This window comes from Daphnia carinata, chromosome 7, assembly GCF_022539665.2.
Source record: "Daphnia carinata strain CSIRO-1 chromosome 7, CSIRO_AGI_Dcar_HiC_V3, whole genome shotgun sequence".
NCBI classification, from domain to species: Eukaryota; Metazoa; Arthropoda; class Branchiopoda; order Diplostraca; family Daphniidae; genus Daphnia; species Daphnia carinata.
The window spans coordinates 6,355,982-6,474,667 of NC_081337.1; the positions used below are offsets into that span (position 1 = coordinate 6,355,982).

The 118,686-nt window shown below is 41.2% G+C and overlaps 13 protein-coding genes and 1 long non-coding RNA gene across 32 annotated transcripts; 5 read left to right on the top strand and 9 right to left on the bottom strand.

Annotated features, from left to right (window-relative positions):
• Positions 1–457: 457 nt before the first annotated feature.
• Positions 458–25,501, bottom strand: LOC130699248 (digestive cysteine proteinase 2-like). The gene is made up of 14 exons (XM_057521556.2): positions 25,311–25,501; positions 25,074–25,222; positions 24,884–24,986; positions 24,636–24,808; positions 24,465–24,569; positions 24,254–24,407; positions 24,001–24,196; positions 23,722–23,936; positions 23,505–23,605; positions 23,399–23,444; positions 23,094–23,309; positions 22,971–23,030; positions 22,668–22,864; positions 458–470 (listed from the first exon to the last, which is right to left on the bottom strand). Exons 1-13 carry the CDS (start codon positions 25,360–25,362, stop codon positions 22,680–22,682), a joined length of 1,755 nt encoding a protein of 584 aa, XP_057377539.1. The 5' UTR covers positions 25,363–25,501; the 3' UTR covers positions 458–470; positions 22,668–22,679.
• On the bottom strand, positions 3,024–16,153 carry LOC130699251 (tropomyosin). 17 transcript variants are annotated; one of them, XM_057521570.2, is made up of 11 exons: positions 15,999–16,147; positions 14,854–15,010; positions 14,590–14,715; positions 8,972–9,105; positions 7,827–7,944; positions 7,482–7,552; positions 6,728–6,803; positions 6,178–6,240; positions 5,700–5,769; positions 4,192–4,322; positions 3,051–3,204 (listed from the first exon to the last, which is right to left on the bottom strand). In XM_057521570.2, the coding sequence occupies exons 2-10, from the start codon at positions 14,965–14,967 to the stop codon at positions 4,240–4,242; spliced, it is 855 nt and encodes a 284-aa protein (XP_057377553.1). In that variant the 5' UTR covers positions 14,968–15,010; positions 15,999–16,147; the 3' UTR covers positions 3,051–3,204; positions 4,192–4,239. The 17 variants fall into 17 exon arrangements, with proteins under 17 accessions (XP_057377560.1, XP_057377557.1, XP_057377555.1 ...); XM_057521568.2 differs by lacking the exon at positions 6,178–6,240 and adding an exon at positions 6,482–6,544 and having other exon boundaries at positions 15,999–16,144; XM_057521576.2 differs by lacking the exons at positions 4,192–4,322; positions 7,482–7,552; positions 7,827–7,944 and adding exons at positions 5,175–5,305; positions 7,046–7,116; positions 8,184–8,301 and having other exon boundaries at positions 3,092–3,204; positions 15,999–16,153.
• Positions 9,964–22,473, bottom strand: LOC130699409 (mortality factor 4-like protein 1). Of its 2 annotated transcripts, XM_059496316.1 has the most exons (12): positions 22,347–22,473; positions 22,176–22,290; positions 22,015–22,110; positions 21,797–21,948; positions 21,437–21,555; positions 21,269–21,370; positions 21,092–21,183; positions 20,896–20,998; positions 20,764–20,833; positions 20,609–20,693; positions 20,423–20,540; positions 9,964–9,974 (listed from the first exon to the last, which is right to left on the bottom strand). In XM_059496316.1, the coding sequence occupies exons 1-11, from the start codon at positions 22,396–22,398 to the stop codon at positions 20,456–20,458; spliced, it is 1,071 nt and encodes a 356-aa protein (XP_059352299.1). In that variant the 5' UTR covers positions 22,399–22,473; the 3' UTR covers positions 9,964–9,974; positions 20,423–20,455. The 2 variants fall into 2 exon arrangements, with proteins under 2 accessions (XP_059352299.1, XP_057377738.1); XM_057521755.2 differs by lacking the exon at positions 9,964–9,974 and having other exon boundaries at positions 20,235–20,540.
• Positions 16,303–18,588, top strand: LOC130699263 (uncharacterized). 2 transcript variants are annotated; one of them, XR_009003398.2, is made up of 2 exons: positions 16,303–18,141; positions 18,230–18,588. It is a non-coding gene; the product is annotated as an uncharacterized LOC130699263 (long non-coding RNA). The 2 variants fall into 2 exon arrangements; XR_009003399.2 differs by having other exon boundaries at positions 18,234–18,588.
• A 115-nt stretch (positions 25,502–25,616) lies between the features above and the next one.
• LOC130699257 (small ribosomal subunit protein mS26-like) lies at positions 25,617–26,560 on the top strand. The gene is made up of 3 exons (XM_057521584.1): positions 25,617–25,953; positions 26,016–26,277; positions 26,343–26,560. The coding sequence occupies exons 1-3, from the start codon at positions 25,739–25,741 to the stop codon at positions 26,511–26,513; spliced, it is 648 nt and encodes a 215-aa protein (XP_057377567.1). The 5' UTR covers positions 25,617–25,738; the 3' UTR covers positions 26,514–26,560.
• On the bottom strand, positions 26,499–28,243 carry LOC130699254 (histone-lysine N-trimethyltransferase SMYD5-like). The gene is made up of 7 exons (XM_057521580.2): positions 28,063–28,243; positions 27,872–27,999; positions 27,692–27,812; positions 27,511–27,632; positions 27,214–27,451; positions 27,028–27,107; positions 26,499–26,965 (listed from the first exon to the last, which is right to left on the bottom strand). Exons 1-7 carry the CDS (start codon positions 28,126–28,128, stop codon positions 26,557–26,559), a joined length of 1,164 nt encoding a protein of 387 aa, XP_057377563.1. The 5' UTR covers positions 28,129–28,243; the 3' UTR covers positions 26,499–26,556.
• A 344-nt stretch (positions 28,244–28,587) lies between these two features.
• LOC130699261 (cytochrome c oxidase assembly protein COX15 homolog) lies at positions 28,588–32,554 on the top strand. The gene is given in 12 exon segments (XM_057521589.1): positions 28,588–28,748; positions 28,807–28,953; positions 29,015–29,242; positions 29,300–29,439; positions 30,683–30,914; positions 30,974–31,008; positions 31,070–31,167; positions 31,227–31,413; positions 31,492–31,744; positions 31,833–31,987; positions 32,046–32,159; positions 32,263–32,554. Coding segments are annotated over 12 exon segments (1,809 nt in total). The 5' UTR covers positions 28,588–28,669; the 3' UTR covers positions 32,404–32,554.
• Positions 29,634–30,247, bottom strand: LOC130699259 (small ribosomal subunit protein bS6m-like). The gene has a single exon (XM_057521587.2). It carries the CDS (start codon positions 30,149–30,151, stop codon positions 29,705–29,707), a length of 447 nt encoding a protein of 148 aa, XP_057377570.1. The 5' UTR covers positions 30,152–30,247; the 3' UTR covers positions 29,634–29,704.
• LOC130699258 (von Hippel-Lindau disease tumor suppressor-like) lies at positions 31,213–33,681 on the bottom strand. Its single transcript, XM_057521586.2, has 4 exons — positions 33,262–33,681; positions 32,970–33,193; positions 31,398–31,462; positions 31,213–31,340 (listed from the first exon to the last, which is right to left on the bottom strand). The coding sequence occupies exons 1-3, from the start codon at positions 33,547–33,549 to the stop codon at positions 31,447–31,449; spliced, it is 528 nt and encodes a 175-aa protein (XP_057377569.1). The 5' UTR covers positions 33,550–33,681; the 3' UTR covers positions 31,213–31,340; positions 31,398–31,446.
• Positions 33,682–33,724: 43 nt separating this feature from the next.
• Positions 33,725–37,591, top strand: LOC130699242 (GRIP and coiled-coil domain-containing protein 2-like). The gene is made up of 9 exons (XM_057521548.2): positions 33,725–33,943; positions 34,037–34,410; positions 34,514–34,834; positions 34,903–35,487; positions 35,565–36,028; positions 36,097–36,301; positions 36,366–36,513; positions 36,571–36,971; positions 37,054–37,591. The coding sequence occupies exons 1-9, from the start codon at positions 33,811–33,813 to the stop codon at positions 37,234–37,236; spliced, it is 2,814 nt and encodes a 937-aa protein (XP_057377531.1). The 5' UTR covers positions 33,725–33,810; the 3' UTR covers positions 37,237–37,591.
• Positions 37,592–41,985: 4,394 nt separating this feature from the next.
• On the bottom strand, positions 41,986–53,754 carry LOC130699247 (acetylcholinesterase-like). The gene is made up of 5 exons (XM_057521555.2): positions 52,770–53,754; positions 45,707–47,123; positions 45,028–45,632; positions 44,782–44,957; positions 41,986–42,551 (listed from the first exon to the last, which is right to left on the bottom strand). The coding sequence occupies exons 2-5, from the start codon at positions 47,030–47,032 to the stop codon at positions 42,415–42,417; spliced, it is 2,244 nt and encodes a 747-aa protein (XP_057377538.1). The 5' UTR covers positions 47,033–47,123; positions 52,770–53,754; the 3' UTR covers positions 41,986–42,414.
• Positions 53,755–68,295: 14,541 nt separating this feature from the next.
• Positions 68,296–71,062, bottom strand: LOC130699249 (RCC1 and BTB domain-containing protein 1-like). Its single transcript, XM_057521558.2, has 12 exons — positions 70,907–71,062; positions 70,763–70,841; positions 70,549–70,698; positions 70,313–70,476; positions 70,050–70,256; positions 69,856–69,963; positions 69,640–69,782; positions 69,325–69,571; positions 69,126–69,250; positions 68,948–69,045; positions 68,750–68,880; positions 68,296–68,685 (listed from the first exon to the last, which is right to left on the bottom strand). Exons 2-12 carry the CDS (start codon positions 70,839–70,841, stop codon positions 68,545–68,547), a joined length of 1,593 nt encoding a protein of 530 aa, XP_057377541.1. The 5' UTR covers positions 70,907–71,062; the 3' UTR covers positions 68,296–68,544.
• Positions 71,063–83,415: 12,353 nt separating this feature from the next.
• LOC130699260 (guanine nucleotide exchange factor DBS-like) lies at positions 83,416–102,333 on the top strand. Its single transcript, XM_057521588.2, is given in 21 exon segments — positions 83,416–85,332; positions 95,913–95,996; positions 96,403–96,517; positions 96,759–96,849; positions 97,144–97,257; positions 97,434–97,508; positions 97,510–97,554; positions 97,628–97,911; positions 98,018–98,138; positions 98,296–98,409; positions 98,503–98,703; positions 98,792–98,992; positions 99,070–99,363; positions 99,456–99,653; positions 99,804–100,145; positions 100,268–100,468; positions 100,725–100,803; positions 100,885–101,152; positions 101,239–101,497; positions 101,569–101,716; positions 101,798–102,333. Coding segments are annotated over 21 exon segments (5,058 nt in total). The 5' UTR covers positions 83,416–83,654; the 3' UTR covers positions 101,944–102,333.
• A 1,860-nt stretch (positions 102,334–104,193) lies between these two features.
• On the bottom strand, positions 104,194–116,264 carry LOC130699246 (glutamic acid-rich protein-like). The gene is made up of 5 exons (XM_059496312.1): positions 116,042–116,264; positions 107,775–109,772; positions 107,435–107,559; positions 104,705–104,940; positions 104,194–104,673 (listed from the first exon to the last, which is right to left on the bottom strand). Exons 2-4 carry the CDS (start codon positions 109,750–109,752, stop codon positions 104,716–104,718), a joined length of 2,328 nt encoding a protein of 775 aa, XP_059352295.1. The 5' UTR covers positions 109,753–109,772; positions 116,042–116,264; the 3' UTR covers positions 104,194–104,673; positions 104,705–104,715.
• Positions 116,265–118,686: the final 2,422 nt, after the last annotated feature.

A 118,686-nucleotide genomic window follows, 5' to 3' on the forward strand; every position in this document is an offset into this window, starting at 1 on the left:
CAAAAGTGAGAAGGCTATAGCCTTCCCACTTTTTCATTTTTGGCCAAATTTCAGCTTTGCCTAAAAACACATGAATTCGATGCAGAATTGAATGCCAATCACGAGTAACTAGTTTATTTTTCAATTGGCATTATAGTTTTTGAAATAAACATAAAAAACAAGGAAAATTGTGTCGGCCGAGCGGCAAAAATAAGCCCGACATCGCACATTTTTTTAGTTTATTTTGAAAATGGCTAGTTCAGCGAGAAAACCACTAACATAATTGAACTCAGCATTCAATTTTGACTATGCTGTGTGGTTTTTATCGAATTCCAAGAGATGTGCATTTTGGTCGATTTTGACAAAAGTGAGAAGGCTATAGCCTTCCCACTTTTTCATTTTTGGCCAAATTTCAGATTTGCCTAAAAACACATGAATTCGATGCAGAATTGAATGCCAATCACTAATATCTAGTTTATTTTTCAATTGGCCTTGTAGTTTATGAATTAAAAATAAAAAACAAAAAAGTCGGCTTATTTTTTGTCGGCCGAGCGATAAAATAAGCCCGACTTTTCCCATGTTTTCAGTTGATTTTGAAAACGGCTGACATAGTCGAACTCAGCGTTTAATTTTGATTATGCCATGTGGCTTTTATCAAATTCCAAGAGATGTCCATTTTGGCCGATTTTGACAAAAGTGGGAAGGCTATAGCCTTCCCACTTTTTCATTTTTGGCTAAATTTCAAATTTGGCTTAAAATATATGATTTCGATTGAAGTTTGAATGGTAATCACGGGAATTACGTTTATTTTTCAATGGGACTAATAGTTTTTAATCAAGCGTAAAAAACGAAAAAATAAGAAAAGTCGGGCTTATTTTGTCGGGCTTAAAATTTTTTCCCCAAAAATTGACATCCATATAAAAGTCCCATTGAAAAATAAAATTGATTCTCGTGATTACCATTCAAAAAACCTGAATCGAAATAATGTACATTCATTGCTATATTAAATATTTTTGAAACATAAAATTGATGGAAAAGTCGGGCTTATTTTCAGTTATGGCTAAATTTTAAATTTGGCTTAAAATACATCATTTATGTCGGGAATCGAATGAAAAACGCGAAAATTAAGTTATTTATTTTTCCAATTGACTTATATTTATTTTAAAAAAACATAAAAAACCGTAACACAAAGATGGTGCGCCTACAGCACATTCTTTCCGTTCGTTTCAATAACGGCTCGTTTGACGAGAAAATAAATCACTTAACCCGTGCCAGCGTGTAATTTTAACTAAAGGTAAAAAAATAAAACAAGAAGAATAGGTCGCTAACAGTTCAAATTTAAAACACCTTTGGGTTGTCGGAAACTTCGCGATCACCACGAGTTGTTTGATGACTCCAACCCTCCCGAACGGTTTGTGAAATCGGGAATACCATCTAACGTTTAAACTAACACCATTGACCATGGTAATATTGTCTGTTCTCGTCTAGTCAAAATACTGACGCAAAATTTTTCCTTTGAATGTATGTTTTAACCCTGAAAAATATTTTTAGTTAAACTTTTTAAAGTATGATGCTATGTTTAAAATGACACATAGGAAATGATGGGAATTAAAAATGAAAGAAGGCTAACCCATCGACTGTGCTGTGCGAGGCGCTAAATTCGAATCTGTATTCAGCCACTGACAATATGGGCAAGGGGCGAGGGGGAGGTTGATGCAAAATGTACATTTAAAACCAAGGCGACGGTATTGCAACGTACCATTGCCAAAGATAAGAAACGGGAGGAGGAGGATCTTGTTAGTGTTTATTCCACGGCAAATATCAACCTGGAAACCCTCAAAGTGGCTAAATCTGTTTCTTTTGTTCACGTACTCGAAATATATGTGAGAAAGTAAAACAACCAAAACATACAGAATAATTCAAGAAAGCATCGAGAATAGCGTGCTTCGAAAGAAGTAGTTACCACCTCTGACGACTGATTGCGTGCATGGCAATTATGGCAGAAGTACAGCTTATTTTTCTCCACTATTATCTGAAACATATTTTGAAAACTTTCGAATTGCCCTTCTACAGACGAAAGAACGTTTCGATCTGCTTGTGCACATTGCATATCGTTACCTCAGCACCGACAACACGTCAAGTCTCGTGTAGTGAAGAATGAAAGCCTACCACTCTTTGGAGAAAAACCATAAGGGTAAAATACACAAAAGAAGACAATCAAGTTATTGCTGTCAGCTCTGTTTCACGAATTTGAGAGAAGACATATATAAAGAAAAATCATGAGACTCGGCTGCTTTGCTTGGAAGCCAATACAGAAACAAAGAAAGCTTATGGGTAAACGGAAGAATGTGGGAAATAAGATGGCTGGCGCTGGCTGCAGATGCCAATGAATAAAGAATAATAAAGAAATGGGAAGTGGCAGATTTAGGCAAACACAAGCTGTGTTCCACAGTTGGAAACAAAACTGTTTTGCTCAACTTTCCCCAAGCGCGTCAAACGAAATTTGTTGAAAATAAATTAAGACAAAAAGATGGGAGAAAATAGAATCTCTCATCATACAGATCCTCTCTGATGCGCGCACTGGATGTCGTCGTCGGTCGGAGTTTCTTCTCCTTTCTTTTTTCCTCACCGAGATATATTTAAAATGTATGTAAAGAAGTGAAAAACTGCCGCAACCAAAAAAAAAGAAAGAAGAGTCAACAATCCAATTAGTGTTGGTATTTCCAGTTCGACAACAAAGAAAAAAAAGAAGGCCAAAGAGAACGGAGACAGAGTAGGGATATCAACTCTAATAGAGCCAACATAAAAAAGCCAAAGATAAGAGATGAAGAAAGAAAATGGCGTGTTTGTTTTTTACGCAAAAAGATTAAAACCAATAGAGGTTATAAACAAGAAGAAGAAAAGAAGGTGTGGCGGGCGTAGAAGGAGAGAAACGGAAAAAATACATTGGGCCAATCGATTAGAACAACGTGTTTCTCGTGTCTTGATGTGTGTGTGTTGTGTAATGTGTGTGGCTGCTCAATGTTGTTGTTCTTGTGTCTTGCTGTGTAAGAGAAGAGGACATCAGAGGGAAGGTGTGCGGGTATATAATTTATAAAGAATCTCTGGTGTGTTTCTTTTTCTTTTGCATGGGTGGTGTTCTTTAATAGCCAGCCAATTCTGCGAAAGTGGTATCCATTTCGTCGGCAATCGATTTGTATTTCTCCTTCTCGTGGACCAGTTCGTCTGTATAGGAAAAAACAAACAAAAAAAAAAGCAAAAAAAAACAGAAAAAAGGAGTCCATTAGCATCGCGGTACTCACATACGAAATAAGACCATGCAAAATTGTTGCAGGTCTTTTTTGCTATTTTTTCTAAATTGGGAAGAAGGTTTCCAGGCTCTAACCAACCACTTGAAAGTAGTTGCTAAATGAAAAAGTTGTTTGAGTAGCATGCAATACTCCTTATATGCAGAGAGCGGGTAGTAGATGACTTGGGGTAATCAATACGTTGTCAGAGCAAGGTAAAAAAAAAATAAATAAATAATAATAATAACAAAGAAAAAAAGGAGAGATTCCATTCGAAAGGCAAGCCGTGGATGGGATACACGTCGAAGAGGACGCAAAAAAACTTTGTTGCTGGTTCCGTTGCTTTCAAAATCAACTATAAGGTATATAAGAGGGTTTGTCTAATACTGGAGTCCTACAATCAATGGAGGGCATCGTGCTCAGAAAAAGGGTAGCAAAAATAAATAAAAAAGTTGTTCCTATACATGAAATATTATAGACGGTAGATGGCGGGGTAAAAGATCACTACAAAATAAAATAATAATAAAAAAAAAAACCACTATTCGAGAAATAGTAGGCCACTAAAAAAAGGGGGATATGCAGACAAACTACGTCCCACCAGTTTCCATCCGACTTTTCCTTCTCGAAGATAAAACAAAAACTATGTCACGCATGCGACAAGTTTTCCATTTCTTTTCTGTTGATCAAAGTAAAATCGCAATGAAAACTGCTGGAAAAATTATACAAAGAATGAAAGGCATTCCGATAAAAAACGTTCATCTAATGAGTAGGTGGTTTCGTTCCTCTAAGAAGAAAAAACTGACGTGAAAAAAAAAGGAACAAGGGCGGACACTAATATTTTCGATCCAGGTCAATCCAGTCCAAAGGAACAAAGAAATCAACGCAAAGAGGCAAGAAAGCAATATGTTCCCGAGAGAAATCCAACCTAAAGTGAATAGTAGTGGTAGAGGGAGCAGTAGCGTTGTTGATATCTCTAGTACGCCGAGAGTTCTGAGAAAGTCTGGTCCAAATCGTCTGTGATTGACTTGTACTTCTCCTTCTCGTGCACCAACTCGTCTGTTGTTTATACAGACATGTTGATGGTTCAAGGAGGATTTTTTGTTTTGTTTGTGTTTTGTTTTTTTTTTTTTTTTTTGTGTTGTCCATGACGATGGAGGCGATGGAATTTCGTTTGGTTTTCGATTGAATTTCGGTCGCCCCAAATGAACCATCGATTTACAGAGAGGGAAAGAGTGATGGTGAGAGAGAGCAAACAATAAGGGAATGGTTCGTGGATGGAGGAAATGAAAACAAAAAACCGTAATTAGTTCTATGCCAATAGTAAAAGTCCAGGTGAATCTTATTCGATACTGGAGAGAAAGCCAGATAGTTGTAAGCTTAAATCTAAAACACAAGTTCGCTTCAATTAAAAGGCATTTTTTTTTTTAAGTAAACAAAAAAGAATTTTGAATCAAACTTAACCGCATCGAGTCACAAAACCATTTAATATTTCTTAACGCTTGAAAAGGTGCAGTCGATTTCGCGATAGAGTGTGTTGTACTCATCCTTCGATGTGATCAACGCGTCTGATCCATTGCGAATCCGTTCGCCAAAAAGCAGCGTGTTAGTAAGTGGCACAAAGAGAGACAGAGAAAGAGATAATTTGAGGTTAGTCTCTAAGAAAGGATTCGAATAAACTAAAGGACGCGAGTCTGAATCTCGTCTGTGCGTCCACATAGCAACAATAAAAAAAGGGAAAAAAAATGATGCAGTGGTAAACAAAAAATGAATACATTTATATTTTGGGAATGCTTCATGTCGCTTAGTGATCGATCCAAATGGAATGATTCCCCGAAGTGGGAAAAACACACAAAAACAACAATACTTTGTTTTTGAATAAAAAAAAACAAACAAAAAAAAAGTTATAACCTGTTGGCTAGATGTGAAACATTGACAGGCGCGCATGCAGGAAAGGCATTACATATTCTGGATGTCCTGGAGTGTGGACTCCATTTCTTCTTGAAGAAGTTTGTTCTTCTCCTTTTGGGCGAGCAAGTCGTCTGCTCGGAGCAACCCATGCCACACGGGATCGTTCGGTTTATTGGGGAATGAGGAGGGACACAACAAAAACACACTCATTAGTTTTAAAATAACGTGCAAATCATGCGCCAGTTATGGCAGATTATATCACTTAGGTAAAGGTAACAAAAACAAACTAAAAAAGTTGAACTGAAAACGCAATTCATGCTGGAGTAGACGCGAAACATGCTTTAAGAATTGACATTTTTGTTTTACTGTTTTTGGTTTTGTTCTTTTAAAAGAAAATAAAATGTCGTTCGACGGCACGAAATTAAAGCTTTAAAAATTGGTGAATTAAGAATTAAAATAAAAAGAAAAAAAAAAACAACAAAAAAAAAAACTTAAGCTTAAAAGAAAAACGGAAAATGATTATACCCTCCAGTCGGTCGACTTCCTTCTGCAATTTCTGGACCGAACGTTCGGCAAATTCGGCGCGGGCTTCAGCCTGTGACGAAAATAATCAAGTGTGAGTCGTTTTTTTAAAGCTACCCAGATGGATGTGTGTGTGTCAGTGTAGGTGCGTGTTCGTGTGACGGACTATGCCAGGGCATGCAGATGACAGGCCTCTTTTATCGATGCAACACAACAAAATAGAAAACAACTAGCAAGCTGGAAAGGACAGCTGCAAACCTTTTTGGCTGTGACCCTTTTACATCCGGGGCGTTCACGATAAATTTTCGAATTGACTTTATGCACGAAAAGATATTGATCATATCATTCCGTGAATAACTGAAGAACTCGTTTTCCAAACGAATATCTTTCACATCAATTGGAAACGAATGCCCCCTCTCCATCTTTTTCTTTTCTGTCTTTCTTTTTTACTTAATGAAAGGTGATGGTTGTGTGTGCATACCTCTTTAAGCCGTGAGGAGAGTGTCTTGATCTGGACTTCGTACGATTCTTCCCGGGCAGTGGCCTAAATCAAGTCATGGGCGAACACGCAAGCAGGTGAAAAATTAAGAAAACGTGCAATCAACTACGCGGCAAATAACAGGACGATGACTTATTGTCTAGTACAACACGGGTGTTACGGTGTAAGGGATGAAGGGAAAAAAAATCTACTAAATGTCGTCAAACGCGAACTCATGCCCCTGGCCACACACATAACAAAATGTGCCGTGTGAGATGATATCTTTTTCATCACTACGCTCTTCTACCTGCTTCATCCTGGTCGTGAGCGTCTTGATCTGCTCCTTGTAAGCTTCCTCACGTTGGTTGGCCTATTCAGGGCAATGAGCCAATCGCGTCACGACAGAGCATTTTGACATAAAATACGTACTGTTTCTTTTTTTTTACGGGAGCTTAATATACTAATTAATTTAATACTTAATCAAACGAAGCGTTTCGATTAAATTAGAAAAATCAATAATTTTTTTTTTGAAAAATCAAAACTGGGCTTATACCTTTTCTTCAGACACTTCCAGGGACTTGAGGTTGTTACCGACGACGCGCAACTCTTCTTCAAGCTCCACGATTTTCCTGTAAAATGAAACCGGATATCGTCAGTACCAAGTCTAGAGAAGCGAATACACAGTGAAAAGGAAGACGATACGGTAAAAGGGACGACTGGGTAGGGTGTGGAATCACGTGCAAAATAACAATAAAAAAACAAAAAAACGGTCACCTTCCGGTGATTGTTTAAATGTGAAGCTGAACGCACAAATAGGAAGGCAAAAAAAAAGAGAGAGAGGACAGAGAGTGAAACGTGCGCATGCACTTACGATTCGCCTTGCTCCGCGCGCTCTTCGGCACGTTCCAAATCTGCTTCCAACATGACCAGTTTGCGAGCAACCTATCATCGTGCAGCAACAACACCAGGCACAAAAAAGGAGATAAAAGACATATTTGGTAAGTTTCATTCTAGTGGGTTAATATAAACAACAGACACAGATGCATGAATGGTCAGCATAGCACGGGCTTGGGTACTCAAACACTCCTGTAAAAAGACATCCAAATGTTCGAATTAGTCAGACAATGACCGTTGAGAAGTTTAAAAAAAAAATAACGAACAAATCTGGGTTAATAACTCGATCGCATGCCATCTGGTGTAACAGTAGGTGGATGGAGAAGGGTAGGGTACCATGCTCTAGATGTCGGGCAATGTAGACGACGAGGTAAAAAAAAAAACGTCTGGGCTAAAGGAGATACAAATCTTACGTTTCACCGGTTTCGGCGCGCTCTTCAGCACGCTCCAAATCCGCCTCAACCATGGCCAGCTTACGGGCCACCTGTGGTTCACACAAGCAACATCAATCCAATGTTTCTTAATTTGGTTCTTTTTTTTTTGCCTACACACTCATCTTAGTCCTTGTCCATTTAAAGTCTACGTGATCCAACAACAACAACCAGTGGCCGTCATCGTTATTCACTTCGTGTCACCCAAAATGGGACACGAATAACAAAATTGGTTTCTTTTACGAAAAAGGAACGTGGCTCTCTCTTCCACGAATGAATATCATCTTTCAAATCTTTAAGAGTGAGGGGAGGGGGGATTCAACTTGCCTCGTCGTACTTCCTATCAGCCTCTTCAGCCAGGAAGCGGGCTTCTTTCAACTGATTCTCCAACGCATCCATGCGCTCTTCATCGGAGAGGGAGCGGTTCTCCAACACCTTGCGCATACTGCGTGAGTACCAGACATTGAAACAGTGAATTAAAAACACTTAGCTCGGACCTAGAAAGAAATCTGCCCAGCCTTAAAAACTTAATGAATAAACTATGAGTGATGATGATGGCATTTCTTTCCTTCCTTTTCATCTAAAAATTGCAAAGGTCATTAATCACTTGAGTAAATAGGTAAACCTTGCGTGACATCCATGTTGCTGTTGTTTTCTTTCTGAATATAATTTTTACAATCATACCTCTTCGTATTTCTTGTCAGCCTCTTCGGCAATCAGTTTGGCTTGTGCTACTTGAGCTTCCAGAATGGCCACACGGTCGTCCTCCATGTTAGTACGGTTCTCCAATGCTTTGCGGATGCTTCACAGTAGGATGAATCAGAAAAAAAGAAACAAACGTCAAACAAAAGGGTATCATCATGCAGACTCGCGTGCGTCTTTTGTTTTTTTCTTTTTCCGTGTTTTTATCAGAGCCATCAAAAAGGGAAGTCAACTAGGGAGTAGCTCTCTGGCATTCGTTACGGAGGACGATGGCGATCCATCAGCTAAAACACTATCGGAGGAGGGGTTATATCGCCCGTCATTATCGTACGGTGTTACGTACACAAAAGGGAAAAAAACGGGAGCATGCAAAGGACACATTCTGTACAAACGCAGGCATAACGAACACAAAAAAAAAGAAACTCACGAACGTGCTGGTAAAAGACTTACAGCCCGCGTCGGAGTGAAACTCAATCGACCCTACATCCCGCTTAATGAACCTGAACTTTGGAAACTGTGTCATTAATGCCCCACTGCCCCCCCCCCTTTTTTTCGGGATGTTCTTGTTGTCGCCAACAACAATCCACAACATCCGGCATGAATGCTATGAACTTATCCTAAGCACAGCCATATAAACCCCCCCCCCCATAAATAGTCTTGTCTCTTTAATCACGAAAAACAAAAATAAGAATATCAAAAACCAAATAAGACGAGCTAACAAAAATTCCCCACAATGAATCTCATATAAGGATTGACAAGGTAAAGATTACCGTTCTGATTCATCAGCCGAGTGGGAGGCTTCGGCCAACTTGGTGGTAGCGGTGTTCAAACGCTCCTCACTGCGCTCGAGATCTTCCTCGAGCAACTGGACGCGACGGTTAAGACCGGCGACTTCACCTTCGGCCTGTATTCGTAATAAGCATTGCGAAAGAAAAAGATAAAATTTCATGAGTCGGGTTGAAAGATTAAACCGGATGAATAGTGTACATATCGCCATGAGAGCCGTTGAAACGATAAGCTCGGAAAATATCACTTCGGTAATCAATTCGCTCGTTATCCCCATCAACAAAATAATCAAGAAACGAAAAGAAGAGAAACGGACGGAAAATTTCGTTGGGGATGAAGAAAAGTTCCCAAAAAAAGACAACAGCGCATTTTTCAAGATCCTATCTCCAATGAAAAATGAATCTCAAGTTGGGAAAAAGGTGGGTAGGAAAGAGAGAAGAGTGCGGAAGAATAAGAATGACGATATTCAGGGGAAAAGAGAAATGAAAACGAATATATAAAATAGAGTTGCCCATGTTTAGAAGCTGTTGAGCCAAGGCCACTGACTAGGGACCTCTCGACCCACAGACTCACAAGCCAAGTTATATGTCCATATAAGGCATGGCCGCAGACTACGAGTGTGTAGAGAGTCAGAGAAAGCCCGTATATTCTCTCTCTCTTTCGGTTTCCAATACAACAGCTCACGCACTCACCGGTGCTGCTGCTGGTGGTTACTTTTGTGTCTCGGAGAAAAGTCGAGCTATACACTCACTTCGAATAGAATTATTTTTTTAGAGGGGGGCGAAAAAGGAAATGGCAGCAGCATCGAAAAATGACAGCCAGATAGTGTTTTCTGCAACAGTGATTCCGAGTCGGGCAAACACCCATCCTGTTCATTACCACGCCTTAATAGTACACACGTACACATCAGAAACGTACAAAAAAAAGCACCTAACAAAAAGCAGCTCAAATCATCCTAACGTGGAAGAGACAGTTGAAAAAAAAGGAACTAAAGAGGGATAAAATTCGAACGTTGATCAGAGATTAAACTGCAAAATAAGGCAGATAAAAAAAGTAATGGAGAATAGAAACGGTTAAAAGAAAATGGCACCAATAACTCACTTCTTCCCTTCGTCTGATTTCAATCTGTAATTTTTTCCTGTACTCTTCGGCCTCTTCTTGATATTTTTCGGCCTCTTCTTTCGTTTGACGCATCTTCTTCTTCAACACATCGAGCAGTGTGCCTTGTTGGGACGACATTTTGCTACGTTGGAGGGATTTGTTGTAACGAATTAGGAAAATAAAGAGTTCAAATTTGTGAATGCCAATCTGGAATGGTACTAGTGGTGGGTGGGGACGAGAACTCCTTTGGAATGTTGTCGAGATGTTTGGTAGCCGACACACAACACTAATGGCCGCCACTCGTGTGGCTTAGAGGAAAAAGGAATAGGAAAAATAGGAATTGAATTCGAGTGGCTCGATCAAACTAAACAGGCCCAGCACACTTAAGGAATTTGGTAAAACCAAGGAATGATGTGGTGGCAGTGGTATGGAATGGTTTCGACGATGGCGGCCAACGGAATGAAAAAGACAAAAACTCTTGTGGGGCACCACCTGCTCTCGAGAGACGAACGCGAAACTAAGCAACCGATCGTCTGGCCGTGTCGGTTATCAAGAGTTAGACACACACACACACGCGAACACACACACTCACTAGGAGAGTCACAGAGAGAGAGAAGGGCCCTACCATAAAAGCCACTCCCTCCCAACGCCCAAATTTGGTTTTGGTTTTTATTCTCAATCAGGACAACTACGGGCTCTTCTTAACTCGAACCTTTTTCTCACCACTGATTTTTCTCTTTACACACCTAGAAGCAGACGATTGTCAACATTTTCCAAAGACCGTCTGCTAGATAGAAACTGACGTCATCCTAAGAAGGTATCACAAAATTCTCTTTAGGACATGGAATAAGCGAACGCCGCACCAATTATGGTATGCGACACGGAGAAGTCGTTTCTTCCGATTGAGAAAGAAAATCGTCGTGGTGAAAAAAACAACAAAAGACTAGACGATTCTGATTCACTGTTACGTACATTGTACAAAAATGGGTTTTTTCTCTTTCCCGTCTAATTTTTTTTTCTTTTTCCCTTCTGGAAGGGGGGAGGTGTTTGGACTTTGGAGGGTTTTTCGTAGAAAAACAAAAAAGAGAATTTAAGATTGTCTTGTGTGTGTTTGTGTGTGTATGGCTGTATAGTAGAGACCATGCTGGGTGTTTTGGAAGATCGTGTCTGCCCCGTTTGGTATGAGTCACCGGCGTTGATGACTGACACCATGAAAGCGAACCTAACACACAAGCACGGGGCCAAAAGTCAAGAAAAGGAGAAAAAAAAAATAAGATGTACAGATAAATAAACGAGCGAATCAACAAGGTCATCACGCGCTACTAGCACCACTGGTCAAAAGAATAGGGCAAAGAAGGGAAGCTTGTTTAACTGAACTGTTGGTATCTCTCTTACTAAATTTTCCTCTTTTTTTTTCTTTTTTAAAGTTAAAAACTAAAATTGTTTTGTTTTTCCATATGGAGGACAAAGAGAGGAGGGCTGCTGGCTGGGGCACGATGACCTTCTTTTCGCAGTCATCCACTTTCCCCTCTCATGCCCATGAATGGTGAGAAAAGCAAAACAAAAATATAAAATAATAAAATAAATATTCAGTCTTTTTAATATATTTTTAAAAGAATTCTCCCAGGAGGGAAGAAAAGAGAAAAAGAGAGAGAGGTGCGCGCCTCCGGGAGTCAAAAATCGGGACTTCCAGACTTGGATCTCTTCGAACTGGGTCTTTTTTTTTTGTTGTTGTTCGTTCGGTGCAAAAGCTGCGTCTATGTAAGGTATTCTCTAATGTGCAGAGAGAACTATTGCTATCAGCGTACAGCATTCGAGATCACCGTTTTCTATGATTTCTCAACGAAAGGAGAACAAGCCAACAAAAAAAAAAGTCGTGATTGGGCGGAAATCCGTGGCTTGTTGAACCATAAAAAATGATAAGATTACATTATAGAGTAGCGAAAGAGAGAGAGGGATTTGAACCTCATTTCGTGATCAAGAATGGATTAACTATTTACACAGCTTTGCTGTAGAGCCGACTAACCCGTTTAAGCTGATTGTTCATGATATTGTGCAACTCGTTTTTGATTATGTTGAATTTCATCATGGTATCAGAACTGAAGACAGAGGAAGCAAAAGCGAAACCGGGGTAGTCGGCGCATCGGTTCTTACGCCGGAATTTCTCTGCCAACACTTCCGTCCGGACGCTTTGGCATCGCAATTTGGAGAGCTCTTCCGCTTCGGCATCGGCTCCGGCTTGCTGGAGTTGTTGGTTGCTGCTGTTGCCGTTCAAGTCAACCTCTCCCGTCGCCGGATGATGACAGCCGGCTTCGTGGCTGTTGCTGTGCCCGTCGCTGCTGCCGCCGATCGGATCGGGTCTGAACCGCGGCTCAGAATCCGAATCGAAATCGGATTCTGACTCAACCGACAACCCGGTGCCTGCGGCGACATCAGCGGGCCCAACTGATTGTAGCGACAAACAGTTGTTGTTATTGTTGTTGACTTGAACGAACGCTCCGACCGTCACGTTCCCGTTAGAAAGGCGGCTGACGTTACCCAGGCCGTGTCGCTCCAGAAGTTGTTGAACGGCCCGCGAGACGGCCACTGACGGACGAGTCGACAGGGCGTCGCTCCTTGACAAGTCGGTCATATTCTCTTCGTCTTCCATGAGGACTGCTGTCGTTGCACTCTGGATGTCCACCAGCATATTCTCAACGTAAGATTAAGTGGCGGTTTGTTTTCGGAATGCTCAGCTGTTCAATAGTCACACACTTTCTCGTTGTTGTTGGTGGTACTGGATGATGCTGCTCTTGTGTTATTGTTGTTGTTCAGAATTAGAAGGAAAAAAAAACAGACGCCCGCGCGACAGCACCGCCAACGCAACAGCACTACCGACTAGTAGGAAAAAGTTGTTGAACTGTTGCCCAATTTTTTCTTCTTCCTTTTTCTAGTTTTCTTTTTTTCGTTTGCTTCTCCGTCTTCTTTTTTACGTTTTTATCACTCGTACACACTCTCTCTTGGCAAGGAGGGGAGGGCTAAAACACGAGGCCAGCCTTCCATGTGTGTGTAGACCGTGCTGTTGGTAGTTGGACCACCCTACCAACGGACAGTTTTCCCTTCTCTATTTTCGACTTTCGGGGACGAGACGTCTGGAGTCGCCGGCAAAGATTGCCGTTTTCTCTCCGATAGCGATAACCCTCCCACCAAATTTACACTCACATAGTAGCCACGTATGCACACACAAGCAGACAAGTTGTTGGGGAAAAAAAATGCGGGCTCCTACATGAGCACCATCTATCGAAGCCAAGTTGAACTTGGATGAAACTTTTTTTTTTTGGATATAGGCCAGTGTTATGGCGCCAAAAATGAAAAAGGTCAAACACAATTTTCAAAAGAAAATCAAAATATTTGAGAACAAGCGGAGGGGAAAACCAGCAACGGCTTGCGAATGTTACTTGCCGTAACTTCCACGATGAAGCTAGACAAGAAACTATTTCTATTCCTATTTTTTTCCTTTCATCATCATCGAACCGATCGGACGATGAAAAACACTGGGAAACTTTTTCGACTATGCCCCCCTCCGAGTCTCCAATGCTCCAACATGATTTCTAAGAATAGCTCACTTTCGGTCGAACGGGGAGAGAAAAAAAAAGAGTCAATATGTCGAGAGTGCCATCTAACGCCGTCCAGTTTCCGCTGACGTCAAGCCATGCAGTCTTTCACGGTTCTAGTTCGTGTATGCGGTCCATATAAGGCCCGAGAACAAGATCATCCAACAGAGGCGTCAAAGAGACGAAGAAAAACAGAGGCCAGGCAGCCCAGTTCTACTTTTAGCATTGGTCGATCCTCTTTTAGCGCGTTTAGCGCACAGCAAAAATGCGCTGGAATAGTTTTTTCTCTTTTCGTTTCATTTTGTTGGTGCTTTATTTTGCTCTTCTTCTACCCCTTTTAAGCCTCTCAATTTCTATACAAAATTCCATCCGTTGGTCCAGGATACGAAAAGAACAACAATAAAGAATATTTATTTTTATTTTAAATACGCAAGGAATTTTTTTTGTTTTCTTTTCATGTCCTCATTTCCCATTCCCTATGTCTGCCGTCGAACGACGGCAGTCACAACCGTCCCCGCAAAGAAAAAAAAAATACTAAAATCTCATCGATTGAGATCTCTTACAACAGGGAGGACTTTTGAACTGCACAGCAGTAGAGAAACATATCTGTTTTCGGGCCAAGGTGAGTCAGCATGAGTAACGTAGAGGAGTTGTTAAGAGGGACGCGCTAGATGAATCAAAAGTGAAAGTTTTTACGTAATGTCCTACCCAAAACCCCTTGTCCCCTTAAAAATCCTGCCAGACGGCGGCACCGTGTCCCGCCACACATTAAAAAAAATAAATAAAGGGAACAAAATGAAAAATTCCAGTAGCTTATTCGTTCAAAATGGCTTTTCCTCTGGCGAGATGTTTTCGATGCGATACGAGGTGGAATAGTATCGTAGTATATTAAAGAAAACGAGACTCACGTTTTGGAGAGCTTTGTCCTTCTCTTCCAGCTTGGCGTTGGCGGCCAACAGCTGCTCCTGGGCCTGATCCAGGTCGTTCTCCAATTGCTGCATCTTTTTCTGGAGAGCGCGCACTTCTTCCTCCGACTGTACGATGATTCATTTCGTTGTTAATTGAGGTCAATTGGCGCATAACATAAGCAGAGAAATCATTGTAATATTATCTGATTCATTAGAAAAAAGAACATGGATTTTGTTTGTCCATTTCTTGTTTTCGATTCGAACCTTTTCGGCGCGGAGGTTGGCATCGCGGGCTTGCTGTTCGCAAGTATCGGCGCGATCCATGGCGTTATCCTTCTCCAGCTTCATCGCCTGCATTTTCTTCTTGATGGCGTCCATTTCTGCTTGGTTTTGTTTGTCGACTTACGTGAAAATTCAAAAACTAATTGAATTTTTCCAATCCCGAGAGAAACATGTAAACAAAACAAAACAAAATTAGTTTAGCAATTTTACGGCATCACATTTTTAATGGTGTAAAAAATGCGGGAGTCTTTTCTAATGGGGGTAGCAGGGGACGAGACATCACATACACGGATCTTAACAAATGTAGAGCATCAACGCAACGATATTTCCGACCTCCAGCTGAGCATTGCTCAGCTGCATATGTATGTGTGTGTGTGTGCGTTGGCTATTCTTAACCCGCCCCTATCTAGCTCGGAATTCTTTCACTCTGCCGCAATGTCGAAACGCCTCCCAAACCCCCTTCACATTCATTATAAACGTGAATACAAACATCAAAAGGTTAAATGAATATCGTTCAATAAAAAACGTCAGTTACAAATGAAACAAAAATGGGCATAATAAATACAAATGCAAGTCCCCAACATAAATTCGTTTCGTTGTATGCGGTTAACTAACTAAATCAACCTGATTCCAGGAGACGGACAGGGACAGACGAAAGCGAGTTGCAATGGCCCGCGGGACAGACTGTCCCTTTCTACAGCGCCAAATATGGCAAACGAAACAGCGCTGCGTTTGGGATCGTTTTTGTTTTGTTTTTCTCGAACGTGAATAGATTTTAGACTACTGTCTTCTGACAAGGTCAAGTCCAACTTCATTATGAAATCTCTTCACTAACGTCACAACCAGACCTTAGTATTACCTTAACAGGAAAAGTTTTCACTAAGCAATCCGAATGTGTGTGTGTGTTTGTGTTACAGTCGGACGACACTGGTTTCAAGAAATCACTTTTTTTTTGTTTGTTTTTGCTTTGTAGCTGAAGGTGTCCCAATAGTTAAGACGAGGATGGGTACAGTATTGAGAAAATGTGTTTGGCAATTACAGAAGTTGAGAAAGGCAATGTTACAAAGTTGAGAGATAAGAACAGAGAAGATCGGGATAAAAACAATCAGCGTAAAATGCGAACTCACCTCGTGAATTGAGTGAGGAGCGAGCAACCCGTCAGGCGGCTACGGCGACTGAAGAGCAACTGTTCTAGCTTCGACGTTCCAGCCGACTACCCAATAACTCGGCGGAGCCAACTGTGGAGTGTAGACTCGGGGTAGCTTCTATAGCCAGTTTTTTATTTTGCTCTCCCTTACTCCCCTCCCGAGAAAATACCCACCTCCTTCTCTCCCGTCCTTGCAATGAAGAACCCGGTTTTTTCGGATCCCGCCCGTAGAAACTTTTTGCCCGCCTACACGTTTTCACTCTCACTCTTTTTCCTACCCATTCCTTTTTTCGCTCTCAACCTCTCCGTCCATTAAAAGAAACACTTTTTTATTTCCACACTCGACATATTGATCTAATATCTTCAGATGAATCCGCGCGAACGCGCTTGGAGGTTGCGCTCCGTGATTGTGTGGTTTGTTCTTTGAAAGAAAGTGACTGTTCTGTTCGGTTTATAAATCTCGTGTTCCCTTTTTTTTTTTTGTTTCTACTTCCAAGTATGTAATTACATTTTTTTCCCCTCCTCAGAGTACCAATTGAACTGTTTATTTTATTGAAATGCATCATTTAGTTTTAAACGCAACAGCCGCAGTTGGAATGATTGAACACTTTGAGTAAAAAGTGTCCTCAATAAGACGGTATGTGTAAATGAAAAGGAAAGTGAAAATGATTGCAAGTACATTACGGGCGAACAGAAAGAGCGACATGGAATTCCATACCCCAAATGGGTGAGAACTTATTCCTGCCGCAAGCTGCTCCCGACTGTTAATGGTTATGACGTAACTGGTGGAAGATTACATCGTCGTTTACAGTCGAGATAACCTTTTTTTGATGACACTTGACTTTCTTTTTTCTTGTTCGGTATTTCAGCGTTAGAGCTGTATGATGCAAACCTAATCTACTATCAAATTTAAAGGCATCTAGTTAGCTTAGAACTGGCGGAGCAAACGCGGAGTGCGCTACGAATGTCGAAACCGTTCGCTCTGATTCCAAGATTAAATTCGTGATAGTGTCAGGTATTTAGCAAAGTAATCTGAGGCATATTCAGATTTTGCATCACCTTTGTTTGCAGTCGTCATCAATGAAACAATAGATTCATTAACCTTGTACCCAGAATGCGCAGCACACGAGCTCGTGCTGAATTCCAAAAGGTGACGGGAGTCACGAATTTTCTGACTGTTTTTTTTCCCTCTCCCTCACGAGGTCGCCGACAATCCGACGACTTGGACGATCAACGGGAACGTACAACGGAGAACAGAATAAGAGGCAGAGAATGGACGCTATAGTCGAATTCTTGAAAAGGGAAAATCGATACGACCTTGCCGATCCTTGCCACTGGGCTTTTCAACATTTCCTTCCATCGAAGATCTACACGTCGTCGTGTGCAAGACATTTAGCGCATATCTATACCTATCTATCCCCAATTGCTCACGACCTTTTACGTCTTTTCGAAACTTTTTAATATCTCAGCGTTCACCAGTTCGTCAAGCATGTTTTGCTTTTTTTTTTCCACGTTTCACTGCCGTCTTTTTTGGTGTTGCGTTATAACCGACGCCAAAACATATCTATATAAACATACTTTGCATTATGCATAACTGACACTTTCAATGCCACCAGTTGATTGTCAGTATTTATATGAAGAAAACCAGAGCGTAAGAAGAACATACAAATTGGGGTCAGCCATGACCGACGAGACAAGCGAATGAAAAAAAAAGTGAAAACAAAGTATCACTGGCGACGAATTAGATTTCTTTTTTCATTTTTTTTTTGGTTGTTCTCTGAGCCCGGATACATAATACCTCAATAGCGGATTTGTGCTGATCTCGGCAAACTACAAGCGCTGCTACCGCTGTTACGGGACATGCATGTATGCGCGGGTGCGCTCACGCACCAAAAATGGACCGGGATGTCGAGTCCATCCCTTCGCCATCAGTTCGGGACTCTCGAGAAACAAGAGACCTGACAAAAAAAAAAAATAGTGACGACGTCGATTGGCGTCGGTTGCAGACCGATCTGATGGAATGTCTCATTCGCATTTATCCGCATAAACAAGAAACATTCTTTCATTCGTGCCTTGTGTCTGTAGGCCACGGTCGCACTGTGAAAACCCGCAGTAGTCGTACAGTTAGGCACCCATTTGTTTGTTTTGCTTTATATATATATATATATATATATAAATACAATTTTTCTTTCTTAAACTTATTCTCGGCAGACAGAAACGAAAACGGAAAAGCGGATTGGGATATTTCTCTCTCTGGCCGTCCCAGAAATAGGTCGGGCTCAATGCGCGGGCGCCAACCGGCCATGCCACCAAACCGTATTGGTTTACCCTAAACAAGATGAAATCCCCATATAAATGAGGAGGAGGTGTGCATGGGGTTCTCTCTTTCATTCGACGTCGATAACCATGTAGGGAACATAAGAGAAATGGAAATCACACAGAGATGCAAAGAAATCCCAGTCAAGGCAATGGCCATGGATTTTGCCCGGTTTGTCTTTTTATCTTGTAATTCTTTCTTCTCCGGCTTGAGAAACGAATTGTTGAAAGAAATAAAATGTTTAAACGGTGAAGTATTCGTCTTTTCCTCTTGGTCAGATCACAATGGGTTAGCATCAAAGCGGAGAAGCGAGAAATGACAATAAAAAGATCACAACTTTCTAATTCTCCGAGTCATACGATGGCAAAACGCCGAGTGAAAGGTCCTCTGCATATGTTACTGATTTATCTGTTTAGACGAACGGTAGGTGCTTGTTCGTTGTAAGTGTAACTGTTTCAGTATCACACACGCACGGAACATTACACACCAGACAGGTAATAGAAAGCTAATGAGAACGCTCGATTTCCATCGTTAAAGTCGCATTGCGTGGCCTAACCCATTCAATGCTTGGCACATCAAGAAAAGCTTGAAAATTAAATAACAAGGAGAGAGGCTCTTTGTGTGAGCTGTATGGCATGAAAACGCAATAAAAATATCCACGTTATGCACGGGTATCAGATGGTTTTTCGGTTTCGACCTTTATAAAATCCCGTCGGAGCAACACCAGCCGTAAAGCAAGGTGCTTACTCACGATCTGTGCAGCCTTCACCTACATCTAATGACGCCGACGGACGCCCAAATATGGTCAGGAAACGCTCTTAACCCATATACCTGCGCGTGTGTATACTTTTAATAGAAAAGAGTTAAGGGAGCCTAAAGATGAAGTTAGAAATAGTAAAATATATTTTTAAAAATGAAAAATAAAGGACTTTAGGGAGATTTTTGTTTTTTTGCGCTCTTCTAATTTGCTTCCGGAATCGAGTCCAGCTGCTGGCGCCGCTGGTCCAGCCCGGACGCTGATAGCTCAACGTCTATATTTCTCAACAGGGACGGCAAAAGTTCTCCTGTACGTTTCACTGGAAGAAAGTTAGAACAACACAAAATAAGGCCAGCGCCTGCGACGCCGCCGTTAGTTTATTTCTGTACCAAAGACGCCAGGGCTCCTCGACCCCGGAAAAAAATAAAGGAGATTTTTAAAAGCTAAAAAAGTAAATGAAAAAAAAAATTTTTTTTAAAGAATTAAGAATACTTAACTTCAAATCGTGTATTTAGGACGAAATACGCAACCTTTCTCTTTTTCTGAAGGATTCGTTCGACGTATTGCTGCTTTCTGTGAATCATCAACAATCGCATGGGAGATGAGGGTTAGAGGTCGGGTGGATGAGGGTATTATAACCCTCTTTTTGCATCCGCCCAGCAGAGGGAAGATACAGAAAAGCTAAAAGAAGAGAAGAGAAAAAAAAGAATACAAATCGACACGACAAACTCATCACATAAGCTTTTTGTTTTCTACTCTTGGTCACGAAACGATTCGACTATCATTTTTGTTGTTTGTGTTTAAATGACCAGATAGCAGAAGCAAAGGGGATGGGTACACATAGTTGGACCGTGACGATGTGTTCCCAAGATGATCTCTGAAACAAACTTTCACCCACGTTTCTTCCAACCGTTTTACAAAAAAAATCTCTACTGAGATTTCCGTAGATTTCTCGAACTGACTCTTGTCCACTAGCGGTTGTTTAGTTTAAAGAGGGAAGCAACGCAGGGCTCGTCGTTTTCCCAACTTGCCATCTCACAAGAAAGTTAATTTATAGTCTAAAAACAGACCGCGATACGCCATCTCCAGCTGGGCTCGAGATTAGCATCCGAAAGCCATTCGCAGAATCAGGCAGCGTAAAAACCGCTTAACAATTGAATGTATTACGATCAGAAGATGGCGAGTCATTGTGTTCCACATCGGAACCTACTCGAAACCTTTGATTCCTTTTTAAAGTTTTCCAGATTGCAAATCAGGGCGTTTATATGTGTGAGACATTTGATGGAAAAAAAAAATTTCGACGAAAATGAAAAAAAAAATAAAAATTTTTAATGAAATATGAAGAAGTACACTGACGTAGAATTCAGCAAGCGCGGCGGTGATATTCCGCCGATGCGTTGCCATAATCCTGAGCACTGAACAGCGTTGAAGCGTTGCGTCCCATGTATCTATCATGATTAGAGATGCTGATGTAACTCACTATCCATAATTTTTCTAACTTTAAATAAAAGCTTACTTTAAAAAATCTTGGAGGTGAACGTGGAGCAACTGGATCGACTTTTCATCAAGTGGAGTGTACGCTAACATACTTCCGAGACGGGCTGTAAAAACGATATTCAACGATTTCAATATGTAAAATAACTGTAGAATTTGAACTGGAGAGATACTTACTGAACATTCGTAAAAGATGAGGGGCTCCATAAATATGGCTCATCGATTTGTCAGGGTGATTCTTCAAAATCTATAAACATTTCAGGAATCAGCGTATTGAAAGTATTTCACTGTGAATTTCACTTGACTTACATCAGCATATTGTAGTCTTTCAAATTTATACAGCAACGATGAACCGAGCGTCACATTGAAATATTCTTTCAGGCCGGCCATGACCTCCTGAATGGCACTCTCTCTAAAAAGGAGAGGCAAAGAACAGGGTGAAAGAGAAAAGTTTCCCTATCTGATTAAGCGAATACACAAATATAATAGCGAAATTGTGACATACTTGCTTGGGGTGGTTGCTCGGTTACTGCTTTTGTGCTTGATGTAATCTTCCAAAATGGTGTCAACCGGGACTTTGGATGGTAAATTTGCCAACTAGTTAGGTAATCAGGAGGAATTCACATTTGGCTACAGTTAAATTGTGACAAAAAATTTATGTTTCAGGTTGTGAGTCGCTTACCTTTTTTTGTCGATTAATGTAGTCCCAGTCATCAACAAGCCAGGGTTTCAGTTCATCTGGAATTTTTATTTTCACTTCAACCTTGGATAAAAACTGCTCTTCCTATGGATAACAAATTATTAATGCTACAATAAATAAAACTTTTCGAAAGTGCATTTGAAATCATACCGATTCTACAGTAGAATCAGGTCTAGTCTTTTTTCTTGAGCTTTCAGAAGAAGATGCACCGGAATTGTTGGTAGAAGGTGCAGCTGTAGAAGAAATGGCTGGTCTTTTAGCTGGTTTTTCTGCAGATTAAAATAGATAGTAAAATTTTCCATAGTTACATGAGGTAGGATTATGTGTGTGACACGAATTCTATTGTGGAGTGTATCATCCAACTTGATATTACTGGCCTATCTATATGCTATGTTATCCTCAAACAGTATGGCTGACGGTAACATTTTTTGTGATTGTGGTAGGGCTTAAGTCTAAATATATGAATGTGTAACAACTATAACGTATACCTCTTGTTGGTACAGCACTTACCTTGAAGTGATGGCGTAGATGAGCGACTATCTGTTTCCTTGCCTGATGTATTGGCATCTGACAGGTTGCCTCCACCTTTGGATGGTTCTGATCTGCGCCCTGAAGGTTTACCGACAGGAGTAGAAACACCTTTGATCTGTTTCTTTCCTTTCCTTTAAATGAATGGTTAAACAATGCTAATGAGAAGATTGAAGGCTATAAAGAAATTGTTTTATTACGATGTAGCTTCATGGGCTTTGAGCAATTCCTTTTGTTTTTGCAGGGCTTGATCATTGTACTTCAGCACACGGTTTTCTGGCACCCATTCATCCCAACTGTAATCCAACCATTGTTAATTTTATATTAGGCATTCAGTTATTAAGACATTTTATAAATCTACTTTTTATTCCATCCAGCATAATGTATCAGATATTTGTTCTGTTGATCCTTAACTTCGGCTTTCAAGCTTTTGGCCTCGTAAAGCAGAGGCCCGTGAAAACATAGAACCCTTTCACCTGATATATTAATCTTGTAAATAAATTTTTATGTGATTCATTTTTTAAAATCAAACCTTCTTTAAATTTGAATTCTGTTGCTGGCTTCTGTTGAGCTTTGGGACCCATTTTTGTTCAAAGCAGACGCTCAACAATTGCACGTCACGTGACCTATGGGTGCGCTGGTGCACTGTTTCAGCAAAGAGACCAGCTTTGAGCGCCCATTCACCAAGTCGACCAATTGAAAGCGCTGACAAATTTCAATAAGGTATGTGAACTTTGATTACAACCCCTTTCTTTGTTTATTCAAACTCCAAACAGATCAAAATTCGCAAAGAAGTTTTCCGGCAATTTTAAAAAAAAATCTATACCCATGCCGGTGTTTCAACTCCCGATACTTCAAAGTAATCTCACATGATTACATAAGTTGGCGATGTCGCGACACCACAATTATTGTCTTTTTGCGACATCAAAACATACCCAGCATTTCCCCAATAAGTCGACCACGAATTTTTAATCAACCAATACGGTTCGCCTTTCAGGATTCCATAACCAACAGCCAGAACAGCGTGATCCAGACTATCTTCTCCGCTGCCTGTAATCTCAAAAAAGAACCGAAAGGCATTAATAGTTTCGCTCGTCCCTTCACGGAACGGATGGCAGTACGGAGACACAAAAATGGCAAGAAAGCAGATAATTACCGCATTCAGGGTTGTAATAAACTCCGTTGGCATAAAACGAAAACGCACGATGCGCAGCATCTTTTGGATTTGAATAAAGATGTGATAAACAGAACAATAGTTAAAATTTTTTCTATACCATACCGATAGCAACAGATATGGGACCGTGTTTGAAAATGGCAACGCGTAACGCATCGATGTCCCCCGATGTTACGTTAACATAGCCTTTAATGGAAGCGACAAGACTAGAATTGTCTATGTGACAGTAGCCATCAGCTCCAAGGTATGGACCATAGCTCTCATCTGATGGAATGCCTCCATGCTTCATCATCCACTGGTACACACGGAAATCCTCTCCTCCTAAACGAGTCAGTAAGAATTCAATCAATAATGCCAATGAAGAACGAAAAAAGATATAATGAATAAAATGAAAGAACTGCATCAGTTACCATCACAGCCATTATTGCCGAATCCCCAACTGCAATCCACAAGAGCCTAAAGCAAATACGAATGCAAATGTTTAACCCGTTTGCATCAAGAATATATTTTATGTACCTGTTGAGACAGTGGGGTAAGTTTGCCTGTTTTAAGGAAGAGAGCCCCTTCGATAGTTCCCACAGTACCAAAACTCCAGCAAGAACCACACACGCTCTGGTCTAGAAAATATAAAATGTAAAAACCAAATCGTTATTATTATTAATATTATTTTTAGAGGAACAGTACATTCATTATAAGTACTACAAACATGTAATTGCCAATAGAATAAAACTACCTTTTACAGGGGTAACAGCGCCATAAAGCCTCCAATCCATTTGATCGGGCAAATTTTCAACGTCGGCTTTAGTGTAATGAAAAGCCGATCCTCCGTTGTACCCTGTGGAACGTAACTTCCCACGCATGTATTTAATCTCATCCGAAGATCGGTCGGCCATATGGTTTGGAGCCAGTTTGTATGATAAACCAGCCCGATTCTTTGAGTGGATGAATCTGCGAGAAAACGGTAATCAACGGTATCGCTTAACAGTATTTTCACTGGTCGTCGACAACCTACCTCATATTCTGCCTAAAAATATCTTTGCGATGTTCATGTTCGGTTACGTTTTTGTAACCCTTTTTATGATGACGAACGAACGAATCGAAAGTATCATCCACATGCTTGGTGTGGTCATGCGCGAATTCCCGCATCGGATTAAATGTATAAACGTGATCAACGCCAGGGCCCGGGAATCCATGACATTCGCCGACATCTGAAAAGGGATTATATCTATTGATTTGCAACATAGTCTTCCACAATGGCATCTTACCAGAATCAATCATGAAGGCGCCTTCATTTGGTTTCTCTGCTGTAAAACTGGTATAGTCTAAGTAATAATGATCGTAATGAGAACCCAAAAGGGAATTATATCCCTTCATTTCGTATCTGACGGGAACGGTAATTTGCTGACGGGTTCCAGCAAACTAAAATGAATATATTGGTTAGCAATGATTTTATTTCTAATAGCAGAAGGTTATCACTTGATGCTGGAGCCACATAGTATAGCGATTTGTTTTATCACCGACGGTGCTAATGTACTCCCACTTTTCGCAACTCTGACCATTCATGACTTCGATGCCAATTAACTAAACAACGCAATATAATTTAATTTAATCACTTCTCAAATATAGGCTGGTTACTGAAAATGGCACCTTAAAGTTTGAGATATCAGGTAGGACTCCTTGAGCTTCCACTGGCTCTTCAGCACTTCCAGAAGTCTGAAAACAATTCAACTGATTTTTTACTGTTTCAGTGGTCATTGGGGCTATTTTCTTTGCCGTACCATATGGTCCTTCACTGGATAGTTGATATGTCTTCATCATGCCTGGCACCCATAAGACAGTAAAGTAAGTATTAATGAAAGTAATAAATGAATAAAATGAAAAGATATTGCTTTTACCTCCATAAAAATCAATTCTGCTTTTCCCACTATCTAAATCAACCCAAGCATAGAAATCTTCATCAATTTCAGCATATGGAAGGTGGAGAATCCCCTCAGTTATCTAATAATATGTATGTAAGATATACATATTTATTCATTAGTTAAGAGGTATCTTAGCAAATACTAATAACAAATAAATAACTCTTACATAAGCTTTACTCCAGGAAGGAGGAGATGGAGAGTCTTTGGGAGCAGAAGGATGGTGAAAATGTTGAGGAAGTCTCCATTTTTTAAACCATGTATTTCTTTCATGTTGGGAGGCTACCTCATTGTCTTCAGTGCCTCCAATCGCCTGCGCTATAAACGAATATACTTCATTAAAGAGTTCAATACAATTATACATATTACTGTGTTACTTCGTTATACAAAATATTCAAAAAATTACCAATTAGAGCGAAAAGGAAGGGAAGACACCACGATCTCCCAAAGTGCAACATTTTCTGCTGAGTGGGCGAATATCCAACTAGCTACTGAAACTACTAAAATTTGTACAAACAAGTAAACTCGGAATTACGCCTCTTCGAATCGCTAACAAGGCACTAATGACATCCACTTGCTGCAAAGCCGTAGAACATTTGGAAATAATAATAAATGTTCAGCGTTGCCAGATTTTAGAACAATTATACCACCGGAAAATATACACATATATAAATTTTTTTAAAGCGGTGGACTGGGCATGGGCAGATGGCAGACGACGTGATTGAAAAGCAAAAAAGAGCTGGCAGGCAATAATACATTGTTTGCAGTGTCATAGTTAATACCGATTTAATAAAGCCAATAATCTCGTTTACTCTTTTCACCTAGCATTTCATCATGTTTGGAAGCAGTGGCAGTCGAGTCCTGAATGTCATAAACATTTCGTATTTACAGAGTAGAAGCAAGCGAGTATGGGTGCGGAAACCACTCGGATCACCTATGGCCAAGTCTAAAATCTTCCGGATTACACCAAAACCAGTTTTGCCTGAAGATGAAAAGGCTGAAATCAAACGCCTATTCGATAATTACAAAAACAGTATGAAATCTATTAGGTAACACCTAAACTTAGTATTTAAATTTTGCCACAGTTGCTTTACATATATGTCTGTCTTAGACAGTATTTTTTTGAACAATCTCTCAAACAAGCAGAGAGTGGTGAAGTAGCTCAAATGAAGCATAGATTAGACGACCAAGAGCATGAACGACTAATGGAAGAAAATCGCCTAGAGAATGAAAAAACAGCCATGCTGAGACAAGAAAGGTTGAAAATCCAGGCAGAAAAAGCACAGCAAAATGTTTTAGCCTCTTTGATCAAAAAGGAGAGAGAGTCCAAACTACATGAAATCCAGATCGAAGACTTCCTTATGAAACAAATGGTAAAAATCTTTGAAAAATTTGTTTTTAAAAATGTTTTTATTATATAATAATATGGTTTTTCTAGTCCACACCATTCATCCAACCTGAAAATATTGAGAAGGCCATAGAAGACGCACTTGCCAATCCTGTCAACTTTAACTTTGCTTTAGACCTAGATGGATACATTTATCGAGGTAAAGATACTTCCATCGACACGATCCCAGAAGAGAAGCGAGAGAGACTGAATAGCAATTGAGTGTATTGAAAAGTGATTTGCATACAACAACTAGCATTGTATCCTAATCATCTTCCATACTTTCTTCATCGTCGCTAGTCATATCGGGTTCGTCAGCTTCAAGTTGGCATCGACTACAATTACAGTGAAACAAATAGTTCTCTTCTAGGATTTTTCTTCTCGAATGTCTACTCCTGGAAAGGACACATTCATCGAGATAGCTGATAAATATTTCTTCATCTTCTTGTAAGTCTTTTGATGCAACTAGGGCTACCGTATGGTTAGAGAATGGAAAAGAAGAAATACTGTTGGGCTCGCAACTATGATTACAAGCGCTCTGTACGGCAAACAGTGCCGACCCTTCATTGTTAAGAAAATCTCCCGATTCCTTTTCCATTTCTTGATAAATGGTGTCTATCAAGGAATCTGTAGTGGGATCGATGTCATTTTCGGAAACTTTACGAACCCACACACTAATAATTCCAAAAAGAAAAAAAATTCAGTATGCGGAAATAAACACTCACTGTTTGCTAACCTAAACGCACTGGTGCCTATGCCTTGACCATTTCGTCCGATCAGTGCGATCAAAGAGCGGAAGCCTTGAGGAGTTAGAAACTATAACAAAATGAAAAACCACCCGTTTAACCATCACCCAATTCAACAAAAAAAAAAAAAAAAGGGGGATAATGTTTAAACGAAAGAAATAAAACAAAATACATACCTCATCTGTTTCTGGTCTTCCAAGGGCTTTAATGGACAAATCACGCAAAAGTTCTAATTGGCTTTCAAACTCTGAACCCAATAGCTTGTGGGCAATTGTGTCTTCCTCATTAGCAGTATGATGGCAGAGGGACATCAGCTGACATTTGAGCTCTTCCCTATCTATCCTCTGAATGAAGGTAGCAAGGATTCTTGCCAATAACATGATTGTGGAAGTTTCTGGTGGATAATGCATTTTCCTGTTCAAGTGTTTGAAAGATAATGTACAGAAGTAAAAAAAAATTATTTAAGAACAAACTTCCATGCTTCATTTAATTTTTCTAATGGATGATTGGGATTTCCACCAAGCATGTTACAGCAAAGTGTTTTGTGGTATTGATTCCAGGCACGATCCTTGCACCCAATACTGCAATAAGTTACCTTAGTAGTCAGATAGAAAGGATTTAAAAATATATTTTTAAGTTCAGTATTTTTCTTACTGCACACTGGGAACAAATGATATGTGAGGATTTATCAGTTTCATCACACTCTGGATGTGGAAGTATAATGTCAGCATTACCAGTTAAACGCCTTACATTTTCTTCAGCTGTTTCAAGAGGTCTATTTAAAAAAGAAATAGTTTTGACAATGAATGTCAAATTACAAGAGAAATAAAGTACCTCATGCAAAAATCACATGCTGAATAGCCATAAGCATAGTTCCATGAAAACTGGCATGAAAATAGAGGCTGTTCTTCTATAATTGTTTCCCCAACTTTGAAACTTCGAGTTGTAAACAATCCACGTCCCTGTTAAAAATTTAACTTGTTATTGTGGTTGGTTCCAATTGGATAACCCTCCCGAACAATCACCTCCGTTTGCGGACTGGGACATATCTTAACCCCGTGATTAATAAACGTCTCTTTTGAACATGCCATTTAGTTCAAAACTAGCGATATCTCTAAGTTAGAAGCCGATTTTTGGGGATGCTCTGTCCGTCTGTTCACGAACACCACGTGTGGCTTAACTCAGGTCCTCCAAGGCTGCTTTGCGGGAGTTTCTATAATACAAAATGTGAATCATTTTTAGGCTAAAACGGGAAATTCGATGAGGAACGGCCTTCAGTATACGAGGTGGGAAACAGACCAAAATGCCCAAAGGTAGCCAAAAAGTTGCAAAGCGGATGCGGAATTGCAAACAGCAGAAAACCTTATTTTTAAATGCCAACGAATATTGGAATTTATTGGAAAAAATTAGCTGCATATAACAAACTGTTGCAAATAAATTTTTTTACTGAAAAAGAAGAAACGACAAAAACGAGTAAAAATTTATAAAGCAAAATTGGTGGCAGTGTAATATACTTCGACAACACTGGACACCAGATGCTCCGCCTTTTTTTCATTTATTGAATTTTTTCAAATATTTCCCTTCAGTTTTAACTTAAACCACACCTCAACTCTTGAACCAACTTTTTAAAATATGGCTGCTGGAACTGCCCAAGAAACGCAAAATTTTGTTACTCTCAAGGGTTCTGTGGAACTCATTGTCGATTTCTTCAGTAAGTCCATTTAATAGATGTCTGAAATGGAAGTAATGTTTGTCACGTCGTCTTGCAGATTACAGCTTGAATAGCATTCTTTATCAACGAGGCGTCTTCCCAGAAGAATCCTTTATACCTACTCAGCATTATGGGCTTACCATGTACATGTCTAAAATGCCTGAGATAAAAAAGTATACTGATGAAATTTTGCCACATCTTAAGAGTAAGTTTAAATTCTCTGGTCATTCATATTCTAGTCACTTCCATTGCCTTATCAATCACAGAATGGCTCACTGAGGGTAAAATAAAAAAGCTTGTTCTTGCACTCTGTGATGTAAATTCAAAGGAGCCTTTGGAGTGCTGGGAATTCAGAATTGTGGCTGAAGAAACTCCAACAGGAGAAGTCAAACAACAGGGAACTAAACCATTAAAAGACATCCAACAAGAGATTCGGAATGTTCTCAGACAAATTACTGCCTGTGTCACATTCCTACCACTCCTAGATTGTGTTTGTATGTGCCTGATCCTGTGTCATGAACTATTTTAAATTTTGCCCTCTTCATCCTTAGGCTCATTTGATCTTCAGGTGCATACCAAGAAAGACACTCAAGGAGAGGGATGGGGAGATGTTCAGCCACTATCAATTCAAAATGCACAGGAAGTCCAACTGAGATCTTTCTCTACATCTATTCAAAATGTCCATACATTTGTGAGTTATAAAAGTGTTTAGTGTGATTTGTGTTTGATCTAAGGTTGACTCTTTCAACAAATCTTTTAAATTTTATGAAACCCCTAATAAATGAGTTCCAACCAATAGAGAAAAAAAATTACTGAAATGGGAACTGATACTAAAATGTTTTGGTTTATTTGAATAATATAAGGAACAAAGATAGATGTGGTAGATTAGAAGTAACTAATTTTTCTCATTTATTTCATGACGGTAGTTGATGGTGCTACATATGACTCTGAACAGACTATTTTTGAAATGGATAAAAATCAAATCCAGGTGTGTTCTGTTTAAACTTGTGTCTGACAACTTTTTGGCCTTCTTCTATGAGTTGCTGAACATCTTTACGGTAAGCTGGTGGTTTCATCTCTTCTTCCAAGGTGCATTCATGCTGGACTGGTTCCTCACATCTCACTACATGTGATCTTATGAGATCAATGTCTCTCTTGAACTCATCATTGAGGTTTTCAATGGCAGAACTTGGAGCATCAAATTTCATGACAAAATATGTTCCTTCTCTATGCCATATATTGTGTGCTTTCATTTTAAAGGGCAGGGGGTTAGTTCCTAAGGAAACGAATTGTCGAAGAACTCCGCCTTGCTGCAATATCGTTTCAGCAGAACGTCGCAGTGAAGCAATCAACTCTGGCCTGGAAAGTGTCCGTAAGGTCAACGATAACTCGTAGAAAGGCATGATATTTAAAAGGACACCGACAAACGTTAAACTGAAACGAATAAACTATTTAACGTGCTTACTACTAACAACAGGCCACAAGCACGTAGTGCCCGCAGTATACTTGTCAGGCAATTGTTTTTCAGAAATTTCTTCTGCTAGGAAATTCACGATTTACATGAATTTTACAAAAAACCTTGGTTGGTTGTTATACTAGGAATTCTAAATAATTTTTTTTGTCTTTGAAATAAACTAGATAATTTCCTAATATGATTTTTTAAAATAAATGAATTAAAAATGATGTTCTATTGTGTCATCAAGTTCTGAGTTATAAATCGTCTGCTGAACCAGCAGCCGGTCTTGAACTTGAAAATTGATAGCGGCAGAAGGCAGACGTGACTTTAATTTTGAAAATCTGCGAGTAAAGGTAGTTTCACAATTTCTTTTCGTGGCAAAATGATAGTAGTTGCTAAATTCTTACAGAATCCAAATTTGGTAAACAACTTCCTGATTTATCAACCATAACACCACCTAAATCTTTTCAAATTTTAGTTATGTAATCACATGAGACCTTACCTAAGAAATGTGTGCCAACGAAACTATGCGACTACCTTCAAACCTAATCATTTAAAGTTAAGTGCATCTTCAAAGCATTTGAAGACTTTTAAGCCTCTTACCAGACATGTAGTCACTGTTGCTGAGGCACCAACTTTACAGCAATCAAAGTGGATTGGACGGTGGCTTGGGACATGAGCAGGAATGTGTTTTGGAGCAGTGGTGATTGGTAAGAATAGTGTTTTATATAGTTGGATATTTTATATAATAGTATTTTAATACACACAGGAGGACTTACCCGATTAACAGAGTCAGGCCTATCAGTAAAAAAAAATTATAGAAACTTTATATAGTATCATGTAATCATTAAATTTTGATCCCTAGATGGTTGAATGGTCTGCCTTTGGTGAGAGACCCCCACTCACAAGAGAAGATTGGGAAAAAGAATTTGAAAAATATAAACAGTTTCCTGAATACAAACAGTATTTAAATCTAATTTGTCTGTGAAAGCAGCATTATAAATTTTTATGACTCCCATTAGGTTGAAGAAGGGAATTAATTTAGAAGAATTCAAATTCATCTGGCATATGGAATATGGACACCGAATGTGGGGAAGATTGATTGGAGCAATGTTTGTAATACCTGCTGCAATTTTCTGGAAAAAGGGCTATTTCAATCCAGCACTAAAGAAGAGAGTCCTTATTTATGGTACCTTGATTGGATGTCAGGTACTCATACATTAGCTGAAAGTGCAGAAATTTCTAGACTTCAACAACCCTACAACTAAAAAAAAAATTGGCAATTAGGGTCTGCTTGGATGGTACATGGTAAAATCTGGCTTAGAAGACAGATTTCATGGTGAAGCAGATGTTCCTAGGGTTTCACAGTACAGACTAGCCTCACATCTTGGTTCGGCTTTTGTACTTTATTCTCTTTTTCTGTGGACGTCTTTACATCATTTAATACCTGCCAAAGTGATGGAAGTCTCTAAGGCAGCTATCAAGTTTAAACGATTAGTCCATTTTTCCAAAGGAATCGTTTTCCTCACCGCAATATCAGGTATTTTGTTATCCACTACCGATACTTAGTCATAGCGGCAATTAAACTATCTCTTTCACGTAGTATTTTTCATTATTGTTGTGTAAAGGAGCATTTGTGGCAGGATTAGACGCCGGTCTTGTTTATAATTCGTATCCGCTAATGGCTGGCCGATTATTACCCGAAGACTTGCTGGCGTTATCGCCAGCCATTAGGAATTTCACAGAAAATCCTTCTACCGTGCAGTTTGATCATCGCACTTTGGTAGACACATAAATATAATACTTGGAAAAGCATTAATAATATAACAATACATATGAAGGGTCACTTTACGGTCCTTCTCTTGTCGACCGTATGGCTTATATCGCGTCGGATAGTACTCCCAACTCGAGCACGATACGCCGCTAATGCTTTAGCTGCCATGGCCTGGATTCAGGTATATATTAAGGGTTTATGCAACTTGATAAGGATGATGCCAGGATATCTATATATCTATATTTCTATATCTCTAAGATTTATTTATTTATTTATTTTTCCAGGCCTCTCTAGGGATTGCTACGCTTCTATTTTATGTTCCGACACCGTTAGCTTCGTCTCATCAAGCCGGCTCCTTAGTGTTGCTTTCGACTGCATTGTGGCTTTCACACGAACTGAAAAATCTGAAGTATATCCCAAAATAGAAATATTAGTCTAGAAATCGCTGGTTAAATCTCTTTGCATCGTGGCAAGATTGGTACTACTCCATTATCGTACATATGATGGTGTTCCATTGCCTATTGAACTTAATGTTAGCAAGATACGTGACTAAAATAAATTTGTCGAAATCACAAATGTCGGCTTAGCATAAAGGGAACCGAATTTTTCTATTTCCCGATGAAATAGTGCTTTAAAGAAAAACGAATTTATTTCGGTTTTATTGGGTGGACGTTAGTGAAGTTAAGACTGTCTTTTCGTTTATAGAATGGAGATAATAAGACGAAGGCTACGGATTTATTTCAGTTAGATGATCAGATATGTTGGCAAGTTAGAACAATTAATGGTTTAGACATTGGACATTTTGGCAGACAACTGACATAATTATTATAAAATGCCCAACAGATTTTGTGTTAAAGCACAAAATAATCTAACATGAAAAGAGCAAGACATAGTATATTGGTATAACTGGTTAAGCATAACTTAGAAATATACCCTTCAAATATGAAAAACTTGGATAAGCATAACTTGGCAATAAACCCTTCAAACTTACAGTTTTTCCATCCTGCAAGATTTCATGAGCTCTACAAGGTCTTGTTGCAACTGCCTGGGTATTTCTAGCTGACAAACATGGTTATAATCTTTTAGGTTTCTTCTAATTGTGTGCATTGCAGTAACTTTGAGGGAGTAAAGAGGGCTTGTAATGTTTACTGTAACACGCTTGGGTTGAATATCTTGGGGATGAATTCTCCCACTACGTAAGTCTGGAAGATATTGCTAAAAGAAATAGAACAATGATGTAAATGAATAAAATTTGAGTATATGATTGCTTAAGAACTATTTACCTCATACCAAGGCTTTGGTTCAAATACATGTTTAGAGTTTGCATTTAACCTTTCATGTGTTATAGCATCTTGAAACAGCCATGGATGAGCCACATATGTATTGACATCGAAGAATTCGTCCGGATCAAGGGTTTTATATTTTACTCGAGCACCTTCATAATTCATCCATATAACCTCTACTCTCCTTGGAGTCGCATTGCAAAATCTGACAAAACTCAAGCCACGACTGGGTTGTGACCGAATGATTTCATGGACGCCGTCTCCCTGATTTCCTTCATTTCTTGTCATTCTCACATAACTAGAGATAGTAATATAAAATGAAACTTAAAGTAAAAGTTACGTGATACTATTTCTTTACTGTTGATTCCAATGTTACAACAAATTTAATATAGTAAACAACAATACAACATTAGATCCGTGTGACGTATCAAAGGCACGTAGTGTAGACTATTGGCAGTAGATGTAGTCTTACGTTGTCAGTCTACCAGTTTTGACACGTTAGAAGTTCTATATGTAAGTTTGACAAGTGTAAAGAACATAATTATTTAAATGGAAGATAGCATTGGAAAGCCAAACAATGGCAATAAAAAGGTAGCTTTAGAAGATTTAGATCGCGATGAACTACTGAAACGCTGTAAGAGTTATTTAGCTCTTGCACAAAGAGCAAAGCAAGCTAAAGATGGTAAGTGATAGCTCAGCACCTTAAAAATAAAGGCATTAGATGCTAACTGTTTTATTCATTTTGTAACTACATATTTTCTATTTTTATATGTAGAAGCTCAACAAAGAGAAAGTTATCTTCTTGATAAAATTTCTAATCTTGAGGGTCAAGCTTCCCAGTTGGTCACACAAGAAACACACTTGGACAGCAGTGTCCAATATGACCACACAAATTGTCAAGGCTTTTCTTTAACTTTACAAGTTTCAGATTTGGAATCCCAATTAAAATTAAGAAATGAAGAAAAAACTTTGTTAGTCTCAAAAAGTGAAGACATGCAAGCAAAGCTTAAGAACCTTGAAGAGAATTATGGGCAACAGAAAGATGGTTTTGTAGAAGAATTGAATAAAATGAATGATGTTTTGAAACAGAGAGGTGAAGCAATAACTCGGCTTGAGGAAAAATGCCAAACAAATGAAAAAGAATTTAAGGTACTCCACATAAAATCTAAAATTGTCTTGAACACTCCTTTCCTTTTCACAGATTTCTTGTATTCTTATTTGGTTAATTTTTCTGATTATTAACTTTGGCCAGGTGAAAACTGAAACCTTCCTTCAGTTGGTGGCGGAGAAGGAAAGAAAAATCGAACAGTTGGAGAGCGAAGCAAATAAATTCGAAACGCAAAGTGAAATTCTGAGTACATCAACCGTAAGCAAAGCTGAAGAAATCCACCGCATGAAAGACGTCGAAGATTCCCTAGAAGACAGATACAACAAGTTAAAAATGTTAGCTGTAAGAATGAAGCGAAAAATTGCGGAACAAAACAATCAATTGCACGACAAGGAAAATCAACTCGCGTTATTGAGAGTAGATGATAAAAACAGAAATATTTCTAAAAATCCATTAAATTTGCAGGTAAATCATAATCATTCTTGTAGCGTCATCCAGAAAATCGTAAAAGAGTAAATTTCTATTCGATTCAGGCAGCCCAAAAGGAAATTGATCGCCTGAATGACGAATTAGATGCGAAAAAATCGGAACTAAATGTGATGAAGAAAGATTGTGATAATTCAATCCAAGAACTTGCAAATAGTAGACAAAGAGCAGAGGAATTTAAAAATGAAGCAACCATCCTGAAAACAACTGTAGCCAATCTTGAGATTTCCAAAAAAGCTTTAGAAAAGTCTATTCAAGAACATAAACTCTTATATGACGACTGTCGAAAGGAAAACGAGTCAGACAAAATCCTACGCGCTGAGTTGAGCAAGGAATGTGATCGGCTCAAAAGCGAAATCAGGCAGTTGAGCTGTACTGTGGATGAACTCAATAAAAAAAATCAAGCCGTTAAGCAGGAGTCTAAGAAACAGAGCCTACTGGAATTGGAATTAACGGACTACGAAAAATCGGTGTCTGATTTGAATGCCCAACTGAATGCGATAAAAAAAGAATTTGTTTTAAAACAAAACTTGGTTGATCAACTTACTGAAGAAAAATCTGGCCTACAAGTACAAATTCAGCTATTGGAACAGCAAGTTGTCACGGAACAACAGCGAGCGGCAGAATTGAAAGTATGACGTTTTTTTTTATTTTTTCAAATACTCTAGCGTGTTTGTATTCGTTCTTCACTCTTCTTTTGATCTAACAGATGAATGTAGATGCAATTCAGCTACAACTAGATTCATGTCAAAGCGAACTACTACAGCAAAGAACGGAAATTCGCCATGCTATTGCCAGGGCAGAATCGAAAGAAAGTGAGGTCGATAATCTCAAGTTACAGTTATCCGCAGTCAACGCCGAACTCCACAAGGTCCAGACGGGATCGACGGTTGCCATTGAGACACTGCGCAAGCAACTTGGGACGCTGGAAGAATCGGCAACTACCGAAAAGGTTACGAGAGAGAATCTCCATCTAGAACTTTCTGAGCTCCGTGCGGAATATGAAAATTATAAGATACGGGCAACAAGCGTTTTAAAAAAGCAAAAGACAGAAGTAAACCCTGCATCCCTGTCGTCAAAAGAAGCCGTTAACGATTTAAATACAGATCAAGTTGAACGAGAAATGTTACAACGTGTCGTCGAGGCTCTTAAAACGAAAATAGCTGAACTTGAGTTAGTAATGAATTCATTGATCTTTATCTTGACGGAAAAGTATAAATCTTAATGGTGTGTGTATTCAGGTCGCAGCTGGTGTTCTCACAAAATGAAGTTTCGAATTTGCGATCGGAAAGGGAACGAAATGCAGCAACCCAAACATCAGCTGTTGAAACTATGCGTCAACGATTAGAGCGTGCCGAATCGGAAATAGAAATCATCAAACGAGAACATCATTCACAAGTGTCTCGGTTGCAGAGTGATAATCAATTACTAGCCTCTCTACATCGGGTATATTTAGCCTTTGGATGTAATGAAATTCATTGGTGTTTAATTTAAACAATCTATCATTTAGGAACAAATGGATGGTCTCAAGTTGCGCCATAGCCAAGAAATTTTGGAATTGCAAAACAATCTTGATGAAATTACACTTGAATCTGCAAGATTACAGAAGGTAGTAACAAATTATCAGGCGCAACGGACTGCCAGTCCTCTTGTAAAAGGTAGTGTAATCCATTGAATATCTGATTATGTATAGCTTAATTTTCTTACTTTTGTAGGTGATCAACGACGTGACGATTATACGATGGTAGAACGAGAGCGGGGTGAAGGGTCTGAAGATGGAAACCTGGCCCACCAACAGCGTGAAAACACTGAGAACGATTCGCGGAAGCCTATTCCATTAGAGCTGTTGCTTAATTCTCAACTGCCTTCCGAAGATACTGTTATTTTCCCGAATGAATTGGCAACAATTTCCTATGAACAACACTACGAATCCCTGGCGGTTGTGGAAAAACGCTGCAAACATTTAGCTGCTCTGTTGGCAGAATCAGAAGCTAATGAAGCTCGCCTCTCGCAACTTGCCGATGCGTTAAAAGAGGAAATACGGCGTGCAGAACGATCTGAAGAACGACAAAAACACATCGAAAACCTTGAGTACTTGAAAAATGTTGTTCTCAAAGTAAGAATTAAAGTGATTCCCGATCACACATGATGAATTTAACTTGCAACAAAATATTATTCTTATTTTCTCTCCTTTTTAGTTTGTTACTTTACCTAGAGGAGAAGAGCGCAGTCGACTTGTCCCAGTGCTCACCACGTTACTCCGCTTAAGTCCCCTAGAAGTGCAAGAACTACATCAAACATTTAGTCGGCAGTCGGCAGACGGGGTGGTTAGACCCATAGGTTGGGGTGGTGTTTTCAATTACTTCGCACCAAATCAATAGTCATGTGTGATGTTCGATAAAATATGTGCATAACTTTCCTGAATGCTGTTTATTTGTTATCGGTCCGGTCCAACTTGATATACTACTCCATCCATCGCTGCATATTGTCAGTGTGGGCAGTATTAGTCTAGTAACGTATTGTGGTTGCTTTTATAATAGAACAACAATTATGATTGTTGCGGCTAAGAAGGGAATCAGTATGCGATTTCAGACGATATGTAGTGTAGAAAAAAACTATTTGCGTACCTAACGATAAAAACATTGGTTATCTGAATCTGTGAAAGGTGAATGTTATATAAACTAATCCCTTTCTGTTTTACTACTTTCACATCGGCGAATACAATATTATGTCTTATCGGGTTGCTATAATTGGATTTTTGGTTTCTTTGTTCATTTGAGCAATCGCGCGTATGCTTTTAAGCATTCCGTAGAATGAGAGTTTTCATTAGTAGTGGACGCGTGGCAATTTTTTAGTGCCATTTTTCGTCCCTCACCCGCATGTTATCAGTCATCCAATCCCGTAACCCAGCCATAATATCAAATCGATCTTCCAGCTGTTGTTATTTGGTGTTTTCTTATGCTATTTAAAGAATGCTATTTCTAAAAGTTAAAGCTGTTGTTGCTGATCTCTGGAGTTCGTGCAATAGTATCGTCTGCCGCTCGATGGCGGCGGTATGGCGGTAGCAAATAGCCTTGACTGAAGGATTAATACTATAGCGGAGTGAAATTGTATTTTTGCATCCGTTCAAAGAACAACCAACATTCACGAGACAGGTTAGAGAAAAACGTTGTCCAACCAAGGAGAGAAGCCACACAAATTTGAATAAGGAACCAAAATGGAATGCTTATCAACTGCGTACTGGCGCGCTAATTTCCTTCGTTTATTAAAAAAACTTTAAGTACTATAGAAAAATAAGCTTGATTTCCGTCATTATCATTCCATTTTCAATCGAAATCATGTATATGTATCATTGAATATTAAGATTTTTTTAAAATACAAAATTGATTTAAAGCCGGGCTTATTTTGTTGGGCTTATTTTCAGTTATGGCTAAATTTTAAATTTGACTCAAAATACATGATTTCGATGCAGAATGGAATGCTTATCACCCAAGTCAAAATTATTTTTGAATTGGCCTTATAGTTTTTGAATTTTACATAAAAAAACAAAAAAAAAGTCGGGGTGTTAGCAGCACATTTTTTAAGTTTATTTTTTAAACGACTGGTTTAACGAGAAAACCACTATCGAAATCGGACTCAGCGTTCAATTTTGACTACACCCTGTGATTTTTATCGAATTCCAAAAGTTTTAGTTTTTTGTAGATTTTGACGAAAGTGAGAAGGCTATAGCCTTCCCACTTTTTCATTTTTGGCCAAATTTTTGATTTGGCTTAAAACACATGAATTCGATGCAGAATTGAATGCCAATCACAAATATCTAGTTTATTTTTCAACGAGCTTTATAGTTTTTTAAATAAACGTAAAAAACGTAAAAATAAGAATAGTCGGGCTTAAAAATTTTGCCTGCAAAAATTTACACTCATCGGAATTGGTTGAATATTACAGGATATACTCACAATTGAATGCCGATTCGGGGAGAATTTTTTTTTTTTCATTAATTCAACCGTTTGTGAAGTATACCGCAAAACTAATGCGCCCGTACGTGACGGCTCTCTAAACAAAAAACGCCCTAGCGCTGTCGCGTACTGGCGCGAATCGTTTATTTAAAAAACTGTAAGTCCCATTGAAAAAAAAAAACTTTATATCGGTGATTACTATTCAAACCTGAATCAAAATCATGTATATTCATTTCGCTTTCTACCGATTTTCACGAAAGTGAGAATACAATAGTATCGTCTGCCGCTGGATGGCGGCGGTATGGCGGTAGGAAATAGCCTTGACTGGAGGATTGATACTACAGCTCAATCCTGTAACCAGGATTGGTGACTGATAACATGCGGATGAGGGGACGAAAAATGGTACGAAATAATTGCCATAGTATTCAAAGTAATAGTATCAGCTTACAATTGAAATGGAATTTAAAGCAAGATAGGTATTTCGCCAGCAACAAAATTGGAAATCCGGATGGAAGCTGGTTTCAACTTTGTCGTCCGGAATAGCTGCGATGCAAGTGAGGTGCAGAAACCCAAGTCGGGCATGTGTAACGACAATCCTGAGCTAATAACGATCGATAATGATTAAATTACACGTCATGCATATAAGGATCTTCATTACGGCATTTAGCCTATGGGAAGGACAGCCTTCTTGAGTTCCAACCTTACATAACTATATCCGCGGAAACGGCAATCAGTTTAACACTTTCTCCTTCTTTTTGACTTCTGTTTCCGGCTAAGCGTCGCTAAGCTCTACCTGACTAAAATAAATTCTCGCCTGTAATGAGGTGCGGAGAGATAGATGAAGACAAACTATATTTGCCGGACAGTAAGTTCATGTTTGGTTATGTCTTCGAACAACAGAATGAACGAGGAATTTTCCAGTCAATTTGTGGCAAATGTGTTAAGATGGGAACTTTACATCGTATCGACATTCGTAAATGCTATACAGCAGACTTGTCGCTGCGTGAACAGTGTACAGTTTAAATTATGGTCTTCGTTTCTCATTGAGAACGTAGACTGTATAGGACGCTGTTAGGAGACCTACGATCAATACATTTGGAACTTTTGTGTCGAAAGACACTGCGAGACGTAGATGTATGCAGCCAATGTATAGCAACACAGGCCTTCACAGTGCGCAACTGTTCGGTGGCTAGATTTACCAAGAAAAAAAAACAAAAAAATGCATAGGTATAGTATTTGTAATACATAGAACATTACTAGCCTTTTTTTGAAATTGTATTTTTGCATCCGTTCAAAGAACAGCCAACATTCACGAGACAAATGAGACAGGTGAGCGAAAAACGTTGTCCAACCAAGGAGAGACGCTACACAAATTTGAATAAGGAACCGGTTGGACTCGAGTAAGGTATATTCAAGCGGTGGCTATTGTAAAGTATTTAGATGAAAACCAATTAAGGGCTATAACAGGGAAATGGTGGATGAGATGGGATTTGATAAAGTGTGTGTATGTGTGGTTTTCTTTTTTTTTCTTTTTTTAAATTGAAACATGATGACATCTAATAATTGGTACAGTAACTTGTCAATGAGTCGACTTGAACAACGAGAAATATATTCATGCCAAGGTTTATTATTTTAAAAACTATTATCGATGATAATAATATTGATGATTTGGAAAAGGAAACGAAATTCTTCCAATGATAAACACTATTTAGTAGTAACATTTGACAGGTGCAAGAATATCTAGGTTAGGTATATCCCAGGGTATAATAATTAGCGTTTTGTTCTATAATGTCTTTGCTTTTGTCGTCCTGTTTTCTTTCTTCTTTTCTTTTTTTTTTTTAGAATTTTTTTTTGTCTTGCAAGGATATTGATTGTGGAATGCGACGTGCGATATTTCAGACTTCTTTTTGCCCATTAAAAGAGGAAAATGCAACGAAATGTTTTGTTAAGCAAGATGATCAATGCACCGCCACAGAGTGACATTACTTGGCAAAACTCAACTGAAATTGAAATCAGAAACGACATCGTTCATTTGAATATCTAAAAGTGAGTGCATTTGAATAAGTTGCATTTTCTTTTTCTTTTTTTGTATGTTTTTTTGAACTTTTTTTTGCTTTTCTTTTTCTTTTTTTCAGCTTTTGCGTCGTCTATATATACAAATTGAAATGTTTTGTCATAACGAGCCATGTGACAGATGATGAGACAGAAGTAGGCTAGCAAGGCAATTTGAAGATAAACGGCAGTGTCCATGGTGGAGCTACATAAAAAACTTCAGCGATCCCAAAGTATAGTAAATATAATGAATCCAGTCAAATCGGTAGTAAAAAATAAAAATAAAAAGGAAAGTTTTTAAATCAGTAGTTAATAAATCAACGAAACATGTCAGCACAGATGACGATCCATCAAAATCCGATTCAAATATATGATATCAAATTAACTTTGAAAAAATGGAAACTGAGCTCAGTCCAGTCAAGTAAAAAGATGAAACGTGAGTAGCAAACCCAACAGAAGTTGTATACCAACAAGAAACAGGGAAAATGTAATTAGAACGAGGGATAAATTTGACGGATTGGATAGGCTAGGGAACATTATCGTCGTCGTTTATAAAAACAGAATGGATGTGTTACTACAATCAGAGATTCCCAGTCCTATAGTATTTTGCCGCTGAGGTGTGTAGAAGTTAACAAAAACAGTAGCAATGTTCTTCCAGGCTTCTTTTGTTCGCACATATTGGCAGTGTTAAACTATAAGCTGCGAATGATGATGGAGGTTTTGGGTCATCTTCACCTCGGTCTTCATGTAGAACCGTTCATTGATTCTTCAACGGATTTTGCATATAAAATTGCGTATGCAAAGTCACCCAACTAATCATCATCAAACGTTTCGAGAAATAAACAAAGGAATGCCGATAAGAAAAGTAAAAACAACTAATCAACTATTCCATGGTTTACAAATGAGCCCTCTCAGTCTGTCGCGTACGAAGGGGATTCATGAACTCAATCCCAAAGGGGGATTGACACAACCGTATTCAACAACCCTGCGATTACATATACCTTCGTTATTCACGTACGTTTTGTCAGTTTGTTAGCCTCCCTCGCTTTATGTACTGTAGGACTAAATGATATTGGATTAAATATAAGACTGAATATGCGATCACACGCAAAAATTGTTTACAAGAGCACGAGCAAAGGAGATGGTGCAACTGACGATAGGTGTGGAGGGATGGGTTATTTTAGGGTTTGCGTACTGGACTGTATAAAACAACATAATCAACTGGAGTACATTAGAGATGATTGGCAGCATGCTCCTCTCTTACGAAAACATCGTGACCGCACCCACAGAAACTGGCGGTAATGTTGTTTGCATTGAAAAGAATAATAATTATGTCTCGTTTTTCTTTGCCTTTTCCCATCATTCAATTCTCTATTCTTTTGAAAATGTTCGACAGTAAGCTGATTAATCTTTGACGGGATCATTGTTTGGTGATTGTTACTCCTGGATTTCTCTTTGGCCGCCCGACCCGCTGGCACTTCTCCAAGTCTTAAGGATGCGTGGGTTAAGGGCGTGTTAGGACGATATAGTTAGACGTCATCGTCGAGGATTTCAGCACTGATTTCGAAGCTCAACCATGGCCCACAAAGCGACGCTTATAAGCGAGCAGAAAGTTGGAATACCCAGTCGATCCAAGGAAGCCACTCCGCTGCTGGTTGGACACTGGGCTGGCGGCTGTTGCAGATTGGCTACGTGTCCACATAATAAGAAAAAGGAAAGGAAAAAAATAAAGATAAGACAACTCTTCTTTCTTTTTAGTGTGTGTTTGTTAGTCCGATCAATCGATATCGACCGTTCATCTGTTATCATTATGCATACGGTATTGCTCGTTCGCCGATCTGGAACTGCTTCGAACGGGACTGCTAGAGCTGTGACAGCGATTTTTCAGAGATTCGCGTATAACTAGACGTTAAAAATAACGCAGCTGAAGATTGACAAACATCCGCTGGTGAATTGTTTTTTTTTTTTTTCACTTCCTCTGTTCCTTGTTAACAAGTTTTGCTTACACAAAATTGTGCTACCCACTTTATTTTTCCATCCACCCACCTACCCAGGTAATGGTGTCAGTGGTTGCTGATCCGATTGGCTTGAGAGGCAAAAGAACATGACACAAGTTATTTTGAATTTTTGCTTGGTTGAAGTTATAGGTAATACGTCATAAGTCGTGGATCTCTTCCGGAACGAAGATTCCCACTGCACTATTCACGGAAAAATGGCTACCGTCTCTGACGTCAACGGGGTTGACGTTTCTTGATGAAGAACTGTGGTGGGCGGGAAGTACTAGCAGTCAAGCTATATGTTACGCTAGGTCATTCTAGAGCGGAACTCGGAGAAACGGAAGAGGAAGGCCAACCACCGATTTCTCTAGGGATGCGGTACGAGCCATATGCACGCTGCACACAATGTCAAGTTATGTCAAGCGAGAGGAAACTCTGCTCACATTGCAGTCGTCGCAAATAAATGTGGAGGACGGAACCGACCACTGGGACCGAAGAGGATAAAAGCAGTATCATAAAAAAAATGAGAAAATGGGTTCTGGATAAAAATAAAAGAAAAAAAAAAGATGGCCGCAAAGCAAACTATGCCGATGGTTGCGCTGTGACGTCTTGATCGATCACATCCATTGGGTAGATGTACTGCACTGTCGGGTCCCGGGAAAATGGAGGTTCTTGACAGCTGATCCACCCACTCTGGCTAGAAACAAAAACTTCAAGCTTATCGTTGATTGTTTCTCTCCTGTAAAAATTTACGCAGCGGTGCTACCGTCAGCTGACACCATCCAATTCTTATTGCGCAAAGGATCCAATTACATTCCAGCTTAAATTGTTGTAGCTTTCTTATCGCGTTATTTTTCGTTTTCACTTTGTACGCTTCCATGTCCTCTATTCACACTGTGATGACGTTTGGGAAGATGGGCGCCAGTAGTTCACAACTGTATGAATACGAGCAGCCGACAGGAAGTGCTCGAGTGCCGAATTCAAATGCTTGTCAGTTGAGTAAAGCCCACGTACTGAGTACATCATATAGCCGTATACTCTTATACGTTGCGCAATTCTGCAACTCAACATTTAAAATCCTGGATCCTTATTAGAACAACTGAGTTTCTCAGAGAAGGAAGTGAGCCTCTTTACACCAATCTCCGTTGTTTTTGATTAATTCTTTCCTCTACTTGTTTCTAGCGGCATAGATGAACGAAACGGATGATAGCTACACGTGCAGCGTACATTCGGGTTCTCGATCCATCCGCAAGGAGCCTTTTATTCTCCACCCCCCTTGGATAGACATAAGACATTATTTGATAACCGGATAAACTAGAAGAGTGTATGCCGTGTACACAGGTGCTCAAGTTCCCTCGCATCTATCAGAAACGTCTTCTTAAGCGCTCAGTTTCTTTCCCTGTGCCGTTGAGAGCATCACATTATTAGCTGTTGATGTTGGACGTTAACGACGTCTAGCAAAAGACGGGCGGCCAACGATACATGAACATTTAGCATTTCGGGGTTCTTTAATAGGCCTTACCATTTGAAACGTGCAGAGGCACGATAAGAAAAAGAAAACACCGAAATGAACGGGAACTAGTGAGTCTGTCGTAGTTACACAGCCAACAGTTTACCTCTCTATTAAGATCGGAACTGTAAAGTCTAGAAGACCTCACGAGCCTCTTTTTCTTTTACTGAAGTCTATATGACGCCGTGAAACAAGGCATAACGTCACGCTATGTTATAGCGACACCGTACCACACCCTATTACTAAGCTGATTAGAGCCAACGTGACTCTCTTTGTACCAATAAAATAAGTAGACAGCAATTCAAAGTTTGGGCGTGTAAAAAAAAAAAATAGACTCAGGGGGAACTTTAGGTACAGCCGGTGGGAAATCGTGCACGTTGCCATGGAAGAGAGAGAGAGAGACATTCTTACCTGCAGCCGTTTTGAGACTAGGTAGATACTTTTTCCAGAAAGCACATTGCCTTAGTCGAGGTCCACGACCTACCCAGGAATGGTTGGCAGCAAACGTGAGATATTCTCGTCCGTAAGGAGTATGAACTGGCCAATATTCTTGGGTCCAAGAACCGTCGGGATTCTTACTTGGATTGCTGTCCAGTAAAGAACGCAAATGAATTTAAATTCTAATGAAAAATGAAGATCATGCGTGTAAAACGTTACCCGGTGCGAGCAAAGTTGGCCCAGTAGCGCATCATTTTCTTGCTGAGTGCAATCTCCTGAGGTAGATAGCCCTTGGTGGGATTGAGCGGCTCTCCGAAGACAAAGTTGATCTCGTCGGCGTGGAGGACGCCGGTCCAGCTGGGCCACAGGTGCGTCGACGACCTGTGCGTGTAGTAGTACATGTAGACGTTGTTGCTGCCGCCCATCTCGGCGTAGCGGTGGGCGAACTCGTTGACGTTGCAGGTGAAATGGTAGTCGCCGACCATCTTGTCCAGGGCGTCGCGGTTGCGGATCGGATCGTCCGGATTCGACCAGTCCGTGTACTCGAAGATGATGGCCTGGCGGGCGATGCTGTTGGCGAACGGGTTCAGCTCCTGGACCGACTGCAGGAACTGCTCCCGGTTGATGTAGACGTTCTCCTCTTTGGGGAACAGGTTGTACAGGTAGTAGAAGATGAAGAAGTAGCCCTCCTCCGTGTTGCTGCCCATCATGATGTTGCACTTTTTGAAGTTGCGCGTCGCCAGCGAACGTTTCGGCGACTCGTCCAGGAAGGCGCCGTCCACGATCGGCACGAAAGAGAACTCCAGGATCCCCAGCGGAGCCACCTGAAATTTTGTTTAAAGCTATCAAACTAAGCAAATCCTTTGAAAATTGATTGAATCACGGCCTCAATTGTTACCTCATTGTTTACGAGAGTTGAAGCGTTAATGGTCCGCAGACATTCCAACGCTGAGCTGAGATTCGCCCGGCTGTGTGGGCAGCCAACAGCTTCGGCGAGTCTCAGTCCACGGATGATAGTCTCTTCTCTGTCGACTGTAGCCCACGGAGCTGTCGCTGATCCACTTTGCATGATGGCCTGACTGAACAAGTTGCGACTCAACGGCGAGAGCAAGTGCATGGAGACGCTGGCCGCTCCGGCCGACTCGCCGAAGAGCGTGATGTTGTTGGGGTTGCCGCCGAAGAAGGCGATGTTGGAGTGGACCCACTGGAGAGCGGCCACCTGGTCGAACATGCCCATGTTGCCCGGAGCGCCCGGCTGGTCGAAATAGAGGAATCCCAGGGAGGCGACCCTGTACTGAAGCGAAACGTAGATGACGTTCTCTTCGGAGACGAGGATCTTTGGGTCGTAGACATCAAGTGTCGACGATCCAGTGACGAATCCTCCACCAAAGATCCAGACCATGACGGCTGCGTTCTTGGGTCGCGGACGAGGCACCGTGACGCTGAGGTACAGACAGTCCTCGCTCCGCTCCGTGTTGGCGTTCCACATGGTCGATCCGGCGAAATTGCCGAAGAAGTCGTCCATCGTCTGCCAGCAAGAGTTGGGCATGTCTCGCGTGTCCCGGACGCCGTCCCACGGGTCCATCGGTCTCGGGTGGCGGAAGCGCAGCTCGCCGACCGGCGGCTGGGCGAACGGGACGCTGTTCCACACGTCCACCTCCTTGCCGGTCGGCGTTACGGCCGTCATGCCACGAATTCTGCCCGCCAGCGTGTTGATTATAAGCGAAGGATCTTCATAGTCTTCAGCCGTTGTTGTCGTGTGGGCTCCGCTAGTATGATAGTCATGGTCGGCAGCATTTCCTGCACTCGTCGCTATTGTTCCGTGTTGTCCGAGTCGAGTCGCCCGCATCGCCGTTGGGCACATGAGCAACAGAGCCGCACTCAGCCACATAAGCGTTGGCATTGATCTCAGCTGTCGTCTTTGCCCAGGGTGGTGGTCGTGTTGTTGGCGAACCGACGCTGTTGAAAGTCGAGTGCTGGGCGATTCCACCGCCGTAACTTGGCAACTGAAGCATCGCTGCTGGTCAACGACGTTAGCCACATCAGGTTTGTTTCTTGTCCGGCTGGTTATTGTCAGACCGACGAGGATGTTGCCCCGTTTCTCATTCAACTGTTCCTGGCTCTGAGGAAACCGTGAATTCGTATCATCTCGTCTGTTCACGTTTTGCGCTAAATCTTGTTGATGGGAAACTCTTCGCCGTCGTCCTAACCGCTTGGTCTCCATGGTTCAAGTTGTCGGTTTGCTTGTTGTGTAGGCAGTTTGTTGGGTTGTTTGCTTTTTTTTCACGCACGGATGTTAGAATAGCACCGGCGTTCTGCGAATCAATAAATAGTAAAATTTTCAACTGAAGTGCATCAAGTTCTTGTATCAAATAATATATATTCGTGAGTCGAATCATTTATTTATTGATCCACGTAACTAGGCGAGTCGGCCGAAAGGAAAAGTTTCATCCCCCCGTTTCCGCCAAAAAACTTTGAGTGCAGCAGGCCCGTTAGGGAATCATTTCGAGTGTATCCATTCGATCTTTTAGTTCTTCTCCTCTTATGTAGTTCTAAGTAAAAGAAAAGCTAAACTAGAGTGCTCTATAGTCTGCTACGAATAAAAGCGTGTGAGTGCAAAGGGTAACAGGAAGCACGGCCGTCTTGAAAAAGGATCGAAAGAAAGCAAATTTAACGAGTGAGGGCAATTGTACGTGAAAACTGACAGCAACTGAATATCGTACTATTATGCGAAGTAGGCCAGTTTCCCCAGCAGCATCGAATATATCCATATGCTATATCTTCTATGTACATTATACCCCAAGCCAGCTTCTGGATCAAGTTTTCTCCTGGATGACATTAAATCGATTCCGACTTTTTTTTTTTCTCTCTTTCCCAGTGTCTGTGTCTGCCTGCTTATACATTCAGCTTGTTTTCTTTTTTCAAGTCCACATAGCGAACGATCGGCGAGGTTCATAGTCAGCAGCAAAGAAAACGAGTCGCATATGAAATCGATTATTCAAAGCATGTACGTTCCCAACAACTGCGAGGAGAACGGAAAAAATTGGCCGTCTTGCCGCTGGTCAGCCCCGTGACATGTCGGGGGAGGTCTGCATGACAGATGACTTCAAGAATAGAGGGGTGTAGCTTTCGTGTTTACCGAGCATGAGTCGCATTGACTTTGTCACGCCCGCACGGTGGCAGACGAAGCTGGAAGTAGACTGGAAGATGTGTGCCCGTGTGTGTGTGTGTAACGTGCAGATGCTGGTCAATATGACTGGAGCATTCAAGCGATGTCTACAACTGTGACATTTTTGTTGTTCTATTTTTCTTTTTTTTTTTTTGCTTTTGTCTCCGTTTGTTTGCTTTTTCTGTTCTTTTTGTATGCGAAAGACGACATCTGACGGCACCGCTGCCGGTCCAGCAATAAGGACGTCGGTTCATCATCAAACAAGACCAAAGACAAATACTCGGGAAATCGAAGTCGACGATGGGAAGAAAAAAAAAGAAATGAAATCAAACGAAATAGAATTGGCAAAAAAATGGAAGAGGCGAGCGAAAAAATCAGTCGCCAAGTCTCGCGGGATCTTCACGATCTTGATGGAACGACCAAGGTACCGTTGTTGAGTGCCAGTCGCAGAACATCTGGGATCGTGACAATCGGTTTAGGGTCTCCTCGGTTTTTCGGGACTTTGCAACCACATCAGAGGATTGCAGGGAGCCACTGATGTGCAGAAGGGATGTCATTTATTTCACAGGGAAGCTCATTTATTTACCACTTCTATCCGCACATTGTATCCAATATCTGAAATCAACCACCTTTGATTTCCAATTCATTTTCCTTCGCTCCGTTCTTCGTATTGTTATCAAAGGTGGACGTTTATTCGATCAATTATAATCGTTTCATGCTATTTTGAAAATAAAGGGTTCCCATCCAAATGTACTTTAATGCGATATATTTGTTTGTGCGTGCAAACCGACATGCGTTTCTTTTTCCCCAATCCCCTTTGACCAAGGCGCTCAATACAACCGGAGGCGCGTCTATTTCTGGAACGTGACAACGCTCGCTAAATAGTGTCAGCGCCATCGGTAAGAAAATAGTGGCTTTGGCCTTGTTAAGACAGCAATTCGTATCGATCCATCAGTTCTAGTAGCTGCAGCAATGGTACCGCTCGTCGAACCACACTCTTGCAAGTTGCGCGCATCCGCAAAAAGACCTTTCTTTTTCGATGCACCTCAATAGTATACCTATATATATACACCTGTCTTAAAATATCGTAGGGTCTCAAGAGGAGGGCGGGTTGGAACTTGGATGATAGAGCAAGAACGGTAATGCACCGTTAACAGAACGCAAGTCGTTGAAGTATTAGGTAACTTTTGATGATGGAATGGCAACCAAAAAAAAAAAGCAAGCGCAAAACAACTTTTTCCGCATTGCAAAGGTGAGCGTGAATGTTGCTAGGGAACACAGAAGAAATTATTTTTATGTCCCCAAGACACGGAAGTGTGGACATGATAACGCGATGCGTGTCATAGCGCGAATTATTTTTAATAATTATTATAGATGCACATGCATCGCCGCTCGCTTTGATGCACCCGTTTACCGTCGTAAAAGGATACAATAGAAGTCGGTTGAGACAGCGTCATCTAGTCTAATCCATCAACATGACATGGAACAGTTGCAAAAGAATTCAGAAAAGGATGGCACTAATGTATCACCGTTTGGCGTTGCCATAGGAACCTGTCATAGAGCAATGGCATGCTTGGACATTGCCTCCTCCCCTGATGGACCAATCCTTTTTTTTTTTAGTAGGAATTACCAACGTTGCTCGATAGCATCAATGGCAACTGGGGAAAGGAAAAAAAAGCGAGGAATGCTCCGTCAGTTCTAATGGAAATGTCAAAGCATCTTATTGGAGTTTTCCTTGTAAAGGCACAGAGATGGAAAAAGTCAAATTATGGCGAAAGCGCAGCCAAGAAAATACGAAAAATACAAAATCTGTTTAGGGATTTCAAAAAGTGCTGAAAGTCCTCTTCAATTTTCATAGTCCTATTTATTGATTCATGCGTAAAATCGGAACTTCGTTATTATCAGTAGAGTGTCTACTATGCCCGGGAATTGGCTATTGCTGGGCTCGATAATAACTACTATAAAATTTTAAATTATCTGCTGCACCCCTGCCACCGTGAAATCGATTGATCGATTTCCAGTCGATCACCATCGTAAATAATGCCCAAAGTGATTATTTAACGACATTGTACTGTCGTGTCTCCTTTGATCGGAAAGAAAACAAAAGACAAATGACAAATACGCCCATTTTTGGTGATTTTACAAGCTCACGATTGTTCCAAGACCCACTACAAACACCAGTTTTTCCTTTTCTTTCTTTCGTTTACAAGTATTTATCCACCTCTCCTCTCCAAGACTTCTCTCATCGAAGTGTAGTGGCTCTTAGAAGCCACGCCGCTGTCCCTCCGGACTTTGCTCCAAATGGATGGGCAAACTGGCAGAGTAGAATGCAAGAGTGGGACGCATCAGAATGTAGGAAAGCATCTTGGTACGTTCTCTGCTCGTTGCCCTTCTTGGCACAGCTAGTAGCATAGTAGATAGGAGTAAAGCAATTCAATCATCTAAGCATTTCTAACAGCTCCTGTCTTATACGGCTGACATCTTCGCGCTGCTGGATGTGCTAGATGTTCACGAACAGGAAGGAAACGCTAGGGACGACTAAAAGAAAAAACATGATGATGAAATTCTCCCAGCTTTTTTACACTTGCAATTTCGTAGGGCAAGAAAACAGCTTCGTATTCAGCTGAAAACGTCCGCGTTCATTCACCTTCTGCCCATTTTCTCCCGGTTTTCATCGTCCCTAGAGGAAGTAGCGATGAAACTACAAGAGTCTTCTTGTCTCCTAATAGCGGGCTAGCTAGACGTACAGTAAGTTTCGGTGAAGTTTTTTTGCTATTATCCAGCAATGAAATCTATTATGAGGAAACAGCGTTCCTCACTTAGCGCTGCGCTCCTTAGCGTTGGCCCTTCTATCCAGCGTGACCTCTCAACATGATTGTGATGCAATGCGATGTGGAGTGTAAAGTATAAAGTACCATAGCGACGGGAGTTGCACCTGGCAGCTCACGTACGCATTGAGCCAACGAAATATCAAATAGGAACTAGATGGACGGATCTGCTACTACCGTCGTACATATAATTGATAACTGACGACCGACATGGCACGGAGCTATAAGGTTCCGAACGCGGGAGTCATTGCTGATTTATTTCGTCTCCCGCTGCTGTCATTACAGCGGCGTGTACAACACTCGACTTCCAAGGACATCGGGCAATTGGATCACCGAGAACGTCGTCCGTCTGTGCGATAGAGATGCATTTTAGATTTCTTTTTTGTAACAAAGTTCTTTACGTGTTACTGCGGTTACGTATTTTTGGGTTGGAATTCGTATAGAATTATTTCTTTTTTATTATTATTATAGTTACACCTACTTGTTTTTCTTAGCATTTTGGAATCATAGACCAAGAGGAATGATCTCGTTTTTTTTTCGTTTATTTTGTCAAACGAAAAATCTGATCCCTTCTATTTTTCCAGTTCTTTTCCATCTGTCTTTCCTGGCCATTGTTTTATCTTCTTTTATGTATTTCTTTCGATGTTTGTGTTGTTGGCTTTCTATAATGAGGCTGACATGTAAACTTACTAACAATCAATTACTTTGGACCTGAATCCTATCTATTCATCGAATGTTATACAAGAATCGGAGTTAGGACGCAATCAATGAGGAATTTCAAAATTATGCACCCTGCTGTTCCAACCCTGCTGGATCAAACCCCTTTTAATTAAACCTTGTTTCTTAAATCATTTAGTACATCTCACGTTAAGCCAGTGTTATACCTAGTCTTCTTCCATTCTGTGTACCAGCGTTCACCTGTTTCAAATTCTGTTTTCACGTAGCTACGATTCACTTTGTAGCCTACCGTAACAGCGTCACGTAGGTTCAAAGAAAAAATAGAATTCCGAAAATGACAAATCGATGGCATTCTTTTCGGGGCAGATGAAAGGCGAATTGACAGAGGAATTCGACAATTGTTTACATTCCTAAACGTGGTAGGCCAGCCCGATGTGATTGGCCACTATTGCAAATAAAAGGCCTTTACCAAACAATAGCATTAAATAATTTAGGGATGGAGGATATGGGAAAACAACAACAGGAAACAACACAATAAATACCCTATCGCCGTGTACAGCAGCACTTTTTGTGTTGTAAAACATAATTCATGTTATTTTTTTTCATTCAAAATAACCCGATGCGTGTGGCATAAACTAAAAATTCTTGCCATCGACATCGCAATTTGTTTTCTCTTCTTTCGATAGGAAAACGATGGATTCTTGGTCTCCAACAACGCAGACGCTGAGAGGGATGAACCCCGAATATATTTTTCCATCCCCAACACAGGTGTTAAAAGCAGCTGCGTTTACCCCAGCAGTTGGTGAATCGATACGCTAGCACACAACCTACAGCTATACACGTATTTCTAAGCTTTATGACGCGTACAATTTTAGGACGTCAAATTTTTTTTTTCTGCAACGCGTAAACGACTGTATGTAGTACAGGTGTTGTGAGTGCAATGGCCAACAAGAAAAGTTGAAAATTTGGGCTGTACGCTGAAAAATTATACGACACCCGTCGGCGGAATCTAACGATCTCGCGTCAGTATAAAAATGTTCACAATCTCTCGCTCTGTGGTTGCGAATTTTTTATGAGTGGGATTTAAAAAAAAAAGGCCAATTGTTTTCACGCGATCTCCGGGTAATGTAGGTTGGATACTACTATATATGGCTAGTCATGGTTGCTAAAAGGAAACATGAGAAATTCGAAAGTGGTTTTTCACGTCTACGATTTATTTTTTTACGAACGGTTTATAGCTAAATATGGCTGTGTACCCAAACGAAATGAAACAGCTATTAACTTACTAAAATTATCCATAGTTAACGGCGGATCGAGCCACGATGTAAAGGTTTTACCAAAGTTTGTTGACGCGGTGTCACCGAAGTTTTTATTTGTGTAATAGTCGAAGGGAATTTCAAAACCACCAAACTGGTCGTGAAAGCGTTGGATGAAGACAAACGCTTCGGCAAAAGTCGACTTTGAAGCAACACGCTAAAGCACAACCCGCCTCATTGAAATGTTCACCCCATCAACAGCAAGATCCTTCATTACAGGTACATCAAAGAACTAGGTGGGTTTACTTTTCTTTATCCCCTCTGTTCCCTCACTTTTTTTTTGCTGAACTGGAACCGACAAGCAAAAGCAGTCGGCGATGTGTATAACGATGCCCACTGACTGCGGCGTGATATGCAGATACGGTTGGGTGGGCCACACGATAATGCAGCAGCAGAACGAAAATCGGTGCACAAGTTGCTGCTGCCGTAATATTATACCACACTGCCGTCAAAAACACTCACGAAACGCACAGGCACATACACACGCACACACAATAAAACGCCACTGATTATCTATGCGCTTCGGTAATTTAGTTTTTTTCCTCCTTAACGAAATGGGGAGGAATTTGTTTGTGTTTGTGGATTTTTGATCGGCGGCCGCCAAACACTTTTTGATGATTGGTTTTACTCACCTGGATCCTGTTCAATTTTTTTTCCTTTTCAATTCGTTTTGCCAATTTGAAAACCAAAACTGAAAAAAAGAAATACAAAACTTGCGGTACTTTTTTTTTTGAATTTGCTTTGATTATTTGAATTTTGACGGCTATTTATTTTCGTGTGGTTGATGTGGGATTGATAGGAGGGGAGGACGGAATCACGTCCAGCCGTGCACCCTGTTCGGGTATCGACTGAGGACGTTCAAAGCCTTTCCGCTCTTTACTATAGTATACTAGGCTATACCGCGCCGTTTGTTCATATGGAACGGAGACAGAAGAGGAACGAGAGGAGGAACACGAACGACTGAAAGGCAGCGGGACTGAGCGTGAGGGGAAAGAAAAAGGGGAAGAGCGAATAAAAACAAGTGAGGGAAGGAAATAAAGGAAACGAAGAAGGATAAAAAAAAAAGAAGGTGGAAAACGAAGAGGAGGGAGAAAGATCGTGCAGAAGCAGACAAGAAAGAAGATGTTGTATTTTTATATGTTTCTTATATTTTTACGTGGTGGTGGCTATAAGTGTCTGTTTTTTTTTCCAGATACATCGGTTGTATGAGTTCAGACAAACAAACCGAAAATAACCGCCCAAACAAAACAAAAACCATTTCTGACAAGTTGTATGTAAACAGTACGTCGTAAGACAATCAAATAGAACACGGTAGAAACAACAACCAAATATAAACGTAGGCGAAGAAGGAGAAGAAGTTCAACAACCACTGTGCCAGTTATGATGTTGGCCCGTTGCCAATGATGTCAAAGTTGAGACGAAACACGCTGGTATGCGTTCGCTATGTATAAATATGCGTGCGGAATGCCTGCATCACACGCCGTGCATCCGCCCGACAGCTACGACGTGTTCCCTATATCGCCTGCCATACGCACGTGTGTATAGAAAGCGACGATAGAAGACACCATCAGCAGCTCTAGGCCAAGTTTTGGCAGAAGATGGAAAGCAACCAAATGTTACAAGTCATCGTCCAAAGTCACGCTTCCAATGATAATTTTCACGCGATCTATATAGGAGTGTGCACTAGTGTGATGAAACCCAGCTGCTACCTCCCTGCGCCAAATGTCCTCTGTAATATTAAAACTTATTTTTTTTTTTTTTCTCAAATGTGTTCGCTCGATAAGAAGTTTTTCTTCGACTGTACTCCGATAATGTTGTACAGTTTAATTACCTGGGATGGCAGTTAAATAGGAAAAAGTATATCATGATTTTATTTGATTGGTTTAAAAATGTTTAGAGTTTAATTAAATGTTAGCCTGTGGGGATTGGGGCACTACCAAGAGAAGGCTTATTATCATCAGACACCTACGCAACCTCTCTGACGATGGCGGAGCAATCTATTCCATATGCATATTTGCCAGAGTTTATATGTTCCGTGATGCCATCACACCGGTAAAATGTTTATTATTTTCTTCCCCGTTATTGTTGGCGTTTGGATATTCCTCTTTTGTGCTACATTTACGGATATGCTGTTTTTTTTTTATTTCGTTCGCCTCTTCCTCCCACTGACTTCCTTGTACCACCTCCTTTAGTGTTACCACCCTATCCCGTGTTCTCCGCCTTCCACCGTGGGGATAAACTATGGATTTTTTGTTTTTGTCTCGACCGCCCCAGCCACTGTGTTCTTTCTCGCTCTTCTTCCATGTATATGTAACATGCGCACGTACACACAACTACTCTATATACTGACTATATATACGTAGTGCCTCGAGAAAATTGCTGCGAGCGTGTAGAGGCAAACCAAGAGTACGCCAATCCACTTGGTTGCGTTTTTTTTTTTAAACTTGCTCTTATTTTTGATAGAAACCATCAAATATTCAGTGTTCTATATAGAGCAGGTCTACAATACGCTAGACTAACAACAACAATAAAAAAAAATGAACCGCAGCGGAACGAAAGTAAACGCAATTTGGGAACCAAATTTTGTTTGTCTTATTTTTTTTTTGTATTTCACATGCTAATCCACGGGTCAGTGGCTGTGGTGTCCCTTGCCGATGTGTGAAAGCGTTGCACATACTCCCACGTTTGCTGTACGTCGCTATACTTGAAAAAGAGGCCTGTGTAACCAACAGCCACTGCCCCCATTTCCGATGGTCGCAAGTTCCAGCCAAAGGTTCCAGTGACGTTTTCAGATATTCAACTCGAACGACGTTGATCGATTATGTTGTATTGATTTTCTGCTATCGAATATGCACACGAGTTTTGAATGTGGAAATAGAAACAACTTATGTTTTTTCTTACGTGAATTTCGATTAAATCGAGAAGCGCATACGCGAAGAGAGTCGAATTCGGCCATATCTAAAAACTGGAATTATACAAGAAAGCGATTACGAAATATTATACCAACTTATTTCAAAAGGGAACAATGGGCTCCTTTCTGATGTAATGTTTTATTTCACATAGCAACGGACAATAACGGACAACCAAAGGTACACACGCACAGCCTCGGGTGTAAATCAATGCGCTGACTCTGTCTGCCCGTTAGCCTTCGTAGTAGTGTACGCTGCTGCTGGGCTGTACGCTATTTCCGCATTGAAGTGGGGTTGGAAAGAGGAGTGAGGAGGTTCTGAAACTTGGGCGGAGGACATTGGGTTGACGGCAAATGCTTCGATTTTCATTGCAAAAATTTTTAACTCACCGAGATAAGATAAAAAATGGACGACGAATTTTTCTTTCGCCTTTGATGTTGCTCGCGTACTTGAATAACTGCATATCCGGCTGGCACAGGAGCTCCAATGTTATACGCCCGAATTACCGTTATTGACTAATGATATTCCAAACTAGCCTAATGCCTGCATCGCTGTTTAAACATCGAAGAAGGTCAACATTGAAAAATAAATATATCGATGAATATTCGTTTACGTTTCGACATAGTATTCCCCTTAATAGCGAGGGGAAATGTTTGAAATGCAAACCGCTTGTAAGTTGTCAAATTTGCTTTTTTTTATCCTTATATATGTTTTTTAAAAGGATTACGATTATTAAAGAAAAAAACAAACAATCCGCATAGACGTCTGCGTACGCCACAATGTCAGTTCGATACCATCGGAATCATGTGGAGGAATTTAAGTTGCGAAGAAGCATCTGACTTATCTCGATCTGTTTCTTATCGCCGGAGCAAACCACAAGAATAGAATTTGCTCATGAATATATCAGAGGGAATTTTCCAAGTCCTACACAGCACATTGAACATTTAACGTCCAATGCATTTCTCGTCTAATCTTGACCTCTTTTGAAAAACACGAAATGCTCAAGATTGCCGGTGGATTGTTACCCGGATTTCTATAAAGCCCATCCGCATTCGAAAGTCTCCTAAGTCGACCTGTAGGCATAAGGCCAAATACGGTGTGATTAATCATAAAGATATGCCGAAAAGGAAATCAACAGAGAAAGACCAAAATTAAGAAGGGAGGAAATCGAATTTGGTGGTTTCCGATTTATTGCAATCAGCACGGCAACCTGCATTCTCCGCGTTACTCTTGTAGTAGCTGATGTTGTCTACTTTACGGCGTGTGTATGTTGTTCATGTGTCGCTCTGTTCGTGTACACAGATGCGTGTGTGTGTGTGCGCTGGTCGAGTATTGATTAGCTCGGGAATTTGGCCTTTTGTACGAGCAGCAGCTGGAAGGCTCTTTCTTTTTCTCTATTTATTTTTTTTTCTCTTTTTCAAATCTCGTCTTGCGCCCACCGTGTAATAGACCTATACAACAACACCATCACCGGCTATGGAAAGGGTGGAGGGTTCATTCAATAATTCAGCGCAGCCCTCCATTGCACACTTATAAACCTGTAACATGGACAAGGATCACGCACAGAAAATGCGCCAAGAAAATCGCTTGGTTGAGCCGGCGAATTTTCTATTACATTCGTATTAGATGAAAGCACCACCGCATACAGGCAAGTGGGTGCATTAAGGTCTATAATGGACCAGCGCGTTTCATTCGATGAGAAAAGAGAGAATCGTACACATTCTCTGTGGCGTTGCTCGGCAGACTTAATATAGGCCTACACATACACTAGCGGGGGCTGAATGTGTTTACAGGCCTCACACATCGGCAGAGAATGAGAAAAAAGGACACACATAGAGAAGAAGGCGGAAGAAAAAGGGATACAGAGGGGAGCTTGCGACTATTAGTCGCCGGAACGAGCCTTGGCGATGCTGTGGATTGAAAACGGTGAAGCCTTCTAATTGCTCCCCCGATCCTTGGGAATATATATATAAAAAAAGAATAGCTGGGCTTGGCGCGTGATGAATTATTGTCGAACCATTTATTTATAGCCAGAAGTCGTGATTGGATAAATAACCTTCTCATCTTTTATACATCGTTTCTGGTTCCACCCTCTCTCTTTTTTATATTCCATCGTGGGAGTGATGGCTGGTTGAACGGGTTTTCGTGTTTTCAATACCCTCTTCTAATAACGGCCTACCCTTCTATCGTCTTTTTTTTTTAATACTCTCTCGTGCCCTCTACTCTTCAATATCCTCGCTCTATCTATCAATCAGGTGACATGGAAATGGGGGAGGACGCGGATGAAGGAACGCTGCATCCAGCCGGGAACCGACCATATATTCTATGACAGATCATCGTTCAACTGAACGGAAGACTCTTTTTTTTTTCCCCGAAGTTTTTTTTTCTTATTTTTACGATTTTCGTTTTTTGCTTTTGTTATTTTTGTTTAGCTTCCTCCTTATGAGAACGACAAAGAAAAAAAAAACATTCTACTCTGTTCCCTGTAACTCCGCCTTTTGATGTGTGTTACACATATGTATGAACTCGGCAAGTCGCAACATCGTCGTACTGCTGATAGTCCTGACATGGGCTATACGCTTTTTGTTTTGGAAGCAAACTCTCCCAAGTCTCTGGTAACTGAATCCTTCAAGTTTTCCTGTTGGAATAAGATGAAATGGATCTTCTGTACGCACCACTGGCTCTGCTGCCGTATACAAAACTCCCGAATAAATCTACTTGATGAGACAGCCGGGCGCGCCAGCCCCGCACCAAGCCAGAGGGCTTACATGTATACTGGATCTGCGATACAGGCATACACTTAGAGATCAGCAGAGACGGTAAAGTAAAGCTATACGTCAGGCCGAGCTGCTGAGAGCTGAGGTTATATTTTTGGAGAAACAACATTTGGCAATGGAGAAGTATGTAAATCTAAGATGAATGCAGTATAAGGTAGATAAATTCTGGATTCTAATTTGATGCTGTTTAACGCATTATGTATGGACAAATATCCGAAAGTTAATGACACGTTACATATTCTTTTATGTGCTGCAACCACAGAGCGCGGTATGAGGGACTGTCTGTATTGGGTTCATCATCTACATTATGCGAAACGTTGATTGTCCAAGTGTAACGTCATCCACTTGTTGTCAACCAACAGAGCTGATGTAAAATTCCATTCTAGATTTGCCCGAATTATATAGGTTAAGCATTGTGATTATGCCTCTCCATCAAATGGGGCTTCGTCGATGATGGAAAATCACTAGTAGAGTCTCAGTTATCAGTTTTATTCATAGTGGTATGACTGCCGGAACAGGATTCCCGAAGTCCCAAATTCTACCACACCAACTTAACCCCCAAAACATTTAAACGAAAATGTCTACAATGCCAGCTTCTCAGTTTGAAAATACTCAGTCTAGCGTAGGCGGTTGATCGCAGAGAAGAAAGGAAACAAACAGAGCTTACAAGAGAATAAATATGAAAACATGATACCCCACAGACAAAGTCACGTGATTGGGACCTATGCTCTTATCATTATTCCGAGTGAATAAATAGTGTCAGTAAACGGACATTTATCCCGTTTGGAGTGTGTCACTCGCACAGGCGGTTGGCCCGCATAAGCCCTGTGCGCATGGATATATTTATATGGGCTACTTGGAATTCTAAAAATAGCTATAAAGGGACTCCGTGCAACCTCCCACGCGCGTCACGTCGTTTTGACTCATCCGAAACAATCTTCCGCCATTCTCAATCTAGAGCGTGACGTCAAGAGTTAAAGACATGCTCCAATGGAGAAAACGAGTCGGAACGCCAACTAAGAGGGGTAACCCGAACCAGCTAAAAGGGAACGGAGAAACATAGAGGAAATGAAATCTGTCGGATGTCGTTTCGCCTTTCAGATGTAGTACGAATCGGTACTACACTGTCAGGAGCGTGAAAAGATGTAAGGAAGAAAGAAAGAAAGAAAAAATGAGAGGTCCGTTGTGAACTCGCCAAGTTATAACAGCGTACGAGCTCTTAGTTCTATTGAACTTTGAGTTCTAGAAAAAAAAAAACTTGGATGATGTCAGACGTTTACAGATGATGCCAGGCTTTGTAAAGAACTCAAATCAGTGGTGCAACATCAATCATTACATATTAATGCTACATTTTTTATGTAGTTTATGCTGCGTTTTCGTCTGAAGGATAAGGAACTCTATTTTTCATCGCATCTTACGCTAAATCTACCTGCAAATGTTGGCTTTAAACGATGCCAAGTCGAAGAAGATTTGGCATCGCAACGCGTAGGGGGTAGTGGTCGGTTCGCCTTGTCCGTTTTGGTTCAGCTTGAAGACCATCACCGGTTCAAAAGTTCACCAAGTTGTGTTATTCCTACACGTCCACGAATTTTTCTTCTTTTGGCATATGCCACACTGTCACTTCACCGGAAACAGTTGGTCGAAGCTGAAATGCATTTTGGAAGCCAAAAACGATATATATGGGGGGGGGGGGGGGGTACGTGGGTAGAGAAAGGATAACAGCAGGAAGAAGAATGGGCGTTGCCAACTATCAAGTCCATGTAATTTCGCAGCTCCATATATGTAGCTTATCCTCATATAAAGTGTATAGTTATGATAGGGAAATGGCTTATGTAGGCCAAGGGGTGCAAGAACATATGGCCGTGAAGAAAAATAAAAAAAATATCGAACCAACTAGGTCGCTGTTGATTAAATGAACAGAAATCAATAATGGGTTGGTGAAGAAAAAAGAAGAAGAATAAAAAGTTGGCTATACATATCGCACGGCTGTACAGCAGAGACAGACGACGGGCCGGCTAGGAAAGAAAAGATAATAAGAATCGAGCCGCAAAGAAAATGGAGAGAAAACGGGGAAGGTTCAATAAAAAGAGACAACGGCGAAAGAAGAGAAAGACAGAGAGAAGAGAACCACGCAGACATACACACCCAAAAGAAAGCAAAAAGAACGAGTTGGATAAGATATAGACGCGTGGCAACGCAACCCGATCTCGGATTGGAAAACGGGATTTCCCGGCGGAGTGGTCATTTGTAGTCGGACGAGACCTATACGACCGGGCCTCAGAAAAACATAAAAGAGGAGCTCTATTGCAAAAAAAAAAAAAGGCGAGCGCATACTGTATAGTCAAAGAACGAAAGGGAAATAAAGAAGAAGAAAACAAAACAAGCGAAATAAAAAAGACAACAGCGACATTAGTCCCGCATCTCTTCCTGCCTTTCCTTATTCCGTTTTTTTTTTTTTTTTCATTATTCTTCGTTCCGAGTGATACGGGTGACCTAGAAAAAAAAACTGCGGCTCGGTCCTGTTATGCCAACACCGAAGATCAATTACTAGATTGGGAAGCGCGCGCACAAAGTGGCGAAACGTCTGCTGCGGCGGAACCGACTGCGGTCCAACCCTCTTTTTTTTTATCCAGCTCTTCCAGAATCCAGCCACTGGCTTGGTTTGGGGAATCTCACATATTAAATGTTTTAACGCAACTATTTGAACTATTCGTGTTATAACAATGCGCTTTCTGTTAATCCTACTAAAACAACAAGGTTTAAAAGTATCTAAGCTATTTTTATCAGTTAAACATTAAAGCTAATTTTAAAAATCTTGGCAAATACTTTAAAACCTTTCAAATTCTTTACGAATCGTTGGTGACAATAAGAGGCGTAACGATGGCGGTGATGGAACACCGTAAACGGGGCGCACTTCCATGTTGCGTGAAAATTGCTATAACTACTAAACCATTGACAACAGAAAATAATCAATCAATGCTTCGGTAATTAATGTAATACCAGTGTAGTTGCAAATGGGTCACGACATGCAATGCCATTTTGTTATAACTGCATAATTCAAATCGGCAAACGTAATGCAGTTGAGTCATCGTTAAGTCCCAGCCGCAGAGTTTCCGGTTGCACAGGAAAGAAAATAAGATCGCGTGCCAAAAGCCTATTCAAATTCTCAAAATTTTTAACTTTTATAATCGATCTACAAGTTTTACCCGAAACTAATTCGACAACTTTGCGCGTAGGCGACTCAAGAAGTTTTAAAATGCCACGTCCAGTTCGTATTCCATGACACAGCCACTTGTGTCAATCCGATTTCAGCACAAAAATTTCAACATTTTTCGCAGTGAATAAAAGCTTCAGTAAAAAACGGAGACTGCGCAGCATATTTTTCTAGTTGTTAGTAGCCAATTTACGTTCAATAAAACAAGACATCTTGGATTGTATATAATGATAACAGTATCATACCGTTGATGAAACAAGAGGAGATTATCCGAAGATCAGGATGCAAACACTTGATGTTGTCCGACCGTGTTGATAGCAACAATGACGGATTTGAATCATTTAATCAAAGCTTTTGATCTTAACTGACACTTGTGAGTGATTAAAAGCCATTGTGGTTACTGTCAAGGACAATCATCCGCTGGGACGCAGTCCAACGTTTATTATCACGTTGATTAAGTGGGATGTAAAAAAAAAAAAAAAGAAAAGACCAATCTATAAGACACGACTTGAAGCACTTGAAGAAAGGATTGGACTCATCAAGCGGTTCATCAAGTTTGACATTTTCCAGGTTCTTATTTCCGGGAGGGGCTCTGTCGTGGATCTATTTGGCGAGCGTGAAAATGGGAGATCTAGGACTTCTGCAGCGGGATAAGTAAACTTCGCTGGTAGAGACCCACACAAAGAAACAAAAAGTACATACAAAAAAAAACATTGTTGATATAAAAGTAAGGAAGGGAAAAAAGAGGCTCAGATAAAACGAAGAGAAACGAAGAAAAAGCGAAAGGTGGAAGAAGCAATCGAAGAGACTAAAAGAGATAGGAAAGAAAAAAAGAAAAAGTAAGATCGACCAGAAAACTGCGCTAAAAGACGTCGTGTAAATGGTAACTGAAAACGTGGGAGAAAAGACAGCTGATCACATGGGGCGGGCGCAACAAGCGCATATACAGCTGCCTCCGTACTCCCGTCTCCAAGTTCGGGTCTCATACTATATATATACGCATGTAGTACTATATGGTCAAATAACTACCCTATACAACTTATTCTATAGTTACTTATACAGCCCACGAGAAGCGTACAAATATGGATAGCATTATAAACGTATCCAGCAGGCAACCGACACATATGAAGCTTTGCTAGTCGTTTCAATATGTTTGGTTCGGTTGGAAAACCAGCAACGAAAACAACAAATTCATTTTTCACGTCCCATTTGTTTGCTGTCGACATCTTGTTGCCAACCCTACATTTATATTGAAAATTATATTCAGTTTGTTTAATAGCATTCGGCCGGATATGTTGGTCGTGTTTCTTTATTTTGCTTGAAATGATTTATTCATTTTTCATGGGGGTTTTCAGCGTTCGCAGAGCTGGGCGGAGATATAACATCGGGATAGACCGATCGGTACGATGTACACGATGCACTTTTAAAAAAGACAGGAGAGCCACGCCTTTGGCTGTGATGTTTTTCTCGTTACGGTTTTCCCTTTTTCCTCGCCGTGCAGTTCGTGTGGCTGGCGAGCAAATTTCCCATTAACTTGGTGACGCTAAAGCCATCGCTCAAACGACAACATTTCCAATCAGCAATTTGGAACGACAGCTCCACCTCTTGCGTGTTACAGACGCCGTTGCAACATTAAAGAAAAAGGTTGCACTAGTGAGACTGTGTCGTGCAGGCAGGCACTTACCTCTCGGGTCACGGCAAGGTCCTTTGGCCATTATTTAGATTGGCTGGATACCGCTACTTCCGCATCACGAACTATCCCTATATTTTTTGTTGCCAAAATCTCGTATACCTTTGGCTTCAGTCTCCTCGCATCTCCTGTGTGCCCTACATTACAAAACCGTAGTAATATTTATTTGACTGACTCGTAAGAGCATAATGATTGTCTATTGAGCGCAATTCTGCTTATACAGTCATATATAGTCTAGCTAGAAAGCTTTCAGATGCATCTTTGATGATAGCGATAGGGAAAACATGCACAATTAGTGTTTGTATATCATCGTAATGGCAGTATGGAGGGCCTGAATAATTTCTTTTCTGATCAAAAATGAAATCCGCACATAAGGCATATCGTGTAGTGCAAGTCGCACGGTTGATGAGTTGATATTAATGATGCCCTCGTTCGTTTGATCGATGCCCTCCTCTTTTTCGTTTGCACACTCTGCAGTAGCACCGTAAAATGCCTCGAGTTTCCATCCAACCTCTCATATTATCAAATAAATATCGATGTGGGATTCCCAATCCCCTGATCTCATTAAAAATAAACTGCGCCAAGAGAAATCATCGCCGTTGATGCCGTGCAACCATTGGATTGTCTTCCAACGAACAGCCCTCAATCTCACGTTCGCTTTTTTTGTCCCGCCTTCCTCCTTGAACCTATTTATATGTGACAACTGAGTTTCTTTTTTTTTTTCGTTATTGAGACGGTGCTGGACCGAATTATTGCGGTGGAATGCACACTCGTTTTTGTTATAGTAGACAAGAGTCCACTCCTCTTCTCTGTAGAGGGCGAGATAATAATAGGCGCAGAAAAGAAGAGGTGAGACGTATCTAATAGGATCAACGGGAGAAGAGCCGGAAAATGTGCATCATCATCCAATATCGCCGTGTCGATATAGAGACACAGGCCTATAACTCTAGTGTATCATTTCGAAACATTTATAGGGGAAACTATAATAATAATAGGCTGCTTCCTTTTCGGGATAGATTAATTTTTTTATTTTTTGTGAAATTGACTTTCCACAGAAGCTGATGGAGTCTGTTTCCTTGAAAGAACACATAGGGGAAGGAAGGAACCAGTTCCGGCTCACTTGCATTGAAACTGACGCGCTCATTATTTCTGCCGGAGTGTCATAGAAAGAGACTGCGCGTCTGAAGCGCGTAGCAGTTTTTGACTGACGCAATAGTTGATCAAGTTGCTATGTTTCTTAAAAGTTAGTACCGTAAAAAAAAAGTAACAAAAATAAAATGACTTTATGCATGGGAAGTGAACTACGTGTCTTACAGAACGCCCAACAGTGCCCGTAAATGAATTGGGGACTTATTGACGGGCATGATTTCATGTGGATGCATTCTACGTGTTGCAAGATGTACTTCATAATTATACAGCGGTGGCTGTCCAGGCGTCAAAAACTAATTGATCATGCTATTGAATCAGCCTGTTTCTGCCTTCGTCTGATTCCTGGAAAACCAACCGCCATGAAATTGTTGATATACGTCGAATTAGACGATCGACGGGTTTACGGTAAGTCTGTTTCATTGTTCAAACACGTTATGTTATAAGTCTTTAAGAGAAATACCGATCGTAGATGGATAGGAAAGAAACTTCCGAGCGTGGATGCAATAAATACATTACGTTTACTCCGCGTGAGGAGGTGGTAGTTTATCATCATTACGATCTGTAGATAAATGCGATAGACTTCCGAATTGAGGGTCGGTCGCCCGGACGTAAAGGGGGGAAAAGATAAAGCTCGGGAAAAAACAAAAAAAAGGCTTCAAAAAAGATAGATAAAATACGTAAAAACAAACATAAACGCTGCGTACAGTGTGCAAAATTTCGGCCTTCAGCTTACGATGAATTTGATAAATTACGATCACCGGCAGCGTTTCCTGTACACCGTAAAATAAAACAGCAGTAATTCGTTTTTATAAAGTTTGCTCTCTAAACTCTAATTAGATTCAAAGTTTTGGAAGACTTGGTCGTCATGACAATGCTCCATACTGCCACAGGGGAAACCGTCGATTAGTGATAATGGTGGTGGTTTTATAGTTATTGGATCGAGGAAGTGTCCTTATCTTATTTCTCGTTAATGAATATAATAGTGTATGCTAGTATATGCTTTTACCCACTAGCCTCATCATTGAGCATTTTAAAAACTGGCGTAATACAACAAAGTATTATAGATAACATGTTATTCAGCATTGTGCTTCCATATATTAAAGCACAGCAAATAAAAAGGATTTGCTCACTTAAGCCCACTCAGAGAGAGGCTTCCCTGAGACAGCCCAAAATATCCAATTTCTAAGATCGTATCGAGAAACTACAAATCTCACATCAAAACAATGCTGATTTTCGTGACCCTCGTTCAATTTTGAGTAGGAATCAAGTGTTTTCAGCCAACGTCCCGATTTGACCAAAAATCGCAAAAGTGGGAAGGCTATAGCCTTTGCACTTTTTCATTTTTGGGTAAATTTGAAATTTGATTTAAAATACATGATTTCGATCCAGAATTGAATACTAATCACGGAAATCAACTTTATTTTTCGATTGGGTTTTTTAATTAAACGTAAAAAACAAAAAAATAAGAAGAATAATAGGAAGTCGGGCTTATTATTTTAGTCGGGCTTAATAATTTTTTCTGCAAAAACTAACACTCATTGGAATTAGTTGAACATCACAGTATATACTCACAATTGAATGCTGATGTCGAGAAAACTGTTATTTTTCATTAAGACAACCGTTTTTTAATACAGCGAATATTTCACAATGCTAGTGCGCCAGTACGCTACAGCGCAAAAAATAAAGAACGCTAACAACACTTCCTTTTCTTTTCTGTTCAAAATGGCTGGTTTAAGGAGAAAACCAAAAGCTGAATCGAAATCAGCGTTCAATTTTCATTATGCTGTAAGATTTTCATCGAATTCAAAGAGGTCGTTTTTGGCCGATTTTGACAAAAGTGTGAAGGCCTTTGCTGTTTTTCAATTTTTGAGAATTTGGGAAATGTCTCAGACTTGGATGAAAATGAGCTATTTTGATCGAAATTGAACGAGGATTTCGAATATTAGTCAGATTTGGCGAAATCAAATCGGTTATCAAGTGGTGAAACAAATAATGGCATCAACGAATTGTGCGTTTTCAATTTCTAAGTTAGTATCGAAAAACTACAAGTCTCCCAATTAAACAATGCTGATGTTCGTGATCATTTTTTCTTCTTTTCTATTTATCGGCTTAAACAAAAAATAAAAATCAGCCAAAACCACGTAGGAAAAGCTAGAAAGAAAAAAAAGGGCTTGATAGGCATGCCTCACTTGAATCACTGCTGTTGAATATCCCATTATCTCCTGGATCAACAAAAGGCTCGGGCCTTCATGGTAGCAATTAGAACCAAAGCGGCCACTCGCTAAGCTTTCACTCTCGTGATCGGTGCAATTGTGTCTACCAGTAATAGCATATAGAATCTTTTATACGTTTGCCTCATTTATTTTATTATTTAAAAAAATAAAAGAGACCCGGTAGAACAACTGATGCCCTTCACTGTGTCGAATCAACGGCCTGATTCACGAGAAGAGACGAGTGGGTTCCGAGCCCGCTACACAGCAGCCAAGCTGCCAGCAACGGTAGGGCTATCGATTTTTTATTAGACTTCGAGATCTAATGATTTGTTCATCAGTAGTAGAAGGAAGTGTGTGTGCGACTGTGGCTGCGCTACATCAGACACGTCTTGACGGATGTTTATTGCGAGCAAAAGGAGGTTGTGTGTGGCTAATAAGACGAAAAAGCCTAACCATAATAAAAGAAAAAACACGCAAAAAAAAGCAGAGTTACAATTGATCTGATATATACGTCGCCCGACAAAAAGGAGGCAACGCAAACACAAGCGAAGAGACAACTGCAAGGCTGGATTGACTGGCGCATGTGCTATGGCGATGCTTGTCTCTTCCGTAGTCCCATTTTTTGGGCCCGTCTACTGAATAAAGACGCAGAAGTACAAAAGCAAAGTTTGGTTGTTTTTTTTTCCTCGCGTCCTCTTTGGAAAGTGGAACAAAGTTTTTTTTTCTATTTGTCTTACTCTTAGCGAGTTTTGTATCCTCGCTATTGTTCCCGTCATCTCAAAGGGCTTTTGGATCTTCAAAGAGGGATGAGGGCGAGGCCGACGCATCGCATGGATAATTAGCGAAGATACATAGTTTTCAATGCTTCATTTTGCTGACGCAGAGCATTGTAGTGCTAAAATTAGGGAACACGTGAAAACGTACACCTAACAATAATTAGGTGCATTGCTACGGGTTCTATCATTGGCTATAATGTTCATCATCAACGTATGGGAGCACGTAGCGGTATGAAACTAGAGACCACGAATCAGAATCCCGGGAAAAGTTATGCACCGCTTACTACCGCTATTTGATCGATTTCTGTTATTATGTAATAGTTTAAAATACTCTCTTTCACACTTTTCACGGCCATCGATTTCCAAAATAAGTTTGGTTGTATAATCTCATCGTTATTCAAATCGCGGAGTCGGGAACTTGTAGTGGTAACTTGGCCGTCGGTGGCGTCATAGCCTTCGACACGAGAGAACGGTCACGTCATCTGTTGCAACGTTTCGTTGGCTTAATTGTTCACGTTCGGCTGAATGCTTCGGTACGGTGTTATTATGTTTACAAATTTCTTGTTTACTGAGCTGAACGTCCTGATAACGCTTGCAAGTTGACTCGCGAAAAACACAGATTTCAAGTAATTGTATTATTTTTAAAACACAGTTTACATACCATTTTACAGAAGAAATAATCTTTTCACCAAAAATCACACAAGTTTAAGCTTACCAAGCAAATTAGGGCATTCTCCAAAGATCCTGATTGAGATTGGGTAATGTGCAGACAGTATGATTGAAGAATACGTATAATTTTACAGATTCGAATATTTTTTAAGTACATATAACACAAATATTTATCACAGGAAACCCAATCTGCTTGCACTTTGCTGTCTGTTTGAAAAGTGAGTCGCAATTGATTTCCGAAACGAAGAGAGCGCTATTATAGAGATTATCAACGAAAGGGATCACACAAAACTTATTGTAATACTTATGATCCTAAATTGCCGTAAAGAAACGATTGCAATATCGGCATTAGTAGCGAAAAGCCCCCATACGACCGACGCGGACGATGAATTGTTTAATTGTGGCTTCTTCTAATTTTAAAAATGTTTCAGTTTGGACGACAGCTGTTAAATGATGAACGGCGAATCGTAAACAATATTCTTCAAGGTCCTAAAAGACTCACATTGTTCATTCATGGTCTTAAAAGAGAAAGATCGATTAGCTCTAATGTTACCTGTGCTTCATACTTCAAACCAGTTTCGAATAAAACCGCTACGTTCTCGATGTTAACGCTTTGACGGATGAGGTGCTGGCAGCGGGACTTTAATTCTGTTTCGCAGTACGCATTCGCCAAATCCAATAAGCCTACAAATTTAAGAGCAATGTAGGTGAAAATACGGAATAAAAATCAAACATATTTTTAAAATGAAACCTAGCGCTTCATTCACAGGCAGGTCCACCTCGTCGGTATATAAATATTTAAGGAAGCAATAGTATACTGGATACGAAAACTGCTCTATCTCTACTGTCCTGCAAATCAATGCATCCATTTTTAAAGAAGAGAATACACAAACCTAATGGAATAAATAAATGAAAAAAGAGCAACTTACTCTTGATTTGCCTCTGCCCACGGGTGCTGAAACATTGCACGATAATATTGGCAACGAATTTTCAGAATAGCTTTATGCACCCAAATGGAATTTCCGCCTACTTTAAAGCATAGATCTCCTGTGTTCTACATCAGCCATAAATACATCAAACAAAGGAATTCTAATAAACTAAAAGAGAACCACGACCTAACTGTTTTACCTCATCGTTAAAGGCTAATCTAAGCGTTTCAGCCAAAGGGGTATCTTGCCGCGCACGGAATTGCAGTGTTCTCCAGGTTACTGCTGGAGTACTATAGCATGCAAAGACTTCATCGAGATGCGTGTAAGGCGTTAGAGATGGCGAAAAGATGCTGTGACCCCGGCAATGGCCCCACATGTAGATTTTGCCGTCGTGAAGCATGGCAGCCGAAATGTGAGAGAGATGGCACGCTGCAATTTCTACTACCCTTGTTTTGTTAATACAAAAAGATCATCCAACATCTTCATAAATGTTCTCTTTGGATTTGTGACATACTTTCCGAGCTCAGGGGCAACTATCACAGGCGAAAGATGATGCGTTTTGTACCCGGTGCCAAGCTGGCCATACGAATTGGCTCCCCACGCGTACAGTTCCCCTTGATCGGTCAAGGCAAGGCAATGGGCAAACCCGCAAACAACCTGAGAGAAAGTTTTAAACACGCAACAAATGTCACTTCACGTGCCCGCTTTTGACTAAAAATTCTACAGTTACCTGAGTAACGAAGACTTTATGAAGATTGCTCACGCGAACCGGATTATGCTGATTGTTATTATTTCCAATTCCAAGTTCACCATTCCCATTATACCCCCATCCATAGAGCTGCGAAGAAAGTTAGAAATAAGAGTGTTATAAAGGAAAGAAATCAATTTCGTTATAATAGGGTCGTGTCTGGATTGATTACGAACTTCTCCGTCATGCAGTAGAGCCATAGATGTAAGTTGACCACACGCTATAGCCACCACTTTATGTCCTCCGATTCCGGAGGTTACTCTGCGAGGGACGCTTTGTCCTGTTGTGGTACCTGATCCACACTGACCCCCATTATTCTGACCCCAGGCGTAAACTTCACCTTCGCTCGTTAATGCCAGGCAGTGATGATTCCCACACCCAACCTTGCAAAATAGGTTTTAGGACGTACCAACGCGAATTGTGGTCTAAAGATGTATACTTGAATCACAGTTTTCCCTGCTAGAACTCCACCAACTAGTGATGGTGTTAAAGTGTGATTAGTATTTCCATTTCCAAGCTGAGAGTAGGTATTATAACCCCAAGTGTAAAGCTCCCCAGAATCAGAGAATGCCAACAGATGAAGACCTGATCCATATGCCAATCCTGTATGTTTCAAAGTATTAAAGCAATTTCACAATGATGCAAGTAGCCCTACTAAAATGAATGTTTACAAACCTTTGATTTTTTTCTTACTTAAACTCTCAATTTTTCTGGGTTGCAAGGCACTAGCAGTATCACCAAGACCCAGACATCCAGACGAATTGCATCCCATGGCATACACATCATCTTCATTTGTGACCATGATGACCTCACTGCCCAAATTGCCTAAGAAAGGTTTAAAGATAGCATTCAAGATAGGTTACATTGGTACATAGTACAAAGGGCTGACCAAATATGACAGCCAGTTTTAAATTTCGGAGAAATTTGCTGTCTATTAGACTTAGCACAGTCCATTTAGTGAGATCCATCTGCATATGGAATCCACAAAAAAATTTGGAAATCTAATTACAAATTTGGTTGATTGTATTGGTACTTTTCAAAGAGCTTTGCAGTTGTCAGGTCCAACCGGCATGAACAGGTGGGCAATATAATGTGAAATCCGACAGAGTGAACAAAACGAGCCCTGGCAAAATCTATTAAGGAGGAGGCAAAGATATTCGCCACAGAATGACTAAATAAACTGTACGACGAAATGAACGGTACACTACACACTGCCTTGATACGTACGTTGCAGCTATTATTTTACTTTGTTTACATTTTGCGTTAAATCAAGGTTACATTAATGCCATCTAGCGGTAAGATGTAGGCTTCTTCATGGAAAATGTGTGAACTGCGTTTTACTGCATAATGGTAAAATATATACGCCAATGGATCTTCTAAATGAAAATATTCGATTTGGAGTTAATAAAATTTAATGATTTAATAAAAATACTGCACACTATTTGTTATTCACGAACAGCACAGATAGCCAGTGGGGTAGAAGTGCCACCAAACCAAAGATACTAGTTCAAACTAACACCTAGCCTGCCACCATTTACCAAATTCATCTATACCATTAATACGTTGTAACTACAGGAGCCGACCAATTGAAATTTTTTCTCAGGTATCTCCACGATTTAGCAGTACGAAGACAGTACACTTGATTCCGTAAAAACATGTTCTTATAAGGTGAAATAGAGTCATCTCTTGTTTTCTGTTGTACGGTACGATACTTCTAAGGCACTTTAATGCACAACGCCTTTTTACGTAAAACTAAAAGTATAAGATAGGTTCTTTGGAGGGCTTAATAAACAAAAGTCTTGGACACTTTTACACCAGGCATTTGACGCGCCTGTTAAAAGAAGTAGGACAGGAAAGATAAGAGGCAAACTAACGAACAACAAAAATTCTTTAGAATGTAATTTCTCGAGCTTTCGATGGTATTAATACAACTCGTAATGTTTATATCGTATCCTGTATAGTATACATAAATGGGTCTGAGACTGCATTGGCATAAAACTGGTTCCTGTATGACGCAACCAATCGGCTTCTATACACAAAAATTGAGTAAGCTCATACCTTTCTTTTGGAAGTTAGAAAATACTATTATTCACTCTGAATTTAGTTTTTAAAAATTGAATATTATGTATGTATAGCAGAAACGTCCTTTGTTGGACACATAAAGCAATAATTCTTTTCGACGAAATCTTTTGCACGTCGTGATTTATTACAATTTGTTTCCCTGTTGTCTTCGGTCACTTTCAGAACGCTACCATTTTCTTTTTTTATATATAAATGTTTTTCTCCATACCTACCTGCGTTGTCAGCATTTGTACCTTTGAATATACTGGTAAATACATTTCACGTGATGTCACCAGAAAAAGCAGAGAAATTTCCAGCCCACACCGGGGTCTTCAGTCGTGGGATCTCCTCATCCTGTAAAAATGTCGTTTTACACACATAGTTGCACTGCGTACAATACGAATAGCGCGGTCTCGTTTAACGATGTAGCCTACTGTATTTTTTATCGACATTGTCCACGATTCACGCATACATGGCGCGAGTCACAAGAGTCCCAAGCCGATATTCATGCAGAGTTTTCATGATTCTAGGTTAATTAAAAACTCTGTTTAATGATGCCATTGATCACACACGTAGCTTGGCTTTATAGAGAAAGTTTTCTTAATGCCGTATAACATTGCGTAGCACGATATAAAACCTCGTGATGCATGGCTGATGCATGATGAAAACATCAGCAAGGGCGCGCTTTCTCTCCTCATTTTGGCGTGTTACTTTTGCGTTTAGTTGCGCCGTGTTCCTCTAAGGTTAATCAATGGAATGCGTTTCAAATCTACCTTTGCAATTTAACCGATTATATCTCGGATTCGTTCAGCACGATCTAAAAGGTTATTAACTGGCTATTAGCGGTCATTGTACCTGTAACGTGTTTGCGAAAAGTCAAGGATGAACATTTTCGCCGAAAGGCAAAATCATTCTTCAAAATTTTCCATGGGTTTTTCAATAACTCTGATCAAATGTAGCGTCCCTTTCTCGCAAAAAGCATGCGGGTATCTGGAGGTGTAACTTCCTTCAAGACTATGAGCAACCATTCAGCTTTCATCGGCCATTGGAATTTCATTCATTATACAAATATGTGAATTGTATGCATACATGGGCTCGTTTGGCAAACGTCCCAAAAGAAAACTAATTTATCATTGAACAAAAAGCGTTAATAATCACCAGCGTTTCTTGCAGCATTTGCAATACTTTAAAGAGGTTAACGATATTCCACGGGATTCATTTGGTCGAATGTATTTATACGCGAACGTGCTGTTTACGCAAACCCCCGCCCCCCCTTGTTTTTGGCCCCTTGACCAAGCCCCTTTCACGGATGAGTAGACTACACGGAAAAGGAGTCAAAAGAAAGAGGCACATCGATATCGGATACAGGAATTATTCTTAATTTATTAATATTGTATAACCAGCCTATAAACAAGTGCGCAAGAAAGCTGAGCTTTTCTAGTTATATGAAAGTATTGACAACGGTGCTGTGTAAGCCAAGTGAGGGGCTATGAATGATGAATGATCACAGCTATTGATTATTGATGAGTGGCATCCACGGGCTGAAAAGTTCTTCAAGAGAAACGCCAAAAAAAAAAAAAAAAAAAAGAAAATCTAAGAACAAAAGGCGAACTCATCACCACACTATAACCCAACTTTATAGTGGTAGATGCACATTCGGTATTAGTCCTCGAAGATAACACTTAACAAGTAAAAAGGAAGTGCCGCCGCCCGTTGCTGAGTGTCTCGCTCTTATTTCCTTATGAAAGGTCTATAAAAATGATCAATTTGAAGAAATGAAATAAAAAACCTATCCCTTGTTTGCTTGTTTTTTTTTGCTAACGGTAAATCTTTTGGCAGCCGGGAATGTATAGGCTACTCTCAAACACAGACTGGAGGAAGTTATTACAATAACTTGGATAGTAGCTTTTCGATGCTGCCTTCTGGCACTGCCCCGTCCTCTTAATCGATATATATATTTTTCTATTTGGCAGAAAAACTTTTACACATCTTCGATCCCCAATATAGCAATGCAAAAAAAAAAAATAAATAAATAAATCGCTTCCGCTTGGACTCGCTCTCTTGCTCATGTATTTCATCCTCCCCCAGTTCTTCTGTGTTGTCATTAATACCAATGGAAGCGTACACAGTGAGATCAAGTGGTACAAGTCACAGCAAAAAACACGTAGCAAAAAAAAAATAATAATAATAAAAACACAACAAGCAGAGGCGAGAAAAAAAAAAAGAAACACTCAAGCCGTCGTGGAAAAAGAGAGTAAAAAAACAAACAAGCAAAAAACGTGGCTTGCTTCCAAAGTTTTCTTTTGTTGGAATAGTTCTTCTTGATTATTTGATGCTATCGTAGATTCCCTTTTATTTCTGGGAGGGACTAGCTAGCTCTTAGCTGCTCATCAAATAGCAATGGTCACGCTGGATGTTGACAGCAGCCCTTGACCGGGTTGAAATAACCACGGCTGCATTCAGTTAGTGTCCTCTCGCATCCTTGCATATAGCAATGTCCTGCACATCAGCGATAGTAAGTCCTTGGACGATTCGCCGCGCATCTCGAAACGCGCAGATGGGGGAGGGCGCACACGGGAGTCGTATAACAATTCCGTGGCAATAGGGTCTCACTATGTCTGGCCGGATCTCAGTAGCTTCTATCACGATTGCGCCAATAGAATAAAGACATACAAGTCAAGCACGAAAAAAGAAAAGAAAAAGGGGAAAATAAAAAAGGATCGAGAATATTTTTGGACAAAATGTCTTAGAACTAGGACTCTGTGTATCACGTGATGATGTGAGAGGGCTTCATCAGTTCACTTGTCTCCTGTTCTCCAAACAGGATCGTGACCCACATCGCTCCCCCTTGTTCATCGTTGTGTTTCCCTTTTCTTATGTTCACAGTTTTAGTTGTAACCATACCAATTCGTCGTTCTTCAAACGGAGGACAGTTCTAATGGAGCAAACAATACGACCAATTAGGGCTAACGTTTATTACAGATCCATCTATTGATTTTCAAATGCTAAAGACGTGGAGTTATCGGAACAGCGGACCCATCGATCATTCCACATGGAGAAAGCAAAGTGAACGAGGTTGCTAAGTGCATGGAATCAATGGGATTCTTCAAACCGTAAATACGAGGCATAAAAACCAAGGCTACGCACTTTCCATAAAGCAACTGTACGGTCTAACAGAACTTTCCAGTTAACGATTGCTGATTTCTTCTACGTTGGTCGTTAATTTCTTCGTTCGATATCTTTGATTATCGATTGGAGGCTTTGTATAGACTATATTTAATAGTTTTTTTTTAAATTCCATTATTCATTGTTATTTTTTTTCCCTTCAATACGTCCGTTCCATCTTTCTTTACTCAAGTCATTCCGTTTTCCTGTTTGCACAGCTAACATTTTCTCTTAGATTGTGTTTGATTCTTCCAAATTTATCGGATCTTACTGTCAGACGGATTCTTGGCGTTCCTCCACTGGCTCGTGATATACGCATAGAGAGTCTTCGACGGCCCGTGTGCGAAAAGCTTTTCCAACTGAACGCCTCTCGTTGCCCTCTCTCGTAGCCTTAATTGGCTTCGTATGTCGGCCTTTCCTATCAACCGAGGCAAAGGAACTCCTACGTTTTGTTTTGTTTTTGTTTTTTTCGGGCATTAATGGTAAAACCAAAATCCCGTCGCCTGCACAGCAAACGTCAACCAAATAATACGTGGATGGAAGTAAAAAAAAAAAAAAAGGGAAAAGAAAAGGAAATTCCAAAAGTGTCTTCATCGCTCCGAGTGCACCGTTCATCCTTATTGATTTTCCTTTGCCCAGTGGCATTCTATTGGGGCGTGTACACGTGAATAGCCTATGCAGTGGACGTGTCAAAATACAAAATTGATGTTGACTGGTTGTTTGGCCATTCGGAGAAGACGACAAAACAATTGTGTGAGAAAATAGCTGGTTGCATCGGCGTGGAGCGAAGCAAAGCGTAAAACTCATGATACAGCACGTCGAGTCAGACTGGCGAATCGATCGTGACCGTGATTTGCTCGTCTTCTCTTCCATCCACGTGTAGCCCACAGGAATAAGGCGGAGCGCTGTTTTCGTGCGTGATTTTACTGCGTTCAGCCACCGCACATCCAGCCAAGAGGATCATCTAGTATCATGTCTTCGCAGCACAGGAGCCCGTGGCATGTCGACGTGTTGCGAACGCTGACGCGGTTTAATCTACCGAAACAGCTACCCCGTCGTCCGTCAGTGCCGAAAACTTGGACTTTTTTGCCGCGCCAATGGCCGCCAAACATACCAGGCTTAAATATCAACGTGAACATCCTCCAGCAGCAGTCGGATCGTCGCTCGTCATCGTCGGTCGACGAAGAGTTGCCGCGACGTTTCTCTCAGCCTTCACGCAGTAGTTACGACAGCTGCATGTCCTCCGTTTTAGATCCAGGCCGGCCATCTTTCGATCAGCTGGCCAACTATGGGACACGAGCTCACGATTGGGACTCTTCCAGCTGTTCTTCCAGCTCTTACAGTGAGTTATTATGATTATTTGTAACATAAGAATCCGTTCTTTTCCTAGAGCCGTGTTAGCGCATTTAGATCGGATGGATAGAGCTTAAGGGCGGAACTGATGCGGATGCCTTCAAACACTATCCAGCAGTTTTCTATTTTCTTTTGTGTCACGTTTATGCTTGCCCAAGCATCTCGGCAACACGGGCTTGTGTCGATTGGAATCGAATTCCTACCAGAACATCAGCCTTTTTTTTTTTAGTTCTGAAAATCTAGCAGTAACTTGGTCCGATGGCTGTTTATGTGCTTGTTTATTCAGAGAAAGGAGAGACGATCAGAAAGCGAATCTTCAAGTGAAAAGAACGGTGCAGTGTTTCACTGCATCCTGATTTGGCGTCTAGGCAAAAACAAAAAAAATGAGGAAAATCAAAATCGGTACGAAAAATGAAACAAAAACGACTGCATCTTTTCATAGTTCCCGTCCTTTTTTGTTTTGTTTCTCAAAACAGTACCGACTAGAACGGATTTCATAAACTGGCTTATAGCGAAAGCGTTCGCCATAAAGCAATTAAGAAAACCATATTCCGCGTGGCTTGAACGATCGTATTATTCATAGGTCAAGGCACATATAGTGAGGCCGAAATATATGGCCGACGACCGCCATTGTATATAGTTAATATGCATATACCCTTTTCTCTTTCTTCCATGCCCTTCAAACATTTTTAATACTTGGTCTCGTCATGAACTTGAGAGGGTTCTACTGCTGCATACTCAAAAGATGCCGGTGTAATAACGTGAACGCGGCACAGACCGTTGCGCTCTGTTGCAAACTGCAATGAAAACAAATACCACTCTTTTTCTCCTCCAGTCACAAGGCATTGCTCACTCGTCTTTCCATTTCATTCCCACTCAAATTGAAATGCCAACGATAATTTGAAATTCGCTAAAAGAAAAAAAAAAAGAAAATAATAATAATAATTTAACGAATGCGAAAGAGAAGAGAAGAAATCTTAACTCATTAGCCGCATCGCGGTGGATTCAATGCGCACCAGGGCACATCATTCAAGAGCCCCCCCTGTGGCTTATATGACCACAGAGCTTTGCACAGAACGCGTGTTGTGGGCAAAACGGTTTCCATCAAAAACCTGGTAAAGAAGAAAAAAAAAAGGCGACATAAAGAATGAAAAACAACAAACGTCATTTTCTTGGGAAGACGACGATGACAATAAACGGCTGTCCTTTGGAAAGAGAGAGAGAGAGAGAGAGAGAGAGAGAGAAAAATAATAATAGTAGTACATGTACAGTTAGAAGACCGGAATTCCAACGGCCATTCCAGTCGTTTTCCAGATTGTTTTGCGCTTCTCTGTGTGCGTATCCCTCTTGGTTTGAAATTTAGGGACTATATTGTCTGTAATAGGTCGTTTACGGTATAAAAAGACAATTGGCCCGTGCTGTACCCAATAACACCGGACGCATCGCGGAAACGCATGTAGCCTCCTGCTGGAAGAGGCCATAAGGAAAGAAGAAAAATAACTTTGCGCCCTAGCAAAGCATACGTTAGGGTGGAGTCTTAAGTCAGAAAGCGAACACTATAGAAGTTTTTTTTCCCCTAGCGACTACAACTGACGGATATATTTAGGAAATCCGAACCGTATTATTCAACTAATGATATCGTTCTTGTACGGCTTGTATGTGCATACACATACTCTGTTTCCTTTGTGTCCTCCACATCCTTCTCTTTGTAGTTGTTGTGTTATATTATTCACGCGGAAAGTTGGCGCTGAAAGCATGCTTTTCTTTTTTCAGGACAAACCGAAATGGGATCGCAACCCCATTCGCTTTTGTTGAGGAAAGAAGCTATATGCTATATTGTAGTCTATTGCTTGTGTATATAGAGACAAGTAAAAGAAAGATTGATCGAATTTCAGGGCGATGCCTGATCGCCTTGAAGCCAGTCGTGGACACTCGGGTCACGATCCCTCCCTATCGTTCATCACGTTCTATGTACAAATGCCCTTTTTCTTTTTCCTGTCGTAGCTCTTCGTACACCGTTCTCTCCCTTCATTGCTTACTACTATTGCGTATTTTTATGCGCCGTTACGAGATAGCTACGACATTTAAAGAACCCCCTTCGTCACTGTCCAGCCCCTAGCACAAGGATTACAACACATCAACCAGTATGTGGGAACACTTACCGGGAGAGACGGGCCCGCAGATGGTGCTTTTCTATCTTACATGTCTATTGCTTTTAACGCCATTATTGGTCGGCCGCCACGACAGGACAGCAATTTCATATGGGTGTGTCTGTTCTATATTCGCAATTAGACCGTCCTTTCGTTATTGGGAACTACTTGCATTAAGAAATCGTGTTGGACCAAGTACGTGAAAATGTTCTTTTTTTTTCCCGCTCACCAATAGCAGCTGCTGCGCGCAACGGGAGTAACACAAACGAAAACATCTTTGGGGGTTTCCATTCGCTGTATTTCTTTACTTAATGGCACAGCTTTTTATTTTTTACGTTTCTATTTTTCAATGTGGTTGAACGTACCGTATAGCAACAGACTTATAGGTTGAAAAATTTGTCATTTCTTATAGTTTTCCGCTTGCTTTGAAGTATTTTTCGGTTTGCTTTTTGTTTTGTCTGTTGTCTGTTTTACGTCAATTAAGTTCGGGTATACGCTCTGTGTACGGGCTATAAGGGCCTTAACACGCTCTCACGCACACAAACGCAACTGTTGAGACGGGCCATCTTCTTTTTTTTTTTAGTAGTCGAGAGGATGACGATGATCGTGACAGCTCCTAGAGATATTTAAATGACTTTTCTCATTCGGACTTTCCTTTCGCCGAAAATGACGCGGACCCCAGCGCGCTCTGTTTCGTCCCATCATGTTCTCCTTTTCTTTTCTTTTTTTTATTTTATGGGAGACATTAGAAGTGATGCAACGTGAAACTCGTCTTCAGAAGGTCTGCATACCTTCCCAGCGCTCTGCCAATGACCTGCCAAAGGCCATATAATGTACATTCACGCTCGAGAGATATACGGGACAACGACAACCGTCAGTTATGAAACCAAATTGCAGCTCATTTGTGAAACTGTCAGGAAGAAAAGAAAAAAGTTGATTCTAATCCTGTTTCATTTCTCTTGTTTTTGGCCCATTTTCTACTGTTTTGGCATTGATCTCCTAATTTCAACTATCGTCAATATCGAACGAGAGATCAGAATTTATAAAAAGAGAGAGAGAGAGAGAGTCACCCAACAAGCGTGAAAGTTCTTCTCTGTCATCGCTCCGTTGGCTTTTTGTGTTGTTGTGGATCTCTAATATTCTATATTTTTTTTTCTCTCTGACTTTTAATGTGGCTGGGTATCACAAAGTTTCTAGGCATAGCGTCTGTGTGTAGCCGTCTAGCCGTTGTTGTTTTATTTGAGAGTCGTAAATGTTCCATAGTAATGGAATGCTCTTTTATAATGGCAAAATCAGCAGAGGGAAAGACGCGCCATATAACGTATAAAATGATGATCACTTTGGAAATTATCGCCGAAAATTCTTTTCTTCGTAGCAACAGTCATTAACTTATTAGAAACCTGATTGCGTGTTTCAAGGTTTCATCCTGCTTTCTTCTTTTTTTTTTACAGGGTATGAGAAAAGAAAAACAACAGGCCTATTGTATACAAAACAAAATTGCTGGAAAAAATTGGATCGTCCGTTTTTCTATGACATCATCCTCAGTTAAACACACAAAAAAAATAGATAAATAAGATGGAATAACTGTTGGTCTGCATTCTCGACAAACAACTTGGGATGGGTTTTTGTTTTTTTGCCAAAGGTATCATTGTCCTTAATTAGGTAAGACGCACGCACGAGCCCGGCAAAAAATCGTGTCTCTGACATCTTGAATGAAGAAAGATGGCCAAGCTTGAGGGAAATGTCGGATACTAGCAAAAAGAGAAACCTCTTTTGTTCAAGAATTCGAATCTTTCATTTTCTTTGCACGAAAAGTTGTTGACTGACACGTCTTGCGTGAGTCGGGACGGGTATCGTCCAGTATCTTTTTTTCGTCTTATCTTTAACCTTGTTGGATGAGGCACCGTTATGAGTCGGCCGCTTTTGTCAGCCCAGTGTACAGTTGCTCCTTTGTTTTGACAGGAAATAAGACGATTATCAGTCTGATCTTTCGGGCAGAAAAAGAAAAATCCAAACAAGTAATCGAAAACTGAATAATAATTTAAATAAAAACTGTATTTCTGGAGAAAATGTCATAGTCATCTTGGTGGAACTCAATTGACGGCCATGTTTATCCGTGGGCCTAGTTCGGAAAACTGGCATATGCAAACGACAACAACTGGCAGCTTGGATTGACATTGTCAGTCCCCGTGAAGTTTGTTCGCCTTCCGACTGCTGCTGCTGTCTCCCACTCTTGTTTCGTTAATTAAAGCATTTTTGTGAACTTCAAAGCATGTCGAGCGTAAACCGACAGCCGTGTCTTACCAAAAGGAAATTAATTTAAAAATCTTTGCTGTGCTCCGTGACTGCTGCTGGCGGTGCTGAGAATGAAACCATTCAGCCTCTCATCGGTCGTCATGGGATCGTTCCTGAAACTACGTCAAACCGAAGCGAAGCCGAATGAACGCCAACGCAGCCAAGCTTTTAAGAGTAAGATATTTGGTCATCATCTCTTTTTTTTTTTCGCAACCCGTCACAATGATTTATAGTGAAACGACGTCCTCTAATAACGCCTGCTTGGCACAGTTTGCCGAACTTTAAAAAAATCGCGGTTAATACATACAATTTTCGAGCCGCCATTCAATTTTTGCTTCGACGCCGAGCATCCTCTTGTTTTCATTCCTTAATACTAAGGCTTTCTCCATCGAGTGTGAGCCCTGTTGGTGTTCAGCCACCGTGCAATGCTACATGTACATAGGCACCGCCATTTTGCTGTTTAGCGCGAACGTAAAAATAATAGAAAAAATTAAAACAAAAAAAAAAAAAAGGGTTAAAAAAAGCCCACACATGCACTAAGCCCGTAACCGCCAAACCGACACGTTATTCTTCGAGACGATGGCATTTTTTCATTTGTTTTCTTCTAGTATTGCCGTCGCGCACGGACGCTTGCTTGACGCGTGGCAGGGCCTCTCTCGCGCACGACGGGCTTTGAACCGGGCTATTGTGTTATGCACCGTGAGACTCGGTCCTTAAGAATTTTTTTCTTCAGTTCTGTTTGCGACGTCTCGAAAGACGGTTCGTTCTTTCTTTCGTTGTGATTACGCGAGTTCTATTTTTAAAGCAAGTTTTTTTTGTTGTTGCGTGTGAATGGATGGCAATTTCTCAATCGAGTTTTGCACACTCCATGAATCGGTTTTCTAAAGAGCTTCGTTACGTCATTGTTTATCGAGTTTGAACCCTCTTATCGGCTCTTCGCTCACGGATTTTAGCGTGAAAAAAAAAAGAAACTTGGCCATTCGTGATGAAGATGGATGGCCGAATCGATTTTCAATGACGTCGTTACGCGTTCACTCATCAGAACGTTACGAGATTCGCTGATTGTGGATGACACGAGTGCTATAAACCATAAATTACACATAATTCCGTTTTGGGGTTTATCTCCATCCGATTGTTTATGATTAAGCGTGTGTGTTATCGTGCGTGTGTCAATGAATGAGCGTCCCCACAATTGAAACGCCTTAGACACTCAACAACTGGGCTAGTGTAAAAAGTGAACGGATCAACCCAAAACTCGTTTCCTTGTTGGCCAAAACGAGTCAAAAGATACACGAACGCGTATTGACAGCCAGCAGAGAAGTATTTCGCTCCGTTTACGGGCACGAATGAATGGCATCGCCTCGTTTTGTTATCTACTTGCTTTGACCAGCAACGGTCTCAGCAAAAACTCGTTGGCAAAAGAAAAAGACCAGCTCGGTCAACATCGCAAAGCGATCGTTGATAAAAGAGCTCTCTCCTGCTATTCTCATACTACCCTCATGTCCTTTTATGTCAACAACATAAACTAGTTCTCGGTAGAGAAGATCATTGCCCGTATTGGCAAGCTCTCTCGGACCCAAAGAATCCCACATCAACCAATAGAGCCCACATTATATTTTCGAGAAGAACCATGTCTCTCCTCTGAGTTAATAGGAGGACATGCTTGACGTTGGATACGAAGTAGCCATTTCGTTGTCCAGTTTCATCTGAAGACAGTGGGCTGATGACCTCCGCCATCAAGTGGTCAGTTCGTTCCTCGCTGCCATTGAGACACACCCCGTTGCGGGTTGGCAACTGTGTCGCGTATTTTTAAACCAGTTTTGACGCCGCCTTTTTTTTTTTTCAACACCAAAGTGAATAGAAGGGAATCAACAAGAGAAATAGTTTCTTAACTGTGTCTCTTTTTCACTCGTCCTTGTAGAACGTGTTACTTTTTCTCCTTCTCTTTCTCTTTTTTCTCCTTAAAAAATAATTTTAAGAAAAGCCAACTGGGCGAAGCCTGAACCATCCGCAAAAAAAACCTTAGTCTGCTGGTCGGCACTGATGTGAATCGAAGTGATAAATAAAAAACAAAACAAAAAAAAAACAAAGCCAAAAAAAAAAAAAAAGAGTAAGAAGAAAAACAAAAACAAAACGACACAGGGCGTTTGGTGCTTCAATGCGGCAACACTATCGTCGCCTTCCGCATCGATTCCGTCTTCCATAACAACAACAAAAATAACCAACGTATAGACTCTCGGGCCCGTGAACGGCTTGCTTGATGGTCTGGTTGTTACCCGACTGTGCGTGCGGATATAAAAAGCGACGTGACTGAATTCTGCCATCCCGATTTTTTCGTCTCGTGGAATCGATCCTTCTCCGCTGGCCCCTTTAGCTCCGTCTAGCTGCTCATCTTTTTGCTCGCTCCCTTTTTTTTTTTCTTCTCCTGTCTCATCCTGCGTCTTCTCATTTCTCATAGCTTCCAGTTGTTTTGTGAATTTTAAAGCAAAACGAACAACGCGGAAGGAGGAGTTGCATTTTTGCATGCGAGGCTTTGTTCTGTGTTTTTTTTTTTTTTTCTGTTGTGTTCCTTCCATCATCCGCACTTGTGTTATTGCCATATTTCCAACTGAAACACTTGCTCATCAGCAGTCTTTTGTGCCACTGCGTCACATTGCGAAATCCCCTGGAAGACTGCACACAATACGAGCGAAAAGACTTGGAAATTTTTGAATTCAACATTGTGAAGGCGGCCAAGAGAATGCGACAATCGTCATAATGGGAAACGCGAGATCGGCTTCGTATTCTTACCACCAGCCACTGGAGCAGCAAGAAGAAGACAGACATCGCTCGTTGCCTTCTCCTCTTCAACATCAATCTCAGTATCAGTATCAACAGTACGGTCAGCCCCGTCGGGCGGTCTCCTCCCGCCGACGCCATCAGTCCTGTTACTGGAGCAATGTCGCTTCCGCCGGACTGGATAGTAGTGGAACCATTACGGACAGGGCGAACCGGAATGCGCCGTCAGCGGCTATCGGATGTGATGATATTGGATCGCAAAGAAGATCCGGTGAAGCCATGACCAGTGATGACACGATGAGCGTCTTCGGTGGATGTTCAGCTGAGAATTCGGAACCGACGCCTCTGCCGTTCGTGCGGCATCGGAACCTACCGATCCGGTTGCCTCGTATCAACGTCAACAAAGAATCGTGGTCGCATCAGTCGTTTCATAACACATTGAACAAGTGCGGACGGCATAAAAGCCTTTCTTGCTCCATGATGCACGGGCGGACGTTGCCGACTAAGGACAGCTGTCCGTCTCCTGTGTTCGCCAACGCTGCCCGCCTCCACGTTAATGGCTGCTCCACTCTGCTAAATGGCGAGGCGATGAGATCGAAAACGCCTACACCCTTGCCAACGCCCCCAGCCCAGGCGTCGGCCCTTTCCCTTCGTGACGGGAAGAAAGACGATCACGCCTCAGGCGATCAAGAGGGCCGTTTACGAGGCGCCGTTAGCTGCGCCGCTCTGCTCCTTCAATGCGAGCCAACAGAGGCGAGAATCGATCGATCGACGATGAGTGCACGCCGTCGTGAATCGAGCGATTCGCGTGACACGCAGCTGTGTGTCAACAATAACAAACTTCAGGCGCCCGACGGCTGGAAAGTCGGCCAAGATTCAACTGTTGGCAACATTCCGTTTCGTCGCCAATTCCTCAGCATGAGATCGTACCAAAGCCAGAAGCGACCGCTTGTGCTGGCTCGATCCAGTTCCGTCCGGACAAGGTCGTCTTATTCAGTGCCCATTTTGACGGAATTGGAAGGCCAGTTTTCTGAGAACACATGCAAAGCCAAACACTATTTGGAAATGGCCCGTATAAAGAAGCAGAGCGTTGAGCAGAGTCTGTCGACCGCCTACAACGTGGCCAATTTATTGCACCAGCCGTTAATTGCACCGCCAGTGACTCCGATAATGACCGAAGATTCGGTTCATCATACCACGAATATCGGCCAACAGTTCGAACAGCAACAGTCGGCGGCAAGGTCCGGTTTGCACAAAAGTTGGACATCCATAAGCCAAGAAAGCTTAGGCGATGCGGAAGACGAAGACGGTGGTTACACGACGACGTTGACTGTTGGCGACAATGGCAGTTTGCACAGTCGTTTCTCAGATTCCTCTTACCTGACCATGTTGACGGCCAATACGTCCCTATCCAGCGGCTATCACGGCCCAGCTTCGCTGACGGGCGATGGCCATCCAGCGTCTTCTTCGTGTTCCGATGAGGAGGATGACAACGACGAGTTTTATCAACACCAACAACGTCATCAAATGATGATGTCGAATTGTGATGGAACGACATCCGGCATGTTCTACCTAGAATGGCTGCGGCAAGTGACGGGAAGCGTTCCCGCCTACGTGGAGCTAAGGCAGGGCCGTTTGCACTTGAAATTGATACAAGGTCAGTCGAGCCACAAATTGGCGTACGCTCTATACTTAAAAGACAAGCGAATTCCTATAGTTGCGTCCGTATCTAATTTCTTTTTATTCGCACATTAACGATGGCCCGCTCCGGCTTATTGCACGGGCCCCTTGTATTTAATGACTCAAAGAAAAAGAAAGGGGGATAGAGAGTAGTTGCGGCATTTGACATGCACGCAGGGAGCACACGCACGTGCTGTCCTCTCGCCGTTCCTATTTTGTCGTTTCGTGTTTCTCGCTTCCTGTTCTTTTTCTTTTTTTGGTCATCTAATTTTTTTTTTTTTTTTTTACAACCGCGGCGGACCGACTCTTTCCACACGAACGACTTCCGCATGCATCGATATGTTGTATATTTCAAATTGCGCAGGCTGCCGTACCTCACGGAAGCGCATAACGCGCTGTGTCGTAGCCAAAAGTCACATTCTTCTAATTCGTATTCTTGTTTTTCCTTTATTGCCTCGTATGGCTTTCCGTTTTCGTATTGAAGATAATAAGAAGTACGCTGCTGTTGCGTCTTTCAGAAGGAAAATCTCTTGAATACCCATCGAGGCTGCAGAGCGAACGGATGGTGCATCGGGATTAGTGATTGCAAAAAAGGAGGTGAAACCCAAGTTGCAGTAAAATAAGACGGATAAGAAGTTCTGTGAGGCTTATAAAATATGGAAAGAAGGAAAAGCCGAAAGGAAATAAAGATGTAGAGAAAATGCCGCGGGTGGAGCGAAAATGAAATATAACGTAAAAAGGGAAAAAGACGCAAACTTTGCGCAATGGTCTCAACATGTGTCCGTTCCCTCCGCATCATTAGGCTATGGTGCGTATATACGTACGTGTTTTAACGTCGCCTCTAACTCCCGCAAAATGAACTTCCGTGGAAAAAAAAACAAACACACAAAGAGTTGAGACGTTCCGGCCATCTGTGTCCGCTTTGCGCGCTCGCGCACTCAATCAGCTTCAAAAAACCGCTGAGCTTACATCGTACTATGTACTGCTGCTAGGTCTAGGGTATTCCATTGCACCCGTAAATTATTTTTGATGCTATTTCTTGGTCGTTTGTTTCTTTTTCTTTTCTTTTTTTTATCCGAAAGAAAAAGAAAAATGTTGTTTTGCGGCTTTGTATTGTTTCCCCGTACTCAAGGCTATCTGCGGTCGGAAATTAAGAAAGAAAATCATTTAACTACACAACATTTATTGATGGTACTACGTGTGGCTATACGCAGAGGCTGTTTTTAGCGAGAAGACGAGCATTTTTTTTTTTATTTTTCGAGCCAAGCTTGAAAAGGTTTTGAGAAAACGTTCCAAAATTCCGGTCGTTGTTCCCTGAGCTCTTTTTTGGGGGGGCTCTCGCTTCTTTACGATGGGGAAACCAAGAAAAGAAGAAGAATTTTTATAGGTACCTTGAACTTGATACTTCCCGTTTGGGCATGGATTATCTTTTTTGTTAACGGCTCGTATTCTTTTTTTTTTTTTTTTTTCTTTTCTTTTCAAACTCATGTCATCTAGTGTTGATTGGTGTTGAGTGAAATGTTAGGAACCCCCCGTGAAGGACGTAAGTAGGTTGTTGCTACATCTTATTATTTCGTTTTTTATCTTTCGGCAAGTGTTTCGTACCTTTTACCTCGTCTCGTTTGAGACCTGCACCAGGTGTTGAAAGGCAGCGAACAATTTTTGAGCTAGAAAAACAAAAAATAGCACAACAGTAAACGCCAAAAGCTGCAATAAGAATCACCTTATCTATAGTTTATTAGATAACGTCGCCGTAACAGCTTGCGTTCAAAACGTCCCACGCATTTCCAAACGACGAATGACCGATAAACATAAAGTTTTCGATTGCTTAACGGTTGGCTGATTCTACCCTTCTTCTACATTTCCCGTTGGATGACCAACGGTAGCCGGAGAAAGGAACTCTCTGCATATAACAATAGCAGAATCAACGATGAGCTTCGCCGTTCCGTACAGTTTTTTTTTTTTTTACTTGTTGTTGGTTGGTTGGTCAACAGTCTTATGTTTGTGATGGATTCGTATCCCACCGAAGAATCTCGCATAGGAAAGGAAAGGAAAAATTCCGTCAGCCACAAAAGATGACGATACGCTTCAAGTGCGTGAATACATACTGTATATCTATATATTTTTTATTTTTTTTACGTTGTTGATATGCATAGATACGCCCCTTTCTCACTCTGCATGCGGCTGGGAAAAAGGAAGGCGACAACCGGAGGAAGAATAAGGGGACAAACAACCGCCGTCACCGCTTCTTTTCTCTCCGCGTTATTTCTCTCTCATGTTTCTTTCCGCAACCAAGAATTATAGGTAGACACATTGCTAGCGGCTTTGCGTAGTTTTTGATGCTGGTGGGAAACGAGGCAAAAGGAGAAAAGAACATCATCGGAACGAAAGTCTTATCTGATCTCATCGTTTCAATTTTTTTGTTGCATTTTCTTTTTCTTTTCCTCCCGTGGAAAAAAAAAAAAGAAAAAAAAAACTCTGACGCCAGCACAAGTGTACACACTCTCTCTTATAGTGCGCCCGCTTTTAACTGTGTCCGTTTCACTGAAAAACACGGAGCCGACAAAAGTATAACGAGGTGAGCCCCACCATATACAGAGAGAGTTGTTGTCGTTACCCGCATCGACTTCCATTAATGGTAACGTGTACACCACAGCACGAAAAACGGCGGTAACCTTTTTAAACTGACTTTTACTACAATGGATTGCGCTTCGTCTCAATTTTTTGTTTTGTTTCGTTATGTCTTTTTTGTTAAACAGTGGGGAGGCTAAAGGTTGTGTTGTACAATTCCGGCATGATCGTCTGAAAAAAAAAAAAAAAAGCACATGCGTACATACACAGCAGACAGACAGGCACTCTGTTCTTTAGTGAAGAGGTCAGCATTCAATCAAAGCGGTCTTTCTTTAACCGTGACCCTTGTCATTCATCACAATGTCAGGATGTAGGAAAACGAAACGCACAAGCGACGATGATGGAAAACGAACGGGTTCGTCCGGCGACTCGTCGAAATACATTCGTTTCCTTTATTTCTTTTAGAAATTATACGATTAACTGGTTTGCTTTCGAGTGGACAAAGGAAAATAGAATGACTCAAGTGCAAGGAGAGGCAAGCGCGTGAGTGTCGAATAGTACGACGATAATGCTGGTATCAATTCAAATTAGACACCCTTTCTTGCTTGTCCTTTTGTTTAGCGACCGTGCGACAAGCGTTCACATTTGGCTTCAGGTTCTGAGTTTTCGGCAGTTATTTTGCAAGAGCTTTTGGAATTCCAGAAGATTAGACTTTGTTTTTACTCATTCGTCACTAAAGGTTAGCAGAGAAACGTCTTTTCTTTTTGCATTATCTGATAAAAACGAGTTCGGTTTTACGGTCAATTGAACTTGCATTCGCTTGGGCTAATCAGACTTAACCGGAGTGCGTTGCTTATTCTGTTGTCTGTCACTGATTTGGCTTCATCCGCTAGCCTTCGTGATAATTACGCAAGCAGGAAAGTCTTTGTCAAAAGTTATCCTTATTGTCGATCTATTCAGACATGCAAATAGGACCTTTAGATGTCCTCTTCATTATTCTTCAAAATGAATACTTCCCAGGAAATCCTAATGGGCGTACGGTTCCATAATTAAAATGCTAACATGATACTAAACAGCTGATGAGTATCTTTATACGTGTTTTTTTTTACAGTAAGAAAAACATTTGAATTTATCAGGACTGCCCGTTTGGTTTCGAGTTTTGAAATGTGGCAAATCGAAACAATTCTGTGGGTGCATTGTTTGCGACCCAGCCTTTAGTTATCATTTGGACATCGGGGCAGATTTTGCATACCTTTCGCCCGTCGTCCTTGGCTGACTTGAGGGAAAGACGCAAAACCCGAAACATGTCGATTAAATGGTGTCAAATAAGAAACGTTGATGTGAAAAAGAAAAATGAAAAAAAAAATTCCTCCATGCATTTGGTTTCACAATTTTTATTATTATTACATTTTTTTTTTCAAATGTTGACAACTCAATTAAAAAAACAGCGTACTGGCTGAGAACGTGAACGGAGATTTTCTCTTGGTTTCCCACCGATGCCCGTACAGTTTCATTTGTAATTCCGATGAACAATCGACTGCGTGAAACACACTTACGTGTGCTGAATCGATTTTTGCTCGTTTCCCTCGTAAGCAGAAACAACACTAACACATCCATTAAAGACAAACAGTATTACTTATATAGTTAACTCTTGAGTCAACATTTTTAGTGATGGCACAACAGCCATAATTCCAGACATCTCTCTCCCCTTTCTCTTCCTGGTTGGCTTTGCCCATCCATCGTTGTTGTGCGCTTCTTTGCCAGTCCAATACATCACGTTTTGCGACTGTGTATGTCATAACCCAGCAATAAGTGTTTCACCATCTATACGTCAATTTGATGGATTCCAACTAATTGTATAACGGATGCTATCATAGCTCACGACATAAACGTGAAAGAAAACGATCGCTAACGAGGCTTGTTTTGCTTTTTGTCACGTGCCGATGGCAAATCGGTTTGTCTTGTACTGCGGTTTTTGATGTCGATGGAGAGCGGACGAATCAGACTGAGAGAAGTATCCAATATAAATCGTCGTCGAACTGGATTTCACCTTCTTTGTTTGAATCGGTAGGAAAATGGTCACCGGCCCACATTCTATTTACAACGTTATGGCCGCCATGCGCCACTGAAGCCAATCAGCTCCGTTGAGAACCAGAAGTTGTAACAAATAATTGTAAATAGGCAACATTCTCTCGATTCCATCGTTAACCTCAAAAGATATCGCCTTTCTTATCGGCACGTACACGCTAAACGGAAAGCTTCGCAATGACCGGCAAAAATTTCCTTTTTCTTATTACCGCTTTCGTGGGCCGTGATCGGCGAAAAAAAAAAAAAAAAGAAAAATCAGAAACGAAAATTCATCAAGGAAAAAAGATCGTATCTTTTACACGATAAAGCAGGAGTCGAAAAATGAGTTCTTAAAGCAGCTTATATCGCGTGATGAATTTCGATTAAAACCGCAAGTATATAGATATTAGAAACTAGACTGGGGGAAACGTTGTTTACTCTTTTTCTCGCAATTTTCCTTTGATTCATTCAATTATACTTGTTGTTTTTATTACATTTTAATAGTCGACTGAGAAATTCGCCTTGAGCTTCGGCCATCCAACTCTTGTTGAGGACGCGAATCCCCCCTAATTAACAAAAGTTCCTGTCTAGCGTCAAACATTGTATTTATGTACATACTAGTGCCATCCTGTTTTGAAATGAGCGCCAAAATGGGTGTGGCCCTGCTTGGGCTCCTCCCCATCTGGATAAGCAAAACAGACACAAAGACGGAAATTTCGGTTGTGGGATTTTGTCGGTAGAGTCGACTGTCATGGCTGCCTCCACACCCTTCACGTCCTGCGTTAGCGTCCTTCACCAGCGTCGTATTTTTAGCCACTAACTGGTTCCAATTACGTTTTACGTCGCGGAATCCAGGTTGACAAGAACCGTGACGTTGTGCCGGACGTGACTGTGCCATTGAAACGATCGTAACGTTATCCGACGGCCAGGTAAATTGCGTTTTTTCTGCGACCTGCCGAGTGGTTCGTTTGACTTCGTAAGGTCTGTTTTTGTGCGTTGCGTACCGAACGAAATTCGCCTTTACCAACTGAACGATGGAAACTGTTGGCCAAGCCGAATAACTCCACACCCAATTGCCCGTTCGTTTGATTTCCTATCGTAGCCGCAAGCTTTTTCATTTTTGTTTTCTTTCTTTTTTTTTTCGCTCGTAATTCTTTTTGGTTGAATTAAAATTCTTTTGTGCAGTTGCTTTTGTTTTGTTTTTTTCGTAGTTCTTTTGTTTTTTGGCAGAATTTTTTTTTTTCTTTTGGCTTTTGTTTAAAAAATGTTTCATTTTTCGTTCATTTTTCGTTAACCAGCGCTTTGTTTGAGTGGGTCCTGTGCTATTTTAGAATTCGTTATTCTCGTTTTGTGTTGGCCAACAACAGTGCAATTTCATTTTTCTTTTCTTGACAGACCAATAATAGTGTCTCGTTCCCCCCGTCCTCCTCCCATCTATTGTCGAAAAGCGCCTACTCCCGAAGTGGAAAAGAAACAACTTATAAAGAACCATTGCATCTCAAATCTTAATCCTCCCAGCCAAAGCTCTTTTATCCTTACGTGTCATTAGTTATGGAAGTTGCTGAATCACCGTTTTGTTGTTACCACCTCTTCGTCGTAACCTCTTGAACTCCCGACGCCAGCATTTTCTCAATTCAACCTGCTATTCTTTTATTTTGTATTCTCTTTTTTAAAGCTTTGCCTTTCGAAAAAAAAAAAAAAAAAGATTTACTGTTGCCAAATCTTTCTTTCATATCTTTCCCTTCCGGCCAATCCTTAAAATTTTTCTTTTGTCTTCGCCAGTCTCTACCCTGTGTCTCTCATTCCTCCCACCAACTATTTCCTTTATCGATAAAAATCATTGCCGGGAGGTTACTGGATGCGAATCAACATTGCGGAAGCAGCAAAAAAAAAAATAAAAATGGAAAACGATGGCGGGCATTCGAGTTCAGACGTCGAGGGTCAAGACGTCGTTGATGTCGATGACGACGTCGCTTCGGCAAGCGACTCGGAGCTTTCTGTAGCTTCGTCGAGTCATCGCCATCCGATTGCGGTTACCCAACCAAAAACGACAGAGGCGATCGATACGAAACGGTCAAACACAACGGAAACCACGAACAAAAAGAAGACGCCGACGAGGAAGACAGTGAAACGGACTGCCAAGAAAAAAAAGTTGACAACTGCTGGCGAAATGGCGACAAGTCACGCCGAGGCCGAAACAGCCGGCGATAGCGGCTCAAGCAGCTGCGGATTGGAGGCGAGCGTGGAACAGGTGGCGGAGCGATTCGCCCAGGGCTGCGAATGTCGCGACGGTGAATCTTGTTTCACCAACATCAACCCAGAGTCAGCCTACCGGCACCGGCTCAACATAGCCGAACTGACACGTAGCGAGCACGACATGTACCTCATGGGCGTCACCATGGCTTCCCTCTCCAATCCGGAAGAAACGGCTCGCAGAACCGAGCGGAAGCGATTACACACCCAATATGTCTTCCAGGTATGTAATCGGAAATAGTTGGACACAACTATACATCCATTCCGCACTACATCAAAAACCACAGAACACAACCAAAACAAAAAAAAAAAAAAAAAAAAAATGGCCCTCTAGCTAAAAACTCAACCAAGGTCGCTTCGAGTTTAGGCTGACCATCAGGTTGTTGTTCATGTTGATTGAGTTTGTAACGGCGTCTTTTTTTTTTTTTTGTTTTCCTTCTTTCCTGGTTATTTTCTTGATTGTCGATAACGATAGGGTAAAAAGATCTGTCTGGAGGCGTTCTTGTACTTGGAGAACTGCACGCAATACCAACTGAAGCGGATACGCAAGCACATTATGACTCACGGAGTGACACCTCGCGTGCACGGCAATCACGGCAAGAGGCCGCATAACCGATTTTCGCTGGACATTTACCAGCAGGCGACCGCCTTCTTACAGAGCTACGTCCAACGTGCCCACAACAACCAGTTAACCCGAAATCAGCAACAATCGTCCACCACAGCTGGATGGCCGTCCTCTTCCTTATCTAAAGCGAAAGGCAAAGAGCGTTCAAGCGCTGCTATCGTACTCCCTCCCGACATCACTTGCAAGACGGTCCATTCCTCTTACAAAGAGTACATGGAACATTTCGAGCCCGGTACCAAATGGCTGGGCTATTCCACCTTTCGTCACTTTATGAAACGCCAATTCCCGCTGGTGAAATTCAGCAGTCCAGTGGCCATTCCTTCGGGTTCTGAACTCCTCCATGGTGGGCCTTCCAGTTCTTCTGTTTCGAAAAACCTGCAACAACCACCGCCAGTCGTCAGCACTGACCGTGTTGTTGTTGTTGAGGAAGCCTCTGTCGGTTGCCAGAAGGTTTCACCAGCGTCAGCGCCTGCGCTAAGAAACTCCACCTAGTCCAGTTGGGTTCTCTGGTTTGCGCTGCAAACTCGGTCGACTTCTTTCGGATCGATGAAGCTTCCGAGATGGCGTTGCTGTAGATTTTGTGTTTATATCCCTCCTCTTCTTATTCGACTACCAACACTGGCGTGCTTATTTGCCCGCGTTCCGAATCTTGCCCCTGCCTACTTGCCCACTGCATTCTGTTTACCATCTTCCTCCGGCTCGGAACTCCACATCTGTCGTTACCACCATCGCTACAACTCTCATCGATTGGTTTTCAGAAAATTTACAAACGCGCAGTTTCTTTTTGATTTTGATCACGTCCTGGAATTTTTCATCGCTTTTCTTGTGTCCGATCTTTGTAAGTCCCTAAGTAAGTGTGTGTGCCGATGTACCAGATTTTCTGCCATGAACTCGAGGACATGGGTAATTCCTTGCACAACTCCTTTATTTGGTTATTCTTTTTATTGTTTGATTTAGTTTGATTCTGTTTTTTGTTTTTTTTGGGGGGAACGTTTTTCTGTTTGCATAGCTGGTTGAGGTGAGATCGTCTCTTGTGATGTGTACTCAACTTCCTTGAGCGGGAAACCTTTTCTTTTATTTGATTCCTAGTTGTACACTACTGTTATCTTATCCGACGGACCGGAACATGCTGGTAGGCATTATTGATCTATGGGATCTCTCGTTCTTTTAACGGAAGCGCAATAATTTCTGTTGTCAGATACGATACAAACATTCATGTCGAGCGGTCGACTTCGTGGCGGTGTCCCAAATCTCTTCGTATCGATTCGGTTTGTGGCAAATCATTCGCCTCGAATGTGTCAATTTCTGTTTTAATTTGATAAGCACACTTTAATGATTGAAATCAAATGTCGTCAGACAGGATATACTAAGTAAACTAAGACCGCATTTCCCCCGTTTATTTGTTACAATCGCGGGATGTTTGTTTTTTTTTTTTTTTTTTTTTTTCTCTTGATAGTTTGTAGCGCGAGCGGAAGTTTATGGCGTACATTTTGCGGCGATTTATTTTCATTTGCGTGAGTGAGTGGACCGTTTGCCACTTGGGAATCTGAACGGTAGTTGAGTCGAAATACTTGGCAAGTTTGTTAGACGCTGAGCTTTCATCCGAGTGGTACTAACACGAGAATTTCCTTGTAGTAAGGCCAGTCCTAAAAAAAAAAAAAAAAGTGAGATGCAGGCAACCGCAGATGTGTCAGCCTACGACGAGGAAAGCGAGAGAGATCTTCAAGCTCTGCAGAATCACGCGCCGGGTAGCGGTAACGAGACGGAAGAAGTGAAAAAAAAAATGATCATGGAAAGCTCAGAATGGAAATTGGAAAGAGATGGTACTTAGGCACCACTCCCGAAGAAAGGGGCCCTTTCTCTTTATCATTTCCGACGTCATTGGGTTACTCCCATTTGTCCGTACATTGTCGTGATGCCAAAGATCACGGACACAACAGCCATTGACCTCTTTTCTTGTTTTTTATTCATTCAATTTTTTTGGCGAAGTTTTTCCATTTTGTTTGATTTCTTGTGACCGTAATTACCACCACATCTTTCCATTCGTTAGGGTTTTATCCATTTCCTCGACAGCCACCGTTGTAACCTCGCCGTTCTTCTTTTTTTTTTTTTTTTTGTATCAGTCACTTGACTCGCGGCTCTGATGTTAGTGGTATTGATCGCTGACGGGCGTCGACCTAACGGTGAATGATATTACTTTGCGTCTTTTTAATTTTAAAAGAAAAAAAAAACGAAGTAGGAAAAATACTTTATAAAGTGAATCCCAGAAGGCGTCTCCACCTTTATCTTCATCTACTTACCACCTTTTTTTTTTCATCCGAATTTTTGATGGTATTTTAATTCAGTGATCGATCTCTTTCTTTTTTACGACGAAAACAACAACTCAAAGTATTCCGTACAGTGTATCTTCACCCATTTTATATGCATGTATACAGTCCAACGTGTGTAGCGGGGAACAGCAGCCGTCGTCGTGTCTGACGCGAAACACACATTCCCTCCCCCCTTTAGGGCTTTAAACATTTATTTTTTATTTTTTTTGGAACAGGTTTTCTCCTTTTATTCTCTGTTTTTCGGTGTGTACGTGAAGGGAGCGCCGCACGGCGTATACGTATTCTTCGTTTTTACGAAGAGGGGATGCTAAGCATGTCTCTTCTAGCTCTCGGCACTGGCATTTTAGCTTTTTAGTTATTCTTAGCCGACTTCATATCGGGCCCTAGTGAGGAGCTAAAGAAAGAGGAGAGATACTAAAGGTAAAAACCGAGCGAGAGGGGGGGGGGGGGGGGGGTCCGTAGGTTTTCCATTATTATTCTCCAAATGCTGGTCGGTAGAACGTGCTGGACTAGTCGAGCGTGATCGTTCGCGGTTGACGGCCGCATTTTATTTTTTTTTTTCAGAGGAGTGCTGCTGCTTTATTGAAGTGCGATTCAGCTCATGATATTTTGAGGCCTCTTGTTTTATTTTGTGTGTGTGTGTGTGTGTGGGCAGTTATGGATCGATTGTGATGCTCACTGTGTTGGGCCATTTTCGTTCTTTTTTTTTAGATGATGTTATGGAGCACATCGACGGCGCCGTCAAAGTCAGCGAGATCACCGAACTTCTTCGGGCCGAATACGGCATCGTGACCGGTGAGACCTGTACAACTTCTCGCGTGTCTACCTGAATTTTGTCTTGATACCTGCCATACTTCATCCATTCTCTGGTGCTTGTCCTTCTATTGTTTCGTGATTATCGCTACCATATTTAGTCATGAAACGACCAGTCTACCAACCAACGCCCTTCTTTTTTTCCCGCGGTTGTAATGAATAGTTTATTTGGACGCTTCATTCATTAACTATACAGTTAAACACGAGGGAGTTTGAAAACGAACACACACACAAAAAAAAAGTGGGTGGAAAAACGAGTAGATACTGAAATGTTGTTGACTCGTTCCGACCCAGTTCGTGTTCAGTTCACGTTATTACCTTGACATTGTGCACGTGTATTTTTTTTCTTTTGTGCATCTAAAAAAAAAAAAAAAAAAAAAAAAAACAGGTGGACGCTCCAGAGAGGGCCGGCCAATCATCACATTCCCGGACAGGTGCAACTTTGCCACCCTCACCGAAGATAATTACAGGAAGTTGATTGTTTACCTGACCTCGGTGCCAGCGTAAGTTCAACCCTGAACCAATCTGCAGAACAACCGTTGTTCCCTTTTTACAGACTTACTAGATTTATTTCAATCGTTATCTTTAATTTCTTTTTTTTCTTTTCTCTTTAATTTTTGTTTATTTGAAACTCGTGCCGGTTCAAATCGACTTCGGCTCCCATAATACGTCGCCTTCTTCATTCGACGTCGTTGGCGGTTTTTTATTTGTTGCTCTTGTCCGATGCTATTTACCCGTATCCAGGTTACACGATGCGGATTTGGGTTACGTTCTCATCGTCGACCGTCGTTCGGATCGCTGGAACGCTGTCAAAGCCACTCTGTTGCGGCTTTCGGTATGTTATTGTGCCATTGTCAAACCTATACCCATCTCCTTTTGTCGCATTCTTTTACATTGTACAAGTACGCTACACTCTTTCGTGCATGTCTCATTGACGTTTGGTCCATTCTTCCTGTGTGTGGAGATTATCAAAACATTGCGTCGTCTCTTACGTGACAATTCAATGACGCCCTTTTTTTAAATGCTTCGCTTCATGAACTTCAATTTGAGAGATTTGAATTTGTTTTCTTTGTCATATTTTTTTTTTTTTCCTATTTGGGGTTTGATGATATGTTGTCGTTCTTTGCAGAATTTCTTTCCCGGGTTGATTGCCGTCGTTTACGTCCTCCGGCCGTCTGGCCTCCTCCAAAAGGCCATTTCCGAAGTCAGCAATAAATTTTTCCGTGAAGATTTCAAATTCAAAGTACGCGCTCCACCTTATCATAACTGTAGATTATATACATCTGTTGTTGCGTTTTGTCTTGGCAGATGGTACTTACGTCGGAACCACTACTATTATATAACTCGTTCTAATCGGCTATGATGTCATCATGTTTTTTTTTTTCTTTTTTTGTCTTCCTCCTTTATTTTGCGTTCTAGGTGGTCGTTTGCAGCTGCCTGGACGAGTTGCACCAGCGGATCGATGCTAGTCAGTTGACGACCGAGCTGGGCGGTTGCCTGTTTGTTCTACGATCACCAAGAATGGATAGATACCCGTGTCGTAAGTTATTTTTTTGCTCCATTCAACTTTAATATGATTGTAAGGCTAATTTTTGGCGTGTGTTCCGACACAGTCGGTCGAAAGCTTTTCAGCAAACACGGCAGACATCAGTGCCGCCTTGCGCAAGTTCTCGCGCCGTCTTCAGGACACTGAGTTACCCAATGACGTGCAGAGTACTCAGGCCGTTTTGCAACACCAAGGCCAAGAATATGCCAGTCTCAAAATGGAGCTGAATAACGCCAACGCACAAGGCGAAACATTATTAAACTTGATCAAAAAACCAGCTCCGCTTTCTACACCCGGACGCCGAAGCGAACCCTGGCTGGGTCAACTAGTCAACATCACCACTGTAGAGAGGTAGTAGAATGTACTTTTTTTTTTTTTTGTTTCCATCCCAGTGAATATGACCTCCTTACTTTATTAACTGGATGATGTACCGTAATAATTCTTGTTTCCATCGCAGGCTATTAATTCAAATGGATGAAACGCAAAGGACATTGGACGAGTTCTGGAACAAGCACGCCTTCCATCTCAGACTTTGCCTTCAACTTCGTCAGTTTGAACTCGATTTCAGAGAGTTGCAGGTAAATAGACGCAAGGCCACCATTTTTTTTTCCCCTCCCAATTTCTTTCTGGCTGATTACAGATGTAAGAGCTGGCTGAAAGAGAGAGAGTTGACGTTTATTTTTTAGAAAGAATTCTATTCACATTCTATTTATCTCGATATGGCTGTTGCTATAGGTTGTTCTAAACGAAGATATCCAGGCCGTGTCGGACTTTGAAAGCGATGGTGATTCAGTCAGTGCAATCGACGCATTGCTCCAACAGACTCATGATTGCCGAACCCGTTGCCAGGTGAATGTTGATATTTGGCATTCCAGAAACGTTTGTTTTCTGATAGAGAAAATCACCTTGACCATCGCCGTTTTACTTTCGCTCATTTTTCAGCTGGATCTAGATCGAGCCGACGCGCTCTACAGTCACGCAGCCAAACTTATGGCCGATTACGCCGACAGCCCTGTCGTCTTGGACTCTGTCCGGCCCAAGAGCATCGAATTACAGCGAGTGAGCCAAGCGTTACGAGATCTGTTTATTCAACGTCTCGAATCTCTGGAACGTTCTCGCGATTTGTATAATCGTATTGAAAAGGTACGCTTCGATAATTCACCATCTGCTTCGCTATTATTTGATGTTCGTTACACCGATTGGTTCTGAACGTTTCGATTCATCGCCACAGGCCAATCGTTGGTGTTCGCAAGGCGTCGATCTTTTGGCGTCGCAACAGCTGGAGAAATGCTCTTCGCCCGAGTTTGCCGCACAAGCGCTGGCCGATATCGAACAGTTTCTTACGTCGGCTTCCGAGTTCCGTGATCCAACACAATTTCGTAATATGTTCCAGGATATAATAACACCCGAAACTAAGTCTTTAATCAATCAGGTAAGATCTACTCGCTTTAATGACAGTTCCATTTTTTTTTTTTAAATTCAATTATATGTTTTTTCTGATTGTTGCAGGTGATTCAACGCCTTCAGGACGTGCAGGTGATGTGTGATAGACGAACCGTAGGTCTTCGACAAATTGTGACCCGCGCACGAGTCGTCCGACCAGTTCAAACGGTTCCGCCAGAACCGTCCACTTTGGTACGTTCTGGTTCTCACAGCAGCGTCCAGGGACCCAAAGAGCCTTTAACTTCAGAAGTCGACAATAGTTCACCACCGGTCAGTGCCAACATCAAAGTACGCCATGTCTTAACTGAACTGCTGGAAACGGAGAGGATTTACGTCAACGAAATCAGTATCGTCTTGAAGGTATAAAAAAAAAAAAAAACTTGAATAGATTTTAACTTATCTATTACTAACTCACATTCTCAACTGAAATTGTTTCTTGTCCACGTTAACAGGGATACAGGGATCAGTTGATGGATCCAGATCCTTATCAATCCGGCCCTTACCAAGTCCCGGTGCAGTTGGTAGACAAGACGGACGTCCTCTTTGGCAACTTGCCCGAAATCTGCGCGTTTCACGGTCAGATTCTTCTGCCAGACTTGGAGAGTAGTCTCTCTAGCCCACAGCTAGTCGCTTCCTGTTTTCTCAGACATGTAAGAGTCTTTTTTTTTTTTTTTATAGTTTTTCTTTCGTCTGGGATCATTTTTTTTTCCTTTCCAGTGGGTAGTATTCCCATTTCCTTCAAGGTTGTCTTTTATGGTAGTCGTTAATCTTCTTTGCAATTTTTGGTTAAATCTTGATAGACGGAAGATTTGCACTCCTTGTACAGCTTCTACTGCCAGAACATACCGCAATCTGAAGAACTGCGTCGTCAGGTTGGAGAAAACAATCCGTTCCTTCGTCAGTGCCAAACGAGCCTTGGTCACAAACTTCCACTCAGTGCCTACTTGCTCAAGCCTGTCCAGAGAATTACCAAATATCAGCTCTTGCTTAAAGATTTGATGAAGTACAGCCAGTCTACCCTTGACTCCTCTGAAGATGTCCACCATGACGATAACGACCTCCAATCGGCCCTAGGCGCCATGTTGACTGTTGTCCGTTGCGTCAATGACAGCATGCACCAAGTGGCCATCACTGGTTACCAAGTAAAATCGTTTTATTTTTTTTCAAACTGGATTGAAAGACAAATTCTTTTCATCATGCCTACATATCATGGAACAAGCGTGTCATCATCTTCTGTTTTTTTTTTTTTTTTTTTAATCAATAGGGAAGTCTTGCCGAGCTGGGTCGATTGCTACTTCAAGGTGGATTTAGCATGTGGGCTGAGGGGAAACGTGACCGTTTGCGGGAACTGCGGCTAAAACCGATGCAGCGTCATGTGTTCTTGTACGAACGGGGCGTCGTTCTGTGTAAACGCGTCGGTAAAGAAATGGACAAGGCTACTTACCAATTCAAACACCTCCTGAAGGTAAAATAACCTGGCCGCCTGCTAAGCTTTCACTCGCTCGCTTCGTTATTCAGTTGATACACTCTAATCGATCGCGCTCTCGGTACACAATCACGAAGAGCACCGTGTTCAAAACATTGTTCTGATCGATTAGTTGTGTATGCCCGTTTTTAGTAGATTCACGTTCCCCCAAGCGCCACTTTTGACAATTTGGCATTGGTCAAGTTCAATTTGCTGATTTCTTTTGCGTGATTACATGCGTGACGCTATTTGACAGATGTCGGAAGTTGGCCTGACGGAAACGGTTCACAGCGGAAAAGGCAGCGACGCGCGCAAGTTTGAACTTTGGTTGCAAGGTGAGTGATAAAAATCGTTCGGAATAGTTCTTCCCGTTTCCATAATTCGCTGACTTTGATTGTCTCATAATTGGGTCGCAGGTCGTCACGAAGTTTGGGTGTTGCAAGCTCCTGCCCGTGATGTCAAAGAAACTTGGATTACTGAGATCAAACGTGTTCTACTTAATCAGTTTCATCAGCTGAAAGGTCAGACGATCGCGCAAACATCATCGTCAAGGACGGGACCGACATTATCATCGATTGGTGCCAGTGGCGTCGTCGCACCGGCTGGAGGCGTTCAGAAAATGATCCAAATTTCGTCGTCCATCCCCAACGGAGCACCGCATCCGTCTTCTCCCTACGGTCCAAAGTATGTAATCAACTTGATTGGCATTGATTATCTTCTCATTTTCCGTCGGAATGATGATTTATTTTTGCTCTCCATCTCATCAAAAGATCCCTACGCCCGGCGTCATCTTGTTCATCGTGGGAATACAACAACAGCACAGCCGGAAGTAGTAGCAGCAGCAGCGGTGTCAGCAGCACTGGTGATCGCAGTTCAATTGTGGATACGAGTGCATCGAGTACAATATCGAGGGCATCATCCGGAAGCCGGATGCTGCGTTCCACCACCGTCGACGAGGATGACGGATGGAGCACCGACTTTTCCCTCAGCGACGAAGACATGGGCGAAACTTATCTCGATCACGTCGAGGTGAGATCCTTCTGACTTGTGGATTAAAGATAATATGGCGAATTTAAACATTATTTTTGTATGTCGGCCAGGACGCTACACATTCGTTACGTCGCCGTTATGTTGTATTGGCCGACTACGCCCCTCTGGGACCGACTGAGGCTGGCCTTCGTGAAGGAGACATCGTCGATCTTGTTCGTGTTGGCTGCGCGGGTTGGTGGTATGTCCGGCCGTCGTCAGGTTAGCAGAAAAGAAAAAAAGAATTGCATCTTTTGTTTTAACCTTTTGAATCTTAATCACAATTGCATTTTCTACCTAAAGTGGGTAACACTTCGTCGCAAGAAGGATGGGCACCGTCTGCCTACCTGGAAATGGCCCCCGCGCCGGCCATCAAATCGCCTTGCAGTTCTGGTACGCCGTCGCCGTCGGTCAGCAGCCAGGACAGCGAACACGATCTCCTACAGTAGGAAAACAACACATGGAAAATGGATTTCTTTGGCAACCTAAAGCCGCTTTGCTTTAGTCTTCAAACGAGCCATTTTTGTTTTAGTTTTGCAGAGACTTTGTATATATCGAAACAACCTAGTTCGGAATCTTTCGCCAATCGCCAGCTAGATGTCTGTGTCTGTTTCAAATTTCATTTGATAAAGCATTTGTTTGTGTTTTTTTCTTGGAAATGCTTCCAATTTCCTTTACCACTTAGAATTGAATAGCCTCAGCTGTTTAATTACGTACTTGCTCCTCCCTTTTTTGTTATTTCATATACAAAATTTCTGTACGTGTTTATATAAGCTACTCGTGTATGTAGTGTACCTGAGCCCTACCTCTTGTATCTCATGCTGCTACGTAATGCATAATATAAAAAAAAAAAGTATGCGAGATACAAAAAAAAACGATATAAAATCACTGGAGCAAATAATCAAATAGAAAAATAGATCGTTGACATGGTCTACATAAACGAGTACGTGACTCATTGATCCGCTCTCTTTTCCCGACAGGTAAGTTTGGCTAGGAAACCCATGGCAGTCACGGCAAAGTCAACTCGACTGTGGGCCTCACGGAACGTAATGAATCCATCGGATTGACGTCAGAAAATTAGATTCAGGCGTAAACATCAAGAATAATAGATGGAGACTTCGCTTTAGTTTAGGGGGCTTGGAAATTGGCTGATGGAACGCGAAAAAAAAGAGACGATGGCGGTTGTCTCGACTACATCCATCATGGCTTGTTCTCCTACCGCCTTGTCTAAAAAAAAAAAACACCTTATTGATATTGCAACTACTCGCTTTGACTCTTGCAAGTTGCAATATAAAAGAGCTGTCAGGCCACTGTTAAAGAGTGACGAGTCAAAAGACTGGGCAGAAATAGCGCACAAAATAGTTTTTTCTATTCTTTTTCTAAACGCATTTCTCTTTTTCCAACTCTCTTATGCCGTTTGTATGTAAAGTTCTTTTTTTTTTTCTAAATCTTCTTTCTATTTGATTCGATTCATCGGCTGGCGAAGGCGAGTCGGAACAGAGTCATTTTCCAATAACCCGAAAATCATTCAAGTTGCAATAGTTTTCTGGCATCCTATGGCCGTCTCCTGGCGATGGGCTATTAGTTCATTACACAGGATTCAAAAGCCCCAAGCTTTTTATCTCTGTATTATCATTTTTCATTCCAAGTATAATTTGCATTGAGAACGGCCGTCAATTTGCGTTGTGTTTATAGACATGGTGATGGAGGACTTACGTCATCAATCGAACTTCTGCTATCGAACTTGAGACTGTCCCGAACGATGTCCTATGCTAATGCCGTCGCTGATGAAAATCAGGGAATCACGAACTTCTCAATAATCAATATATTACTATCAAAATACATGATTTGCATCTCATTTTGGGTAAAGCAGGTTAAGTTTTATCGAACTCCAAGTCAATTTTTAAATCTAACTTCTTGTGGAAAAAGTCGGGCTTAAAAAGTCGGGCTTACAGTCGCGACATTTCGTTTTTTTTTAATTTTTATTCTATATCTATGTGGTGTTCCGTAGCTAGTTGAAAATGCCACAAAAGCTCGTTTTCTTCCACCGTGTAAAACTGTACGAGTATTTTGAAAGAAAATATCTGTGTTTTACGTCAAATGCGTGTATTTCAGGCCAAAGCACACACTGGAATGGGTTTTTCTTTTTGGATCTAGAACATCTGCAGAGACACTGAAACAGTCAAACATTTGGCAAACAACACCAACTGATAATCAAGATATATAGTATTTGTGATTGTTGTTGTACATAAATTTCTAATTCCATAATTAATAATTTGTCTTCTTCTTTGTCGTATGAATAGATTTTCACTCTCCCCCCCCCACTCTCGTTTTTTCTAGACATTAGTCTGTTTTTGTGTGTCTGTTGTCTTTCAAGTACTAACTGAATATTAAACACTTGGCCTTACGGTTCCCCAATCTCTACGAAAACAAAAGCATAGACGAAAATCAAACAAGCATCCCGGTATGTTCAGTTGGCTGCCCGGAATCCAATGAAGTTGGAATACTCAATTTACCGGGAGGATGTCGATAAAGACAATGTGCACATAAAATACAAAAGAGCTACAGATAATAAGATCACCGTCGATGAAAAATAAATAAATAAGACAAATGAATAGATTTTTTATCAAGCGAAAAATGATAAGGTTTTCTTAATTGGAACGAAAAGCACACGACGTAGTCGCAGCTATAATCGGGAAACAATCAGGGGAAATAATATTATTTCAAAACAATAATTAGTTTTTAGTCACCTAGAGAAAAAAAATATCCGACATGTTTTTATCATATTCCTCCGTCTACATTTTGTCGCTTGTTTGTTATCAATTAGCCAGTTAGTCATTATCGGGAATACATAATAACACCAACACAAGATAGGCGTCTGAAAAAGGTAAAAACATTTGATTAGCACGAAATCCAACAACGAGATATGATAAAGAATGGAGACGAGGATAGGTTGAAGGAACGTGTTAGTGTCTTCCCTGATCTCGAGCCACCAGTCTCAACTGATCATTCGATACAACCAACATGAGGTAACAGCTACTACCAATTAGTATAAATGGATTTAAAAAAAAAAAAGGGTAAAAGAACTCGGCAATAGAAATATAGGCAGAAACAAAGGGAAATGTTTAGGGAATGACAGGCTCCTGTGTCCACCGTGTTTAATTGTTATCGTTTTGCCGTACACACCAGCAATTTAGTGTATGTGCTTTCTTGTCGTTCGTTTAGCGTCCTTTCCAGTATTCTGCCAAGCACGAATCGCGACGACACAAAGCTTCGATTCGGGCAGCCTGACCGGCCAACGGGAAGAGATAATCAGCTTCCATCTGGTCCAATTGACCGAGCGCCGTTAGCAGATGACGTGATTGCGATTGACACAACAGGTCCGGACCGCAGAGAGCCAAAACGTGATGTTGGAACTCGGCGTCGCAAGCTGCTTCATTGTCCGACTGCGCATTCAGTTTGAAAAAAAAAGGGAATATTGAAATGAAGAATAGGTCTATTAGCATATCCGGCCCTAAGGGAAGAATAAAAATATTCTACAGTATCGGTATCGATCGTCAATAACAAGGCCTCGGTACCCGTGAATTGATCTTCTTTTGCCAAACTCGGGAGCTCTCTAAAAGATGGTTTTATTTCTTTATCTTTTACAAGATTAGAAAGAGAAAACCTGGAGAGAACTTGAGACCCACGGATTAGGTCTCCTAGAATCATTCAGGATCCGTACCGGTACGTAACTTGTCATCATTAAAAAAAATTATGTTGCATCATCTGTACTGCGAAGAGAGCCCATAGCAACCTGATGTTGATATTTCATAAACCAACTGAAGAAAGACGAGTATTTAGCCGTTAAGCTTTGTTTTTTTCCTCTTATTTCGCCATGTTCTCCGCACATTTGAAAAGCAGTAACGTGTGTCGAATTATTTGGCATGTAAAATGTATAAGGATGCCACCTTTAGGCAGTAATCAATCGACATTCGTATGATATGGTATCTTAAACCTAAAAAAAGCCGAAAGTGCCACTTTTGGCTTCCTTATTTTGTAGCGTTGAGATCTTTAATGTAATCTAGACTATGAGAGACACGGTATGTGCCGAAAGAAAAGGGAAGATGGCACTACTTCTACATCCTTTTTAGGCCATTCGTTATGTCTCGATTTCCGAGTATTGCTTCTTCAACGACGACGTGATTCGCACTCTGAAATGCACTCAGGGGCGTTACTGTGTAGGAAGAGACGTCAAGCAGGTCGTTTAGGGTGTAACTTGACAGAAATTTATGTGAAGAAACGAAAACGAATGCCCTGTGATTGTCATGCAGGAATGAAGTTAAGCATAAAGTTTCCATTACATCTTTTTCCTAAGTTTTGAAGAATGTGCAGAATGAGACCGTAGAGATCTTCCTTTTCTTTTTTTGAACAAGGAAAAAAAAGTGTGGCAAACCTGAGCTCGTTACATCATGATGACCAATTAAACATAAAGTTCAGATTCGTCTTCGTTGAACTCAAGATATCGATTTTAATTGCGACGTCAAAGAGTTGCACAAAGGGCGAAAGCAGTTATTCGTTGCTGGGGAACGTATGTAGACGGTGTTATTTTACTGCTTCGCATGCAAACATGTCCAGATCGTTTCATTGCAAAACAACGATATTACTGCTTACATTTACATTAGAATGAGCTCCTCTTTCTGCTAGTTTATTATTCGCCTACATCGTCATTTGTTGCATTATGCGACAGTGAAATAGTGTAAATGTTTTGGGTGTGGTCCGCACTCCTTCCTCGGCTCCAAGCAATATTCCTATGCTGCTACACTGTGTATATGATCGATTTTTCTAAAATTCCATTAGGAAAATAAATATCAAATTCATTTCTCTTTAATGCCATGACGTAAATAATTGAAATGCCAGCTTGTATCAAAAGGCTTATATCTTTCGCCCCCGTCTTTCTCAATAATGTCGATAGAGCGAACGCGAAATCAAGCAAGAGGCAAGTATCCAAGAATTTGTACAGCTGTACCCTTTTTTCTATCTTACTGAATCCCATCTTTAACGAAGAAATCACGTATCGCAGTTGTTCAAATGGACCTGCCTGGTAGCCATTAGAGAAGCTGCAATTCTCATGCGACTCTGAGCTCATCCATCGCAAAAATGCGATTGGTACGTAAACGAAAAAAAGCAAAGATCAAATAAAATAATAAACCACTTTATCTTTAGTGAAAAAAAAAAATACAGGAAGAACTGTCCCGCCTTTGGCTCATCAGAGCCGAGACGTGCACGGAGGTCGGTCTCGTAACAATAACGTCAATGAACGGCTGCCCGTATCTAGCTTGATTGCTTCTTATCATAGACGTAGATAAGAGGCGGAAGAGTTCGTTCGCAAAAGAACGAGCACGTGCCCTTACTCCTTTATTTCTCGACCATTCCATCGTGTTCTTTTCTTTGCTAAATCTTTATACACAATGAACTGCATCGACACTGTGGGTGTTCATTTGATGCAGTGCACGTCAACTAGCGGGGGTACGTCGTACACGAGTAGAAGTAAAAAAAAAAAAAAGACGAGCCTATTGAGTCCGATGAAAGCGAGGACTTGTTTGATGGGGTGGCTATGACTTTTCCGGAAAAAAAGAAAGAAATAACATATATATGAAATAAAGGAAGAGAAGAAAAAGAATAAAGACGTGGAGGAACTGCAAATTGGTGCCATCAATCGAAATGGTGCACGGCGTGCAGTCTCCGCGCCGTGATAATAATAGATCGACACCATCCAATGGAAGCAGTGGCAGCCAACAAAGTGCTATCTTTCTTCGAGATTCACTTTGTCAGAGATCTCGTTCTCAAATGCCTTGATCTCACTTAATGCTCTTGGATCATTCTTTCTTTTCTTTTCTTTTTTTTTAAATCAATTCTTTGTCGCGTAGAATTTTAACAATTTTAAGTATATTGGCTTACGCAAATGAAGCAGGCTTGATGTCGATGGCAAGCGTCGCTCAGTACCGGGCGGTAGCCACCGTAGAGATGCGAAACCATGTTACAAGTGGTCACCACTTGTTCAGCAATCACGCAGTCGTTGTTGTCTGCAAACAAAGGAAAACTATACTCTCAACGTATTATGTCATTTTCATATTAAACATTTACATTTGTAAACGAACGTGGGCAAATGATCTACCCAACAGCTCAGAATAACGATTAATAATTTATAAGACCATCACTCAGTTTCTAAGAACGAGAAGGGCAGCTTACTGTTGTAGACATTGGATGTTAATGAATAAGAAATACACTATATTATTACCATCGATTTCTGGTCCACTGAAACCGGAATGATGACGGTTGGATCGTTTCACGGCGAAACGTTTGCGACGTTCATCATTTTGCAAGAGGCTCTTCTTCTTCTTTTTCTTGTTCTTCAATTTCTGATTAATAGCCGAACGTTTGACATCCGGCTCGTCGTCTTCTTCCTCATCATCATCTAGGCGGATGGCTTTCTCCAATTCTTCCGACAAGCGTTCAGTCATCTGATCCAGTTCTTCTTCGTTGAGGTTGTCGACTAGTTCGGCCACTAGTTGTTCCCTCACGCGGTCAATGTTGTTCCGTTCACGCCGTTCCTCAACAACACTCATCGCCGCGTCCAAAACCTCCTCCGCATCATCCAGACCAGACCCTGCTTCCATCGAACGGAAGCGTTTTTTCTTCCTGTCCGAAGCGTTGGAAGCTGTGGCATTGTAGCGCTTCTTCATGCCACCGATGTGTCCGGAATGGCGTTGATCTTCCGCCGATACGCGCTTACGTCGAAAGGCTAACGATCCGGCCATGGTCTTATAGTATTCAGACTCGACATAGTTCCTCATAGCCTCGTCATCTCCTTTGTTGTCGCTCCTTTTATCGTAGCCGAAATAATCGTCCCAATCGACGGATTTCTTACGGATGACTCCGCTATGCACCTGAGCGTCGTTACTCAATTTGTGCTGCACTTGAGATGCACTGCGGTTCTTCGGTTCGGCTAAAGGCAAAGCCAAAGGCATCGAAGTCTCATTCGTTCTATTCTCTTCCGCTTTCGATTCGGTTGTGGGCGAAGGGGAGCTTCGTCTCTTGCGAAGAATCTGAAGTGCAGATCGGCCGTTTTCCTTGTTCTCGGCGGCATTCTGCAGCGAGGCGATCGATCGCTTCCGTATCACGCTAATAGCATTTTTAGTCTTTAAAGCATGTTGGACTCGTTTGGCTGCCTCCGACGGAATGCTCCGAATCGGCTCGTCTTGAATGTTTCCCACTCGGTGGAAGCCCCGGCCGAAAAATCGATCCTCGAATGGAATGCTTTTATCTTGTCTATCGAGTTCTTCTTCTTCAGTAGACTGATGTCGTCCGTAGGACGGCTCGTTGCTTTCTTGACCCTGAGAATGGAGAAAGCGCCAGCGAAGCGATGCGCGTGGCAATTTCCTCCAGTCTGATCCGGTCCGTTTCTTTTTCTCGCTTTTAAACTCTTCAGAATCTCGAGAGCGCTCCAGTTGAGATAGAAGAGCGTTAATCTCACGTCGTTCAAGACCCTGACTGAAAAGCTTTTTGAGCTCCAAACGCGAGACGAGTTCATCATCTTCTTCGTCCTCTTCGCTTTCCGAAACTAAACTTTCGTTGCCCTCATTATTATCACCCTGTTCGGCGTGTGCGCCAATTTGGCTATCATAGTCTTCGTCGTCGGCCTCCTCCCTTTCTTCCAACAATTGATTGACAAGTGAATTCATTCTCTTCCTGCGTTTGTCATCTATGGAATTGTTGGTGCGAGGACGATGCGCTGCTGGAGCTACTTTCTTTTTTTTCGGTAATGAAGGCGATTGATTTTCCCTGTTCTTCTCGTTCTCTTCCATTAAAATATTAAGAGCGATCTCTCTGGCCAGCTCGTCCAAGTCAACGGAATTATCTTCCTCTGCTTCCAAGTATGCGGCTAATGAATCGCTAAACTCATCATCAGCATTGTCTCCGCCTTCTATTTCAAAGTCGTCGTCTCCATCGTGCATACCACCGGATCTTTTCAACTCATTTGGGAAGCGATAGTGAGTGCGACCATGGGAAGACCTCAGCGACGATCTCTTGCGCGCCGACCGCTTGGCTTTGGCCATCGCTTCGATCGCAGAGCCCAGGTCATTGTCGTCGTTCTGGTCGTTAACCTCAATGGCGGAGGCGTTCTCGTTGACAGGTGCGCTGTAAACGACCAATAGTAGACAGGAGAGCCATAACCATAAGCTGATTTGCCGCCACAACCTGACGGTGGCCATCATTCGAATTTTGTTTTCCTTCCCTTGATAGAAAATGAACAAACACAAGGGCAAAAAAAAAAAATTGTTAGACTATTTTTGGCGTTCCTTTTTTGTTTGCGACAAAGTTTGTTAACATTTTTCATCAGCATCCGAGACACTAATCCGGGGTTTTATGAGGATTTTGGCCTAGATGACATACTTCTTTGTCATTGTCCTGCTGCGTGTATATGGTGTGGAAGTGAATAAAGTGAATGATAAACGAGCCATATCCGGTTCTCTTTCATCTCTCAAGCCCTACTGCAGCCCCAAACCTTTCCCCGAAATAAGGCTTGAATTTGAGCTGGGCGCAATCTGGTTCTCCCATTTTTGGTGTTACTGCGCCATGTTTTTATTCAATTTTCTTTTGCAGCTGTTGCTGAATTTTTCTTTAAGCTTCCCCCCCACGTGCGTAGGGATTTGCTCAAGAACGGAAACCATGGTGTTTCCAAAGCAGCTCGTCATATTCTTGATCAAAAATCACAGCAAAAGAAAAAAAAAACGCAAGAAATAAGCAAGAAAGCCGAACTCGTAAACGACACTGTTTAACCTTGTAAACGCAATATATTCGTCTTCCTACCCAACGCCCTTTCGCCTCCCCCCAGCCTTGTGCTTGGCGTCCAAATCCCCTCGATGGAACAGCTGAGGGTGGAAGATAAAACGCTTCAATCACGTCGACAGCCGGACATTTCCGACTGTGCGTCGCTATGGCCGTTGATGGATGAAAGTAGCGTTTCATGACGCAGCACAGCCCTTGGCACTCCTGCTGATCTCGCTATATAATATATACTTCCTCCTACTGTTCTGCGCCTTATAGTCCTCACGGTACGAGAAAAAAAAAGGAATCATATCGCAAGTTATACGTCAAGAAGAGCCACGTCCATTTCAGCAATTTTGTTTTAGGAATTTTTTTAGCAAACACGCAGTACATTGAGAAAAAGGAGGATCCTTGGAGGGGAAGGAGGGCAGGCCATAAGCGCAAGGCAAAGTGCAATCACAAATAATAATTGGATTGCAGGCGGTTGTATAGTGTATAAATAGCGTGAAACCGCGCCCAGGTTTATTGCGCTATCAGGCGTAATCAACTTTCATTTTGCGTCGACCATCGCGGCCAGACAAAATATGATCCAATCAAGCTTGCCACTACGCTCTTCTTCCCAGCAGTAATTTTGCGTCCTTAATTGCGTTCTTTATTCTGGCTTTTTAATAAATTGTCTACATTATTATATTTTCTAAATATGAATGCAAAAAACAAAATTGTAATGCAAAAAGCGGGAAATTCCGATCTTGCTTCGTGACACCGGCTGGACAAACCGCATTTTCAGTACAAATCTATTTATAAATACACTGTTCTACGATTTATTGTGAACCTGTTTGACGATCGATGGAAACTTGTTTGGAAGACTAGCATCTGTTCGACAGTTGTTACGTACGTTCGGTAAACTTTACCGTTCATTTGAGTGGCATGGACCCACCGATATCTACGTCATGTTTTCGTTTGTCATGTTCTTCTTCAGCGTTTTGCTTGTCGATTAAGCATCATGTTCAATGAGCTGCAAAGTTCCAAAGTAGTACTACAGAAGTTGGCGATATCCAGTTGTTCATAGGCTCAAACGACAACATCAGCAACTCATGTTCAAGGAACCATCAGCTCTTTTAGAAACGAAAGAAAAAAAAAACACCGAAAATTCATGCGTTGTCGAAAGAAAGAACCTGGCAACCGCAGACACTCGTATGGCCACTGTGCCATCAGGTACTATATACGTTGACGTCAGAAAATCAATGACGCTACAGGCAAAGGTAGAAAGAAGTATAAAGAGAGAGATAAAAAAAAAAGGGGGGGGAGAGCTCAAGTTACAGTAAAAAAGAAGGCACGCTAATCGAAGTCGGCACCAAGTTCGCTTAGTCTGTGCTATATTGTGTTCGTCGTTCGAGAAAGCCTTGAGGTACTTCAAATGGATGTGGGAGTTATGCAGCAGAAGGCTCTGGTGCTCTATAAGTTTATTTTGTTTGTATGCTCGTGCTTTAAATGGCGTCGAAGATTTACTCTGCAGCATTAGAATGGAGAGCATTTGGAAGAGTGTTGAGAAAGCTTAGACTTTGGAACCTGCATCGATTTATCCTCTTCAGTTGATTAGCCATTAGCTGCTACAGTGTGCTCAAAAATCGGGGCCAATCAAAGGGTATACAGAAACGAATTTTACGAAAGGCGGCAGTTTATCTATTTTCTCTTTTTAAAAATCCCTTTCGCGACTACTAGACAACATCCAGTATGATATATTAAGAGGGAAAATGCATACATCTCGACGTGTTGGCTTAGTTTTCCTAGTCTTTGCGAATACGCATTCATCGTTCTTATTTATTCAGAGATGTTGTGAATTTTTATGTACACATAGTCGGATATAGAGGCTGTGTTGTCAAGGCAACGACGAGTTTTCTTGTTTTATTATTACCGTGTTGCTTGGGGACTGTTCAGTCCACTGCCTCCCTTCTTTGTTGGAAGAAAAGGTGGGGGCGAGTGCATCATCTAGTAGGCTACACAACAGAACATGAAGAGGAAATTGATTCGTCGGTTCGTCCATGAGGCAGTCTTGACGGATGATGTCTCTATACTATCACCCTTCTTTTTCTTATATCTTTAGATGCATATTTATTTATAGCTTATCTGACTCGATGTGTTTTGTTTGGCTATCGATGCACATTTGTCCTTTTGACAGATGTGTCTACCATAAAGGAACCATTTAATCTCGCAAAAGGTTTCGTTTATTTCTCTGATTCGCTTCCGTCAAATCTTATGCCGCCCTATCCTTATGCTGAAAAGCTGTCAACTGCTTGGCTTCTCGAGTAGTATTAATACATGCACGTCATATGAAAAGCTGAAGATAAAGCTGATCTCTGAAGCGCATCCAAAGCAAGCGACACGTGTGGCAGCTTGAGTCTTGTGGGAAAGACTCGGTTGGGGTAGATTTATCAAGGCTGGAGATTTATTAGAGAAGGATAAACAACCAGAATCTACGACTCTGGAAAGGCTAGACGACGTACAGCGCAAACAGCACAGTCTTCGGTCAATAAGTGAATATACGGGCTAAGACGGTGCGTTCGAGTGTTGACTTCCAACAGCGGTCACCCATCCCTGAAGGAACGTTATATTCCAGCCACGGCAACACAGTTGAAAGTTACAGGAAAAGTTTCGGTATAAAAGGTAGCGGTGGAAAACGACGCTCTTTTGATCGCCTCTTCACGATCTCCTTTTTTTTGTCTGATCCTTCAGCATTATTGAATATAGTACTTAGGGCTGTACTGATCTTGTTTAGCCAGTTCCAACATTTGATTGCGGGAACTCACCGTATGAGGGTTTAGATGAAAGCATGTTTTCTATTGACCGAGAAACCTGACACGCAAAGTTAAAAAAAAAAAAAAAGAAAAGAAGCTTATTATAGGATTTAATTTTGTTCCTTTGTTGGATGTTCAGGAAAGAAAGGAAAGCTAATAGAAGAATGCTCCTATAGCCACTACTTGCTGCGTAAGGTCAACGCATATAAAGATCAATCCCGACGGGAGGCTGAGAGTCACGACCTCCCGAGAACAGCGAATGGAACGCGTAAACGTGAACAGTGTTATATGGTGTCTGTTGACTGATGAACAATCAGCTTACATTAATTTTTTCGGCAAACCAATTCTGCCAAGTGGGTAGAGTGAAGGAAAGAGAGTGGGCATATACGGGCTCTTCAAATGTTCACCATTCATCTCATTTCCTTTCGCCTATCCTCGACTAGTTTCTTATTCCTGTTAAATGGATTGTACCACAAATGCGTTTTGTACAGTTTGCTCAAGTTGAACGTTTAATCCTTTAAAACCTGAGCATCCTGTAGCCACAAAACTGGAGCCTATTTGAAATTCAATTCATTTCTACTGAACTGAATTTTTCGTATCCCAAGGCTTTGCAGTTGAAAAGACCTTTTCGATGAACAGCAGCCGAGTAAAAACCGGATTGCATACGTAAGACGTGGATAAAAAAAACAAACAAGTTGCTCTGGATCTCTGAAGACCATTATCCAAGTAAACTTTTCCCTTTCCTATCATTATTTAAATGTGAAAGATGGAAAGGCAAGCAGCGCTCCAGGAGCGTTTCCTTCTTACTCATTACACTTTGTAATGATGTATGGCGTAAGAATCACGGGTGAATAATACGGTAAGAACAGAAAAGGTAGCTACACTCACGCGAAAGAAAAATAAAGGCAAACAAAATAGTATAATAAAGTGCATATCCATAAGCTGCCTTCTATAAAGAATCTCAAATGCAAAAAGGGCATATAGCACTAGATTTGTTTTGTTTAATATCTTTTTTTAACGTCGTTCCTCTTGTTGGTGCGAGCAGAAAGAAAAGGATAAAGACCTGAGTTTAAAGAAAATAAATAAAAAACTTAAGCTGCAAATCTGCCAAGAAAAAACATGGGAAGTTTTTCCCGAGTGCAATATTATGCGATAATCTGCTTCAAAACTACTTTCTTCCAAAATTATTTTTTTATGTACTCAAAAAGAAAGAGTCCATCATCTCTAGCCATAGTGATATAGGGGCCTTTAGCATCCTCCCGATTCTCTTCGACCTCCCCATCTTCTACACCATTCATCTGATAAATATTGAGATCGTGAAGGCGGGAGAGCGCAGCAAGAGTTAGTATGATGATGGAACCATGCCTCGACGCATCCAAACTTCCCGGAGTCGCTGTCGAGTTGAGCAATCGATGAGATGGCTTCCGTACTTTTCTTCATTGTTTTTTTTTTGACAATTTCATCATCAACAGACTAGTAAGGTCATATAAGTAGTGCCACGTGCAGAATAGTTATGCCCTCTTCCCACCGAGGTTATTGACGAAAGCTCAAACTGAGACGAAAACCAACTTTCTCTCTAAACTCCGACTTTTTAATTACTAGGCGTAACTCTTCATGATCCGTTGTCAAAGCCCAGTAGGAGTAAGCAAGTAAAATGAGCTGGTTTGTGTATTGGCTAGAATTAAAATTTAAAAGAAAATGAGACGTCAACCTTCGCTTCTTCTCCTCAGTCTCTTACGTTTTGGGCGTCACAAACGGACAACGCGTAGATTTTGCATGAGCTGTAAATATTTAGATCTCGTAGAAAAATTTAATCATGTTCTGCATTTGTCAGACTAAAAAGTGTAACGTCGAATCAGCATAAAGGCAATATCTTGTGCAACATAGATATTTGCTTTTCTCTTTTGTCTCCTGAAATTGGATTTTCCTGTGGCGAAAACATTCGATGTAACTGCGTGTTTGCTACGCGAGCAAAACCACATAGGCTCCAGGGATCACTTTCGAATGAGTTAACTCACTCTCGATTCATTTTCTACGTGTCAAAATTATATACGACCTGCTGTCGATGGTGTACAGGTGTGAGCTTACTGGGTACTCGAGTACCAACCATCTGGTCTACGACATGATATTTGTTTGATTTGCTGATTGCTTTTGTGTGTGGCCTGTCCCACGTCCCCATTCGATCTGTTACCATGGTAATCAGGAAACCCCGTTTGTCGTGATGGATAACACCAATTGAAACACCTCTTTAAAAGGTCCTGTTCTTTGCCTTCCCCTTAGATCCGTACGAAAAGTACTCGTCGTTTGAGAAGATTGGGCAGCTGGTCACACGCAAAGAATGATCAATATTTTCGACGTAATCCAAATTCGTCGATTGGTAACAGGAAAGTAGAAAGGCGGGACTAAGTTATCGTATATCGTTCAGCTAAACGGGGGCGACGGGATAAAACGGAAAGAAAAGGATAGAAACACAACTACGACAATCAACACGCTTTGGATGTTTCTCCATTGTCTAGAATGGATTGCACTACCTCTATCGCTTTCTCTTGTGCAGACCTGTTGCACTTGATGCTGTTGCGCTACGATTTAGACTCTCGATTGTTTCCTTTGACGGGCATCAGATCCCCACGAGAGTCATAAACGTCACTGGGAAAAAATATAGGTTGGGTAGTCCGTTTGTCAATATTCATTTAGGATAACTGGATCTTTACGCTTGCTGACCTCGACGATCTCAATTGCATGTGTGATTCGTTAGACTGTTTTTACTTCTTTACTGTCAATCCTGACTCCATTTTTTTTTTTTTTTTTTTACTGGTCTTACTCTATTCAAATAGACCCGCTTTTATCTTGTCTATCCCCACCGTTTGGCAGAGAATCAAACAATGAAGATAAAAAGGTCGCAAAATCTTAAAAACAAAAATGATTCATGTTCTGTTCTCACCTTGAGGTAGAATCGCTGTGCGAAGAAATGTCCTTATCGGGATCTGGGTGAAGAAAGCTCTTCGATACGTGTTCTGGTGGATCAATCGCAATTACAGCGGAATGTTTGGCAAAAAGTCTCGGGATGAACAGAATAGATAAGATACTATAGAGGATGATCTGGTTTTCCGGAGCAGTGGTAGGGAGCGTGGTGTGGTGACCAAAGAGCTATCACCTCTAGTTCGTGTCTTGCGCCAACATGGCTGCCCTTTTATACTCAACCTCGCAGACACTGGTTCGAACGATTGAAGTACCGAATGGGAGGAAGACGCATGCGTGCGTGTGCTGAATCATTTGTTGATGCTATTGCAAGTCGGAAACGATGTTCCTTGACGCCCACGTTTTTCCCTTTCTTGTTCCTCTTGTATTGGAACCTTTCACGAGCAATGTGGATCATTCAATAGCTCGTTGTTTCCGTCGTCATAAACGTTGCAGGCAGAGAATAGAAGGGCCATAGGTTAACGTAGCGGTACCGTATGACTATGATAGCTGTGGCCATAACTGTGATCATTTCCTTGGCTACGTAAAAAGATGGCCTTCGTCTTATTCCTCGATCTATATCTTCTTCACTAGTAGAAAACCTTCTGTCATTGTGTGTGAGATATGTACACACTCTGTCAATCACAATGAGCATCATTTTCTTCTTGTTAATCAAATTGGAGAAATGTTTTCGTTGGCACAAGCAACTAGTCGTCCGTTTAATACGAGCAAGTATTTTGTGAGAATTTTTTTAATTGCATGATAACGCTTTCGCTCTATTCGCAAAAGAAAAGAGTTTACGGTCTTTTGGTCCGCTTAGCTTTCCGAATCAGTTTGAAGATTACCGCCTACACCAGTTTCAGGAAGTACGATTGCCAACTGCAACGGGCGGAGTAAACTAAGTGCAATTACTTTTACAGGCCCAGTTATTAAACGAGAGTATGTGCTCCGAATTGCAAGCGGTGTATATGCGCACGCATACTAATAAGGAGGAAGCAAGAAATGAAAATGCTACGGCTCATTCGTTACGTCAGCTTCATCTAGGGTAACGATTCCACGACAGTGAAGAGATGGCAGCGAACGAATAAAAAAAAAACAAGACGGGGAGGCCAAAAGTCAATAGAATTTATCTGGTTGTAATGTACTTCAGAGCGTTGATTTGGAGAAAAATTACCATAAGAAGATGCATTACGTTATGAGTTGTGCACACAACAATGCCTTGTCGCACAACCAGCGGACTTTACGATAAAGTCAGGGATGAAAGGAACTGAGCGGTATGAATGCAGGATCGATTTTTGCAACGCGCTTCGTCCATCCGGCAGCGTGAGTCACATGGAAGCTCAGGGACGATCGATAAGAACTTCACTCTAGAGAATTTCGGTAAATTAATCATTTTCTTAAGCCCACAGTAGACCAATATTGTCCTATTTTTAAGGCGATCATACTGAAAAAAGAAACCGACTGATTAATGGAAACCATACTAACAAAACCAAATGACTGGTTTATTAATTGAGGCCTCTTTCACCGCTTCTCTGCCCGCTTATTTCAGTAAATCTTCTTTTTTTCCGTTCTTTTTACGCATCAGGCACAGCCGAATCACTATATTGGCTAAAACACAACATTTAAAAAAAAGTCCTTGGAAGGATTTTCTTTAATTTTTATGCCATTCTTCAGTTCACGATTTCATAATGCTTTTAGTAGCCCGTTTGAATGTTTACCTTTAAATCACTGCCGTAAGGCAAACAAATTTAGCACAGCTCTTCCTTAAAAATGAATATCTGAATATGAATTATGTTATTACGCACGATAGTTATGTTAAAAAGGATTTAAAGAAAAAAAAATCTTTGAAGGTCATGAGCTTAACGGTAAGCTTTTACCAAGTAAAATATTTGTAGCAGCCAACACTAATCAGAGCAGGAGCTGGGTCCAGCGGGTCCTGATGTTCTCCTAGGACTCGGCTCTTATTGTGGATGGGTAGCTGATATCTTGAGAAGTCTTATCAATAACCTTACATAAATCAGATTGAATTTTTGTTTAGGAAAAAAAACTTGCAAATCAGCCATATTTTAAACTAATGGCTACAGTTCCTTCCCGTTACAGCACCACAAAATAAGATACAGAAAAGACAGGAAAACCGGTTAATTGCCCCACGAGCCAAGAAATGCAAAGATCAACTGCTGTGTATGAAACCGTATGGTTTCAGGTACGTATTTTCGGATTCGGTATGACATTGTTAGTTTAAAATCATTATTCTGGAATACGTAGAAGCAGAATTTTTAATACTTGGGAAAAAAAGCGTTACGGTTCGGAAATATGGCGATGGTGTTCCTGTCCTAACTATCGATTAGTATTTTATCAAAAAAAAAAAAACGTAAATAAAGATTCCTCTGCTTCTTGTACGGCATCGTTCAATCCACGGCAAATATCTCGAAATGGGTCTTTACGCAATAAGGGCATGTTTGGCAAGGCAAACATGTGCAAAGAAGCTGCACAACATGGTAAATAGGGGAAAGATCAGCGTTATGCCCCGTCATTTTTATTAAACATTGCATTCTAGCTGATTCAGTTTGGGTGCTGCCTTAGAAAACTTGGACAATGAGGAAACACAACCTTAGCAGCGTAACTTCC

What these genes read in the sequence shown, in the direction of transcription:
- LOC130699251 (XM_057521565.2), bottom strand. Translation starts at nt 12,777, where the DNA reads ATGCTGGTGGACATCCAGAGTGCAACGACAGCAGTCCTCATGGAAGAC. An exon ending in TGAACAATCAGCTTAAACGG is followed by an intron (nt 9,106 to 12,114) that starts GTTAGTCGGCTC and finishes TTACGAATACAG; the next exon opens with GCCGAAGGTGAAGTCGCCGG. An exon ending in CGCGCCGAAACCGGTGAAAC is followed by an intron (nt 6,804 to 7,481) that starts GTAAGATTTGTA and finishes TTCATTTTACAG; the next exon opens with GAAAATCGTGGAGCTTGAAG.
- LOC130699409 (XM_059496316.1), bottom strand. Translation starts at nt 22,398, where the DNA reads ATGGGTCCCAAAGCTCAACAGAAGCCAGCAACAGAATTCAAATTTAAA. An exon ending in AGAATTCAAATTTAAAGAAG is followed by an intron (nt 22,291 to 22,346) that starts GTTTGATTTTAA and finishes TTAATATATCAG; the next exon opens with GTGAAAGGGTTCTATGTTTT. An exon ending in AAAGCCCATGAAGCTACATC is followed by an intron (nt 21,949 to 22,014) that starts GTAATAAAACAA and finishes ATTCATTTAAAG; the next exon opens with GAAAGGAAAGAAACAGATCA.
- LOC130699248 (XM_057521556.2), bottom strand. Translation starts at nt 25,362, where the DNA reads ATGTTGCACTTTGGGAGATCGTGGTGTCTTCCCTTCCTTTTCGCTCTA. An exon ending in CAGAATTGATTTTTATGGAG is followed by an intron (nt 24,809 to 24,883) that starts GTAAAAGCAATA and finishes TATGGGTGCCAG; the next exon opens with GCATGATGAAGACATATCAA. An exon ending in TTATTACAACCCTGAATGCG is followed by an intron (nt 22,865 to 22,970) that starts GTAATTATCTGC and finishes TTGAGATTACAG; the next exon opens with GCAGCGGAGAAGATAGTCTG.
- LOC130699257 (XM_057521584.1), top strand. Translation starts at nt 25,739, where the DNA reads ATGTTTGGAAGCAGTGGCAGTCGAGTCCTGAATGTCATAAACATTTCG. An exon ending in AACAGTATGAAATCTATTAG is followed by an intron (nt 25,954 to 26,015) that starts GTAACACCTAAA and finishes TGTCTGTCTTAG; the next exon opens with ACAGTATTTTTTTGAACAAT. An exon ending in ACTTCCTTATGAAACAAATG is followed by an intron (nt 26,278 to 26,342) that starts GTAAAAATCTTT and finishes TGGTTTTTCTAG; the next exon opens with TCCACACCATTCATCCAACC.
- LOC130699254 (XM_057521580.2), bottom strand. Translation starts at nt 28,128, where the DNA reads ATGGCATGTTCAAAAGAGACGTTTATTAATCACGGGGTTAAGATATGT. An exon ending in GTCCCAGTCCGCAAACGGAG is followed by an intron (nt 28,000 to 28,062) that starts GTGATTGTTCGG and finishes AATTTTTAACAG; the next exon opens with GGACGTGGATTGTTTACAAC. An exon ending in AAATTAAATGAAGCATGGAA is followed by an intron (nt 27,452 to 27,510) that starts GTTTGTTCTTAA and finishes ACACTTGAACAG; the next exon opens with GAAAATGCATTATCCACCAG.
- LOC130699259 (XM_057521587.2), bottom strand. Translation starts at nt 30,151, where the DNA reads ATGCCTTTCTACGAGTTATCGTTGACCTTACGGACACTTTCCAGGCCA.
- LOC130699258 (XM_057521586.2), bottom strand. Translation starts at nt 33,549, where the DNA reads ATGACAAGAAATGAAGGAAATCAGGGAGACGGCGTCCATGAAATCATT. An exon ending in AACCAAAGCCTTGGTATGAG is followed by an intron (nt 33,194 to 33,261) that starts GTAAATAGTTCT and finishes TATTTCTTTTAG; the next exon opens with CAATATCTTCCAGACTTACG.
- LOC130699242 (XM_057521548.2), top strand. Translation starts at nt 33,811, where the DNA reads ATGGAAGATAGCATTGGAAAGCCAAACAATGGCAATAAAAAGGTAGCT. An exon ending in AAAATCCATTAAATTTGCAG is followed by an intron (nt 34,835 to 34,902) that starts GTAAATCATAAT and finishes TATTCGATTCAG; the next exon opens with GCAGCCCAAAAGGAAATTGA. An exon ending in TACTAGCCTCTCTACATCGG is followed by an intron (nt 36,302 to 36,365) that starts GTATATTTAGCC and finishes TCTATCATTTAG; the next exon opens with GAACAAATGGATGGTCTCAA.
- LOC130699247 (XM_057521555.2), bottom strand. Translation starts at nt 47,032, where the DNA reads ATGGAGACCAAGCGGTTAGGACGACGGCGAAGAGTTTCCCATCAACAA. An exon ending in CAACTCTCGTAAACAATGAG is followed by an intron (nt 45,633 to 45,706) that starts GTAACAATTGAG and finishes ACAAAATTTCAG; the next exon opens with GTGGCTCCGCTGGGGATCCT. An exon ending in GCCAACTTTGCTCGCACCGG is followed by an intron (nt 44,958 to 45,027) that starts GTAACGTTTTAC and finishes TTTACTGGACAG; the next exon opens with CAATCCAAGTAAGAATCCCG.
- LOC130699249 (XM_057521558.2), bottom strand. Translation starts at nt 70,841, where the DNA reads ATGGATCTCACTAAATGGACTGTGCTAAGTCTAATAGACAGCAAATTT. An exon ending in GTTGCCCCTGAGCTCGGAAA is followed by an intron (nt 69,572 to 69,639) that starts GTATGTCACAAA and finishes TAACAAAACAAG; the next exon opens with GGTAGTAGAAATTGCAGCGT. An exon ending in GATTAGCCTTTAACGATGAG is followed by an intron (nt 69,251 to 69,324) that starts GTAAAACAGTTA and finishes TGGCTGATGTAG; the next exon opens with AACACAGGAGATCTATGCTT.
- LOC130699246 (XM_059496312.1), bottom strand. Translation starts at nt 109,752, where the DNA reads ATGATGGCCACCGTCAGGTTGTGGCGGCAAATCAGCTTATGGTTATGG. An exon ending in CAGTGGACCAGAAATCGATG is followed by an intron (nt 107,560 to 107,774) that starts GTAATAATATAG and finishes CTTTGTTTGCAG; the next exon opens with ACAACAACGACTGCGTGATT. An exon ending in ATCAAGCCTGCTTCATTTGC is followed by an intron (nt 104,941 to 107,434) that starts GTAAGCCAATAT and finishes CTGAATGCGCAG; the next exon opens with TCGGACAATGAAGCAGCTTG.